The following is a 144,179-nucleotide window of genomic DNA, read 5'->3' as shown; positions in this document are numbered from 1 at the left end:
AGCATGACCCATGTGGTAGTTCTGTCCGTACCCCTCACCTCCTGGGAGATGGCGGGCACTCTGATCCCTATACGGAGCACGCAGCGAATTGGGAGAGGTGAAGATTCATGCCTCTCTATTATCAGTCCCTGCCAAGGAGGTGCAGGAGCTTTTCTCAACCTCTGTCCACCCGAGGGGAATGACTGTCTTGTCGAAGAGTTGACTTCCATTTCCCTTTCTTTATCGCACCAGTGCTCGGCTGATTGAGATGATCTTTCTTGCTCGCTCGCTCTCTATTTCTCCCTTAAATCCCCCTCCAGAGGGAGCCACCACAGAATTAGGGCTTAACAGCTCCCCCAACTCGCATCCCTCCCCCCGTCTCTCTCCTGGGGACAGGGGCTCGGAGGTACGAAGTATAATTCTGGCATCCTGACCAAATAAGATAAGGGAGTCAGCACACATGCTCATCAACAGCTAGGCCCCATCAAATATTCATAGGCCTTGACGGACCCTACAGTAAAATGGCCAATTTGCCAGACTACAAATGGCACACTGAAACTGGTGGCTATGCTCCAGCCCACTGGATATCCACAAGGGATCTGAAGGAAAGGGCAGCCTACCTCAGGACAAAACTTGCAGTTTTGGGTGAGTTTGTATCATGTTGCTGTCATGGACATGCTTTGAGGACATAGGAAGAGGGGAGCTAGAAGATGTGGAGATGATTTGGCGATAGTGGGAGGGGAAAAGAGAAAGAGATAGCAAGAGCGAAAGGGAATTAATGCTGTGGCAGCCGATACAGAAGGATTAGAGGAGGGAATGGTCAGCGGCAGCAGGCTTTAGCAGCGGGCTGATATTTCCAGGCAGGATTTATAGCCTCCAGCCTGTTACCAGTACACAAACACCAATTCACATAAGATTAGGATTAGAGCATCCCAAATCATATGTTGGAAATATACTATACAAGATATCCTAGGTATACTATTTCTAGCAAGCTTGTGCGCTGTTGATAATTGAATTGAGGATGCTTTTTAAATTTCAGTTCAGTTTCTGAGTTTGATTTTAATTTTAAATGTGCTTAAAGAAATTAATTAAACTCAATTAGTTTAATATGAACAAGAAAAAGGAAAGTTTGACAATATAAAATCTGCTGGCTTGAAAGCTTTTTGAAAGTTTTACCAAAAAGAAAAAATTCTTGACGTTTTCAGGCTGAAGGTTTGAAGGTTTAAAGGCCGTACAGACAAATAGATTTATGAAACAGGGAGGAAGAACAGTAACTGTAATTCAAATTCCATTACAACTTCCTGTGGGGTGTGGATAATTCAATTCAAATTGAAAGGGAGCCAATTTATCAAATGTAAATTTAGCCAAACAATAGGCCTACCTGCTTTTTTGTGGATTTCAGATTTGTGTACCACAGGACCCATATTGCCCACAACCACTTGTACTTTAGTTCTGGCTTTTGATTTTGTGATGACCGTCTTTCAACCATTTCTGAGAAATACAATCACGTTTAAGGAAACTTTAAGGTAATGAATTTATCTACATGCTAACACTTGCATGCAAATAAAAACAATGTGTTACACGAAGGGCATGTGGTGTCAAGATGCAATTTAATCACATGGTAATATGTTTGAAAACTGGCATTCTGCCTTGCTACATACTCAGAAGTCACTTTCACATTACCAATGATGAAGTACATACTTTTAGTGTGTAGAAGAAATATATATGTGAATAGGTATTCAGTCCAAAATTTCCTCCTCGGTAGAAGCACAGAGCAAACACTTTCCCTCTTTACTCTCTCTACCTTTGCCCTTCTTTACAAGTTTATATCTAATTCAAAAGTTGATGCAAAACATAAATTATCCATCATGACTGTTTTTATCACTTCAGTACATGGGTGTCAAATTCAGTGCTAATATAATCTGTGAAGTATAGGAGGCCATTTGTGACACATAAGGAATATTGAGACATAAACAGACCTTGCTCTTAAACCTCATGACTCTAGGCAGAGCTGGAGAATTATCTGCATAGAAGCGCAATGGGCCCTTCGGTATAACTCAGCCTGGTGCTCTGGAGTCACTGCAGCAGAGCCTTCAGCAGTTTCAATCCCCAAACACAGGTGCACATCACGGCCAAAAGAGCCTCTGTGGAGCCGGCTAAAATTGATAAACGTCGCTGCTGTTTTTTTTTTTTTTTTACTTTATTGATGCAATATATATTCCAAGAGCTACATTGTAGTCTTTAAGATTATTTTCCCTGCCTGGGGAGAAAGGAGGATAGAAAGAGAGAAAGGCTAGTGTTAATACATTACAAGACTGAAGTAATTCACCAGAGTGTTCATAAAATAAGTGGTCGTAAACCACACCTCTGTCAGGCTGGAGCAGCTCCTTACAGAGGTGCCAAGAACTAAAGGCAGTGTAGCCAGGGCAACAAGGGCAACATGTAGTCAGCACGCTCACACACACACACACACACACACACACACACACACACACACACACACACACACACACACACACACACACACACACACACTTTAAGTTTGGTGCCAGTAATTACTTTCTTTAAAAAAAATAATGATTTCTGAAGGATCATGTAACACTGATGACTGGAGTGTCTTCAAAATTCAACTTTGCCATGACATGATAAATTACATTATAAAACATACTGAAATAAAAAAACATTATTAAAAAAAATAAAAATAAATTCACAACATTTTTCTCTGAAAACAGTTGAACAGTTTTATTTAGGAAAGCTTTTGGTCTGTAAGTTGAATCACACACATCACTTACTTCACATGTAAAAGAGTCTTTACATTGATTTTACTTTCAACCAAGCGTTATATTGCGGTTTGTTAATAAAGTTGCCAGCCAACTGGCAAGTAACAAGCATTTGGAGCTTAGTGACTGTTAATTCTAGACACTGCACACACATATCACATTTACTCAAGTCATACTAGCTTAAACACACACACCTCACACATGGCTGCAACATGAGTGACCAGACTGGGAAAATTAGGTCACCTCAATAGAGAATAATTGGCAATACCAGAGGAGACAACAAGCCGTCAGACAAACTGCAGCACAGCGGGAGATCAGCAGAGGGGGAACTTTAGAGAGTAAATCTCTCTCTATCTCTCTCTCTCACACACACACACACACACACACACACACACACACACACACACACACACACACACACACACAGAGTGAGGTGCTGAATTCTCCCCTGGGTCAGGAAGCCATTCAGAAAGAAAAAAGAGGACTGAGAAAAGAGTCTGAATAATGACACTAGAAAAATGAAATGACTTGTGACTGAAGAATGGAGAGCTATATCAGCTAAACAAGAGGGGAACTGAAAGAGACAGAGACAATTGTGGGCAGAGGAAAGAAATTAGGATATCAGCTTGGTAAAGTAGAAGTGTGTGAAAGAGAGAGATTGGCTATGGAAACATAAATGGTACAATTTAATCGCTTTCCTCATGTACATGACAAAAAATGATGAGAACGTGCCCTGAACTATGTGGCCTTTATTAGAGCTATACACCACATTACAGCTTAATTTCTGTTAAAGAGAGAACACGCCAAATGAACAGAAGTGTATGATTTATGAATATGGTCCTGTGGCATGTGTTTGTACGATGCTTCATGCAGTGAGACAAGATTTAGATGGAACAAGCTTCAGCTGTGAACTGCATTTTAATTAGCTCAAATAACATGCAAATTCAAACAGAAGCTTTCATCCAAACGATGCAAACATAATGCATTAATTCTTTATGTCTTGTTGTTATATATAAGTAATTTTAGTACTTGAACTGAAACTTTTTTATTTCAACATTTCTAATTTTCATTTAAGTTTAAATTGATCAAATATTTATATTTAATTTCAGCTTTATTTCTATTAAAATAAAATAAAATAAAAACCCTGCTTTAATTACTTTATTGATCTATCTATCTATCACATGTGAAAGAATGTACTTAGACATTAGTGAGCAAAAAGATCTCATAGGTTTGGAGGCCAATCGATCTTGAAGTCCATACAGTGAGAGAGTGGGGAGCCATTTTCGCCTATGAGTCACTGGCGGACCATCCATTACCCATAAATGTTTGCGTGGGCAATTGTGCGCACATCACACCTACAGCCGCTTTACAGCAGACCAGCCGGCATTAATTGAGGTATTGAGAGAACGTCATTACCGTGGTAATAACTCAACGGCGTAAGTGATTGCGGCAAAAATGGCCGCGCCTCATTAGCTCCATATCTCATTGCTTAACAAACATGTAATTGAGTGCAAACGTATTTGCCTATTGGTCGATGGGTCCATTTTCAGCTCAGAGAGCTCTCCCCAGCTTGATAAAGAAACTAAATGAAACTAGGAAAAAATGGTGACAGTACATTTTTTACATTTAAAATATGTCACTTGATTTCCTCTAAAGCCATTTGACTTTATCACATTTTATCAGTAATGAGTTTGTAATCAACGTATTAGGCAACATATCTGTCTGCATGTAAATGCATCGTAATAACTATTACATTTTAAGGGTGTCTGCTCCAATTAGCTTCAAATAGAGCCATGAATCCAGTAGAACTGCTGCCAAATGGCCCAACGGCCCTGGCAGATGCAGCCCATTTAAAAGCACATTTCTGTCTGTCTGTGAGGGGACCGCGAATACCGGGTTTGTCACAAGTTTGTCCTGTCTTGTTTTGCACTTGGGTGTTTGTTATGTTGAGCCATGTGCTCGTGTTCATTGTTAGCCCCGCCCTTCTTATCTTGTTATGGGTTTAATTAATTCCACCTGTTGTCATCGTTACCTTCTTTTGTTTGCCTCCCTATTTAGTCTCCTTGTGTCTGTTGTACTGTGCTGTTACGTTGTCTAATGTTCTTGTGTTTTGTTTCCAGTGTTTAAGTTTGTTAATATATTCTAGTGGTTTCCCCCGCGTGGGAGTTTTGTTTTGTTCTTGTATTTTTGCCTTTTCCTTTATTAAATTCCTATTTTTCTGCAATTGAGTCCTCAGTTTTGTTTTTTGAACCGATCGTGACAGGGTTGGACCCGGCTCACCGTCTTCAGCATTTATTTGGTCTCCATTATCTTTTATTTGCAGGCTGATGCTTTCACTTGGCGAGAGATCAGCTGTAATTCAGCCTCGCGGAGGCAGTGAGGGAATGCAGAACTGATAGAAGAGCCTGTTGTCTCCCAAACAGACACACTGGAATAGATGAAACTCGAACAGGTCTGTTAGGCTAAATAAAAACTGAGGTTTTGTTTTTTATGATCCTCTAACTCACTCCAGATTGACCCACTAAAACCACACTGTAATTCATAAAACAAACTGCTTTTTTTTTTTATTCCTCTTTTAGCCCACTCAAATGAAGTTTTCCTGGAGAGGAAACATGACAATGTAAAGTATAGGTGCTAAAATTTCATGCACTTACATGCTGTATATTTGAGTTTGTATTCAGCCATGTGTAAAGATTAAGTTATCATATAAAATGACACATGATTATTTGTGCTCAAGAATTAAGCAAAAGACATCACAAATCTCTGATTTCAGGAACGCTAACATGCATTTCAAACAAACAATGTGCTAATGATCGTTATTTCTAGACAGGTTTTCAGGATTAAATTATTTATTTATTTGTTGTGCATATATCTGTGCAAACATAGAACTGGCTCTATTGTATCTCAATGCAAGATCAGACTGGAATCAGCAATATCAGCATATGCTAATTAATATTTATGAGATCATGGAGCCTTCTCCATGCAGTGACATCACAACCAGCATCCTGTCTGGCTTTGTCCTCCCGCTCTAAAACTTATTCCTGCGGCTCTGCGTTGTACACAGTATATACTGTATACTCATACTCATGCACATTAACATGACAGCGTAGGAGATTGTGTTTCGAAACACACAAGATGCAGCCATGTATTCAGTACATGATTTAGTTTGCTTTCCTGACATCCCACACATCCAGATATGACATTTAACACACATTCAGTGAGGATAAAATGCAAATGAGGGAGGGAGGGGGGGAGGGAGGGGGGGGGGGGGGGAGGGAGGGGGGGGGGGGGGGGGGGGGGGGGGGGGGGCATGGACGATAAAAGAGTGAGCAAAAGAAAAACATAAATGGATAGCAGTCAGTATCTCCCCAAAACCATATTTAAGATATGCAAATGACTTTCATAGTGAGGCACTTGACAACATGTTATTATGTCTCAATATACAAACAGAACTAGACAGAGAGAAAAGAGGGTGAAGAGCATTAAGGAGAGTAAGAAAAGAACAAACAGAGACAGAAAGAGTAGCTTTTTTTGAGCAGCTTTACAAACACTGATCAAGCCACATGGTCCAGACAGAGTCACAGCCGAAAAACAATTCAGAGAAAAACTCTAAATGATGAGGAGATGTGTTTGGCTATATTATCGCTAGAACAGATTTTTATGTTCTTTGCTATGTGGTTACTAAGGTCTCCTGAGTAGTTTTAGTAGCTGTTTGCTGGGGCATTCTAGGTTTTTGCTATGCAATAGCTAAGTAGTTATTAGGGTGTTGTAAGTGGTTGCTACGGCATTGCTAGGGTGTTTCTAGGTGATCCAAAGGGCTTTGCTAGATGGCCTTAAAGGGATAGTTCACCCTAAAATGAAAATTATGTCATAAATTACTCACCCGGGTGTTGTTCTAATGCTGTATGCGCTTCTTTCTTTCTTTCTTTTTTTTATGCAAAAGTATCACAGAACGGTCCCATGCCACGTGTCATATATTCCAAGTGTTCTGGGGGTATACGATATCAAATTTAATGTATTATTTAACAAAATCCTGACCTTGGCCGTTAGTATTCAGTGCACAACTACATGACGTGCGTGTTCGTTTAACTTTGTTCACTCCATCTCGCCCAGAAAAAGCACACAAGTTGTGAAAAATCAGGATTAACAAAAACCATAATGAAGGTGTAATGAAGGTGTAAAACATGCCGATTCTGGGATGAAGAAATAATACAAAAAATAAAAAATACAATAACCAAAAAACACAGCTCTTAAGGCACTCTGGTGTTGGGCGGCTCAATGCCTAGTGGGCTGACCAGTTGCCTGGGAGACAAGCATCCAAGGGGGACAGTAGGGGGGACGGGGCAGCGCCAATAATGAAGCTCCAGCACCTGCCAAAAGCTTAAATTAGAAGGAAACGCTGCAGCCGAATCCAGCCATGGGGAAAGGTCACAGGGAAAACGTTCCAAAGCAAATGCAGAAAATGCTGCAACCCAGGAGTGCGTTAGATCTCCCTAACCTGATAATACTGAAATGGATGGGATAGCACAGACAAAAGGACAATCTGCTATACCGTGCCGCTTTCTTTAAGCCCTGTGTTTAACCCCTCTCAGTAAAGCAGACGCTAGGCGGAGCTAGTCAAAATGTCAAATAGTAATAGATGGGAGAAATTTGCTCCAGAAAGAAAATGAATGTGCCTCAGATTTGCTGGTCATTCTCAAAAGGTCACCAGAAAATATTAAATACTGAGCGATCAAAAGGCAACCGGTAAAGACTGGAGATTGTGTAATCACTACTGGAGAGCATCTTCGTCTTAAATTAAGATTTGACGTTTATTAGGCGTTAAATGAATCAGATAATTAATTGATGCATCTTAATGGCTATTGGAATTACAAATAAGATTTTATGGCAGAATAAATATCATGCTGCTGTTTGCTGGTGAGAAACCTGAAAATTATTTCCAGACAAGCTTTAGATACTATACTGCATTCCTCTGTTGTTCTGCATCTTAATGCATACAAAATCCACATCAACATATTGTACGATCTTATGTTTATCAGTACATTGAAATTGAAGGGCTCATTGTACTTTATCTTTCAAAACTGAAACCTACTTCCCCAGACCAAAACGACTGAAACTGGCTGAAAAAAAGAACTCATTCTAAACTTCCAGAAGTCTCTACCTTAAAGATAGATTCAGTTGTAAGAAGAAGATAATAAATTAACACAAGATCATGAACATGTACTTTAATTGTTCAAAAAAGAGAGCTGAAGTTTATTTTCCAGATCCCTGAACATTTCAGTCTAATCTCAAAAGTTTGTGTGGTACATTTCAGTGTGGATTGCTTTGTGAAACTGTCACAATGTGATGCAGAGAGGTTGTAATAAAAAAAAAAAATGGAGCAGATTTGTCCATATTATATCAAACTAGATACGGTTTGACCCAACCGCAAAACTAAGTGGATCAAAGTTGATTTGTTTAAAACTGCAAATCATTTCACATAAAAAAGGAAGGCATCTACGTAGAAGTCTTAAAGACACAGCAAAAAAAAAAAAAAAAAAAAAAAAAAAAAAAAAAAAAAAATATATATATATATATATATATATATATATATATATATATATATATATATGGCCCAGTTATTTCTAAAGGTCATAAAAAACTAAATTATAAATGTTTTTGGTGCACATTGACTAACCTTGGTTAATATTATAAGTGTATCTTAGAGACAAAAAAAAACCAAAAAAAAAACCGAATGATGACAAAAGTATAATAATCCCTTTATATTTATATAGCATAGCTTAATAGTTTCACACTAATAATTTTTTGCAATATAATTTAAATTTAGACCATCTGAAATGTGGCTGGGACATTTAACCAAGGCAGGGGTGGTCCGGCAGCACTGTTTGTTTTGGTTCCTTGAAGCGTGTTGTGCTGATTAAACTCATTATTGTAGTTGTAAACTGCCAGACCTGAATGTTCTCAGTATTGATCGTCTGCTGAGTGAAAGTTTGCTCTAACACCCTCAGGGCTTTTGTCCAAGATTACTATTGTCCTAGTATTGTTGGTTTCTCTCTTATCCTCTAGTGAGTGTTTAAAGCTACAATATGTACATTTTTTGTAATAAAATATTCAAAAATCACTTGCACAGTGTGATATATTTCCTGCAGTTGTGTACAATATCCCAAAAGTTTTCAAAGATTTTTAATTTCAGAGAAATTCCAATTTTAAATAATGGCTCGTCCCTGTTGCCCTGTCCCACCTGTTGCCTGTCAATGACATAATATCTGCGTTATCCCTGGTTTCCACTCATACTGCCATAGTAACCATGGCGACAGACGTGGACCACTGCGTTACGTCTCGCGGCACGCTCACGCTGTTGTTGTTTCGTTCAAACATTATGGACCATGGCAAGCAGACTTTGGGACAAAAGGAGAACTAAAACGAGGATCAAAATCAGCGTGGCGTTTTCGAGATGCCGAGAGCTCCACGTCCGTGACAAACTTCGACTTGACAGAGACGCGCAAATGTAGAGGTGAGCAAATGTACATAAAACTAATCAATGTTATAGCTCAACATGATGAAATGTTAGAATATGATCAGTATGTTATTCTAATGTTGATCTAGCTTACTGCTAGTCTCATACAGATAAACAAACACATAGAATAACATTATAACTTTCAACACACTCAAATGCAGTTTAGTGTAATAGTGTAGACCAAGTGAAACAGCGCTGCATTACCTCACAAGTTTCATTCGTCTAATAAACTGAACTGTGTGAGTATTACTCAGCACTTGCGGGTAAATTAGTTCGGTAGAATGAAACGTCCTTATTCCTTTATATCTGCGGGACTCGCATGTGACGCTGATATCTGTCTCTAATTAGCTATCGCGACCTGCTTCATACCACAGTCATGTTGAACACATCAATGTATTCACTCATCCATTAACGTTATTAGATCCTTCGGCATGACGGCAAGTTCAATAATTCCGCTTATGCATCATCAACCTACGCCTTTGTTATTGTAAGAGGTTAGCGACCCCTAGCGGCGAAAAAAAAAACATATTGTAGCTTTAACTGACCATCACAGCAAAAAAAAAATAAATAAACTGACCTTCATGTCATCTCTCTCCCATCAAAGCTTGTTGATGAAGACCAGTTCTATATCACTCAGGCTTACAGGCCTGTCCGCGGGCAACTTCATGTGAGCGTGACACGGGTGGTCTGGGTCTTCGCGGACAATTATCAACAGGCTGTTTGATGGGCTGTCTCCTGTGAATGTCAGGGCCTCCTTTAGCAGGGAGGTAGAAGATCTGGCTGCGGCTTCACAGTGTGCTCAAAACTGCAAAGGAGGTGTGAAGGCAGAATAAGAAGACGTGCTGAGGTAGGCACAGCAGGAGGACTAAAAACAAGTCATTTGCATCACCATGGGTCCGGACCTAATATTAGCCATTGAGTCACGCCTGCACCGCAAAGTAATCCTGCATTTTTTGATTTTTCAAAACCTATGCTTCTCATTAATATGGCATCAATGATGCTGAGCATCTTCCTTGAGCACTTGAAATTACATTCACCTGGAATCCAGCTGAGAGAGGGTCTATCAGGGCAAGACTCTGGCAATGCGCCGGCTCTCACAGGCTGTTTCGCCGTATGGTTCTGCCATAAATAGCAAACTGAGAATCTTTCATTAATTTTAACTTAGTTGTATCGAGCGTGACCTGAATTAGCATACCTAGAATTAAAGCATACTTTCTATGAACAGTTATCACATTAAAAAAACATCTTAAAGGGATATTTCACCCAAAAACATGAATATTCTGTCATCATTTATTCTCACCCTCATGTCATTCCAAACTCATTCTTCTGTGGAACACAAAACACAAAAGATAATGTTTTGAAAAATGTTATCTTGTTATCTTATAATAAAATGAAAGTGATTAAAGTGATAAAGTTATATTGAAGTAAAAAAAAAAATTATATTATAAAGTTATAAAATTGTATTGCTCATAAGTTGCTCTTTCATAATGGGGTTTAAAACGTCTATATATCATGTATAGAAATAAATATTGTGAAATATTATCACAATTTAAAACAACTTACTTAAATATATTTTAAACAAAAGTATCTATTTTAATATATTTTAAAACATATTTTATTCCTGTGATGGCAAAGTTGTATTTTCAGGCTGATTTAGTGCTCAGTAAACTTTTCTTATAATTATCAATTTTGAAAACGTGCTGGTTAATATTTTTGTAGAAAACTAGATTTTTTTTTCAGAATTACTTGATAAATAGAAAGTAAAATATATATATATATTTTAAAAAAAACAGAAAGTATTCATAAGAAGTGCATCCATTATACTTGTGTGACATTCTAAATACATCTTTGTTGATCCTGGAACAACATTCCAATCAACCAATCAGATTTGAGGAACAAGTTTACAGTTTATGTCAAGTTTAGGCTTATAACCAGGGTTAAGTGCTTCTACATCAGTGTTATTCCCTCTGATTTTAGGGGTAGGGATAGGACTACATTTTTGGACAATTTTGTAAATGGAAAGCAATCTGTTTAATTCATCACTTGCATCGCTTCAGTAAAAGAGTGCGTATGGTCTAGAGTGTGTGGACACTGCGCTAATACTAATCAAGCGTACCGTTAGTTCTGGCAGTTCACGTCAGTCAAGCCTCCTCCATCCCCAGCTCCTCCTCTTGTAAAGTCAGGTAAATGCATCATTTGAACTGTACTGTATCACATCCACATCTCAAAATGTTGAATATAAATTTTATCTCAGATTTTGGAACACAAAAGATGATATTTTGAAATATGTCTTAGTTGGACCTTAATGACTTGGACCCCATTGACTATAGACAAAGGTATTCTTCAAAATATTTTCTTTTGTTTTTTGCAGAAAAGAAAGAAAGAAAGAACTACATGGGTGAGTATAGATAAGTCTCTTTACATTTAAAAAAAAAAAATATTTATGATAGAACCAATGTTGATGTCACAGGAAATAAACGTTATATGTGTGAGGCGAGTTCTCTACAACTCTTGCTCCCCGAGGAGCCCAATCTTCTCAAAGTGCTCCTTATGAGACTGCACCTCGAGTCTACGCTTGGGCAGCATCAGTGACTATCGTTGCAGTCTAGCCCACATGACGCCACCAGTCTGCAAGCCTAACAAGGTCCCACAGGTCATAAAACATACGGGCCGTGAAAATGATGGGGGTGGTTGAGGGAGTAAGAACAATTCTAGTTGTAAATCTGAACTACAGCATAAAAGAGATGAAAGAGAATCACTGTTTAATTATTAGTTAATGTTGAATTTTGCAGTTTGTAGGGTGCTTTGAGCTACGCAACATACTAAAGGAATAGAGTGAGAGACTCATTTGCAATTTGTACTTGGCGATAAAAAAAGTGTGTACTGCAAATAATGGCAAGGAAACATCTTCTTTTTTTTTGTTGTCCTCGCAGGCTGCACATAAGATTGACCAGTGTACTCTGATTCACCAACAATTAGCCTACCCTTTTAAACTCTTTCTTTTTAGTAAATCAGAAATATACTACAGAATCAGTGTAGCTATAGTGTACATTCACAAACATGTCTCTTATAAGTTAATTCAAGAGGTCCTTCAAAAAGACTCACAAACTCCGTAGTTACCATTTGAATCAGTCTGATGCATCCCTGTGTAACTTACAGCATTAGTAGAGAGAGAATTTCTTGTAAGCAAAGTGGACATTATTTGAAATACACTGAATTGAAACAAATTAAATCAAGTGCTTATGAATCAGAATCAAATTGTGAAATCTGTAAGGATAGCCAGTCCTGGACATGAGGGTGATTTAGCAGATGATGGCAGAAGTAATGTGTGGTTACAACCAAATTTAGATTAATGTGTGAATTCAGCTACAGTGAAATACTTTTTTAACCTACAATAATAGTTTCATTTAATTATCAAAAAATATATATATTCTTTTAAGTTGCACTCTAACTTCACTTGACCCTCAGTAAAATGGCACGATGCTTCTGTCTGTTATTGCATCCATCGGCGGTTCAAACTTTTGCTCATCTCTCAAACGAAATGACCACTGCCCCAGTAAAATGGATAAGTCGAGCTCTCCTGTCTGCACTTGCCTTTACTGCATCCAGTGTGGTTAAAATACAGCCAACTATTGTGATTTAGGTAGAACAGAAAGAAAAGGTAAACCAGTCCAATGTATGTGATCCTCTAACTTCTAATGTGTAATAAGGCTTTTCCTGACTATATTACAGGACGCAAGGTTTAAAAAAATCCCTTTTCACAAATGATCCCTGACTTTACATTTTACGTAGACTCACCTTGTCACCCTGATAGACCTATGAAAGCAATGAACAAATGTCATATGCTCATAAAAAGATGGTAAAATACCTGTCACAATAAAAATGGCAATGAACCGAGCCCCATTTCCTGGTCACTGTCTGGAAAAGGTCAAGAGCCATTTAAAATGTCCAGAAACCCACAGAACCTGAGCACATGCAATAAACATTACTGACCATTGCAGTTTTGGAATGGCTGGATGGGCAAATGTCATTACTGCTGTCAAACACTATAAAGCCTGGTGTAATATGGTCTCTATCTATATAAAAATATATTGCCCTCAGGCCTTCAGCGGTACTGGCATTAAAAGATAATTTTCTCAAAGACACTATTAAGGTTCAAATATTTTCGCAACTTAGTTCTGTAATACTTATTAACATATTCATTAGCTGAATGCCATAAAGACAGTAAATTTGAAGGATGTGGTTCGAAGATTAATACGACTTGCCCCTGCCAGTATCTAAAAGAGCATTTTGAGTCTTTAGTCAAAGCTAAATCCTCTATATCTTTGTGACATTAGCCTGATAAATCAGGGATGAGCAACATCCATAATTGATAAGCAAATGCATTTTAAGTTCCCGTTCAATTCCTGAATTTGAACTCAGCTAGCAGATAGGATGAAGAACTTAAATTTGAAATAAAAAACAATAAAATTGAAATTCTTAAGTGCAGCTTTAGAATTTTTGAATTGTCATTTCTGTTACCAGTACAGAACAAAATTGACAAATGCAATGGTCTATGAAATTTTGGATAAATAAGAATACTTATGTGATTATAATTCAATATATTACATTTCGATAGGCTAAAATGTTAATGTCAAAATTAACCTTTAAAGTCACAGTTATTTGGTGGACATTGGCACTGTATGGCACAAATTATATCATTAATTCACCTAAACAGTATTGAACTTAATGAAATATTTCCACTTATTTGAGAAAATAGATAGCCTACTTTATTTTTGCTTTTTTAATAAACAGGGAACCGTTGATAGCAGTGACGATATGTTCTACTATTATAAATGTCAGAAACAAGTCTTCAAACTACCATCATTCATAAGAGAAAATATATTATGTCAGGAAATAAAAAGGCAAAGTTGTGTAATTCTTGTGTAGAAATACAGTAAATTCTTTTTCTTGTCATTCCCATTAAAATTCCAATTAAACATCATGTGGGCCAAACGAAAGGAAGCCAATTCAAAACAACCCTGAAAGGTATGTATATACATTTTTATTGATGTTAGTATATTATATTCATATTCATCGTCTTATTACTCAAATAGCATGTTGATGTCTTTCAACATTATCTAGCTTTCAAAATGATATAAAAAATTATTTCAATATATAAACTACACAGATAAAATCAACACAAATCCAATTACATTTATATAAAAAGGATGTCTTGGTTTCATAGTCCATTTGCTCACCTCAACTTCCTCTTAGCCAGATCAGAAAGTTCAGCTTCATTAGAAACTGAATGTTGCTTGTTAATGTGAAACTCACTTAGTGGAAACAGACTGTGGGTCTCAGCAGAGTTGCCACTTTCACAAACACTAAATCACCTCATTGAAACCTTGCCAGTTGTTCAGCGGTGAGAGACATGAGGGAGAGCAGAGAGCGAAAGAGGAGTAAAACAACTTGCCATGTTTTCTGAATTACATATTGATGTGATTGCCCATTGCTGTCTCTGGTTGTGAGCAGAAAACAGAGAGTAACAGTACAGTGTTTGAGAGAGTGAGAGAGAGCGAGAGAGATTCGGGTGGGTGGATAAATGGAGTCTATACAGCACAAACCTGAAAGGGCGATTGATGGTCATAGCGATTAAGATGCTATAACACTCAACAATTATGTCCCTTTAATGCATAAAAGCATAAATGAAGAAACAAAGATAGATGTGCACACATAGTAATTCCCATGTAATTCTCATTCAGAAGAATCAAAGTGAAATCAAATAGGGAAGAATACAGCTGAGGGAAAACAAAGACAGAGAAAAAAGAAAAGAGATACGAATAGACACGGCATGAAATGGAGTGAATTGGCGTGAAAAATTCACCTCTGGATCTCATCACCTCGTGTCTCTTTTTTAAATTCACATTATTTTTTATATGAATTTACTGAACTCTACCATGAACCTTGCAGTAGTTGCCAAAACGCAATCTCAAAATCTCAATAATTGATTTCAAGATTTTATGAGGTTAGCATGTTGCCAAGCTAATGGATCAACAGTCCATTTTATTGATACTTTTTAGTAATATGTCTATCCATCTATGATGAGCTTTATTTAATGGAGCTTGTTGGAATGCATTTTGGGATTGCCTTCTATGGTATATAAGCCAAAATTTCTCAGCCTCATGTCATTCCAAACCTGTATGACTTTCTTTGTTTTGTGGAAAAATCAATCATATTCATTTTTGACTTGAATGAAACCAATTAATTCAGATGTTCCCACATGACGCCGCACACAACACATTATTTGCGGTGTGCCCACCTTTCGCAACAGCCTTTGTGTACAAGAGCGCATATATAAGATGCCTTAAAATGCTGTCTAGGTAGGCAGCTCGCTAGGTCTTCAGAACAAAGCTAATGAGAGTTAGAAAAGGCTTCTGTGCACCATTCAAAACTCCCACAAGCACATCTTCAGCACCAAGGACAGTGAAAACACATACAGCTGAAAGGCAGAAACTATTCAGGCACAAGTCATGATGAACAGCTCGGCCCTCATGGAGTTCAGCGAGAGCTAAATAAGACATTCAGCCAGCCTTGAATGTTATACTGGCTAAAAGAAAAGGCAAATGTTGTTTTTCCTTTTGCTGTCATGTAAACTTACTAACCTGGGCCACGGACATGCTGTGGCTGATCGCAAACTACTTCCTTTCTCATGCTGCAACTCAACGCCACCTGCAGTGACCCCACACACACCTGCACCTATATATACGGATTTCTTTTTTTTAAATTGCAGGTCTTTGTCCCTGCAAACACTACTTGCTTCACAATCAATTAAAACAGAAAAACATCTTGCATGCCAAACTTTGGCTTGATTAAAATTTCAAGGCCATTATAGGCGAATCATTTTGTTGCAGGTTAATTTGTTGCACATGCACCTAGAAACACATTCACAAACACAAGCCAAAGCGTTGCACAAATCACATGGCCACACAATAGAACAAATATGCATATTCATATTCATATTTCTCACCCCTATAATACGAAAGCCATAATTGCTCAGAAATACCCTCTCTTCTCTAATTGCAGGATTTCTCTTCCCTCAAAATTCATCACATTTTGAAAAGCCAGAGTTTTTATCACCAACCGTTGAGAGTCAATTTTTTATGAAGAAACTGTTCACAGGAACAAGCTGCTGTTGGCATCAGTCAGTCATTTCCTCTCCACAGGTACACACATTTCTGATGGTGCATCCAAAGGCTGAAAATATGATCCGATATGATTGCCTTACAAACATTTCCTCAAACAAGAGTATAGCCACAGAGGTCAAGCACAGAATGTCGCAGTCTATCAGCGTTTACGTGGTGACAGCACACAGAAATGGTTATAAGACAAACTGTACTATTGATCCACTGTTGCCAACAAACATTGGACTGGTAGACCATGACTAATGACTCGCTCAAATATAATCTAATGATTACATGCTCAATAATTAGATGTTTATAAATCTCTACCACAGCCTGTCTGTAAATGCAGGCCAGTTAGAAGCCAGTAAAGGTTCTGTGGAGGAACAAAGAGAAACAAAGAGGCCTCGTACATTACGGTGTAATTGAATATTTGCTGTCCACATGACATTTGGAGCCAAGCAACATATAATCAATTGTGAACTGTGGTAAACGTTGTAAAAAAAAACATTATACATATGTTTATGGCAACCCAATCCTGTGGTGCAGCAATCTGATAGGCCATAGGTTAAAGTTCAGCCGCTCTCATTGACAGTAAAATCAGATGGGTGAGTTACAGATAAATGTCTTCCTCTGAAGGCCTCTCTCCAAAACACAATTGTAAAAGACAATGATCATTTGAAATTTTATTCTAGCATGTGATTAGGATGTCTTTAAGAAGAGGTGAAATAAATAAGCCAAAAGAGGCAGTGTGTTACAGTGATATTACTATGGGCAAAGAGTGTATTAAGGCACAACACAAATAAGTGCCTAAAACCTCCTTAACAATATTACAATTATTGTCACACATGGCCAACTGTCTGTCTGTTACCTGAGATGAAAAAGTTGTACATTTAAAATAAGAAATGTTTAATGTACTGTATAGTCATAATTGTAAGATAACAAGTATGCAGATTATTGTTGGTGCAGTAATACAGAATTTAACAGATGAGCGCTCACAGGTATGTATATCAGCTTTGAACATTGCTATTCATTTTATAAGTATAAGATAAATGGAGAATCTTTATTTTATTATTGCTGTGAACAGAAACTGATCTGCACGTTGAGATTCTAGTGGCAAATGCAGTGGCCATATGTCTTAATCAAGTTTCAGTGTAACTCCCATAGGCTATGAGCTCCCAGTTTCCACTGTACTGGTGCAGAGAGAGAGAGAGAGAGAGAGAGAAGAGGTGAAAAACACTACATGATGAATGGAGAGAAGATGACTGATCGGATGACATGAGGCTTTAGGCTATATCTCCCCCCTCACTCTGGTGGGCAACTGAGCTCTTATTATCCATCCAGCATCCATCCATTCACACACACACACACACACACACACAAGCACACACACACACAAGCACAGACTCAGTCCAGATTACAGACACAAGTACGCAGAAGTGTCATGTACTTATTTATTTTGAGGTGGCACCAGTGGCAGTTCTGACTCACTTGATACCATAGTCAAGATAAGACATGACCCGAAGGGGGAAAAACACTTTTTAACTACTTAATAGTTCTTCATACAAGTTAAGATAGAAAAGTCTAATGGTCTTGTTTAATGTCAAGGGGTCCCAGATTGAAATCTAAATATAATGTACAAGTAAAACTGAACAGCAAGTGATCATCACTCTTTTTGGAAGGTGCAACTTACTTGACTACTGACCAACATGTGCTTGTGTGATTTCTAACACAATATTTTAGCCAAACACCTTTTTTTGCCTTAAATATTTGTGCAGCTTAATTTTCAAACTAAATATTTCTATAATTATATTAACATTGTAAATACATCAATTTGAAAGCTGCATTTTAAATAATTTGGCTCAAATATGATTCTTCTGCATGTACACACATCTCTGCGTCAATGTAACATTTCTCTTTTCACTGAGTGTCCAGCTCTGCCTACATCTTCAGTGCTCTTGCCTGTTCCCAAACACATTTTTCATCTCCACATCTGTCTTTGTCAAAATTGAAAGTTGATTCATCTCCTCCAAATCACTCATTCTTCTCTTGCTCTCCAACCCCTAGGCTGCTCTGCAAAGACGAGAGAGTGAGAGAAGCAGAGAATGAGAGAAGTGACAGCTTCAGAGGAGAGACCAGAGGCCGGGGCGTCTTCACATCCAGACAGGCACCAATGCAATATCTTACCCATACAACCTCTCTGTCACAGTCCGCCCCAAATAGCACATAAAACCACTCAGCTGAGGAGAAATAAACTAACAACAGATGCAGCAAAAACAAGGTGTCAAGGGAAATGGTTTCATCAAGTCTAGCTCATAAAAATGGAATTTATGGACGCAAGGGCTTTTTTTGCACCGCAAGCGGTCTCGCTCTGATCATATGGACCCCCTGTACTGACCAGTCGGCCTGTTTGTGATATCACTGGGGTTGTAATCAAGGCCAGGGTCATAACTCACGGGCCAGCGCAAAGAGAAAATGGGTCTGAATCCAGTAAAAAATATATAAAGACAGTCATATAGTTCAACAGCAAATCATTTTCACGTGAGGTTTGAGTCTTATTAAAAAAAATGTCCTGACAAACCTGTAGCACCTGGTACACACTCCTTTGTTTCAGTGCTCTTTGGTGCGCGGTCAGGATAAATATTTTTAGTCGTTACACATTTTAAAAGTTTGATTTCAGTCAGACTAAAACATTTGTCTTTTTACAATGTAATGTAAATTATTTAGTCAAGCTGCAATAATGGCAGTCTGTTTTTTGTTTGTTTTTTCAAAGTCAAAGACACAGACTTTGTTTAACGTGTACAATAGATGATTAAACTAAAATTGCAGGCTTTGAAACCCGGAACGCAACACAAGCAAGGAAGAAATATCATTAACACTAGAAACATATATTTCTTGTATACTTAACTACACAAAAACTGTAACTCGATTATAACTGCACATGTAAATGTAATGTTCGGAATACTGCACAGTATATTATTACTCTATATAACTCTATTAACACTATATATAATATTTATTAAAATAGAATGTAAAACAGTACACTGTAATGAAATTGTAAACATGTCAAAAAGAAGTATGCTAAATTGTTGTCAAATGTTCTTATTTCTGAAATAAATTATCCCCAATTTGATGGGGGGGGGGGGGGGCAATTTGATTTTTTTTTTTTTTTTTAATCAAATTGTGCTATAAAGATGTTTGGAAATGGAAAGCCAAGTCAAGCAAATTGCATTGTTGGATACGATGTTCCGCACAGTATGCTGTAGTCGTATATCGCACATTTTAAAAAACGTAAGAAAGTCTGACAGAAAATTTGCATTATGTGCAAAGTGTACATACTGCAATAACAGTACAAGTACTACGGTAGTATGCTATTCTGAACAAACCCCAGGTTTCTGAGCACACAGTTTTGATAAGCATCAAAGCGAGAGCTGCCAGCACTCAGGAAATCCCTCCTCTGTCGTCTTCACACCTCTAGTGTGGAACACACACATTCTCCGAAACGGCTGCGACTTTTGCGTGCAGGGTCACATGCAATCAAGTCAGAGGGTGTTTGAATCTCAACTCCACACCCCCTACAGGCCTAATATGTTGGTTCTTATTGATTGGACATCTCACCCAGTCAGACGGCCACAACATGGAGAAAACACATCACTCTCTGCTGGTTAGCAATTGGTCGAGGGAGCAGCTGGGTCCGATTAAGAATGTTAGCTGCCACTATTGATGAAAAACAGGATGAAATATTAATTTATAAGGTAGAACTTTATTTCAATAGTCCACTTTAGACATTCAACTGACTATAAGTAACTTTGCAACTAACATCCCAACTAACTCTCATTAGAGTATTAGTAGATTGTCTGCTTAATATCTGCTAACACTTTATGTTGGTGGTGCCACAACAGATATTCTACTGACTAAGTAACTTGGCAACTTATTCTAACCCTAAAACCTAACCCTAACCTAACAGTCTACTAACAGTCTACTACAGTCAACCAATACTCTAATGAGAGTTAGTTGACATGAAGTTGCAAAGTTACTTATAGTTTGTATAATGTCTGAAGTGGACCATATATAAATGCATCTTTGCATCTTACACGGCTGGATCTCTATCTGTTGCAATAATATAAAACTCTACTGATATTAGAGTAACAATTAGAGAAGAATAAAATAAAGCATATTCTGTTACGTTTTGGATCTTGGAAGGGTTCAGTTTGAGCAGATGTTTTATACCATCGCCACTGTCCTCGTCAGAGCTCATTTCCCAGTACATTCAGCATCTCGAACATATTCTCAAAACTATCATTTCATGATCGCTGATATAGTTTCTTCGCCAGATCAACCATCAAGTGACAGTGACAATAATATTTGATTGCGTTCAGTACTTGCTCTGCAGTAAATTACTGAGCCATTTCAAGTTTTGCTGATGATACTTCCTATTCTTTTGTTTTCTGCCTGCGGTAACTATAAGTGAAACGTCACTTTATCATTGTGTGTCAGACATTGCCACCTTGTGGAAAAAAAGGTGAACTGCACTTATTCAGTCATCAAGGTTTAATTTATTGTTGTGCAGAAAAAATATACTTACACTGTCACACACCTCGGGTCACCAGTTTTCTTCAGTTTCCAACACAATGTTTTACAAAAAATTAATGGGAAAACAGGCATTATTTTACAATTGTATTTTTTTTTTTTCTTGTTATATTGTTTGATATTATATTGATTGAGGAATACTAAGAAGGTTGCTGTCTAACTTTAAAAAATGAATAAGGAGGAGGGTAGTGAATGACGTCCTGGGTCACTAAGACCCAAGCTATGCGTTTAAGTGACACACACACATATATACATGTATAATTAAAACTAATATGGTAAAATGTACTGCACAAGGAAATCAAGCTTTTCATAGAACCCTCTCACAGGCATTGTATCACTTGCAAAGACAGCCTTCCCAGCATGTCTGTTAGTTATTAATACCTTATTGCTGGCTTTTTCTTGAAAGAACCAAAAGAAGGAGATAAGAGGCACGTATCCGCTCAACACTCCCGAGCGAGTGGGGGGTGCATTAGCTCGTACTTCTGTCAAACCCCCACCCCCGCATGCCCCGATCTGACATGCAAATAAGAGCCACATTTGCATCTACCTGACTAAACAAACAGGAATTAGGAGAGACAATCAGCACACATAAGGAGTGAGAAATTAGATCTGAAAACACCTCTCCCCAGGCTTATAAATAATGCAGCATTGTGTGTTTTAAGAACTAGTGTGCTCGTTTTAAGAAGCGCTCAGGTTTGTGCTGACATGGTGAGATCCCTGCCAGAGTTTGCCTGCAGCATTATGGTAGTTAAGATTAATTCTGAAGGAAACCCCTACCTGCTGAGGTCACGGTTGGTGACCCCTTACAATGATCTGGAATCTTTCCGTTCAATGATTTCGCCACAATGTGGTCAGTGTGATCAGATTTATTTATTTATTTTTTGCATAGGGAAAGAGGTTGACCTGAAAATGGAGGTCCTGGAGCGACACAATCAACCAACAACTCTTGTGCTTTTAATTAGAAATCAGTGTCCGTACACCCGGTCTACCTTGGCCATGCCACAGCGGACTTTATGCTAATGCATCTCAACTTTAATGGAGCAGCAAACCCTCTCTTTGACAGAAAGCACATCCTGAAATGAAAATCAGCAACAAGCAAGAGAAACTCACCTCTGTGAGACTTCAAGTAGGGCAACTATTTTCAAACAAATGACACCTCTGGGCTGGGGCGAAAGGTCAAAGACAGTTCCAGTGCATCAGAAATAAGAAGTACAGACCAAATTTCTTGATGATGACACAGGGGACTTTACAACGTAACTGCAAATTCCAAATGAATTTTCAGGTGGAGACAGGGGGGAGAACTGAGGCAGCACCACTTGCCAAGCTCACGCACAAATATCCTGCCATTGTTTTCCCATTGCATAAAATAAAAAAGATCTTTGTGTAGTAAGTGTGCATCAATGACCAATCAGAGGGTGATTTTAAACACACCCAGTCAAATGGCATTTCGTTTAATGTGGTCAAAGAACAACGTGGAAGATGTTTAATTGCTGATTTTCCTGAGCTCTGTGGTACATTTTATGGGGGAATAAATTATGTTTTGTTTTGTTGATATTTTAAGCTGTATTAGCTATCATTTGCAAGCAACATACAGTACAATATTTACACTAATCACCTCATTCAGAGACGCAGCATGCTTTTGCTTACCAGCATTGAGCTGAAGCAGTAGCAAGCAGGCATCACAGAGTTTGTGCTGGTGTTTTCATCGTCTGTGCACAGAGGCAAGATCACAAGAAAAGCTTACTGCATAAAATGCCTTTAAGACCTTGAGCATAAATGACAGACAAGTTTTGCCAAGTGTAAAGCAAGCTTTTAAATAAGTATACACAGTGAGATTGATTTAAAGTTTTTTGGCTTTTAGTATGAATATGTTAGCCTTACTGCTACATATTAAGCTATAGTGAGAAAAAAAAAATCAAATTTAGAAGATATAAGTATTCAAAACTTACAGTCTCTCACTTCCGCCTATATGAATCAATGATTTTGATGACATCACCCAGCACTTCAGCTTCTAATCAGATTCTCTGTCCAATCAAATGCTCTCTAGAATCTACAGCGTCCCGCCCCCAACATTATAAATAGACATTAGCTGTGGCTAAAATGTCTCACTTGTTCACAAATGTACTATTTTCTACATGGTGAATGGCACATAGTACACTAAACAGGGGATAGGGAACGATTCAGACAGTGTAAATATGCTTTCCATTGGGGTTAATGAAGTCTGGTTTCACGTTAGTGTCATGCGAACCACCGCAGCGCGCAGCCGCGCACACAGTCTGCTATGATCCAGAGACACGATAACACAGAGCGGATCACATGCGCGAGTCGGCACAGACCAGAAAACGTATCGGACCCATTTGAATTCTGTACAAAATGCTATATTTTAAAGCAATATGGGGGACATTAGAAGGAGAAACGGTTAGAGATTAGAAGGAAACTGCGGCTTTACAGAGCTCAACAGATGAAATGCTATTGGCTATTTAAACAAAGGGGGACGAGCTGATCGATATTCACATTGTATATGATAGATATGTCCTGCCCTGTCTTCCTGTTTCAGTGGAAATTACGTCAACACTCTGAATAATGCTGCACGTTTTAAGGCACTTCAGTGGGCCTTTAATACTGCATACTCGGCGCACTGCCACTGCTGACTGACTGACTACTTGTCAGCTCTTAAAATAATTAAATTAAATCATAACCTATCAAACCAACCTTATAAGTCATCTGTATTAATCCACCTACCTAACCTATAACAGTGAACCTGCTGTTAAGTTTACATTAGTTTCAAACCTCCTAGTGTGAATGGAGAAGCCTGAGCACAGTCACTTCACCATAATTTCCTCTCTTTTACATTACAGCAGGAGCCTTCATATCATGACAGCAAAATCAATAGATTAGTTACCACTAGTAGATATGTAGGAACAGGAAAGAGAGATAGATAAGTTAGAGTTTTTAAAAAAGAGTGCTCACTCCTCCATAAAGATGTTTTCCCTTCTGTCTCACCGCCCCACATGTGATGCTCCAGGCAGTGCTCGGAAACAAAATAGTCATTAAGGAGAGGAACTTGTTTCACAAAACTATGAGAATCCATCACACAATGCGTCCCAGTTGTATACCAGTCTGTCGTCTCTCACTCTGTCTCTCTTTCTAGTGTAAACTTCATAAACATCATGTGCTACATCAATGCATTTCTGCATAGGTTTAAAAGACTGAGACCACATTGAAAATCTGGGTATAGATAAAAAACTAGATAAAAAACGAAGAATATCTGGATATCTGAAAAAATAAAAATAAAGTTGCAAAATGAAGTTGTAATGTAAATAAATTATTACAGAAATATCTGTCAATATTACAGATTCAGCCGTATTTATGGTCACACTAAAGCACAATCTGAAAATCTAATTTAGTTTCCAATTTCAATTTTTACTAAAATTATTACAGTTTTTCTCAGTCGCTTTGGTGCATTTCTTACATCACTATTTGCATTTGCACAACAGTTAGTTCAACCTCCACAACATTTAGTAATTTGTGCACATCATAGTAGCAGTTTCTCATTCCTTCCAACAAATTGCAAATGCTTTTGGACATGTATCAATTGCTTTCATACAACTCTCTGCTGTTTTTTAACATTATCATTTGCTTATGTCATGTCAGTCAAAATTAACTATACTTGTGAATGCTGAATAGTCATTCCATATAAAACTAATAGTCCTCCGTGACCCTGGACCACAAAACCAGTCTTATGTGTTTTTTAAATTGAGATGTATACATCATCTGAAAGCTGAATACATAATCTTTCCATTGATGTATGGTTTGTTAGGATAGGACAATATGTGGCTGAGATAAAACTATTTGAAAATCTGGAATCTGAGGGTACAGAAAAATCGAAATATTGAGAAAATCGCCTTTAAAGTTGTCCATTTCTATTGGCGATAGTGCTGCACCCATTCACAAAAATAAATGTTTTATATATTTAAGGTGGGAAATTTACAAAATATCTTCATGGAACATGATCTTTACTTAATATCCTAATGATTTTTGGCATAAAAGAAAAATCTATAATTTTGACCCATACAATGTTTTGTTGGCTATTGCCACAAATATACCCGTGCAACATAAGACTGGTTTTGTGATCCAGGGTCACTTGCTTGAGTCATTACATACAAAAATGTTGAACTAGTTGTCAAAATCTGTCAAGCAAATTTTACACATTTTTTAAAATCTTTTTTTTCCTGAAAATGTCTCCTAAATTGAACAATTTCTCTCAGGTGAATCTAATCTTTCACTGATGAGGAACGTCTGGATGTGCATGAATGATTACAGTACTATGTATGTTGTATGTTCAGTTTCAATAAGTACTGCAATATTGTTTACAGTTGTGCACAGCTCTACCCAAAGGGAGTTTATGTTTGTTGTAAATAAGGGTGTATTTTTTATTTTGCACAATGCTGTGAACAAATTAGAATTGCAAAGAGCATATGCAGTAAAAATGTGAAACATACATATTCAGTGTCTTGTACTCAGTTACCTCACTAAACACAGTAATGTGTAACTTTACTGTATTTTTCAAATGGCTGTGCAAAAAAGTATACAGTGCTGTCTTGAGCATTTTCAGGTAGTGTCACCAAGATCGGACTTTTTTGCATTGGAAAATATTTACAGAGTAAACTGTCATAATGAAAACATGACAAAGCCATTTGACTATCTTGTTCATAAACAATGGTGTCAGGACTTTTCATCTTGATGACACTGACACTTTCATTGACATGAGTACTTGCTTTTGAGGAATGAGCTATCCATTTTGAGCAAGTGACACGCTTTTGCAGGTTAACAACTAGGTTTTGCAGTTTGTACTAATTGTTTTGAGAACTGCATTAACTGTTGTGCAAATGTAAATAGTGATGTGAAAAATGCACCAAAGCGACTGAGAAAAACTGTAAGCTGTTAATATACTGAAATGGGTACAGAAATGTTATGACAGACGGGCGGACGGACGGTTATTTCAGCTACAGACAGACAGACAGACAGACAGACAGACAGACAGACAGACAGACAGACAGACAGATAGATAGATAGATAGATAGATAGATAGATAGATAGATAGATAGATAGATAGATAGATAGATAGATAGATAGATAGATAGATAGATAGATGAATACACTGTGTACATATTTATAGACCAGAACATATTGATATTTTTCAAATATAGCCAATCAAAAGAGATTTATTTTAATCCTGCTGTTCTTTGAAACAGATTATCTGCCAGAGTCTCTGAGCATTTGCCATTCTTCTCAGAGGAAAAGTTCAGCCACCTTTAGATTGCTAAATCACGTCTTGACTGCCTAAAATCTCCTGTTCGCTTTTCTTTCCACTTGGTGGCTTTAAAGTCTCCTCCGCCTGCCAGAAACGGCAGATGGGAACGTGGAGTTGCAAATTCTTGCCATCCCATCTTTCCCCATCTTCTGGAACAGTTGCACAGTCCAACCTCATGGATTTTTTCCTCTGCTCAGTATGTCTTCTGCACTTGAGGACGTTCCAGCCTTCAGCGTGTGAGGACACGGGCCAGATGTTGTGTGATGTTTGAACACAACCTCATCGCTGCAACAGCAGAGCGGGCCGTGTGCTACCCATCCTCTTCAACAGGGCATCTTTTTTTCCCCACAGAAACAACTGACCTCCATTCACACACCATCTGTCCTCAGCTACGACAGCATGCACTATAATTCACTAAAGGCTGTTTTCCTCTTCAAATATGTACTCAGTGATTGGAGGCATTATGAATTCAATTTAGGAGAGGATGTTTGCTCAGGCATACACAATGCAATTCAAAGCTGTGACTTGTTTTCCCCCTGTGGCTTCACAGTGGGTTACATCAGGTTGGGAAATTCCTGAATCAATGGTGGTCAGTCGGTTTTCTGGATATTGTGACTCACAGTTACGTGTACTTCACAACAAAGCTTTTTTTTTTTTTGGTTCCCATTAACATCTCCTTTTGAGTTCCCCAGAAGAAGAAAAAACAGGATTTAAACAACAGAAGTTTCATTTTTGGGTGAACTAACCTTTTGAGTTTTGTTTAGAAGATGAAAAGATGTTATAATGAGTGTTTTGAGGAAAAAAAAAAGAAGTTTTTGTTTTGTTTTGAGTCATGTCTCTGAAATAGTCTGAAATAGGAGGGACATAAATATAAATTGTTACCACAAAGTCAACCCAAAGCTGCTAATTTCTTCAGTATTATCTGAAGAAAAGACCAATGAGCCATAACTTAAACAAGCTTCCACTTTGTTGCAAAATAATCCAAAATAGGCACAACTATTATTATGCAAATAGTCTAAAAGTCTATTTTACAAGATTATATGTGAAATATAAAATACAGCATATTGCAAAACCCCTAACTCCAGAATTATATCTTATCTGTTTAGTAACCATGGCAATTTCAATTGAAATAATGGTAGAATCAAATCTTAAAGGGATTTTCATCTAAAAAATAAAAATAAAAATCTGTCATAATTTACTCATCCTTAAGTTATTCCCTGTATTTCTTTCTTCTGTGGAACACACACGATATGTTGAAAAATGAAACAAATAATTTGAAGAATGTTGGTAACCAAAAAGTTTTAGTAACCAGACAAAAAAAAAAAAAATACTCCATAGGAGTCATATACATGTTTAGAATAATATTAAGCTGAGTAAATGTTGACAAAATCCTGAAGCTACCCCTGCCACCACCCATGATGGGTTAAAATTAAACCAGACAGATGGGGCTAGATTTTCAACACTTTTACTTGACATATAGTGTGAGGGTATACAACTAAGCTCCAGTCACCCATAAACCAGACAGCCACACTGAAAGAAAACTGAAACAGATGCGCTTGCACACATAACCAACCATAGTCATCTTGTGAACCCCTCCCCACACTAGTGAAAACAAAACTAAGAAACAGCTTGAAAGCCACAGAGGACTTTTTACATTTTTTCCCCCTTTGCGGCATTCCTTTCAACTATAAGAAGCCAGTCATCCCGGCATATTTGCTACTTGACAGTGACAGAGTATTTCTTCAGTTTACAAAGACACACACTACTGGGAGAGTTTCAAAGCGCACACCGCCGTCAACAGCATTGTTAGTGCCGAGCTCACATTATTCTGCGCATCTCAACCTCACTGCAACACTGCTGTCAATCTACCTCCTCTCCCTATGCCTTATTTATGACACCGGTTGGGGGACATGCTGTGCGGGGGGGCTCAGGGGGACACCGTTATCCCAACAATACACTGCATTATTTGCCTAATCAAACAAACAGGAGGCACCTTCATGCAATATGTAGCATAACTCATGAAAACAAATGTGGCTCTTGTTTCATCTGTTGCTCCACACATGTATGTCAGGACACAGTGTGTCTCGCTGTCATCGACAAAGCTCCAAATGGAGGTGTTAAAGTCGCTGCAGATACGAAACTGACAGAGATACCCACACCCCTCCTCTATTATTTCCTACCATGAGGCATCACAGCTGAGGGTAATGGCTAACCTTTCAAGTGACCACTTAAAGTTATATCAAACAACATACAAACTATCTACTTTACGGCTCACATCATTACAACCTGCAGGATTTTCACGGCTTTAGTAATGGAAAATGACATTATCGAATCGAATCGAATGGCAGCACCTCAAATGACAAAAACATTTGGCCAGCTTTTTTTGAGCCTTATAAAACTGTATCAACTGTTAAAACAAAACATCACAACTAGTGGAGCCTAAAAACATATTTAAACGTATGCGTAACAACACACACACACACACACACACACACCTAACAATAACTAATTAACTCTGGTTTGCTAACAAGGCACAATAATTCATTAAATTATATGATAAACCAATTACATAAAACAATAAAATAAATAGGAAATAAAATATATCACAGGTGTTTATGTAGCCTAGCTAATTAAAGGTATAGTGGAGGATTTTCTTTTTCCGGGTGGATCATCAAGAATATTGGTCCTCCTAGTTGTCAATCATTCTGGTGATACGTTTACGTAAGGCCGTCGTACGTGCTCGTCCCTAGGTAGTTTTCGCTTTCTGCGCATGCACACTTTCAGGTGTATATGTGTGGTGAGCTACGGTTTCAGCCATTCATAGAAAGCTCGCTGTTCTCACCGGATTGTTTCAAAATGTCTGAGGGTCGCAAGAGAAAAAGTGTCTACGAATTGTATGACAAGAAGAGAAAGGCCTCTGAAGAAAGAAACAAGACCAGAGTGTTTTTGAGAGAATATTTCACACGCTGGCGTGCGCTAAAAGCACAGGTTGGGCTTCCCACGCGAAGTTTCTACTCGACAGGTAAAGTTTGGCATGCTATTTGGAGAAATCCATTTAAAATCACTGCTAGTAAAAGTTAATGTAAGCTATGATTAGCGATGCTAGCCCTGGCACAAGTCACGCAGCAACTTGTAAACAGAGCGTGTACGAGGAGAACTAGGCTCGTGCATGCTCTCTCATGCACACGTTTAATAGCCGTTCCCTCTCGGGAGCAGGTAGAGTGTTGCGCATGTGCATTTTTTCAAAAAGTGGAGAGGGCAGTTCGTTTCTAAAATTCGGGAAAATCCTCCGCTATACCTTTAACATACAGCAAAAAGTCTAAATAATATTAAAAACATTAAACATACTTAACAAATAAATTAAATGATAAATCACTTGGCCTAGCCAGCTATGGAGGAAGAGAATGTTACTGATTGTTACAGATGCGGTGAACTTCATTTGTTGACACCTTTTTTGTTACGTGGCAAATTGTGGGATATTTTTTGACTGCCCACTCCCACCCACAGTTGAGGCAAAACGCCTCAGAGATTTGTGTTGGGTGACCCGCAGGATCCCAATCCCAATGCAGTCCTCTAATATGCGGTGCTTCATGGGAGAGGGCGTTCCCTGCAAGCTCTTTTGGCGGTATTTGCTCGCCGCAACTCTCTGATTCCTGGAATTTTCTGTATAGCATAATGGTTAATGTTGTTTTTTTACCACAAATGCAGGTGTAAGAAGCATTTGTGGTAAATTGTGGTGTATTATTAATATAATATGTTGAAACAATGCAAGCACGTGGCTTCAACAAAAACATATAGCCTACCATTGATTAACATCTGGAACTCCCAGTAATCTATTTCCCTATGGAGAAAATTAATTAATTTACTTCTGGAACGTGATTATTACGCTATATGTCGCAAGATCACAAAAGCATTGGATAAACTTGAGCAATGCTTAACTACAAGAACGCCGTCCCTAACTTGCAGAGGACATATCCAATCTATTTGTGGTTTCGCAAGTCTGTGTCAACTGAGAAATGTTCAGGTAAGTTGCACCTGGCTGACTGTGATTGCTAAATGTGGCTGGCTGACTCAAGGCTTTGCTCAAGAGTACAGGCAGATGGGTAATAATATACCCATATACCACAGTCTGTGTTTGCTCATTGTGTGTCAGCCGTGTTTTCGGTTCACTCCCTTTAATTAAAGGTGCTTTCTGATGCACTGTGCAATATTGCACAGATGTGGTAGGGTTTGAGTGTAAAAATAAGAGTAACTGATGCGGGTGTTGGGGTCTTACAGGTGGAGGCATACACCATAGATACCATCTATGCAAACACTCATAACGCGTGTTTAAGATTCTAAGTCTTTACTCAACTGTAGTTGCAACAGTATATAATCAACAGTATATGATTATTGTTAGAGTAATTTAGTGTATAAATTCTGCATATATTCTATACATTTATAAAATAGATTACTACTTTAATTTCTTAATTGAATAGTTTGATTCTTAAGAGGATAGTTTACTAAAAATCCTGTCATTACTTACTCACCCTAATGTTGTACCAAACATGTATGAATTCGCAAAAATATATTTTGAAAAATGTCTCAGAGTTTTGTAGCCAATACATGAAAGCCTTTACATTATTATAAATACAGTTTAGGTTGAATTTAAACCTGAATATTCCTTTAATATTTATTATTAATTCCACTTATAATTTTTTTATATGGGAAAATAAGTAATTAGTTTTTATTTGAATACAGTTGTGCTACTTTCAGCCTCCCTACATGCTTGTACACAGACTCCTGCTTATGGATGCCTGCCAAGCAGTTACATAAAATCGATGAGAACTTAGTCAATAGCCCTTCAGACGGATGGTAACAGAATGTGTTCCTTATTTTCTGATTATTGTAGATTAATCTATCCACTCCATTTCTCCCGCTTATTCATCACAGAGAAGACTGATGCTGCGTTAGAGGAAAGATCTGGAAGAATAATGTTTGCAAATGACATTCTTAGTGATTCAAGACTCATGGTCTCATGATATTCAGCCCGAGGCCCAGCTATCTTCTCATAATGGCAAAGCCTGAAGACTACAGCATTCAGTTTTGTTCTTACTGGAGCTCCGTAATTGAATATGCGCCTGACATCAAACAGCTCTGATATAGGCGGTTGAAATTGCCATCTGGAGTTCTGAATCCATGTAGCGCTGCTCTTCAGCTCTGCTGCTCTGAAATCTCGCTGAGAAGGCAAGAGAACCCAAAGACCAGCCTGTTAACAACTAGCTAGACCATCTTCTCTGTTCTCTAACATCAAATGGTTTGAGTTTAAATGGGTAATAATGAGAGTATTTCTGGTCCTGTGCAGTGATATTATTAAAAGCACAGTATGAGTAATGTATGCAGTCTTGTAGGTACATGGTGCAACCGGTTGACTATGAAATGCAGAGCCATGAAAGAGCGGTAACGGCATGTTTCAACATTATGTGCAGTAGAGCAGGAAGTTTGACAGGATCTTTAGAGGGGCAGAACGCTGGAATGCTGGGAAGGTTTATGGCTTCACCTCGCCCTAGTCTGACACTCACACGCCTCGCCCACATTTCTGATTCAGCCCTAAGGGTGTGTGTGTGTGTGTGTGTGTAAGGGGCTACAGATATGTCAAGGAACAAACTTTGCCCAACCCTAAACCTGTACTTTCAGCACCAGATGTCTAGAGAGGATGTATTCTGAGCACAAACCCACATGCCTGTACACAAACACTCCCTCTCACAAAACAGCAAAACATCCAGGACGCACATGTCCAAACTCACCAATGCGGCTGTTTATGAGGAATGTTCCCAGGAAGGGTTTGCACAGCCGTGGATGGTAGTCAGGACAGACGCAATTGATTTTTTTCCACAAAAAAAAAAAAACAAGGCCGAAAAAGATAAATATAGAATTCAAAATTATCCATAGATAATTTCTAGAGAAATAAAAGTAATTTAAATAAGCACACACACACACAAAATATATATTTTTTAAATAAACCATTCTAATGCAAATGAATGCTGTTCTTTTGAACTTTCTATTTATTAAAGACTAATGGTTTTCACTAAAATATTAAACAGCACAACTGTTTTCAACATTGATAATAATAAATGTTTCTTGAGGACTAAATCAGCATATTAGAATGACTTTTACTGTAGTTTTTCTATAGTTTTGGATAAATAAATGCAACCTTGGCAAGCGAAAGAGGCTTCTTTCAAAAACATTAATATATATATATATATGTATATATCTTACCGGCCACAAACTTTTGAATGGAAAATAAGATATAAAGCAAATAATAAAAAGTTCAAAGTAATAATGTGAAGACATTCTTCTAAAACACTTAAAATAAAAACATCTGACAAAAACTGCATTAAAACAATGACAGGGGCAAACACTTAAAGGGATAGTTCACCAAAAATGTAAAATTCTGTCATCATTTACTCATCCTCATGTTGTTCCAAACCTGCATGAATTTCTTTTATTCAGCTGAACACAAAAATAAGATATTTTGAAGAACGTAGGGGACCAAACAGTTGATGTAGCCCATTGACTTCAATAGTATTTTCTTCCCTACTATGGAAGTCAATGGGGCCCATCAACTGTTTGGTTACCCATATTCTTCAAAATATCTTATTTTGTGTTCAGCAGAAGAAAGAAAAGTAATATAGGTTTGGAACAACTTGAGGGTGAGTAAATGATGACAGAATTTTTATCTTTGGGTTAACTATCCCTTTAACGCAAGGCACTTTAATCTCATAATTCTGTGACTTTTTTCTAATTTTGACTTTATTCTCAAAATATTACTTAAATGTTGTAATGTTAAAAATCCTAGAAAAAGCAACAAAAAAAATCCTTTAATCAGGATCATAATGTGAATATTTTAGAAGTGTTAGTCTAAATTTTCTAGTTCCAGGCCTTCGTGGTTTAATCATTATTCAGCTGCCAGCAGAGCACTGGCATAGTGTATCAACACCAACACATATTACCAGCCTCCTCAGCTGGCATTGTGCCTAGCACTGAAGTGTTTTGAGGAATGGTTGGTGGGGGTGTGATGAAATGGGATGGGTACGCATTTTCCCCTTCACTTGCCAAAGTGGGGTTAATGCCCAAAAAGGACAGAGTTTTGTGTGTGTGTGTGTGTGTGTGTGTGTGTGTGTGTGTGTGTGTGTGGGATGTGAGCAATGGTAGTGCATTGTAGGAAAACTAGGTCAGCAGTGAGGGCTCTCTGGAAGTGGATGTGAACTTGTCACCTCTGATTCCATTAGAGAGACTGAACTTGGTGGGAGAAGATGGGAGAGGGAGAGGATATAAGGTCAAGAGATAGTATGGTCACTGTGCCATTTCACCAAGACGAAAACAAACACTGAACTCCAGCAGAAGGCACAACCTCAGATGAACCTTAATGGACAGGAGATTATTTAGTGAAGATTCATGACCATAAACTACAAAACAGATGTTGACACGGGTTAAAACACAGGTTTGAATCATTTCTTAGAGTGCAACCTGTGGAGAAAATGCAAGTGTTTTGAAGAGTTTACATTATACAGGTGTCACTTCAACTTTGTGCACTTACAAATCAAAGGACAATCTTTTTTTAATAAAATAATATGTATACATATGTACATATACATATATACAGTAGTGGCCAAAAGTGATGTACGGAGGGGATATTTGTTTTTAATGACCCTACAAGTTTGATAAAACCATTAAAATATGAGGAAAATATTTCATATGAAAGAAGAACCAAACACTCAACAAAATGATTTGGCATAAAAGGAAACTACAGCTACAGATTTTATTTTACTATGCAATAAATGCATAGAAAAACAAAAAAGCTCACAGGAAAAAGCATACATTGACTACCACAACATAATAAATTATTACGGTATTATACGGTTCTGTCTTGTTTTTGCATGTGTTCATAATTTCTTTGTCTGCACAATTTTCCATGTTTCATTGTGTTATTACAAATAAAACAAACGACAAGCACTAAGCTTACAAAATCCATTACGTTTAATAATATTTGTACTTAAAATGCTAGCTATGAAATTAGCCATAGCAAGACAAAGTCGGCCATACCAAAATGTGTTAAATGTCATTTCCACCACTGTCATTTCCATCACAAAAAACGAAATACATGGTTTCAGAAGCAGGGAACGAGGTGGAAATGCTCATAAAAAACGTTATATAAATAGTCCGCAGGACCAAAAGTGCAAATAGTTGAAGAAACACCCACATATGTTCATTTGGCATCTATACGATTCTTTAAAGTTTGTGGCCTCTTAAACCAACCGAATGCTAGCAAGGAAAGCATAACTCACTGGTTATCTATTAGCTATAATACTGACAAAGATTAAAGGGGGCTTTGGAACATGACAAATCCATTTCCATAAAGGTCACTGGACGCCCAAGATAATGGATTTGTTATGTATGTAACCCAACCCGACCCTTCATCTCACTGCATCGACAGGATTCCCGCTAAGCGGCTAACACTTCATCAGCCGCCATAATTTCATACAGCAAGCCCTGCTGACAGCTTACAGAAGTGCAGGAAAGGGAATGTGACTCAAAATTGTGCTTCTTAAAGCTTTCCGTTCAGTTCGTGGCCACATACACACTCGCCGACTAATGGAAGACTAGTGCAGTCGCTGCGATGGCTCTCAGCCCACTGACGCAACAGAGCGCGCTGTGAGCCCCTCGCTGGGCCAAGGACAAGCTCTGTCTCCACTTCTGCCAATAGCAGCGAGTCTGAGAGCATACCTTCTGTGAGAAAGAGACTAGTGCGGGGGATTAAACAGCATCAGAACTTTCCTGAGCGATATCTAAAATTTGGAGTTGTGAGCTCAGACTTTGAGGGAAGCACAAATCCATGGCTGCTCGCTAGAGGATTAGCCCCCTTGCGCTCAAACTTAATGAGGACGAGTAAGCCCATTCCTACAGCTCCACGCGAGACACGATCATGAAGTGTGCTGAGGAATGACAGAGACAAAAAGAGAGAGACCGGAAGAAAGGACAAGACTGAGAGCGCAAAAGTGAGAGGGAGTTGTCTGCCAAAGGGGGACTCTTTAATTCGGTCTCTGTTGAGGAGCGGGTCGAGTGGAACGCTGGCCTGTCTGTCACCGCGAGGCTCCAGTGACCGCCTGACAGATCACAGCACAGCACCGCATCAGGGGGGCCAGTAAATTGGCCCGGGGGGCCTCCTTCGCCTGCTTTCTCCAGCTGAATCTGCAGCGGTTTATGGCAAGGCTGATGGGTAGTGTGGTACACAGGAGGCTATTTATTAGACATACTTGTCCAGCATTTTCAGCAAAAAGCGGTTTACATGTGTTTGGGGTTGTCAGGGGGGTGCGAGTCACCCATGGGAGGAATACAGGTAAAGGGTTTTATTCAAAATAAAGTAACATTATAGCCACAGCAAACCTTCTGATACAGGACACAAGATGAAGCGAGCTATTTTCGGCCACTCTGAACTCTTAGATTTGCAATATAGCGTCGCTTCAAAGGAAGCTATTTGCCAAAGCCCTGGTTCTGGAATTGATTCCTGCTCATGGATGAAGAAACTAATTAGGCACTGGTCGGTTTACTGTCCACTGAAACAATGAATAAAGCCCCCAGGACCCTCCTGTGCCAGACTCTGAGAAATTAGCTTTAAAATGCAATCATATTATCAAAACTAGATTTTTATCTTTTATGAAGAAAATATGCTAGGGTGTTGTGGGTGGATTCTTACTGGGCCAAGTAAAAAAAAAAAAAAAAAAAAACACCCACATGTATCTATCATATTCTGGCCCCTGGATACGGCTCGGGTTCCTTATTCAATTGCTTAAAAAAAGTATTATCTTACTTCTCTTCATCATTCACAAGCTATCATTCACATTGCTAGTTAAACGTTTAAAGTCAATTGTAACATTTTGTTTTTGACCATGCAATTTTTCATCAAAAAGTCACAACTCTATTGTCTAGAGACTTCCTCAATCATTTAGTCAATTTAAACGAGCACTTTCACAATCAACTGCAAGTTTTTGAGTGCAACGCCCACATCTTAAAATCCAATCAACAACCAATGGATAGAACCAAGTCCCTTTCCACATTTTCTTTCCATTGTTGATACTATGTTAGACTCGAATGTACGTCACAATATAGAAGAAAATATCTGTTGCTACTTCCTTCTGTTTCATCAAGACTTTAACAGCTTGAATAGTTTCATTTTATTAAATATTGTAATATTTATTATAGTACAATATCAAATAGACAAATTTTGCAATAGATAAGAATATTAATTAATTCTTAATTAATTAGTTCTTAGTAACACTACTAAACCTCAGCACATGAATAATAATTATGATAATTACATTATTAAGAATCACAAAATAGTTAATAACCAGGACACTTTTACAAGAAATGAGGTGGGAATTTGGATAACAATATATCTGGCCAAGTGTAATGGCACTCAATATCAAGAAGTGAAAACATAAAATCATAACATGTTAAACATGTTCCACAAATTTGACCCTACAAGAGCTCATTTGCTGGAAAATGGAAGCCTAATGATGTTCATTTAAAGTACAACTGTTTCTCTCCCATACAGATTGTTAAACTGATGTCTGCTTTTATCACTAGTGCACCGGATGTAAAAATCTGATTTCTGTTTTTTTTCTTCTGGAAAAAACACATGAAAATCGATTCTTAAAAAACAACCTAGCTAAGTGGTTTGAAATCTGATTAAACACGTTTTTTGATGCATCTCAGTCTAAACGGTCAGATCAGATTTCATGTGGTTTTTCCGTCATTCGTTGTGCAAAGGGATGTTACGCCAGGTGTTTCAGCAAGAAGACTTAAAGACATTACAACATTGCATTCATCACCCTTTTCTTGTTTTTACGCTGTTGCCTACAACGAATGCTTTCAGATAGCCTACACGTGGTGAACGCACACGAGTTTGCATTCTTACAACGAGTTCGTACAAACTAGAAAAGTGACAGCAGTCTGAACGGGGGGGGGGATCAGATATAAATAGTCACATATAAATTTAAGTCAGGCTAAAAAAGTCTTAAAAATGTCTCCTGCAATGTGAACAAAGCCACATTAAACCTGATTATCTTCATCAAGGGTTTCACATTGCTGTTCACATAAAGTGCATTGAAAAAGGTACATTTCAAAGAGCCTGCCAGTACACAATTTGATATATGAAATTGAAATTCAAAAACTGATGTTCCACAAATGGACAAACAGAAAAAGGAAAGTAAAAAGAGAGACATTAGTCATCAATCATTAGGTAAAAACTCTAGAAAAGCACTACATCGCCCTGCTTAAACTAGGATACAACTCATCAGAAGCGCTCTTTACTTGTATCGAAGAGCTCACTTCTGCCATGTCATTTCCACAGAATGAGGGAGGCGTCCTGCTGAACGCCACATGTGTGCACAATCAAGCCAAGAGCAAAGGGGATTCAATTCCAAGCAAAGCAACCTTTCCTGGAGTGTAACCGTTCATTACAGACATCCTGAGGCAGGGCATGGAAGTGCATCTCCACTCGCTAAGACTCAATTTGAACAGTGGGGGATCTGAAACAGAGCCGGGACATATGGCTGAGTCACCACTCTCCTGAGCTCCGTAACCTACAGCCGTGCAGTCTATCATAGCAGGTAGAGTGGCAGGCCGCTTCCACACGATTAAGTTCCGCCTTTCTATGCTCAGGGCTATAAAAAAAAAGACGCCGAATAACTGTAATCCACGTGATAGAGCCCAAAATAGCAGACATAACGTTTATCACCTCAAGTGGTCCCTGCCTGCATACGGGAGGCGCGGAGATGAGGAAGGGCGGAGTATTTGGTGAGCTGCAAAACAAGACAGAGAGAAAGAAAATCTGTGACAAACGGGATGAGAAATCATGACTGACAGGCAGTTTACTGTAGCAGAGAGGAGAAAAATTCACACGCTTAGCCACTGTTAAAGTGGAAAAAAACAGGTGACTGAAGTGTTTGAATCTGTCCAAATGGTAAACAGAGAAACTCTCAAATCACACACATAAAGTTGATCTGAAACGACTGGCTAAGTTTTGTGATTTTGAGTCGGTGTGAAAGTGTCACCCACTTTCACACCGACTCAAAATCACAAAACTTAGCCAGTCGTTCTCACCGAATGCGCCGACATGTTTGAAGAAATATGCTCTTGCAATTCTGCCCTCCGTCGAGGACGGTGACTATTATATTCCATTGGGATGACAGAGTCAGCAGGGCTAGAACCTTTGCAAAGGGGAGAAGTGTCAGAGGGATTGGCCGTGCCAGGTGAAGGGGACGGGTGGCGGGGTGACAAGCTGTCAGAGTGTCTCAGAGTGAGTTGAGCAAAGGGAGAGATGGGTAATCACAGGTAGCCAAATTTCTCTTGAGTGAAGGACAGGAGATGGGCACAAAGTTCACAAAACCAGATTCTGGAGGGATTTTGTGGTATTAAATGTTTGGAGTAGGGATGCACTGATATTAACATTTAAGCTGATAATTTGTTTAATATTATTCACAATAAACAAATAAATGTCAAATATTAAAATGCTATAGTATTTTGTCTAAATAAATACAAATAAATTAAATGTGTCAAATAAATGGCTGAAACACACCTAAAATCAAGTAATACAAACAACTGAATCTCCAATAGAAGCTAATACAACAAAAATCTTTCATATTTTCTGATACCCAGTATGGTACAGATTGTGGATCCCTAGTTTGGCACATACTATTGTTCAAAATCTGTTTGAAAAAAAAGAAAGAAAAAAGAAATAATACTTGTATCCAGCAAGGATGCATTGACTGAATTGATCGAGTGAAAGTAAAGACATTCTAATTACCAAACATCATATTAGAATGATTTCTGAAGGATCATGTGACACTGAAGACTGGAGTAATGATGCTGAAAATTCAGCTTTGCCATCACAAGAATAAATTACATTTGGAATTATAGATTATAGATTATAGAAAATTATAGAAATAAATTTATAAATTATAGAAAACAGTTATTTTAAATTGCAATAATATTTCACAATATTGCTGTTAGTGTTCATACTATGTTTTTGATCAAATAAATACAGCCTTGGTGAGATTAAGAGACTTCTTTCTTATACCAACCTCAAACTTAGAACAGTAGTGTAAACAGATTTCTTTTAATATCGGTAAAACACTCTCCACCAAATGGAAATTGTGTAAAATCTTTAGCCTGAATAGGAGGGATAAAAACCAAAGAATTGCAGACAAAAAGGGCATCCATTATGCAATCACTGTGCACCATTAAGGGGCCGGCAAACACCACCTGAATGAAAGAGTCGGCTCATGTCAGTCATATGCGTTTGTTATTAACAAAGCAACACTGTAACCATATACCGTTTGATCCTGACCCCGCAACAGATTTCAGGCACTTCACAGTCCACAGCCTTAACTCCCACAGACACAAAACACACACTAACACACCATTCAAATTGCTGTCCAAACAGCCAGACTGTGGTAATTGTGCTCAGCACTGTGCACTAAAAAGGAAGTCAATAAAAGCATACATATGCAGTACAATAATGTAAACTCTTTACACAGTAATGGCTGAGGACAGAGTACTGCAGAAATAATAATATAATGAATAATAAATAGAGGATAATGTGATACTACAATCAGTGTAGCCCACTAACAGAGGAAAGCATCATATGGTACAGAAGAGAGTTACTCAGTACAAGCTACAACACCAATGAAAATGATATTGAGTTAGATTTTAGTTTTCATACTTGCAGAAAGGGGTCTTACAGAAAGGGGCATACTTAATGAAAGGGGTCATGTGGGTAACAAAACCACCACAGGCTCTTTTTTTAACGTGATGTAAATAAAAGGTTAAATCCCAATTTCAAATGGTAACATTTCAAGTGTGCAACAATGTGGGAGTCCATTAAGTAATGGCACAATAACAAAAGAAATTAGTATCACATACAGTAAAGCAATTGTTACATACTTCCTCAAACAAAACATCTGTGGATTACTAAACCTGAGTGATTCAGTCAACACTGCTACTGAGTCATAAGAGATGACAGAGTGATCTTACCATTTACTGGCAAATGAAGCAGCTATGGCACTTTACTGTATAGGACATTTTGTTGTATTGCAGTATGCTGTGATGGTAATTTGGTATTACTCTGAGCATGATGCAGTTTTTGATAATTTATTGTGTATCATCACAGGCTATGGAACAATATGTGTGTTATAAGGCATGACAACAAAGTAATACCGAATAAAAACATTTCTTTTCAAAAGATGAAAGAAGTTTATTTGGTCCATTTAGATGAACCGCCAATGATGAAACCATTTTCAGTTCTTCTTGGCTGAATGGCAATAAAGTGAACCTTAAACCTTACATAAAACAAACTAAAACTAAAACTAAAATTTAAATGCATGATACAAATACAAAAACAAGTACCACACACACACATTTTATATATATAGGATATCTGGTCTTGCATTTAAACAAGTTTCTGGTGTTTTTTAATATGCATATTAGAGTTGTTAATATCCCTAGATGAACTTCCTAATAATTGTACTTCTGATGACAGAAAAAAAACCTGTGTTCTTATGTGGTCAAAAAAATAATAACAAATCAGACAGTTTGTGTTGTTATTAAAGCATAGCACTGACACAACTTGATTTACATAGCTTATGTAAGGCTCCACAAAATGTATAACCGGTACCGTTACGAGTAAAATATTAGGCTATGACACTATCAATCTATGTACATTTTAAATTATTATAAAAATATTATTATTTATAATACTAAATGGGGTGCTCTCATAAGAATGGATCGACTATTGCTAGGACTATTTCTAACTTCGACTATCTGATCGACTATTTCTGACTTCATTCACCTCTGTGTATAAAGACACAGTCTGATCTTGTTTATGTAAAATAAGCCTGCTCAAACTTTGAGCATAGGCCATGTTCACACAGCAGCGGACCTTAATATGGTCACGTTCACACACAGTGCAGTTATTTACGGGAGTGACAACCGCATTCAGGACTCGCAACCGCATCCTCGGAAAACCCGCGCTGTGTGAACGCAACCAAACTGGACAACTACTTGTCACTTCATACACTGCGAGAGAAAACTCACAGTGCGAATATTGCCATACAGATCTGTTGCTCAAATTAACTCTCAAATTAACTTCAAAAAATGGAACAAACAATTTCAGCTAACTAAGCAATCCACATATGAAGAACGTAGTACAGGTGCTAAGTTCATGCACATTTCTCTAATTGTATTTTAATAAGCTGCAAACATTTACAATGAGGGACATTTATATCACTATACCACTCAGTTTGTAATTACCCTCACTTAGAGGTAAAAAACATGAAAATGAGAGACAAATTAATTATGTGCTTCCTCCGTCTATATGGCAGAAAGGAAGAATGTAAAAAGCTATATAGAGAGAGAAACTGAAGAAACTAGCTTTTTCTCTTTTATTTCTCAGGCTGCTCTGTCGGACTCGACCCGGGCAAATGTGGAAATCCATCGCTCTGACAGGAGCTTGTCACATTCCATCGCTCCGGGCCGACAGAGCCTTCTGTCTGATTGTGAAGGGTTGTTATGTATGAAAGTGCCGGCTGACTCCTCAGCACCAGTGCCAACACTCTGATAAGCAGGATGACATCTGCGCTACATTATTCTACAGCGGTTCTTTGTGCATGCTGGAGATTGGGAGATCGGCTCAGTATAAAGGGGAGGAGGAAGGTGCAGGATGTGTTGGGAAGGAAAGCAATTACCCACATTTGAGGGGAAGCCTTCGTCTGGGACCCAGCAAAGGGGTTTGATGTGATGGTCTCGTTTTCACTTCCTTTTCTCTTTCTCATCTTCTGTCTCTCATCAACTTCACTAGCTGCATCTCCCATAGCAAGAGGCTCTAGAGTGGCTCAAAGCCTCCTGGTCCTCCCACAAGGCCTTCACTCTCGCCTCCAGCTCTCAGCACATATATAGGCACAACCTAGTAAAGCTGAAGAAATTGAGTTCCCTCCAAGTGCCTCTCATTATTCATGTTGCCATATATAAAGCCTTGCAAACATCTGGGAGCTGGATAGTTGCTTCCTATTTCATGGCACTGAAATTTATGGGACCTTTAAAGGGTTACCAGTCTATCTTCTCCTTATGCCTCCACAGTTTTGCTACCCCTGAATCTGCTCTTACTCCTGGAGACTTAATGTATAATAGTGGTGATGATGTTGCTAAGCTAATGATGCAATACTCTTTAATAAGCATAAAATACATAACACAAAGTAATTTTTTGCTAGATTTCAACTGTTTGTATCAATTATATTCACTTTTTTTTTGTCAACTCATTGCAATGCATTATGGGGATTGCCCTCTCAACAAAGCATAAATGCTTTGATAATCTCAGACAGAAAGAGGCTTGGGAGTTGCTCAGAGTGACAACAGAAGTTGTGAGGAGGCTCAAACAGTAATGTTACAAAAGTTTTTTAATTTAAATAAATGTTGTTATGCTTTCTGATTATCAAAGAAAAAAAGTATCATGGTTTCTTAAGCACTAAATCAGAATGTTAGCATGATTTCTGAAGGATCGTGTGACACTCAAGACTGGAGTAATGATTCTGAAAATTCGGCCTTGCCATCACAGGAATATAATAGATTTTAAAACATATTCAAATAAAATTTACAATTAATCACATTTAAATTGTAATAATATTTCACAATATTACAGTTTTAACCGTCTCAAATAAATTAATGAGCAATTTTAAGAGAATATATATATATTGCATCCGGGTCAGTGCAAATAGAGCCAGCCGTGCACGTCACACTAAACTCAAACTAACTAACTGATCTTCATTCACTGTATTTGTTCATTCACTGTATGTGTGTAGCATTCACTTCCAAAGTGAAGTGAAAAAACAAAGTAAAAAAAACAGAAACTAGGAAATTGATGAATTTTGAAAAGTATATGTTACACTATAAATACATTTTTTTTTAAATCAGCATGTGTATGGGGTTCAGTTTTCAGCCTTTCAGTGTGCTGTTTTTGTGTCACTGTTTTACAAAGAGGAAGCCACATGATCCTGTTGCTGTTTGTGTGTTCATGAATGTGTGTCAGCTTGTGTGTGTTTGCTTGTGTGTGCAATAACAGCACCGGTCAATTTCTGTCAGAGACCTTTTTAACATGCACAGACACCAACAAATTAAACATACAGCTGTGCTTATCAGGGATTTCAAGGCCGCTGGGTTCATGAGCTCAGCTCCTGTTTAACTGTCAATTTTTATGCATTTCTGGCATTTCAGGCATTAATTTACGGCACAGTCATCAGAGGTAATCAGGCCTTATTACGGCCGGAAAGAGGTTTATCTTCTCAGCCCTTAATCCTGATTCACTTCAGCTACTTCCACAATTCTTAGTTTTTACAACAAAGGCATTAACTTTACCCCCATTTCAAAAACGTCCCCATATTGCTTTACATGCATATAGACTATCTGATCGCTTTAAAGCTGCATTTCATGCCGTTGCGGTCTTCAAAAGGGCCAGTGACGAGGCTGTTGCGATGAGATGCGAGTGTGGGCTTCTGAGCTGCTTGATTTGATTTGGGGAGATGATACTACACCCAGGAAGTGCAGGGGAAGGGTTGAATCAATATGCATGTAGTAATTAGGCCCCATTAAAAAAAAGAACTTCAGAGGGAGGAAGGTTATAAAATGTTAATGAGACTTCAACCCCAGCTCTCTCTGAACATGTGCGTCTCTGTATGCGTGTAGCATCCGGGTCAGTGCAAATAGAGCCAGCCGTGCACGTCACACCAAACTCAAACTAACAAACCGATCTTCATTCACTTCTGAAGCATTTCACACAATGTGCACCTGAACAGGGTTTTGAGGTGAAACCGTCGCAGGTAAAGTTGTTCAGTATGTGCTCTGATACACTGTTCCTGTATGGTAATTTATTGGCAGTGATAGCTCCCCACAGACAGTCTGCCTCCGTCAGGGGCAGGCAGGGGCACTAATGGAGGCGGGTGCAGGCCCGATCAATAAGAGGATGGCAAGCGGCCCAGCCTTACAGCTGTTGCCAGGCGAAAAGGCTCCAGTAATGGAGCCATGTTAGACAACGCTAGTGGAAGGTATGGGATTGTCTTCATATCCCAATGCTCTCAGCTGTCGCACTTTGTGACCTGCAATGTAGGAATATGAAAATGGCTGGAGTAGAATGCCGCTGCGCCCCAATACTTCTACCATCAGCGCCTGATTATGTCCACCTAGGTCACATCCAAACCTCTAACCCTAATCATGCTCCTGACAAAGGTTCTGGAGAAATAATGCCCTTTTACAGTCTGAGAAATGTGCAAAAATTCTACCTTTAGTTTGTCAATGAGGCAGTGCACTCAAAGGCAGTGGTCCTGGTCCGTGAAAGAATTCCAAGTGGTTCGCGAGTTGATTTGCTGAAAATTTAAATAAAATGTAATTAAATTAGATATGAAATAACATTTAAAATTATGATTATGATAAATAAAAATGACAATTTTTTTTTTAAATTAACATTAAATGAACAACATTGAATTGATAATGCAAATAATTAATTCCAGTTAATTAGCAAACTGAGTAATAGTATTTTTTTCAGTTGCTAGCAAACCGTAGGATCATTTAGGTTCACTTAAGCGGCAGTCTATTTTTTTTTTAAAGAAATAATCATTAAAAAAGTCTGGGGGAAAGTATGGATCATTAGCTGGAAAGTGAATGATTTCCCTCCAGCACTTGAAAAATCAACAAATACTAAAACTCATGATGCTAGTCTGTGAACAAACAACATGTTCCTTGAAAATTTAGGCTATTTCAAGAAATAGAAGAAAAACTCAAAGTGGCCCATCACCAAAAAAATTTGGGAGAATCACTGATCAAATATACACTTTTCTACCTCATCTATCACTAAATGGTGCATATATTGGCATGTTAACCCTCTGAGGTCGACAAACGCGCGGGCGCGTTTTGCTGGATTTTCTCCACATTGTAGCACTATAAACTTAAGAGGTATGTCAATGTCAATTTTATTTCTATAGCACAACTAACACAACACCAGTTGGCCAGTGTGCTTTACAGTACATAAAATTAAGAAAAACTATAAAAACAAAACACACAATACATCATTGTATGGACCATTTAGGGGCAGATAATGTTGACCAGCAAAGGTGACCAGCACGTACAAATCTGATTAAAAAAAAAAATTCCAACAGGGTTTTATACCATATGCCCAGCACTATCAGTGATGGATCAGGCAGAAGAGATATTGAATGTGTGTGCATTGTCTCTACTGAAGTAATCAGTGAAACAGGATGAGTAGTGGACTTTGGCGGGATAGTCGTACGATACAACCTTACCACCCTCCAACCCCGTGCAGATGAATGGCTGCCACACTATGCCAGCAATTGGATTATATGGAAAGCTTTCTCCTCAATGAGTGCTTTGGTAATGCAATCTGCTCAAACTGCCCACTGCAAAGATGAGCAGAGTGAGCAAAATGCTGTGGCACCGAGCATATGTCCCTCTCGTAGGTGACGGATGACTTTGATAGCATAGTGCCTTTGGAGACAGGCACTTCCTCGCATGACAGCAGGGTAAGTGATATAGAATGGCATGTATATTTTCTCAAGCAATGACACGTCTCCTTGCCACATTTGGGTTGGAGTTCCATAAACCCTTGAGATCCATCTCTCACCTGAAAGCTGGCCATTTATTAAGTTGCTGTATGGTTTTGTTATGCTAGTGATTTATGGTTCCAATTTGTCATTTAACTACATGTGGATACGGGTAGCCAAAATGCTCTAAGGTATTTAAAAGTAATCTGTGGAGTAATCTTTTAAAGTGGTGTAGAAGCAATTTCCATATTTTAAATTCTACAAACAAAAGAACAACACTGGTAAACTGAATTAAACATGAAGTGTTTTGAAATGAAATGTTTTGTATTTTCTTGTAAAATGTACTCCAGTATTACAACAAAATCCTTGTTTAAAGTGTTCCTATTTGGTGACTCATACAGTTATTGGTCAAAAGTCAAAATAAGCAGTTTCATAACATAATGCATTTTACAAAAATCATCATTAGGGATGATTAAATTTACTTAACAGAACTGTTGATTTCATGCTTGGTCCCTTAATTGCTGCTTGCAGCTATATTAACTTTTAGCTTAAGTAATACTGAAAGATTTGTTGATCAAAAATGACTACTAGCTGCTGTATTTTGATGTATTTTACAGCAGAGCATATTAAATACATCAAAATTAATATTTAAAAAAGGCCCAAAAATCTAAATTAACCTCTAAGTAACATGAATAGGAATCACTGTCATAGACTGGCCATTCATCCAGGGTCTTGATTCTTGAAGCCCAATATTCTGGGATAGGCTCCAGCATTGCAGCAAATGGTGGATGGATGGATGGATGGATGGATGGATGGAATATGAATTAACTTGACTTTAGGTTACATCAAGGGGGTCCCAATTTACATAAAATATTACTTTATTATATTATGTATATTTTTAAATACTACATAAATTATTTATATAAATTATTATTTTAACATAAAATATTTTCTTAATGTACCCCACAGACATTTTAAGTTAATATTTCTATAATTTATGACACATTTCCATGTTCACAGTTCTCTGATGTTGGTTCATGCATCATGTTTTGACAAAATATCAACAATATTTAGTAAGTGTTTGATTTTGTTTTTATTTTTATATTATTTACATATATAGGGCTGCAAAAAAATATTGTGATTATTTTGTCATTTATTGTGATTAGAACTGCAATTTAACATTTCATTTCATATGAAAATGTGTCATATAGCTACTGCTGAGACATCCAGATACAAAGAACAAAAACTTTACAAGTTCACTCTTTACAAGAACCAACTAACACATACGTCCTAAATTCTTCACTTTCAAATATTCAAACCCTCAAGCTTTTATTTTGGTGAAATTCAATTCAATTCACAGTTATTTGTATAGTGCTTTTCACAATACATATCGTTTCAAAGCAGCTTTACAGAAAATGCATATGTCTACATTACAATTTAGAGTGATCTGTTGTCAGAGTTGACTGTGTCCAAGTTATGTATTTCAGAAATGTGCATATACAAATCACGGAGTCAGCTAACAATGTATTAATTTAAACAATGTATTAATTTAAGGCAGAAACAATGAGCTCATTGAAGTAATGAATACATGTTGTTAAATGATTAGGATATAGAAAATTTTGCATTGGTGTGTAATGCTGTAAATATTGGTGAAATGCTGTAAATTTCTTTCAATAAAAATACTGGCAACAATGCGAATGTGAACGTAAATAAAGTGAGCATATGCATGTCTCAACGCTTGTAGAGGTGAAGTTCGTGAGAAGCAGTATTTACTGTGAACCAAACCTGGTACGTATATTAATGAACACTGCTCTTCAACACGCAGTGCAACTTTATTTAAATTTAATCACTTTTGATCTGTTAATTGCAATTTAATAAGATATATTGCCATTTCAGTTTTATTTCAATTAATTGTGCAGCCCCATTTGTTTATTTTAATGTTACATTCGCTTTAACAAGCAACAAAAGTCATTTTTTTAAGGGTCAGATAAGGTAGAAATGGCGCATTATGCTAACAACTGCATATTATTTACAAATATTCACTCATTCTGGAGCCACCCTTGGTCACTTTTTTCTTTCTCTGCAATCTTCTGAAGGGCAATGACTATTGGGTCTGATTTACTACACCACAAAAACGTCTCACAGAGGAGACAGGAGACAATTCCGCAGTCATGACTTCCCCATCAACTCTTGTCCACGCTTCTTTCTGTCACACCGGGACCAGCCTGCCCTCACATGGTCATTTTCCCATTAATTTAAAAGATATCCTACATAGAATACAGAAAGACTGAGGGCTTTGGTGAATGAGAACTTATTCATTCTCCTAAGAAACTCTGGCACATCTTCTTCTCGGGCAGCAGCAGACAATACGGCATATCTCATTCTGCATCAGATCCCTTTATGTGTCAAAACTACACTCATGAATGGATTCTCCGATCAAATCATCATCTATCTGAGACTTGTTCTTCCTCCCCAAATGAATATGATTTGAATATACAGATGTCTGACAGCATGATTACAAATCTTCCTCAGAGAGTAGAAGGACGTGGCCTGATTACTATCTGCGGCTTGCATCCAGCTGTGTGGTGGGCAGGTAGAGACCTTTTATCACCCGGTGGGAGGTCCACGCTGACCTTGATTTCTTTGCAGAGTGACAGGAGAGAACTGTGCAGCATCAAGAGTAAAAAAATAAAAGCCTCACTCTACAAATAGCATAACTGCTCCAGAATTATTTACATTCTTTATATTTTGTCAATACTAAACATAGACATACTTTCCTTAATCACAACTTTCCAATATGGTACCCACAATGTATTTTAAGATATACACTGTCGTTCAAAAGTTTTGGATCGGTATGATTTTTTATGTTTTTATCATAGGTTCATCAAGGTTGCATTTATTTGATTAAAAATACAACAACAACAAAACAGTAATATTGTTAAATATTATGACAATTTAAAATCTAAATGACAATTTAAAATTCTATTTTAATATATTTTAAAATGTAATTTATTCCTGTGATCAAAGCTGAATTTTCAGCATCATGACTCCTGTCTTCATGTAACGTAGGGATCCACTGGAAGCAAGTTTGTAGAACCCAAGTGCAGTTTATTCAAAAGATCCAAAATATAAAAGAAAATACAAAACAAAGACTTGGCGAAACATAAGACAAAATACAAGAACAAGACACATAACAAACATGAGAGCTTAAATACACAGACTAATTACAAGACAAGGAACACCTGTGAACAATGATCAGACGATTAACCAATGACAAGACACATGGCAGGATCACATGACAAACAGGGAATCATATGACAAGACACAGAAACATGACAATAGGTGTGTTCGACATCAGCTGCGGCTGGATGTAACCGATCGGCGAGAGTAGCCGCGTGCAGGCGGGGAGGAGCTGCGAACGGAGACGTGATGTCGGACACTTTCTGGTTCCCGTAGTGACCGCTCACGTGGTGTTTGCATACTTTACCACAGCTGAAGTGAAATAAATGCAATATTTGCCAAATAATACACAGATGTTTCAGAGACATTTTCATTCAATACTTTATGTACTGCTTCATACAGCGTCTGTTTGAACAAGAATAAAGTTAAACAGCTACTATCAATGAAGTGGAGTCTATTCATTCATCTTTTTTAATCAGTTTTAATTTGATAAACATGACTCAATATAACATCGCATCTACATGAAAAGATGTTTACTGTTATAAAAAATTGATTTGTGAGCTTTAGAGGAACTAAAGGTGTTCGAATAAACACGAAACACACGTAATCGTTGTCATGCGGTGAATCCGGCCAATCGTGGAACAGCTGTGTCGTCATCAGCCCTTGTGCAGCCCAGTGCAGCCGCTCTTGAGAAGCTGCGCTGGCTGAGTTCTCCGGCTACTCTCGAATCGCTCTCGCGGTACTTTGATGGCATACGTCACAGTCACGTGGCGTCGGCGCTGTATCAAGTCCATAGACAGTATATAAACTGGACACAGAGACCCCATAGGTTTCAACGGAGAAAAGTGAAGCAAATTAGAAGCTCTCACTTCCTGATGGCTGACCGTACTGCGCAGACTCAAACTGAGCTTGACGACGTAATGTGACGTGAGCAACCCGTCTGTCTTCTAGTAGCTGTGCCAAGAGAAATCTGAATCATTCCCTTCCGAAACTTGCAGAGACGGAGAGTGTGAGTAGGAGGTGTCCATGAGCTAGGAGCAGGAGCAACTTTTGCTAAGTATTCTGATTAATTATTTTGTCATTTTGCCTCCACGTCCCGCGAGCTTCTCCTCCTGTCCATACGGTAATTTCGTGGTTATGACGCAATCGTTAGCCTATTTTTACAAAAACGGCTTCTATGGGACCATAACATAAGATACAAGGTAATGGAGCCTTTTATACATTGTCGTGTTTCTTTAGAAATAAATAATGGACAAATGGAGTCTTTAAACGCCTCAGATGTAAAGTTATTCGCTGTCAAAGTGACGCCAAAATGAATGGGAGTCAATGGATTGCTAACAGCAGGTGGGGGTCCGCTAATCAATGGCGGCGCACGGGGAAGCTTCAAATTTTTACGAAACATTGGCCCCCTGATCAAGTCGGACAAAATTTCTAACCGGCATGCACTGCTTCAAGTCAGCCGCCGATCAGTCTGCGCAGAGCTGCATGAAGTCGAACAAGCCTAATGACATGAACTAAAACCGTGACACTTCAGTGCACATGGTCCTTCAGAAATCATTCTTATATGCATATTTGATGCTCAAAAAACATTTATTATTATTATCAATGTTGAAAACAGTTGTGTACAATTTCTTTTCAGGATTCTTTGATGAATAGAAAGCAGCATTTATTTGAAATATAATCTTTTGTAACATTATAAATGTCTTTATTGTAACTTTTGATCAATTTAATTAATCCTTGATAAATAAAAGTATTGATTTCTTTTTATTGATTCATTTATTTTGTATTACTATGTTTCTTGTTGTATTTGTATTTGTATATGTGCACTGGAAGCTTCAGTACCAAGGAAAATTCCTTGTGGGTGCAAGCACACTTGGCAATAAAGCTCTTTCTGATTTCTGATTTCTGATTTCTGATTTTTTATTTCCCCTAAAAACTAAAATAAAAAATTCTTACTGACCCCAAACTTTTGAACGGTAGTGTTTAATGTTACAAAAGCTTTATATTTCAAATAAATGCTGTTCTTTTGAACTTTTTGAACTATTCATCAAAGAATCCTGAAATAAAAATGTAAATAACTGTTTTCAACATTGATAATAATGAGAAATGTTTCCTGAGCGTCAAATCATCATATTAGAATGATTTTTGAAGAGTCATGTGACACTGAAGACTGTAATGATGTAATGATGATGCTGAAAATTCAGCTTTGATCACAGGAATAAATTACACTTTACTATATATTCACATAGAAAACAGCTGTTTTAAATTGTGATAATATTTTAAAAAAAAATTTGAATCAAATAAATGCAGCTTTGGTGAGCAGTAGGGACTTCTTTTAAAAACATTAAAAAAAAATCGTACCGATCCAAAACTTTTGACTGGTAGAGTATATATATTTTCCATTTGGTTTGCACCAATCTAGTGGGTCATTCTGTTTGGAGCTGGTACTGTCCTGACTCTGTTGTCCTCTTTCTGCCTGGCTACACACTTGCAGTCATGCACAGGAGTGGAATAAATTATTCACAAAGAGCCCATCCCTCCCTTTCTTTTTCCGTCTGCAGGATGGGTGGAGTGGGTGGAGAAGGTGGGCACGAGGGGCGGGAGTACATCGGTCCCAGAGCCCACAGCTCAGCAGGAGACCAGTCCAGAGTAAAGTCCTCCAGACATCACAGTGTTTTGGTTATGTGGCGTCCTCTCTTTCACTGGCACTCAGACTAATTCAAAACTGTTTTAACATACACCTGTGCATGCATGTCAGTAGGACAAGTGGGATAAGGATACATATCCTCTTTTTTTCTTATCCCTTTCTCACCCCCTCATTCTTAACTCTGGTGTCCCTAGTGGGGCCTCTGTCACTAGAAAAGCCCTGTTATTTTGTAACATGTCCCCTTAAGCGAGATTTCACAGACTGTCCCCGAGTATCAACAGCAGACTTCTGTCTAGCCCGGACGCCATCCCGCAGGTAATCCCATATTGTTTTTCTTCTGAGCTTGATGCACACAGATGCTAAAAAAAACGCTTGAAGACTGTGCGTAATTAAAAGTGCTTGTGATCGTGTTGTCCTGCTCTCTGTTTTTTTTTTTACTTGCCTCTGGCCGTACTTCATCCCTCCAGATTTTCAGCTGCCGGATGGTCGCAGCCAATTCAGCATGTATCTGCTTGGGGCCACAACAGGATTCCAGTAACACCACATCTCAGATCAATAGAGACATCCAGAAGACACAAGCTGACAATAACATGACTGGTAACAGCACTGTGGGAAAGAAAAAAAAACAACAACAACTGGATGAGCATAAATAAAACAGAGGCTCCCTTCTGCACAGACTGATTTGTAATTATGTTGAAAACAAAGCATTTTTTTGTGCTTCATTCCCTTTCTTTGTGTATTCATCAATAACAAATGGGACTGTGCTAATCACAACGTTTTTTCCTCTATGTTTGAATTGTTGGTAGTAGAAAATTAACAAAAGCAATACAACCACTGTATAATTACGCAGTGCTTTACAGTGTTTGTATGTGCAATCTAATGCCAATTATGCTTAAATGTGTAAAATCATGTTAACCCCTTAAACTGTGTGTGTGTGTGTGTGTGTGTGTGTGTGTGTGTGTGTGTGTGTGTGTGTGTGTGTGTGTGTGTGTGTGAAGGTCATAGACAATCTAAACTGATAATTATTGTTGATTATAGCTCTTGATTTTGTAAAATCAAAAAAATAAAATCGAATAATATAAAAAGTTTTTGCAGAGAAAAAGCAAGTCATATTCTGACTACAGACAAAGCAAGCTAAGAACGGTTTATGAATTTGTTTGTTGCTTTTTACAGATTAGAAAATGGAGGGTGCGTCTCAAATCAGCTCCCTAGTTCAGTAGTCAGGGCACTGATTAGCAGAGGTGGACAAAGTACACAACTTCCTTACTTGAGTGAAAGTACAGATACTACTGGTCAAATATTACTCCAGAAACATCAGTCGGGTTCTGACGTCAACCCGACTTTCATTTCCAACCAAAATCCAACATCTGTCCGACGTTGGATGTTGACATCAACTCGACGTCATGGATTCTGACATCAACCTGATTTTCATTTTCAACGTGTCTGGTCTTCTAAATGTGAATTTTGTCATTGTTTTGGAGCACACTAGCTTATAGATAACAGTAAGGCTAACATAATTAGAACCTGTACATTATGAGATGTTGCAGCTGTAATTCCTCACCATCAGCATTAACAAGAGTATGTCCATCAACAAACCGATGTGTATATTTCTAATTTATGGCGGTGCACAGGCGGGAACTGTATCAATAACAGCACATGTTAGTCGAGCACTAACGTGAATGACTGATGTAACATTAAAGTTTGCAAAACAAATCTAGCTCCATCCTTTATCTTTCCTCAAAGTAGCAAGAACAACAGACAATCTGCATTAATAGACACAGTTTTAGGTAATAGTGGTGGCCCAGAGCTGATTATAGCAGAACTAATTCAGTAAGACAGTAGCCTATACGTGAGTTAGCTGGAAACTTAATCCATATAAAACACAAAACTACGTATTTTGAACACCCGGTAGAAAATATAGGCCTATGCATCAATAATTATTCATACTTACAGGTTGTGATTCTGAGGAGCAAGCTGGTCCAAAAAAAACTTGGTACTGACCCATCTTTCTAGAGCAAACGTTTTGCGAATCCTTCGTGGAACTCCGAGATTTGAAGAAGTCGTCAGTAAAATGACGTTTGAGGGTTAGTAAAGTTATTCGCAGGCAGACAACGTACAATATAGGCGGGCATTATGCGAATATATTTTCTAGTGATGTAGAACCATTGGGATTCTAATAAAAAATACATTTCGGAGTGGATTTTTCTTTTTAACTTAATTTATCGTGCACTGACAACTTCACAAACAGCTATTACACACTGCATGAAAGGGAATATTCGGAAAACCATAATAGGGGCACTTTAAGGGCTGTCTCAATCGCTCCCTAAAAAGTCCCACAATGCACAGTGAAAACCAGGGAGCATTGATGCTCATTATATTCCCTTAATTGATGGTCTGAAGCGTGAAACTTAAAGGAGAACTCCGGTCAATTTTAACATTGAGCTAATTTTTTTGTAAATTCGAGTAGTCGATTGTCGAGTTCACGCGCGTGATCATAGGTAACTAAGCAACTCGACATTCGACTACTGTGGACTTCGACCGAAAACAGGAAGTAAATACAGGTATGTGCGCTGGCTGAATTAACATCACTTTTATTCATATCTTTCACATCTACTGCAGTCAGATTCACCGTGTTCACTCTGAAGGAATCACTCACATGGCTGTGCACTTGTAATGACACATCAAGGATGTTAAGAGGCTAAAAGCAGGTTTAAAACTTACCCCATTTAAGTCAACAGGATGCAAATTTTAAAAAGAGGATAACACGGTGTAGGCAACACCGATTTTTGTCGTTGTTCTCTGTACTGACAGCACTCCAAATTTACAAAAAAATGTTCTCCTTTAAATCATGTGAGCCAACTCACGACATACGATTAAAAATACAAACCATTATTTAATTATATTTCAGCTTATATTTCAAATTTGGAGTGTATGTAAACATACATCGCTAGACAGGTAATGAAAATGATATAGCTAACATTTATAATTTATTTACGGCTGAAATGTTGCACATATATGTAACAAGCAAAGCATTTTTCATAATGTACTTTTTATGACAAAGTAATGTCAGAAAGATCAGCTCTGCTGTTGTTCATAAATACCAGTAGTGATGTTGTACAATAAGAATGTGGTCACATCACCAGAAATAGAGTCATCAGTGACCCAATATGTAGTGAGCCAGTGTCCTTTGCCACCCTAACCAGTGCCCGAATTCGTGAACACGATATAGGCTAGTCTACTGATACACGAGCTCGGGAGCTATAGGGAGCTGATTGAGAAGCGCCCGCCCCGAGACTTAAGATTGGTTATTTCAGTAGCATGAAAAACAAAACGGTTATTCAAACTGGGAATGAATTATATAAAGAAAGTGAGCAAAGAACACTGAAGTAAAAACTCCCTTTATAATCAATGAAGCTGTCCACACTGCAAAATATAGCTCTTGTTATGGTAATGCATTTATGTAACGCTCTCTATAACGTCGGATACATAATGGTAATTAATATGATTAGCCTTTTGCTTTACTATGTTTTCAAACAGCTAATAATGTGTTGTTGATGTTTCACAAACCATGTTCCTGTTCACCATCTCAGAGACAGGCAACTACCTTATTAAAATCAGTATCCTTAGAAATTCTTAGAATCTTAAAAACTTAGAAAGTCAGTGGAGAAAGGCATATAGTTCATCATAATATCATAATATACACATCATACACATAACTCACCCGCTATATTGCTAAATGTACCCGATTTTTCATACCAACAGATTATATATATATATATAGGCTATACACACGGTATACACGTTTATTGTGGAAAATGTTATTGATTTTTTTTCTGAATAGAAAGTTAAAAAGAACAACATTTATTTGAAATAAAAATAAAAATTGTTATAACAAAAAGTCTTTACTGTCACTTTAGATCAATTTAATGCTAAATAAAAGTATTAAACGTGCTCTAAGCGATGTTGGGTGACGTCACTTCTTGTTGACGTTCAAAGTATTGTCAAACAAAACGGAGGCTAGCTTGACCCTCCCTCTTCCTCATCCCGTCCCCCCACCCATCCTCCCTTCCGTGCTTCCTGACACAGTCATGAACTAGTCTAAGGCTTTTCCGATGTAAATTCGGGACTTTACTTTTCCTTCTCCTTTTCCCTATTCTTTGCTATTTGTTCATTGGAACGTCATCTCTTTGGTCCTGTGTCGACCATATCAAAATTCAAGAGAATATAATTCTAACATTAGTCGTTGTTGTGGTCGTTGTCTAGGACATCTCTCCTCTAGCTAACTTCCCTCTTCATGCTTCTCTCTCCTCCACTCCCCACACCCCCCTTCATGTGCACGCGCACTAACCCCCCAACCCCCACCCCCAAATCATTCTTGTCGGTTATTGGCTGGAACACTGTTTGTTATGTTTCGTGGTCCAGGCTGGGCCAGTTTGTTTTTCTTGCCGTTTGTAGAGCCTCGGCTGTCTATAGAGACCGCATTTTTTTACAGTGTGTTCAGGGGACAGGCAGCCAGCGGATAGTGAGGAGATGTTTGCTGTATGTGACAAAGAAAAATTTCGGCCTAAAAAACGTGTGACATCGCTTAGAGCACCATTAATATATTTTATTAATATCTTAATATCAAACTTTTGAACGGTAGTGTATATTTCTCTCATGAAATAATATTGAATATTGCTCCAAGAGTTTTCAAACAATTGGAGAGCAATAGTAGATATCAAACAGCAACAGATATAAGAACATCTCTAATCAGAGCAAGACACACCATATGCCCTTTACGATCTCTTGTGCCTCACTATAAATTTCCAAGGAACAAATGGTTGCTAATGGTTAAATGCTCAGATAATACAACAGGTCAGAGTGTCTAATGGGAGAGTGATAGATGAAATGAGAGGGGCTGTTCTTCAGCTTTAAGGGTCTTATCATGTTGTCACCTGGCAGGTAAACACTGACGGACTGGTGGATTGGGCCCTCCAACTCGGAGATAACATTTCTCGTTCTCTGGTCTAGCACCGGATCTCATTTTCCTCGACAGGGCTAAGGTTCAGTCATTCGCTCAAACAAGGCAAACAGGACACGATATAATCTAAGAGGCTGTAGCTTCCTGCCTGGATGTATATCACGCAGAGGAGATAAGAGAAAATCCAGGAGAGTGAGGAAGATGTAGAGACTCGACTACATGTGGAGAATTTGTCAGACAGAAGACGGTCTTGGTGGATGTGAATAGAGGGCGAAATATATTTGTGAATGTTTAGATTCTCCAATGAAACAATCCAACTGTTACAAAGCAGTACTGTGGCAGCACAACAGTTCCACTACCAGATAGTAAAACCATGGTACTTCTAGATTATCATACTAATAGGCATTGATTTTAAACAGTGCAGTAAGGTATACAATCATCGGGAAGTATCCAACAAAAAAGTGGTAATACCTTGTATTTTATGGTAATACTGTGTTATTTTTAAGGGGTGTAGCATTAATTCTGATAGATTGAAACACATTATGAAAAAAACAAATACTGACTAAAGGTGCTATGACTCCGAATTAAGTGTTTTCATTGTTGACACAGCATATTATTATTCTAATAATCTATCATTATTCTAATAATCTTAAATGTGCATCACATTGGGTGTTGGTGCTCAGAAGTTCTGGTTGTAAAGTCATGAAATGGCAAAAAAAAAATTGTGAATGGATGGATGGACGGACGACAACGGATATAGAGATGGAGAGATAAGAATCTATAATTATTCTAATAATATTAAATGTGCATCACTTTGGGTGTTGGTGCTCAGAAGTACTGGTTGTAAAGTAAAGAGTTCGACAGACAGACGGAGATGGATACGGACGGATGGATGAATGGATAAATACAGGATCAGGATTGGGTTTCCAGAAGTACTAAACAGATGTCAGTTACATAAAATTATTACTTAATCTCTACAGCATGTTACCCAAAAACACATTAAATGGTTGTAAATTAACAAGTCCCTCATACCACTTTATTATGAGCAATTTAAACAGATATTTCTCAAACCTTTCATACATATAAGAATATGTATATGTATGTATTTCCAGAAAGTATTTCCAAGAAATTGAAAAATTAATAAATTACCTTGAAAAACAATGCAATGCAGTTCAAGTGCATCATGACAGACGATATTGGATTACTTTATGCAGGTCTACTTTTTTAGGCATAAGTAATGTTGTAAGATATGTTGATAAAGGAGATTAAATGAGCACCTCCCTCTCCCTCTTCCTCCTTCTCATCATCATCTTCCTCCTTTGTTTCATCTGCTCCAAGTAGACTGATCTGTAGCATGGCAGTCTGTAAGAGTGTTTTTGCTTATTTTTAAGTCAAAACTACACAACATTGACAATAACCAATTCCAGAATGTAACGCCATTCATTATAACACAACTCATTATCAACAATTTCAAATGCTTATTTTGTATTAGATTCACAAGATATTTCCTAAAGCTGTGGGGACAAAAACTGGTGAGGACATTTAACCCCAAATGACAGCTATGGTCTTATAGATACCTCATTAATAATTTATCATGGATCCTTAGTACACACAAAATGACTGAACCTACTTGCCACTGCTTCCGTTTCAAACGCAGTCCTGCTCTAGACTCGCACATCTGCTGATTGAATTTGATGGAGCTGTCTGTATAATAGCATTAGCATTACGGAGGAAAATGTTCATCATCATAATGCAATTTGTAACATATTTTCTTGAACGCGGCTGGATTTCCGGCGGGATCAATAGATAAGCTGCTCACAACAGTCGACCTCTGCCTCAGCATGAGTTAAGGGCACAGAAACGGACAAGGTGACACGGCCCAGGGGAAGCAGAGGCTAAAAGGGCTGTGTAATACACTGAGAAACAATGAGTTTGCAGTAGCAGCACAGACCCGGGGCTCCTTTTCTCAAGAAAATAAGATACTGTACATTCAAGGCTAAACCTGAAGCCTAATCCATAAGTGTAAGAAATGCTCCAGCCGGTACTATTCGCTTCAAACGGTTTACAGAGAGAAGTCAGTATTCTCCTGCTTGGCTCAGACACAGTTTTAGTCATTGTTTGAGCTCTCTTTTCTTGGCGCGTGGTGGAGCCGTTCCCTCTGGATGCCGACTAACAAGAGCGTGAGAGGGGACGACACAAATTCATCTCCTCCTTGGATGGAGAACGTGGCTACGACAGAGTTCTGTCAATTTGTGCTGCCAGCCACCCAGGGCAAAGCTATGCTTCTCTTCCTCTCTTTTCTTCCCTCACTCGCTCTCCACAACCCAGATCTCTCCTCCCTTGCCCGAAAACCCTCTGCCAGCCCTCCAGGGAGCAGCTGAGCCCCTGCTCTACAGCTTCCTCAATCTCTGCCATCTCTCTTGCTCTCTCTCCTTCCTCTCAACAGGCTTCAAACAACTCTCTGCTCCCCTTTTGTTTGTCTCTTCCTTCTGCAAGGCCAATCGGGAGGTTTTCACAACTTCCATCTCCCAGAAGCCATGGTGGAAACATCAGCGCTACACGGGGGGGTGTGGGGGGTGTGTGTGTGGGGGGGGGGGGGGGGGGGCAGGCAGTGTGAAGAGACATGAGGTGTGGAGGCGGAATGCAGTTTGGAAACGTTCTGCCGATGAACAGTAAGGAAAGTTGCAGTGGCTGTGGGTAGTTTGCCATGTGTGTTTTGTTTTTTTTCTCACAGATTGCTTCTCATTACTGTCTGCGAGTGTGTGTGTGTGTGTGTGTGTGTGTGTGTGTGTGTGTGTGTTACAGTGAGTGGGTGGATTCTTCAGAACAGGCAGGGGCCTCCAAGGTTCACTAAACTGAAAAGACAGAAGCAGCAACTGAGACACACAAGCAGATGTGAAGCCCAGAATAATTAGGCTACACGGTGTCTTCAATAGAATCTGACTTAAATTTGGCCACTCGCCCTTGAGCCTGAGCAACTGCGCTGATCTCTCACTGTCTCAATTAATTTGCCCTATCTCATTCACTTTCAATGCAGAGGATGATCCATCGATGTCTAACATTCAGCTGTAAGGGTTATAAATACCCATGTTGCATGCATGCAGCTCTCAGCTATGTTAACTAACCCAACTTCATCAGGAATCATTTCTTGAATCTGTCTGACACATCATCAGTGTTGGGGTAAAGTGTTACAAGTAGAGCTGTCAATTAAACTCATTAATTAAAAAAATAAAACATGATTAAAAGAAATGTATGCAATTAATCATGCCCAGTACATTCTGTGTTCAATGACAGCTAGATGATATGCAGCAGAATGACACACAGAGATCCATTTTAAAAACTTTAAAATTCGGCACAAAAGATGTAACACAACAGCCAAAGATGTCAATATGCATGTGTACATAGACTAACACTGAAAAAACATTATGCAAGAATACATTTTCTATGAAAAGCCCTAAGGCTACCTCTGACATATTGAAAGACATGTCAAAACATGATATGGGAATGAAACAAATAATATATTGACTTCAACAGCCACTTTGCGTAATGTCTATCCAACGACTTACTGATCTGACACAATTTTATTCTTAATTATACTAAATTAAATACTTAAAATAAATATAATTAAAACTCTTGACTGACAGCCCTAGTTAGATGTAAAGTTACCATATTGCTATTTGAAAATAATTTTTCTTTTTTAATTTAATCCATATTATCCAAGATGCGATTTCAAATAAATGCTTGATAAATACTGATAAACTTAACTTAAAGCTCTATGCATATGCTTGACACTGCTTCTACATTGAAACATATAATCAAAGCATGTTTGCATGGTCGGCAAACCAGCTAAAATTCCACTTTGAAAAAAACACGTAGTAACTCAACACTGCACATCATTTGATAAATGCTATGTTTTCCCTCCTCCCATCTGATGCCAAACACAGCTCGTCTGACCTTACACATGACAGAGCCCAAAAGTACTACATGAGTTTGTGAGATCAGTACTATATACAAGAGACTCAAGAGGCATGATAAACCTGCATATTCCAATTTTGTGGTCTCAGAAGGCAGGTGACACCGTTGCAATTGAAATGGTGCCATGATGGCCATTATGTATGTAGCCAAATAACATGCTCCAGCAATCTGAGATCAATATGTCGTTAATATGAAAACACAGTCAGACAATTGGAACGCATGGATGAAAATCTCATCTCCATAATTGTTGTGTCGAAGAAAGTAATGTACACTGTAAAATATAGAAGCATTACCTTTTCTACTGTAGATCACACTGACCAGACTGAAGCACTGCACTGCAACATAAAAACATTGCAATTAGAGATTTACATGACAATTTTACACCGACTATAACAATGCAGCAATTAGTTCAGTTTATGCATGTGATATATATCCCATTGTTGGAGAAAACAGATTCAGCTTTGAAGTAGAGCAGCATTATTCAACACACGACCCCTCAAGACATTTGTGGTCTATGTGATGTTGTCATTACTGTGGTAACCACAAGTACAATAACTCACAAACATGGCTTAATACAAAAAAATGTCGAATTTAAAAATTGATTTGAATTGGACACAGGACATTACATTGGAATTCTAAATGACAGGAAGAGAAATTTTCTGTAATACATTCTGGGAAATAAACTATAAATCAATAAATAAATCCATCCACCCACCCATCCATCCATCCACTAATCCATCCATCCGTCCACCAATCCATCCATCCGTCCATGTCTGTAAGGCCTATAAAACTTTAGTTAAATGACACGTATTGCAGTTATGAGATATATACTGTGGTATATGTGCAGTCAGTGTGCTTTATTTATTTATTCAGAAACTGAAATGAGTTCATTTAAAAGACGTACTATAAAAATAAGGAGTGCAGCCCTTGAGGCTAAAAAGATCTTGCTTTGTGGCCCCTACGCCTTTCAAAATAGTTCTGGTTAACACTATTATCATGTCAAAATAAGACTTTGTGCTCTCATATCCCAGCATGCTGCGTGCCCACATAGCTGCTGGATATCTCTGCTTCAATGTCCTACGTGTGTGTGAGTGGTTTAAATAAGCACTCATTAGCTAACAGAGGCAGGACGTTCCATGCAGACAGATCTTTCAGAAAAATTACAGAGTTCCTCATGAGTAGCCTTTGAGCTGCAAACAGGGGTAAGATAAAAAAGTGGGGGAAAAAAACTTGATTTCTTTCACTCTGTGATGCTTTTCTAAAGCCTCAGCATGCATTGATAAGATATAGACGTTTCTAATATGGATTTGAGGCCAAAAGAAATCTGACTGTGGCCAAGCTTGTGACCGCCCTGCTGAGGATATTATCTGATCACTTGGATGTGTTTTTCTTTTACCCATCTTCACAGGTCATTAAATGCTCTTTTTTCCAGAAAGCCTCAAAGCAAAGGACAGCACTTAACCACAGGAACATTCTTCTCACCATGGCCTGAAACCTTCCTCTCTGCAATGCTAGGTGGACATCCTGAGACAGATAAAAATCTGACATTTTGAGGACACAGAGCAAAGACCAAAGAGTTCCCTACTGTCACAAGGGTAGTGCTTCAAATGATATCATGGCTTTGATTTCATACATGAATTAGGCTCAGTGTTATTAGGGTGAACCACTGACTGGTCTTGTAACAATGTGCTCTATAATAGACCTTTGCAGAAAGTTACAACTTAACCTGTGCACATACATGCACACACGCTCTCATTGTCTGCCGCTGACACAAAGGGCAGGTTTGAGAGATCTGACATTTAAAAACTAACAGCGCAATGCTAAGACTGGATCGTTAACCTCTAAATCAATTAAACGACTCATTGTTCAGTCTGTGGCCAGTCCACTTGCGTGTTCATCCGGTGATATATTTGGAATGGGAGTTTAATGACAACTGGATAATTTATATGAAAAATAATATTAATTTAAAAAATGTCTAATTCTATTAGAAGTAAACCTGTTGTCAAATTTGTTTCCAATTAAATGGATTTGGCTTAAAGGCAAAGTTCACTTAAAAAAATTAATTCTTTAATTTACAGCTTCAAACCTGTATACATTTTTCTTCTGTTGAAAGAAATTACAATTAATTTTAAATTGCTGCTTTTTCCATACAATGAAAGTGAATTGGGGAAAAATTATGTTAAGCTCCAAAATGTTCAAATAAGCACCATATAAAGTAGTCCATATGCCTCATGCATCTACTGAATAGTGTATAAAGTCTCTTGTTGTGTTCTACAAAATACAGGTTTGCAAAATAACATCAACAAAATGAGATGGTGCCCTATTATTTTTGAGTGAGCAATAAAAAGAATCTTCAAATGTAACACATTTTTATGAAAAGTTCTTCATGCTAAGCTAAAATACAAAGCTAAAAGGAATTATTCACCCAAAATCTGTTATCACTTACTCAACATCATTTTGTACCAAACCGGTATGACTTTCTTCTGTGAAACACAAGAATATATTGTGAACAGTTTTGGTTACAATTTACTTCCAAGAAAAAAACAAACACTGATACATTTCTCAGAATATCTTCTTTTATATTCCACAGAAGAACGTAAGTCATAGGTTTAAAACCACACGAGTGTGAGTAAATGATAACAGAATTTCGATTTTTTGGGTGAACTATCCTTTTAAACCCAAGTTTGCAGTCCCCACTTATCTGGATATGGGCTATCACTCATCTCTCTGTAATAATTTAAAGGCAGAATGTATGGCGGTTTCGGCCTCTGGAGGCTACGCTTATTCTTATTCCCGTGCCATCCCTGAAGTGTGCCTTGAGCAGGAAGTCACCGGATCCATCAGCCCAGCGTTAATTACAGCTGCCCCGCCACCCAACTCCCAACAGAACGGCAGCAAAATAATTACCACAGGCACCATGATTCCTCCAGTCCATCGCATTAAAGCGATACCTGAGACTCCATTGGTCTTCGAGCCATCCAATCACTCCTCTTCAAAACCTTCCCTTTGGATGGGGAAGAGGAACGTGACTTGGCAGCGCCTCAAGTGATGTTAACATTGCTTGCACCAAATGGTAGTGTAATTAAATTTTCCATTTTGCTCAAATAGCAAGGACAGCCTCCTCCCAGCTCCATTTGAGGCACTAATGTATGTTTTACTGAATATGCATCCCTGGCCCATTATTGTTGATGGACACACATTCCTTTTGTTTTCTAAGTGGCTGTAGGCACATTCAGGCCCCTCTTATCAGCAGTGATTGCCATTTAATATCCACATGATGGATGGGAAACATTAGCATAGATCCACACCCTCCCTTTTAGCTTGAGCATGAGGTATGGATGCAATCAGAGAAACATATCACAGATCTAGGACAAAAAGTATCCATTGTGAGAAAGACAGTGGCATCATGCAGAGGCTCTTGACGCCAGTACCTCCAAGAAGTCCATCTGTGAAAGGAGCTCCAGTGGAACACTTGCTTCTGTACTAATCCAGCTTTGGCTGAGCTGCATTTTACAGTCATTGTTTTTCGTCTGCCCCCGTTCACAGAGGTTGTCAAGTGTATTGGGTTTCATCATATGAATCGGGCAGATTACAGGGAACACCAATTCTGTGGCACACTTGAAAAGGATTACGGCTTGAGGAGCGTGTGGTAGGGGGCTCTGGAGGCTCCTAGGATTCAGTGGGACTTGCTAATCCCTTTAAATCAGTTCTGTTAATCCTTCTTCCACTCTCCTAGCCACTGCATCTGCACTAACACACATAGTCTTCCTTTGTACCCCCAGTGGTTGTCTAAGTGCAGCATTATTTGGTTCCCTAATTATCTCATTTTAGCATCTTCCATTAGCTCTACACTAGGGGAAGCACCGCCAAACCTCAATGACAAGTGTTGACAGCACAGCATTAGATTGCATTTGAGCTCATCAATATATGCACATGGCGGGACCCTCATGGACATTAAAAAGGGGAAAACACATTATGAATTAGTTAGATTCACTTGCTAATTTGCTAACAGCTTTTTCCGTATTGCAACCGTATTGGGGGGGGGGGGGAGTTAATTGGCTCCAACCAAGCCATCAATGGCTGCCGTCTGATTCACAAACAAATGTCTATCCTATTAATAAATAGTTCAAAAACACAAGTAACTAGTTGAATCAGCCTGAAACACTGCACTTTATAGCAGTGTTATATATTTATCTATATATTGCATTATTAGATAATTATTCCATATGTAAGCAAAATGGACATTAAATGAAATATAACAAAATCAAATCGAATGAACTCAGAATCAAATTGATTCGAGAGCTTGGGAGTTGGAATCGAATTTGTAAATCTGCATCAGTACCGAACCGTATACTGTGTATGTATTCATCACATAATGAATCCTGACATTTTAACAGAAAACACCTACTGTCTGTTCTTCATCAGCAAGAAAAAAATAAACAATTACTGGATAAAGCGAGACCAAATATTTTGAATCACAATCTGCATGCTTCTTGGTTTTGAAGGCAGTTCTCACACAGAAAGTCTGATGACCCTCAATTCATTTCGCAGAGGCATGCATTTCTGCATTAAGTCATATCCAGAAGCACCATGCGCTTCATGAGCCTGGACAACTTGATGAATACGCAAGAAAACATCTGTTTGCCGAGCTGTGAACAAAAAAGTTGAAACAGTCACACCATTTTCGTGTTAATGGAATCCCTTGGCCCAGCGGGCCTACTCAGTGGAGCTCTTCCCACTCATTACACTGCTGGACTGAAGATAAACTGTGTACATGGCCTCAGATCATTAGGCTTCAGATGGCTTCTTGTGATGGATCCAGAAAATTCAATAGGCAAAAAAAAAGAAAAAACATTAAGCACATTGAAGGTGAAATAAAGGTCTACTGTAAGGTTCTTATTATTGAAGAGAAAAAAAACAGTGACCCATAGTGCACTAAATATCCAGATGGTGTATTTAAACCAAAAATGTGTGAAATATTGGACACTATGCACTCAGCGGCAACAGCTAACAATAGGGACATGTAGCAGAAGGGGATGGGCTAAAAGTTCTAGCGGTGATCAATCATGAGCGTTTCAATAATCATTTCTCTTCTGAACACTCTAGTCAGGGAGACCCTCTGATTGATCACCGCTAGAAGTTTTAGCCCATCCCCTTCTGTCTGTGGATAAGCACTGGAAAAATGTAGGCCTACCTTTGACAACATTTTTGCAAAATGTAAAATACGTACATTTCACTGCAGTTTCTAAAAGAAATGAACACTAGAGGCAGTAAAACAGCAAGCACATTGTTATTACAGGGGAAGATTAAAGAAATCATTTTCACGCAGCTCCTTGCACAGTTACGTTATGACCTCAAAACATGTTTTACCATAGTGCATGATTTGTAAATTAATATATTTTGGAGTTTGCATCACTTAACCAGCTCTTTATGTTAATTTTTAAGGCCCGTGCACACCTGGACGATTATTCACCCGACGTTTAACGCCTCGTGACTAAACAAAGGGCGCCAATGTGAGTATGACATTGACATGCAAAACGGCAGACATAAAAGCGTAATTAAAAAAAAAAAAGCCTCTGGTTCGTTATTTTGGTTTGACGCGCTGCTTTAAAAACTGGCCGACCAATGAGATTGGCGCTTTTGTTCACGTGCCTGTAGCTGCTGAAGTTACAGTACTTGGTGGTGCTCAAGCACAAAACGGTCTTGCCGAGCACACATTGATAGAAGACGACGAAGAAGAGGAAGTAAGTAGACGAAGAAGAAGATGCAACGAGGCAAGATGAATGTAGAGCTGTTCTCTTTGGTGTCTGAACACAAAGAACTTTATGACAAAAGCCACAGCGACTACAAAAAATCTGTTAGCAAAAAGTGTGTGAATGGTTTTTGCAAGCACGTAAAGGGTCTCTTCTTCTGTGTGACAGGCGAGTGTCAAAGCGTAAAGTTGCGCAGCGACACCTTGTGTCCCGGGGTATTTCTGTTTTTCAAAAAGCGCCATCTACTTTCAGGGAGTGAATTTGCACGTTCACTCTGCGCATCGCCAGTGAAAATCGCTTGGGTATGAACACAAAGACGCGCCGAAAAACGTCTCGAAAAACGCTGGAGATAAACGCGTGTGATAATTGTCCCGGTGGCCATGAGGCTTTACTATACTAAGCTTGCTCGATAGCTCAGCTGAAATATTGTACTTGTGATACGGAGAGCTCGGGTATGAATCCCATGAAAGACTAGCCACGATAAAAGAGCTCAAAGTAAAAAAACAAGCCCAAATGCCATGGTTACAATTATGCGTTATGTCGCATTTGCTTTTGTTAACACTATCGGGTAGGTTTAGGGTTTAGTGTAGGTAGCCTACGTTATTTTAAAACTTGATGGAGCATTAATCTTTTAGCGCCACAGAACTGCAGTGATATGTACAAACTCCGACGTAATAAAATGTTGCCATATACACGTTCATCTGTTCCGGAAAATAAACTAAACACGCTTTTAGCGCCACTCACTGGACATTTTACTTTGAAATTGTCGCGAAAAATGCTCGGCGCAACGTATTTTGCGGTTTTAATTTTTTTTGCCCACAGACAGACTTACGTTTTTCTAATGAGCCTGGGCTGTATTTAACAGTCCATAAGCATTATGTTAATGTATACAGCTATCAATAAATAATCTAAACTAAGACACACTTGCCAAAATTCAGTATTTGAGCACAAAATTAGCCACTACTTATTTATATATGGGGTTGAATGTAAAATACCTGAAATTGAAAGCTTAAACTTTAAAATACACAAATTCAGGCCAAATTAATTTAATTATATGGTACAATACATTCAGCTTCCTGCATACTGCGCAAAGAAAAAAAAATCATACTGTGCAACAAAAAAAAACATAACAGTGTAAAGTGACATGTGACAGTACAGGTCATGTTTATATGCATCAGTATCCAAATATGTGAAAGTGTTGAGTGTTCAGCACTCAACATCAATGTTAGGCACTGTGTGAACAAAATTACCCACTGAGTTCAGTGCAGGTTACCAGCTGCATCAGCAGCACTTACTGTTCGCCTTTTCATCTGCTCATGTCAGTCGTGATTAACCTCCGCCAAATAGGTCTAATTACCACAAATTTCCATGGCTACACAGAGACACTTTTAATTTAAGACCAGGTCAGATGGGACACTGAAGTGGCTCAAAGCACAACTCTTGCTCTCAATGTTAGCAGTAAAGTCTCACAGTATAAGAAAATGTATTATAGTCAATGACTTGTGCAACCCATCTTTTCATTGACAGATTCTGTTTTGCATATGACATATCTTTGCCTTTGGGAGCTAAATGACATGCGGAGGAGAGGAAATGCAGAGATTAGGCCAATAAATAATTCACATCATATTATCAAAACACAGAAATCCCTCCAAATTGAAGAATAAATAACAGAGAGGCTAATCACATATTAGATTGCAATCTCAAAGATCCCGTAAATAGTGGGGAGAGGAGCAACGCGTCCTCCTGCGTGTCCCTCTTACGACAGTTATTCATTATAAACCTGTCACCTAATCATCTCTCATCAAGCCCTAAATCACTGCAAACACTGTGTATGGAAATCAGTGAGGCCACTTTATTACTAGGCCACTACAATACTACAACATTAGAGCCACAGCTCAAGCCCCCACGGAAACACATACATTAGCACTATTCAGACAGTAATTCTCAGGGAGACATCTGTAAAAGAAAATTTGCAAGGCTCAACTGTGATAAAACACAATCAGATGACAATTAATCCACAGGGTCAAATGAGTTCGGTCTTATGAACTGTAAATTTGTTTCTGATGTAGTCAATGTTCAACATGCCAGTGAGTCAGACATTTCCGATCTGGAGAGCAATAAAATCACAGACTTATTCATCTAAATGCTAAAATTACCTTATGTACCCATGTACAAAAATTCCCATTCAAATAGGGCTTAAAATTCACTTTCAACCTTTCTCAAACACATGTATACATATAAATACAGCCCTAAATATAAATACGATCTGATGTCTTCATTCATCTATATGGATTTAGCATAATTTAAACAACATGGAACCAAATTGGGACTTGGGATAGAAAACGAAGGCCCAGATGTACCATAGTCAGCAGGGGGCTTTATCTAAATGAATAAACTCTCTGCTGGGGGGAGAGTGTAAAGGGGGTGAATGCAGAGCAAGGAGCCACTAAATGATCAGAAAGAATGGCAACCCTTCCACACAAGAACTTCGATGATCTTTTTTCCTTTCTCCCCCCTCTCTCTCTTTTTCCAGGGGATCTGTTTATCCAGGCAGGGTGGCTTTGAACCCTAGAGCCTTTGTAGTTCTAAAGCTTGCGGTGGCATCTGCTAATGTCAATGCTAATGAAATGAGCACCGTTCCCCTGCCTGTCGACACACTTAAAAAGAACAGCACAAAAAAATGGGGTGGGGGGTGGGGTGGTTTGGGGGGCACACAGGGAGCACAATTTTATTTTTGGGCAGGATCTGTGCATTTATTTATGAACGCATCCATGCACAAGGGAAAACAAGAACCAAAAAACATGCAAAAAGTACCACAAGAGTTGCCAAGTCTGGGACTGGTGCAGAAACCACTTCAATTGACAGCACCACATTAGCACAGAAGCTAGGAGATGTGCTTCCCATGGGAGCGTACTGGAAAGCCTTTTTTCCTGAACACGGCTGCAAGGAACAAAATGATGAAATAAAGAATTAAAGAAATAAGCCTGGCTTTTGCTTTCATCCAAGAGCTGCTCAGAAGAGGGCCACATGTGACGCACACTTGCTAAGCCGCCGGGCTCTGAGGTGAAGTCCACTAAATGATTTTGTGGACCAGTGAGAACAAAGGTACAAGACAGTCAAGCGGTGTCAGCAAGCCTTGTCAGATGATCTCCTGCAGAATGGAGAGACAACAGTTCCCACTTGAGAATCATTATTTTTGTCATGCATTTGAAGCACTTTTTTTTGGAATGGAACGAAGCAAGTGCCAGCTAAGGGCAACAAAAACCCCTTCCCTCACCCCCAGGAGAACGATGGCTTTTGATTAAGCCTCCGTTCTCCCAATCACACCTAGTTTCAGTTCTCTAGCAAATCCGCTCTGTGTTACTCTGAATTAGCAGCTGCCGCTAACTGGCTCTCATTTAGCAATTAGCACCAGTTTGCACAATGAAACTAACGGCAGGTCTCCCTCCCTAAAAATATAAACACATCAAAAGCGAATTCAATTAGCTTGCCCACAAAACACAAATGGGAGATCATAGCATTAGGCAAATTAGAACGCGATGAAGGAGCAAAACAACACGCTGGAACATGTTAATTAGAAACTTTCAGGCATTACAGATACGGAGGGAGATGGAATTGACCTGAAAGGGGAGGATAATACCAGGCGATTAGATGGTATCTCTGATGCAAACACCAATAAGTCTACCCATTCTAGTAAATGAGGTTTTGCTAATTGATTGTTCCGTATGATGTGAATGTGCTAATCATCTAAAAACAAGAGAAGTTGGTGTTGAGAACTGAAAATAAATTAAAACCACAAGACATCTGACATGGTCCTATTTTCCTACAATACAACTTGCTTAACCTTTTCTATTCTACAAATCTTCTTTAAAATAGCGTGGCATGTTGATGGAACAACACTTCAGACAACTAATATGATTTTATGGTCACGGAATGGGCTAGTATACCAGTCTATTAATTAAAAAAATTCCTTTAACTTAAGACAGATGTGTCCATTCCTGTTCTTAGAGGGCCAATGTTCTGCAGAATTTAGCTCCAATCTGCCCCAACACACCAGCCTGAGGTTTCTAGTAATCTGGAAAACCTTGGTTAGCTAGTTCAGGGGTGTGTTTAATTGGAGCTACATTTGTAAGAAAGATTGCCCTCCAGGAGCAGGATTGGTCTTGGTTTAAGGGATAGGTTATTGTTAGGGTTTGGGTTATAGGTTATGGGTATAGGGATTGCGTTAGAATGTATTTTTACGTATATTTTTACAGGACTGCTGTTCCATGACATACAAAACATGCTTACCATAGAACATGCTTTACTCTGCAAAATCAGGGTATGCTGAAGTGTTTATTTGGATGGTTTGCATCAGCCTATCTTTCAGCAATGTAATGAGTCAACCTTACTTAATCTTGTTTGAGTAAAACAGATCCACATAGTAAATGACACCTAGGAAATATCCATTCATTACCTTAAACCACAATGCAAGAGCATTTTTTTCTGAGAAGCAGCAGTAATGCGTGAGAACTGTTGTGCATGGAAGGAAACAAGCTCAGATGAGCATGGATGAGCAAAAGCGGATCTTTATCTGCCTCGTTTGTGTTGCTCCAGAGGCACTCAGCTGGACTGCAGTGGTTATCGATGTGGGCAGCAGTATTTGGTCGATACCTGAAGCAGAGCTCCGGCTGAGATCTCTACCGACTCGTGTAACACCTATGTTCTGGGTGGGTGCAGGTCATGGTAGTGATTAAACAACACAAGCTTTAAATCTAGTCTTGACTGTATTAGTTGAACTGACCTTTATTTTATAATTTGACCAAATGCAATTTGAACTTAGTATTGAGAAATGTAAATCAAATGCAAAGTCAAAATTCTTAATCATTACATGAAAATTGCATTCTTTAGTTTAATCTGTGAACATGTTTTCACAGTTTTCCATAGATCTTCACTCACTCATTCCTTCTCCATTTCTTTGGTCCACCTGGCTCTAAGTACCTCAGTGCTCTAGGGTGAAAAACAAGTGTGTGGTGACAAATTAAAGTTGAATCAAATCCAAACTGACAGTGTTTTTGTCTCTGATCAACGGGTGAGATTGAGTGTGATGGTGAAGAGTTACCTGTAGGCTGACAGTCAAAGATGATATTGATGGACTGCTCCTTTGATCTGGGCTGCTTCTGGGCCAGGGCTCCAGCAGCTTTTAAAGGTTCTCTACCAGTTATTGAGGTCGATACCTGGCAGCTAACATGCTGTGTGTTGTTGCCATGGCTCCCTTATTGAAAGACCAATCCCTACGCTAATGACCCCAGTAACCCCAGAAGAGTCACAAAGTTACCCATATTAGAATTGGAAAACGCCATCTTATTTGGATGAACCAGAAAGAAAAATCACAAATATCACTGTCAACAATTTTAAGCAATTTTCAGAGAAACATCTGAGACAGCGTTGAAATCTAAAAGAAACGGAACTGAGCGATCGGTTAATTCCCCTGAGCAACGATCAACTACCAAAATCTTCCTCTGGGGAATGATGTCATATGTACAAGTTAGAAATGACAAAACGAGATACATTCTGTTTATGCTTTAAAATCAGAATGTTTCTTAGAGCCCTTATTTCAAATCATAACTTAAACATGAATGCACAGGTGTTTGTTTTCTTTCTTCATGATTACTCTTACATAACAGGTCACGTTAGCATCAAATTCACATTTAAATGAAAAGCTGAGGTTAGAGGAGAAATGGTCAAACTTCCAATCTTGTCTATCTCTAATTGTCCTTCCCCTCCCTCCGTTCCTGTTTAATGCACTGTCAATGCATGCCCTTCTTGGCCCCTTGTGTGTACTCCATTGCCGTTTTTTCCACATTCTTTCCTCTCTTTTTCTGCTGTTTATTCTTTTTCTTGGCACAAGAAACACCAACACAGCACTAATACTGACCCCGCTGAGAACGCACTTTCTAACTGTCTCTCTCTCACACTTTCTCTCCCCCCCTCTTTCTTTCTTTCTCCGTTTCTCTCTTCTTCTCTCAACTTCACCCTAAACCAGCCGGTGTTTTGCGATCTCGTCTAGGTTGGAGCCCGTGACCTTCGCTCTTACCCCTGGGGAGTAGTGAAAATGACTGGCTCCCAAATCCCTCCAGCTGAGAATCAGTGAGTGTATCTATAATGCTCTGATGAACTCCTCCTATGAATGATTTGTAGCCCTCTCTCCATCAGTAAATATAGGTCTTATCGACCCACGCACACCCCGTCTGCACTGTTATTTGCTCAAAGACTCCCCCTGCTCTTCTCACATTAGAAATACATTTGAGTTTTTGGTTTCTGATGAAGAACAAGAGTGATCAGATTGGCCACTCCCATGCAGCCTGATCTCATTAGTATTCATATAGTTTGCACATTTGTATATACACTGAAATGTACAATACCGACAGAATCTAAATTGTAAACGCATTTATGTATACCCATCTTAGGAAAACTAATATAAATCATTTCAAATACAAAGTACAGAGACACTAATTTCAGTTACAACATTGCATGGATAAGCTTTAAAATTAAAAGACAGAGAAATTATTAAATTGATAAAAGCATTTTATTTTAACATTTTTAAGTTTAAACTAAGGAAAAGTAATAAAACATTATATAATATTGATTAAATACAATAAAATCGACCTGTTAATTCTATGAATTAAATCTTCAACAAACCTACAAGGATTCTTAAACATATCTGTCCCTAAACTAGTTCATATGTTGTTTACGTTATAGATATTGTCAAAAAGTTAGTAACGCCATTTCTGTATAAATGTCTATGATTATGAATGAGATTATTGGCTTTATATTAAAGAAAGGTGCCCTGCATATAGTCTGCCATGCCTTAAGGTAATACATTGAATATTGTGGTTCTCCAATGCTCAATGATTTATAAAGAAAATGGAAATGCAGCCATTTGTTTTACAGGTACAATTATCGACGGAGTAAACCGTTTAGGTTCAGGGTTTGTCATATTGTCAGGCAATATTGGGAAAACCTTTCAGGACAATGAGCAACATAGTGAAAATGTCAAATTGATGTGTTGATGGTCTCATTTGGCAGTAATCAGTGTTTAGAAGGGGTTGAACACATCCCTGTATCCTCTATCTGTGAAGCATAAAAACAGTCCATGATCACTGCAGAAACCCTGTGAGGAAGCCCTTGCACAGCCCCGGACATACCAGACATCACCCCTGCTATTATACACCAAAAACACACAGTAAAAAAAAAAAAAAAATGCTAGAGCCAAATATACAGCCTAGAAGCTAAAGCAAACCACACTGGCTCAGTTACTAATGAGAGACGAGTGTGCTAGAGCTACATGCTAAGTTTCCCAAGGCATTTGGGACTTCCTACTGCAACACTTCAGCGTCCTCCTCCATCAAAAAAATTAAATGCAGGGCACAGTACAGCATCGCCACCACAAAGCGACAAACCCACAAAACTAGATTTAATCATCGGCGCAGCGCTCGTTTCCCAGCGTGTGCCCCGCGTCCAATTATGAATTCATTTATTTGCGATTTATTTTATGACAAGCACGCGCAGTGCTCAGAACGTAATGGTGCACAAGTCTGTCGTGTGGAGAACGCCTTGCTGAGTGACTGAAAAGAAGCAAAGCGTGATGGGATTGCTCCAACCTCTAATGGGAGTTTGGGGATGCTGGGTGAGTTAATGCTGCGGGCTAATCCTGGAAAAATCGCAAAAAAAAAAAAAGTCAAAAGAAACAAAAATGGCTTTACTGCAATGAGATTTCAAGGCTGAAAATAGACTGAATAACCATGACTAATAAGGGCCTGGTTAATGCTTCGTATAATCTCGCCAAATTAATACGTTAGACACAATTGGCACGTAATTAATTCCTGCGAGTACACCCAACAAGATTTATTTTCAAATGTCAATCATGCTGTAAAACCCACCCCACCAGAGGGATTACACTTCATAGCCACATAATTCTAATTATATGGTTATGTGGAATTACATGGTTATATTGACCATAGACACCATGTATGTATAAACAGCCATTACCTGAGCAGTAAAAATCACCGCTGACAAGGGCCGATCATCAAAAGGAAGGTCATTCTAATAGATGAACAGTCTGCCTGTATCTTACGTTTTTATGACTTCATAAAGAACGTGTCTCAACGGGACCATCAGCATCCCGTCTATCTCACAGTACGATCTCTCGCCCTTTCTCCGAAGTGCCAGGCCGTGTGTCCGTGGTGTTGCAGTGGCCCAGCGTCTGGCTTGGAGTCAAGAGTCAAGGTTGAGGAGAGGAGAGGAGAGAGACGAGAGGGGGGGCGGGGGGGGGGGGGGGGGGGCACTGAGGGGAGAGAGCTTTGATCAGGGAACAGATTTAAGCTGGAGTGACAGTCCACCAGTGCACAGCTTTGTTCTGGCCCCAGCTCAAACGCCATCCGACTGCAAGCACAGGGTGCCAACCCAGGGCATGTGTGTGCGTGTGTATCAGTGTACCCAGATGACATGCTCCCACACGCTATCGCTGACACACACACACACACACACACACACACACACACACAAACATCTGTTGGTAAACAAGCACAAACACATACACAGGCAAACAGAAACAGACTGAAAAATCTATGCATACAAATATGATCATTCAATATTTCTTCATGCACAAGGATACCTACTTAGAAACTGTATCTTTCCAAGCTACAAGCTACTCATTTAAAGTAGTTAACTACAGTCAAGCTAAAGGGTAGTTTGATGTTACTGAAAAAGGAGAATCATGGAAGAGATCATTAAAAAAAATGTTTTAATTATTTAAATAAAAAATTTTCTAAGAACTGTTTTATTGAAATGGGCATCCAAACATACTGATTCATTAAAATGAATCTCCACATTAATTTAGAGAGAGAAAGAGAGATTTTAAGACAGTGCACTTGTTTGTATGCATGCAATACAATGTCACATAAAAACAGCGATCAACCATTTGTTACACTACAACGATGATGAAAAATTGTGTAGCAGCTCCATTAACAAACTATTTTAAAAGCTCCTGACCTTCTTTCACCACATATCTTCCTTCCTTTCGACACCACCATAAAGAAAATTGAAAATGTTCACAATGCATCTCTGAGGGGTGTTTTAAGAGGTTCACTAACACAAAGCGGTGAGGAGACAGTCCCAGGACATTAGCCCTTCCTTTTAATTCTATGTATAGGCCTACCAATCGTAACAGCTACCATTATTATCACTAGCCAAAATCGCCTCCCCGTATGCTATTTGCACTCCAGTGCCTCTATGACACTGGCTTATGCATTTTTTCTTTATTAAAATCTCAACGTAGAATTAGCAAGAGAATATGCTTAACCTCATATACCTTCCACAGCAGAAGGATATATTGCCTCTTCTCTGTTATTAATAAAATCACAAGCACAGGGGGGGATGTGGTGTAATATCAGTGGCTGTAGGCTGGATGAGCACTATATTGCTTTAAAGAATGTTTATGTGTGTATTTGAGGCAAGTGCCAGGTCTCATATCTAGGCTCGACGGGAGGGGAGGGGAGGGGAGGGGAGGGGAGGGGGGAGGGGGGGGGGGGTAGTTATGACCGCTTTGAACAGCCTAAATCCCACCTCATTCGCCCTGAACTTAACACATGATGACGATGGCAAGACTGGGGTCTGACCCTGCTAATTAAAACATTGAAAAATATGGTTTTTAAACTTTTCAATAAACAGAAAAGTTGAAGATTTGTGTTCGCCTAAGGTAACCATAGCAACAGCAGGCTGCTCGAGCACCTTCTAGTAAGGATCATTATAGACTAAACCGTGACAAAACTAAAAATAAATGTCATTATTTTTCACTAGCAACTCACATTACAAATATATATATAAAAACATGGATTTAAAGGGATATTTCACCCTAAAAATCCTTTAAAAATCTGTTATTATTTACTCACCCTCATGTGTTTCTTTCTAACCCTGTGACTATCTTCTGCAGAAAACGAAAGAAGATATTTTAAAGAATGTCTCAGTGATTTTTTGTCCTTACAGTTAAAGTCACTGGGGTCCAGTGTTGTTTTTGAACCCACTTTAACTGTACTGACAAAAAAAAGCATCATACAGCTTTGGAACTACATGAGCTTGAGTTAATTATGACAGAATTTTTTATTTTAGGATGAACTACACTATCCCTATACGATTGTTAGCTAACGTTCTAGGACACGATTTCAGCAAGCCTAAATGGAAAATTTCCTATAAAATTTCCTTTTAAAAAGCCGACCCCCCTCAAAGTCATTGCTAAATTTCATATCGCCTATGGATAGTGTGGGCAGTTGGGATGTGGGGGTCTGCAGAGATGCTACCAGCGCTGCTCCTGGAGCCTTCTTTAAATATTTACACTCAGCAGAGCGGAGATAAGGCACTGAGACGATGCAATGGAGAACGCAGCCAACTCCAAATACAAAGCATACATGTATAGGGAAGCAATTCGCCGGCAGTGTGTTACTGTGTTTTTATCTTGATTCTCACACACCAAGATTGAGTCAGAGAGACTGATCAGGATAAAAGGTGTGAGATAGAAAGCGCGAGAAAGAGGAGAGGTGAGAGACAGAGAGAGAAAGACAGCATAGGCGCTTTCAGTGACAAAGATGGAGGCAGTAGCAATACAGGGGGATAAAAGAGGAAGAGATAAAAGTGAGATTAGATGCAAAAGAACAAATACCAAAAAAGAAAGCTACAAGATGAGCAGTCTGAACATGTGATTAAGGGCTTGATATAAAAGGAAAAAGGAGGAGAATGTTTGAGGGGACAGTGTGAGGGAGTTCTAAATGTGTCAAATGGATGGATGTGATGCCCACTCTCCTCTCCCCCATAATGCCGTGAGCATGGCGAGCACTGCCGGGTCAGCCTCATAGCATACTAATGAGATTACAGCCCAGTGTGCCACATCAATAGAGCTACACTGAATCCCCCTCACTCCATACATGCTAAACCAGAACACAGCTAGATGCTCCAGTGCGTTCTCTCTGTGTCGGATCCATTTGGAGGAATTCCAGACTGAATTTGTACAATCCCATTTTTTTCTAGTATAAGAAAAGATGACAGTAATGTTCAGCAGGAATGTTTGACCAACAATTTAGGTACTGAACACAAGTTTCTGGAAGACATGCACTCATTTTTTGTAATTTGCAACTGAATTTACGCAATACCTCAAGGTTTCCTGGGCTCTCCCGCACGCAGTCAGAGGCGACGGGATGAAAGCATAAAGATAAATGTATTCCCTTTATCATCCAAAGTATTATTCCTTGTGCTAAATTAATCATTCTGTTCTCAAGAGATCCAAATCTGAAAACCTTCTTTTCAAAGAGGACCTTTTTTTGTGCCATAGCAGACCCCCCTCAAAAACCCAGATAATAATAGTGAGGGAGGGAGCCATTCTTTCCATTTCTCATCTTCTCCTCTAGCTCCTTCCATCCAAAGCCACATAAAAGGTGTTCTCTCATGCAAGAGCAAAGGTGCTAAAGGTCAGGGTCATTTTGGTGTACACGCCTAGACGGAAAGAGAAGTGAGGCTGAATGACACAAAACAACACAGGCTGAGAGAAGGGGAATCTCAGCACGTCTTCAAGAGGGCCAGTCTAATGCGAGTGGATGTTTTCATCTCCGTAGCAGTACTCCAGTCCAACCTAATTGGGACAATTCCCACTAGTGATATAATTTCATTCCTACCTCAGTGTGACTCCTATGATCTCATGCTGCAACCTTTTACTTCTCCTCTGATTCCCCTTCCCGCACTCTGCCACGTAGGCGACCACTGCACTGCCAATTGGAGTTTGAGCTATACCGGAAAGAAAGTCCGGCGTCTCGCATGAAATCAACAATGACAAATTAACGTGCTCGTGAAACATCGCACGGCTCATGAAATGCAACTTTAAGTATCGTCTTATCTTCGTAAGCTTGTGTTGTCACAACTGAGCAAGCAGGACTCATCGTAAGTAAAAATGAGTCTGTGTTTGCCTTCCTGTTTCATCTCACTAACATTTATGTTATGCAGTGAGCGACTCCACTGTGTTGTGAGCTCGCAGCAGTAAGCGCCCGCTGTGCAAGAACACTTAAAAGGATGTCAGAAAGTCGAGTGTGATCACAGGTCACAGATGAGAGTGTGGAGGGCTGTGATGTAAGTGCTGGAGGCTGGGTGGGATGCCGTTGATGAGGGGTACTGGGTGAAGAGCGCCCCGGGGTCGGCTGGTAGGGGTCGCTCTGGGAGTCGGACTGACTGAACAGACAGGAGTGGCGCCAGGCTCTCCCCTGTGTGTGTGTGGAGCAGCGGGGTGCTGTAATGGTACAACCCTGTAGCTGCTAGGATCTGTGAGAATCCCAGTGACACGAGGGACCGCAGGGGAGGAGAGTCAGCCCCGTGTGTTTATGCAAACAGATCAGTTGCCATGACTATCCAAGCAGTGGCAGATTCACATGATGTCACCTTGGCGGCAAGGGAAACACAGAAACACGGCTAATTTAGGACAATGCAAAGCAGGACTATCAACATAACACCCACAAATCAGAGACACTGGTAATGTCTTGGTTAAACACACTTTTTAAAAGAACAGTTCAATTTAAAAAATACAATTCTAACATTTTTTCTCACCCTCATGTCGCTCCAAACCCGCATGACTTTTCCTTTCTTTCTTTCTTTCTCTCTTTCTTTAAACTGTCTCCTTTTATTTTCCAAGAAAGTTCATGCTACTCTTTTCCATTCAACAAAAGCATGACCAGCCTAGATACAAAAAAACACCATTAAAGTAATCCATATGACTAGTGTGTAGCATTCCAAGTCTTCTGAAGCCATAAGATAGCTCTTAAATTATTTAAGACTTAGCAATAACATTGTTCACTGATCTTGTAAATCCATTTCAATGCTTTGCAACCTTAAACGTTCAGTTTTCTAAGATGTTGTCTACATTGTTGTTGCATATTCTGCCTGCAAATGTCACAGAGATAATGTAGACGGCCAACATAAATTAGGTTTTGCCAAAATCGCTAAAACAACTTGTAATAATCTTGAAATATCAGTTTGATTGTGATGAAAATACAAACCAATCGGTGATGTTTTCCATGATATGCCATTTTCCAACAGTGCATTTCTGAGACTATGCAGTTAGGCTACATAATAGCTGTGTAATTTCAGCTTGTTGCTAATTTTCTTTTTGAAAAGAAACATATATTTGTGAAGAAAAAATTAAAGAAAACAACATTTAACAAAGAAATCTAACACAGCAAAAATAAAAAGGTATTACTTAGTATATTTATTTATTATTTATTCATTCATTATTATTGTTTTATATAATGGGCCAGTGAAAATGTTGCCACGGCAAGTAAACATGGAAAAGAATAATAATTTTAGAGTATTTTCTGGGAATAGTTAAAGAGCAGTGTGAGCATTCTTCTTTTGTGTTCCACATAAGAAAAAGTCATAAAGGATTGAAACAATATGAGTGTTTTTTTGTGTGTTTTTTTTTTTTTTGTGTGTTGTTTTTGTTAAATTCCCATTTTGGGGTGAACTGTCCTTTTCATTTCTGTGTATGAAGTCAAGAAGAGTCATTTCGTATGCTTAGACACAACTACATGTAAGATTCATGATATTACATGCTGTTGTGTCTAAGCATAACATATTATTCCCCTTTTGACGTCATACAGCCTTTAAAATTTAACACTTCAGCCTCAACAGTAAATGTGTGAGGTAGGAACTGGGGCACCCTGAGTGTGTTTTATTCTGTGTCCATGGCCCAGTTTGGAAGTTGCAGGGTTTGCCCCGGGTCAGGGCTAGGCTCAGTGGGAACCAGCTGTTTCAGACTTGGTGAGACAGCGGGTTAGCCATAGGAGGGAGTGATGAGCCAGTCATCAGGGCTTACCCTGCCCAGCTGTGCCACCGAGCCTGGCAGACTCGCACCTGCCCTTAACCCGCCGCGCAATAACACCAAAGCACACACCTGCTTTTTCTTTCCAGCATCCTCAGTCCCTCGGTAGTGCGCTCTGGCCAATGAGGAAGAGGCAGGACTAAGCCATGTCCCCCCGGATCTGATCTGCTGTGTGCGTCTGCAGCTCAGGAAATCACATGCACTTCGACATTCAGCTGCAAATCTTTCAGTGTATATTTTTGATAGAGACAGGCTAGCGTGTCTTGTGGAGCAGCTTCCACCCCTCCATCCAACCCCCACTCAGGCTAATTCTCTCTGGCAGGGAGACCTGTAAAAATCAATAGGGAAAATGTCCTGAAACAGTCAATCTAGCAACCATCTGCCCCGGTACTCCACTGAGACAAAAACCAATGTCCCCTGGGAAAGTGACGGAAGACACAGACAGCACAACGCGCATACAAACTCAATTACTCACTGCAACTAAAACACTCTTTCGCATTGCAAAATCAGGCTTACACTTTTCTACTGCCTGTCACTAATTGCAACTGAAGTAGTGTTTACAATTATCAAAACATTTTATTTGGTGTTTGTGACAACAAGGTTGGTGCGCTTGCAGTTTCAAATTTCAAGCAATCTTTCTAACAAACTGTAGTTAACAAGAGCAGAATTAATTTAAAATGTTCATATTTTAAGTGAACAATAAACCTGTGTTTTGGCAGGTTGTTATGCTATCAAAACTTAATAACTGATTGAATGTAGCATTTGCTCTGTTGATCAAACGTAATTAAATTATTCTTTATCAAGGCATTTTCTCTCACTCAGTCCACAAATTAATGTAATTGCCATATGTTACTAATTCATTTTAAAATGAAACTGTTCAATTTCCAATGTGATGGTGGCTGCTTCTATTAAAACAAAGAGGCAAAGTCAGTACTGTTGATTTGTCATTGTCCCCTTTAAAATACACCAAAAATACCAGACCCACAACATACCAAAGAAAATCTGGTTTCCCTCTCCCTCTCCCTCTCCCTATGTATGTGTAAAATTACATATAGGCTATATATATATAGTATGTATACATACATACACACTCCTGGGCAAAAAATAATAATAAAAAAATAATAATAATAAAATGGCTAAACACTAGGCTTTAAATTGTCTTAACCTTAAAGTATTGGTCAGGAAATTAGCTAAATTTAAGCAAATTTACTAATTAAAAAGCCATTGCTGTCTCAGAAAAACATCAAAGACAGAATTAAGTTTTTGGCAGAATTTGGGAAGTTAGTGATGAATCACAATGAAACACGAGTTGCATGGTGATGCTCCAGAGCGGTGTCTTCGAACGTCTGGTTAGAATATAACAATAAATACATCTCTCCCACAGTGAAGCATGGTGGAAGAGACTGTGTCATTGTGTGGGGAGCCTTTTTAGCTGCTAGTATTGGTGAGCTGCTTCACTGTGAAAACTCATTTAAAGCTTTGGAGTACAGGAGAATATTGCAGAATGGCTTGCTTTCAAAGGAAAAGTTATCAAAAGATGATCAGATGTTATTTTTCAACAAGACAATGCTCCTGCCCAAATTGCAAAGCCAACCAAGAAGTGGCTTGAGAAGAAGTTCATCAGGCTCATGTTTGGCAGAGTCCAGATTTGGAACATATAGTGAATATTTGGTCTCGCATTAAACTCAAACGAACTGGGAGACATTTTTCAACTACTCATGAACTGTTTGAAGCCAGTAACATTGGTTGGAACAGCACTGACTTTTCTTCAAAAGCTGTCCACAAGTTTGCCCACACAGTTTAAATATTTTAGAAAACAAAATGGAAGGCTATGCCATGCTAAATTGCTCTATCTACAGTATTTGTGAAATTCTTGCTAATTGACCAGTGATTTGTAATCAAAATGGTAAAGACTAGGCTATTAAAAAAAAACACACAAAATATTTTGTCTATTTTTTGCCCAGGAGTGTGTATATATTTATATAAATGAAGTATATATATATATATATATATATATATATATATATATATATATATATATATAGATGCATTGTACATAGTTGAGTTGTTAAGTTGCATGTATAAAGCTAAAATAAAATAAAAGATCTGACTTGTGAAGTATGTTATCCAACACTTGTATGTTCTGTCAGAATTCAACATCACAAGTCTGTTAATAGTTATATATATATATATATATATATATATATATATATATATATATATATATATATATATATATATATATATAATTTTTATAATATTTTAATACACAAAACAATAATTCATCTGTGTAAATGAGACTTCAGAGAGAAAAATAAATTTTAGAAAACAACAATATAGGAGAATTAATCTCCATGCTCTCAGTGTTGTCCATTTAAGATGGTTTATCCATATTTGAAATTTTAAAATAAATACTATACTAAAAGGATAGTATACAGTCAGCTATTATCGGGGAAAAGGCCAGACAGTTGATCAGGATAGAGAGATAGAGACACAGAGAGAGAGAGAGAGAGAGAGAGAGAGAGAGAGAGAGAGAGAGAGAGAGAGCATGAGCCACAGATAGAGATAGACATACGGATGGATGAATGAGTGGTCACTTATACAGGTTTGCCTGGGGCAACGGTCATTATTCAGAAACATTATTCTGTTTTAGGTTTCTGTTATATGGTTTTCAGGAATTAACAGCTTATAGAAGTGTTTCTGGCTTGCGAAAAACATCCTGAAGAGTCAATTACCCTTTACACAACAATAGCCAGATCAGTACTGCAAATCAATGCCATCAATTGCTGTAATAGTTGCAATTATAGATGCTCTTTGTGGTAATTTGTGCCATCAGAAGAGCTAAAACTCTAATTTCAAAGTGTTAAGCCTCTTATTTCAAAATTCAAATATTTAAAGTATCCCTCATCCTGTCTGTGAACCACTCAATCCTAGTGATTGTGGAACATCTGAGAGGATCTTCACAGATTTTTTATTTTTATTTTTTTCCAGCACTTCCCTTTTCCCTTAAAATTAGCCTATTACAGCACATCAGTCTATTTTTCTGAACAACTGTTTTCAACTTTATCGGCAGTTCTGTGGTTACCCGTGTACAATTTCCAACTGATATGACTTCATAAAGAGTTAGAATTGCCTCACGTTTCAACTGCAACTTCTACTTCTGTTTGTTGCGTTCTCCCTGGCCGTATGAGAGACGCCAGCGCGCTGCCGCTGCTATATAGCTCTCTAAAAATAGCTCACCTTTCACTGCCTTCTACGGCCCGATTGACAAGCGTCCTGAGCCAATCACGCTATATTATTCAAATTGTACTCCTCCTATTTGGCCATTTTAGCACCGCCTTACTTGGACGCCAGTGAGATCATCAACCCTATTTACCGTATATGGTCACGCACGGAATTGATTGACAACAAACCACGCCCCCTCTAGTTCCCTTGGCTTCCTCTCGCTCGCGAGACAGCGAGCCCAGCAACTTGCCTTGGTGATCCACGGCATTCAAGATAAAGGCTACCTGGAATTTATAGCGCAAAAGAGACAGAGGCAATGCGGAAATAGGTGGACAGTTCATGTCACCGATTTTGCATCCCACTCCCAGGCTGAGGATCTGAGAGTTCGCGGGGATTGCAATTAAGTGACAAGAATTATTTTTATTTTTTCCTTCCTAAGCGCTTAAATTACCAGCTTTGAACTACACTTCACTGAGGATTTGAAACATTCTTTTTGCGTTTGGCAGTGGGCTGAGAAGTAAAAATATACCAGAGGATCAAGCAACACTTTTTTTTTTTCTTGTGAGCATCAACATGGACGTGTTGGCAAATTACAGTATTTTTCAGGAACTTCAGCTGGTGCACGACACGGGCTACTTCTCGGCGATGCCATCGCTGGAGGAGAACTGGCAGCAGGTGAGAGTTTGCGCGTAGCTGCTAACTATTGGACTGTTAGTTCGCATAAATAAGCCGTGCTTATTTGCGCACATGGATCTAATGCAAACATTCACAACTTCACAGTGCGCGCGTATGTCTAAACACGCTGTTTCCTTGTACAAATTATTACGTGTAGTGGTTTATAGTGATGACGAAAGCGCTGTTTTGCTGCTTTCATACTAAAGCATGTCTAGAACTCCGGTCTTTTTATTTATACGAGCGAAAGTGATTATTATTAGTTAGACGAGTAATCTAAATGCTTTAAGGAATGAGACGCATATTCAGTACACTTCTCTGTTGTATACTCAAAGCAAAACAGATGTCAATGACAGAATAAGACACGAGATGATTCATGTGCATTATAGTCTACTTCTGACTGGAACTGACTGAATGGCGTTTTGTTAAGGCGCACGTAATGTGGCCAGAGAAAATAAGAGCTTGGCTAACAATAAGCGAATTGTTATTAAATAATGCATTCGTCTGTCAGATAACTTCGTGTTTTTCAGCCCGACGATATCAAGAGCAGTTCCCGATCTTCATGTATTATGTATTACCTCCGCCGCGAGGGTGCGCGCGTGAGTGGATGTGAGGAGAATGCATCCAAATCACCCACTCCTGAGAGCTGGTGTGCATCTGTATGACAATTTGCTGACTCTTGAAGGGGGAGAGGTAATCAATGATAATAGTGGTGTTTTACATTTTTATGGTATCCCACTTAAGCCTTCTGGAAAAGCTGGAGATGATGCACATACGTGCCACTGGAACATAGTCATGTTTTTAAGTGATGAGGTCTTAATGTGATCAATGCAAATCAATTGCTTTGTGTTCTTGGGCAATAATTGTTTTAGCAGCAAATATAGTAATAACAGCACCAGGATTTGGAAGTTTTATAAATTAAACGGCAGCAATTTAATGATAAGATTTATGATTTGAGGTTAGAAGGACTTCTGGTAATCGATGTGGCGACGGACGCCTCTGAACGCATGCACTGGCTGTCTTCAGCTCATTGCAATTCCATGTGCTCAACTGCAGGGAAATGCAGTGAGTGGTTATTTATTGCTGATGTGTGAACTTGAAACATATCTACCCCCACCAGCAATTCAACCGGCACGTCTAATACAAATATCACCTGGTAGCAAATGCAAATGCAGACGTATTGGCATGAGTATAGAAGGAAAATACAGGTCTGGCAATCTCTTCTCGAAGATTAGAACAGAGAAGAAATATGTTGTGCAGGAAGACAGACAGGTCTGGTTTATCTGCTAATTCTGGCATTAATTAATTTAAAGCATCATGGTCATATCAAATAATAGCATGCATGTGTACATGGGGCATTTATTCTCTGCAGTGTAAATTGACTGTCCAAGCACATATGGATCACAATTTTATATATATATATATATATATATATAAGACAGTTTAAAGACAGAGAGAGTATCAACTCGCATAAGAAGAGAAGCGGAACAACCACATGGAATCAGAAAAAATAAAGTTGAATCTGATGGCAAGAAAATGAGCATGAAGAGAAAAAGGCCTATCTCTGTAGACAGGCTTTTTTCTTTGAGTAACATCATAGTTAAAGTTTGATTCTTTTACAAGTTGTGATAGTTTTAAAGTGTAGCCCTAGATCTGCCAGTGCAAGGTAAACAGCACCCTTTGAGAATGAGACAAGATGGATAGCTGTGCTCGGCCCCTTGCGAGTGCAGCATGAATCAGACCTTAATGGATGTGATATGGGTGAATTGAGTTTCAGAGCTCAGTCTTCGACCAGGGATGGGGCGCAAGGGTCACGGAGGGGAGAGTGACAGAGGTGATGTGCTCAGGGATGACGAGAGGTTGTCCACAGAACGTGCACTGCATCTATTCCCCACGAGGAACGCAAACTGCTGGCACTGTCTCCCCCAACTTGAACAAAGACGCTATCTTTCACTGTCAAGAAGAGACACAGAGGAGAGAGAAAAAAACAGAGGGAAAAGACAGAGAGGGCAAATTGCTGTAATCACAACTCGCCAACCTTTCTTAGGGTAGAGAAGGGAGGGATTATTTTGGCGATGACCCGCAAGCAAGGTTAATTCAAAGAGCGGCTGTTTGTGCAACAAGAGAGCCCCTGTTGGCTCTCACCCCCCTCCCCAAGCAGTGCCACCCAGTATGACTCTCAGAACTCATCACTGGAGGCTGCAAGAGCAGGTGGAGTGGCCTGGGGAATGAGGCAGAGGCAGTAAACACCACCATTAGAGGCAGTCAAGGCAGCCTGGCCAATTAGTAAGGATCACCTAAGAGACGGGTTGGGGGGCTGAGTCTGTTTGTCTGCATCCATCCATCCATCTGTCCTCCATCAGCTAGCGCACCACGTGGGCCTTTGTTGGTGTGTCCTTCTCTGACAAGAAGGCCTTTTTGTGGGTCACAGCAAAAATGGGTCACTCTCTGTCTCTTTGTCTACAAAGTCTGGCAGACCTGTCCTTACAGCACTCTTCTTCTCGTCGTCAAGTGTTTTGTTCAGAAAGTTTTAATTGCCATCAGTAACTCGAAATGACTTCATTCAAATTTCTGAAGCAGGGTCTAATTGTTGCGCACCCATTCCAAACCTAGGACTACTACTGTAAGTGCTGCAGTCTGAACCCATGATACTTGGCTGTCCTGATAATCCCAGCAAAACCTAAGACCTACTCTTTTTTCCCCTGTTCTATCAATAGCTTTCATGCTAAAGGTTGAGAAAAAGAATCTGAGAAGTGGTGAACTTCTCAAAGCTCACTGGCAGCTGGAGGGCAGACGACTGACCCACAGAAACGCATCACAGTCAGTAGAACTGGAACACATCTGAGCAGGGTCAGGTAAGCCCCTGAGAGAAGCTGCAGGAAGCAGCTATCTGAGATGAAGGCAGTGCAGCGCTCAAACGTTGAGACTGGTCTGTCCCAGGGAAGCCCAGTTTGACAAGATAATGAATCACACTGCATGCATATTCTGTGCTGTGAGTTTTTGCATTTTACAGCCCAGTAATTTTTTGAAACAAAGGGCTGGATTGTTGGGTCGGTGGATGGGGGTTGAGAAAGAGGCTACAAGATAACATTAAAAATGTATTTCAATTGAGTCAGGCTACGTCAGTGCTCCAAGTGGAGGTTCCACACCTTATTGCTGGAGCCTAACATCCTTGCACCTATGCTTTCTTGCTAATTCCCCCCTGCAGCCCATGGTGCAGGCAGTTGGCCTGCTTTAGCTTCCATCCATGCTTTTATCACATTCCTTCTCTATCCACATTGAGCTTGCTCCAGCTGAAGGCATTCAAACTTTCTCTGGGCAGTGAACACTGAAATGTGCATTATGTAATACCCTGAGGAGCACAGCTGCTTTCTCACAGTGTATCTTCTGACAGCACAGACCTTTTCTGCTCTCTTTCTGCAATTGGCAAAGCTCCAGGACACCAAAGTAATGGCCAAATGCATTACCTTGTTGACGACACCAGAGAAAGCTCCCCTGAAGCTGTAGAGTGAGTGGTAACATTGCAATGTCTTCAGAGACCAAGATAATGTACTAAGCTCCTACTTATCTACTGGGAGACTTGCAGGTTTAGGCAAAGAAGGATCCTTGTACACCCTCAAAGCTTTGTGCTGCATTTTAGATTCAACAACCTGAATTTTGTCAGTGGTGATGTCCTCACTGACTGACCTTACTCTGAGGGAAAAACCTTGGCATTCAACCTCAAACCTGTTCTACCGGCCTCTCTTTGAAGTGTTAACAGGTCTATCAGTACATGCTGATGCTCAGGCATGCGTTGAAATATAAGGACTCCCACGTCAAGATAAATAAGCTGTCAAAAAGTTATCTTACACAGATATGCAGTGCATCTGTGGAGGCTTGGCTACTCTGACACATCCCTTCCCCTCCAACAGTTTTGACCTCAGTGGCCCCTGCTGAACCAGTCAACAAGCTCCATTAGTCACTATGTTGTTGGTACATACTTTTGACCCACAATGGAAAGTGCCTGTCACTCTGTGTGATCCTATTGCTGATTTTGAGTTTTATAACTTAATTGATCTCGTCAGCTGTTTGGTTTCCACTGGATTATCGACTGGCCCATATAATGGCAGGGATCGGCGAGCAGACTGCATTCATAAGTCACCACTGTGTTGGTATTAGTATGACATCATAAACCAACCCATTGTTCTGGGCATTTCCTGTACGCTGCCTCTGCCAGTGACTAGACAGGTCAAAATCAAGCACTGTCTGGGTTTAGTATAGACTTTGAATCACTGTCAAGTCATCATCTGAGATTGCTATTGTAGAGTTGACTATTTTTCTTCCTGCCTACCTATATCTCTCTAATGATTCAGATTTTATGGTGTGCAGTCGAAATGCACTTTAAAATTCTGTGTCAGACGAAAGTAATAATTTGGCATTTTAAAAAGTGTTATGTCAATCTTTAGTCAGACTAAAATCATATTAGTCTGATTTTTCAGAAGTTTTACTAACAGACCTGGATAAGACAATTGTAGCTGAGCTTTGTTCAAGCATATATACAAGTTAATCTGACTATAATTTACCTCGGCTTTGTGCACTTGCTCCAAAGTTGCAGGTGACATGCAACATGTACCCTTCAAATAGTAGGTTACACATTGTGTCATGTATACTTGGACAGATTGAAACGACTACTATTCGACTTCACAAAAACCCACTGTAGCTCAAATATAACTATAAACAATCTTAGTGACTACTGCAAAAGCGTAGCTCCCAGACACAGCAGATCACTCAGCCCCCAGACAGCTGACAGTAATTAGGCAGTAGTGAGGTGCAGCAGGGGTCTTTCATGTATAGAGCTATAGGTTTCCCTTTGAAGTGGGGACCTTTCAGTCACATTCTCCTTTTACGTTTGAGTAAAGTTCATACTAAGCTTTAGCACAGGCTGCTTCTGATGCAACCTAGCAATTTCATGTTGAATTCCATCTCTTTGTTAAAAAAGCTGTAACCATGAGCATGCATGACAGGTCTGGGCAAACTAATAAATAACAAGCTGTGGAAATTATAGAGGAAAAAAAAGGCAATACCCGACTCGACTTTTATTCTGTGATTTTGAGTTACTACATTAAAGTGAAACAGCTTTCACAAGATCATTAGCATTTGAAGCGCAGCCCTAGCTCACCTTCATATACACCGTGTGCCCTGTTTACCAAATATCGTTCACCATGAAATGTGGCAATTGCTCTATAATTTATTCTCAGCGCTAGAGGTAGATCAAAGACGGCATCAAACTGGCAGTTGGTAGGTTTTTGAACAGTCAAACATAGGTTTGGTGAAATGAGAAATTGGGGGATAATTAGCATCTCCAGAGAACACAACCTTCAACAAACTCAAGGGCTGAAAAAATGCTAAGAAATATATATAATAATGTCATAAGTTAAACAATACTTGAAATGTGCAATGTCACAAGAGAAGAAACTGCGGCATTTTTTTGCAAACACATGGTATGAAATGGTATGGTATAAAACCACAGAAGTGTATATAAGGCACATAGTACACAAACACAATCGGGAACATAAAATAGCTGAGGAAATAAGTATGAAAACAACAGTGCAAAAGTGATTAAAAGTAAGGAAATATACAACTATTATAAGCTGGGGGAGTTGAATATTAAGCTTTGGACTACATTTCAAGGAAGCATTGTAGTTTCCCTCAAGTTGAAGTCAAATATATCCCTCAGAAGCCCAAACCAGTGCATTAATGATGAGATCATGTAAATGAATGTTATGAGAAACACTGAGCAATACTGATTATGTTAAACAGCCTATCCGTTTCCAGTAAGCACTGGAAGTGATCTCACTCTCGATCTGGCCATGCAAGCTCTGAGACGCTAATGGTCCATGCTTATCTTCACTGAGAGTGTCTGTTGTTTGTCTAACTGTGTGTCACCTACAATACGAGCACAAGGAAATGTGTGGTCGCATATGCTGCCTAAGGAACTGCAGATGATTCACAGCATGCAGTTGATTCTCAGATTCTAAGGATGCATTCTAGATCTTTCTCCAGGAAACGTGTGTACATAACCTATAGTTTCTGGGGTAGGCCTAAATGTTTATGATTTTTGACCCAATAGTAGTGCATGCTAAACTGAATATACCTACCCTCATCCATGCACTCAACATGCTAATTATCCCCATGCCTCCGAGTGATTGCTGATGGAGGTGGTATTGTTATGGAGGGAATCAAGAGCTTTTCAGGGGCCATGATTGAGTAGCTGTTGGATGGTGCAGACGGTGTGGGTCATTTGTCTGCCGTCTCTCAAGAGTCTTTCAGCCCATGGAGATGAGAAGTAGTACGAGGATGGACAGAGAGAGAAAAAGACAGAGAAAGATGAGTGTTTGGAATGCATCTTTATGCATGAGTCCTGTCGTCCCCCTTGGTCTCGATGGAGAGGCAGTTTAGCCACTCAAGGATTTGATTAACAGGCTGAGAGGAACCAGCCATTTTTCTCTAAGTGCAAGTGCACACACAGGCATACAAACTCCGACTAACAGCCTGATGATATCTCTCACACCACCCTGAAAAAAAAAAAAACAAGGAGATTGGAAATCAATACTTTCCCATTGCAAATGGTACCTCAATGCTGTTTGAGATGGCAGCACTCCTTTTTCTGCAAAAATGAGAGTTGCATAAACCAGGAGGGCATTTGGTATGAATAATAAATATGATATTTTGTGTATTCCAAACCAGCTATAAGTAGACCTGCTGAATGTCAAGGTAAAAATAAAGAAATTAAGAGAGAGAAGAGCAGAGGAGGAAAGTAAAGGATGTCTCATGTTTATTCAAGTGCTCCTGATGTGAGATTCAGCTCTGACGGTCCTGCACTCGTTCTAGCCTCTTGGCCTTCTGGAATTTCCCTGCACTGATATTGTCCAGATGGGAATGCGCAATAAGGCCAACCTAAGACTGCTGCCAGACTATCTAATGTTCATATTCTTCAGCTAGCCAATGACAAATTTAAGCCACGTCATCTTGTTTTTGTTTTTTAAAGAAATTTGCCCTAAACAAAACAAAAATACACTTAGAACCAAAAAAACACATTATACTCAAAAACAACTGACAATAATTGAGAAGTCAGTCAGTGCAAACAGAGTCTTCTGTCTAGTGGAGATTGTGATTTCATATTGGGTTTCACAGTGGCAGGAAGCTCAGGTCTGAATCACCAAACACCTGTTGTCAAGCTGCCAAACAGGAGTGGTGAGCTCATTGTTTGTTTTGGTGGTGGTGACATAGACACAATAAGGACACAGGTCACAAGACCCATTAAAACACAATGACCAACAACAGGTACTTTTCCACTAGGTATAACGTGCATTTAGGTTGTGTTTTGTGACCTTGAAACAACTTGAAGTACAAATTTGTGAATTAATACACTGGCTGGGCTCGTTGATAATTTGATGTAAGTTTATTAAAGTGCAAAGGGATATATTGGGCTTTGTTTTGTTGTAATGTCACAGAGATCTTGATTAATATTATATTTTGATTAATAACAATACTCCTGTAGTTCTGATCAATCATACTGCACACTTACCAGCTGATGTATACTTGACTGGCCCTTAGCAGATCTGTGGAAGCAGCATCTAAAACAACACAATAATAATATTTAGAAATTTTACAATCCAATTCAATCACACAGATACCTTTTAATAAAATATGTATTAATTTGGAACAACAATGTAGTCCATGAAAAAACATCTCTCATCTGTGTAGAAGCACTTGTCTGTTGTGATTATTGATATGATTCTCAAAACTGCTAAATCCAGTGTTTCTGAAAGGAAATCAAGCTCAAAGACTATAAGGGCAAACAGAATAATACTCCCAGAATAATGCTCTCTTTTGTGCACAGAAAGAAAAGTGTAGTATAATGTAGTAGACACATTCTCATGTCCGCTGTAGGCTATGCAAAAGTCTTATAGATGCAAAGAGACATTAAAGTTGCAATCAGACATTTGAAATAAAACATGGAAAAATATCAATTTAAAATAAATGTTAATAATTTAAATTTCTTGAGGGAACTGAGGGTATCACAGTTTGAGAACCACTGTAGCCTATCATACCCAGCTTGCCTTTTTAATTTGGACTGAACTATATCGTTTCTGTATTGTGTGGGTTATAGAAAACAGAAAATATCATTAACACAATGAAAAAAAAATAGAAGTCAATGGAAAGTTGACCATGAAGTCCCACCATGGTAGAAAAACAAACATCTGTGTGCGAGTGCATTTTTGCATATCGTCTCTCTCTGATGGTCACATGATCTGGCATCACTCCAGCCTCCTGTTGTGCCAGTCCAGTTTCACTATACTTGCTCATTTTCACTAGCTCATTCTTTTCCTCCTCTTGTTCATTCTCTCTCGCTCTCTTACCCATTTTGACCCTGTCTGCGGTTCACCTTTTAAAGCACAGCCACTGATTACAGGACATTTTGCATTATGTGCTCTGTTCAAATGTGAAAAATCCTACGCATATCTGGATTCATAGAGTTGTATGTCCAAAATAGAAGGCATGTCAATTTATAGCACGATCATCATATTATGCACTTGAGATATTTTATGCAAAATAATGAATAGTATTAAAATAGGAAAGCAGTACAACCACGTCTCTGTGATGCAATCTGTTCATGTGGAGGTCAAAGCAGGTGGATGCCTCTTATGTTGAGAGGTGTGCAGGCAGGATTGGCGTACATCACCCTCACAGAGCCCTCCACCTAACTAACAGCTCTGCTCAGTAATTACATGGGGAGAAAATAAAAAGGGCAGATGCCCCCCTGGCACCGGGCACACAACCGGTGTGTGTTCAACCTGGCGGTGTGGAAGAGCATACTGCTAATACACTAGAGAGCTGACTTTTAGCACAGTTCAGAAGGCAGGACCGCCCCATCAAGCACACACAAAGAATGTTTGCGGTTCTGCTCTTCGAAAGCGAGTTTCGAAGTGTGCTGTTACCACTTCCTCCCCACTCGTTGCCAATTCAGTGGAGGAAACCAAGCCCTTGTTTACTGACGGGATTCTCCACTATCGCCCACCCCCCACCCGCAGGCCTCCCTTTCCTTCCCCCTGCCCCAAAAGTTGCTCCCTCCACATGGACAACTGCCAACATCCTCTCCATTCATCAACCCAACAGCCGTACTGTTACAGTTATACTGGTTACAGCCCCTTATGATGGTTGCTAAGCTGGTGCAAGTACCATATTGTGTAAGCTTTATTTTAAGCCTTTTATTTTAGGCAGGCCAGACCTTCTGTAAATTGTGCCAGGTGCCATACTGTATACCTGATATAGCTCTGGCTAAGGATCTGCATTGCTCTGCTTGTTTCTCCTTGAGGCGGCTCTGAGCTGCTCTGCTGTGAGACCCACCTGTTCACATTTGCTGGCATGCTTCGCTTTTCCACCAAACTCAAACAAAAGCTGAATCCTAATAAAGCTGAGTAAAATTTTTAACGGGTAGTTGTTAGATAAAGTTATTAAGAAATAAAGTCAAATTGTGAGATTATATAGTTGTTATTGTGAAACCTAAAATCGCAGTGTGAGAAATGAAGTCAGGCCATAAGTAAGTCTCAATTAGTAATAAACAATACCAAACAAAGGTTTAGGGTCAGCAAAAAAGTAATACCTTTGTTCAAAGAATTTTTTTCTTAAATTCACAAAAAAATAAAAATAATTATATATATATATATATATACACACACACACACATATATATATACACACACACACACACACACACACACACACACACACACACACACACACATATTACATAGCTTCCCAATTGCTCTAATTATTCCTCTTGTATTAAAATATTGCTCATCTTGAAAAGTGTAATGTGTTTATAAATCTTTCTTAAATTGGAGCTGCCCTAACAAACACAATTCTCCCCACCACGTCCACACTACACTCAAATGCGCTTTCGTCCTGAACGTTGTGCAATGCGAGTCCTGCTGAGTGGTTTTGGGGAAGGAGTTTGTTATGGCTCAGTTAAATGGGTCATGTGCTGAGGACCAGCGACCTTGGAGCATTTGTCCTGCTCATTGAGACAGCCTTCTCCCTTTGTTTTGCACAGACAGAGACCCACTTTCAACCATTTGCTCCTAAATCCTAATCATTGCAACATAATTTATACAAAAATTGGCTGTAATAACCATTCTTTTGAGTGTTTTTGGTGGAGTTACCAGGTTCTTTTAGCACCGCTTTCTCAAAGCACCTGGATGCTATGACAGCGCAGTGGGTGCGAACGCATTGGAATAGAAGTGCAAAAATGACAGTGATCGTAAGGTGTTTGCAGTCAAGAACGTAAAGTCTGCCTTCTCTGAAGGCGAGGCTGAGCCAGTGTACAGCTATGTGGGTCGGCTGCTATTTTAATCTGTAATGTTGCCGGGAATACCTGAGGGAACAGCCCAGCTCTGTTGGAATGGGGGCTTGTCTGTGTGCAAGTGCCAGTTTTTGTGTGTATGCATAGGTATGGCGGGTTGCAGCGTGCAGATCAGAAAGGTTGTTTAAAGATTTGCGTTAGTATAAGAGATGCCTACTGGGCACCTCTCTTAGGTTCAGTGGAGCAGGCGGCATATAAGTGGGCTTTTAAGCATGGGCCACTGCACCAGGCAAACCCAGCAGAGACTAGCCAGCATCTGCGCACACGTGAACGCATCACGCTGGCACTCCTGCTCTTACGGTACCCTCCCCCCTCAGGCGATCCTCAAACAGGCCAACAGCTCAATTGTATATTTTGAGTGCCTGTGACTCATCTCTTGCGCTACAATATTCAGGATGAGATCACCCACTTTGTCAAATGCAAAGTGCTAAATGTGCCCGACTGCACTGTAGATTCCAGTAAAATGATGAGGTAATGCCTGAGATCCATCATGGAGTCACTACCTCGTCCTAGCAATGATGCTGTCATTGCGTTCGTGACCTTGTGATAATCAGCAATGGTTTGGGGAATTTTGGCAAGGTGGTGCCAGAGCTCCCGTGCTGGGCTCCCTGCAGTGCAGACAGGTGTGGCGGCAGCAGGAGCACCTGCCGTTCAGCCGTCCCACCACGTCTGCAAGCCCGGTGGCTTCAAAGCATGGCTGTCCCAGAGAGAAAAACTCAGCACAGTCAAGTGCAACTTCGCATGCCCACATACACCATGCACACTTGGCAAAGGTCTCCCTCTCTGCTGCTTCCATTGTAGTCAGGAATTAATAGACTGCAAAGGCATTCATCAAGTCCCAGTTAGGTTTCCTTTTATGTCACTGTAGCAGTCTTGTCAGATGCTGGTAATTGGGTTCAAAGTGCCATCACAGTAAAAGGCTGTGTGGGAGTGAGTCAGAAGGGGCGGGCCCTCGCCGTCTCAGGTGACCTCACTCTCGGCCCAGCTGCTCCAGAGTGCAGGGAGTTGGGAGGGAGGAGGTGGGGGATGAGGTCATTCTTTTGCTGGGAGTGTGTGGGCTGGATTTGCGTAGGTGTCTTTGTGTGCGTGTCTGCATGCATGAACGATAGACATTGGAAGAGATAAGGCTGAAGATTTTGGAGCGGACTTCTTGACATTGAAAAAAAAGAGAGAAACAAACGAAATGCTAAATGAAAAGCTTAGGGTCTGATATCGGTCAGCGTCGAATAAAGAAAATGAAAAATCTTTTTAAAAATCGAATTAAGTCTTTGTATTCATGTTGGTTTCATATTTTTAGAAATCTCAGTTTATTTACAAATTTCAAGAAAAGCTTAGTGGCATAGAGTGTGTGTGTGTGTATCATGAATAATTGATTCATAAATATCATTACATTTTGGCTAAGTCACACCTAATTATATTTTACAACCTGTATATTTTACAACTAATCGCCTTGTTATAAAAAAGGTCAAATTATCTTATATTTTAATTTTTTATTTTTTTAATTTATGCAGAAAATATACCAAAATGAAAAATAAAAATGCGCTCATATAAGAGGACAAAAATTACAACACTGACCCATATGCTCATACTGCAAAAGGTGCACTGCAAAGTCCATTTAAAAATAAATAAATGGATAAAGACACTAGTTTCACCCACACAGGGGATTTCATCACAAAAATTCGCCGCCGTCCACTGCTCCTCACAATAAAAGCTTTTATGCATCAGTTCATGATCAGATGCTCCCTCCCACCTCACTTCATTTATGGCTGACTGGCAGAGTGGCAGGGCTTTGTGTCTGTTGTTAGAGAGATGAGCTGGGCTGATAGCCACGTGGAGAAAACAGGACAGCCCACAAGGATTGAGACGTCACAACACAGGGGCGGCTTGCCATTGCGTATTCCAAGCATGCACGGGAGCGCTATCAGATCATAGCAGGTATCGGTGAAACAGACATCTGATTCGAGGTGTCTATGATAGATGCCAGCATTTTAAAAGCTAAGAGAGGCTATTGTTTCATTGTAAATCCTCCCGTACACGTCGGTAATGAGACATCTAGATGGAAAGGACAATTTCTCTGCTAGCATGTAACAAAGTCATAGAAGGTTCTGTGAGAGATTGCTTTTGAGATTTTTATTGCAGTCGACAAAGCTCTAACTCTCCTCTCATGACAGACGACATCCTCATCACTCCAGCTTACATACTTCGGAAGCATCCAGCAAATAGCAATACTGTGATTTTCGTAAACATCCCCAGAGATGGGCTTTCAAAGACAGGATTTGTGTTTACCTTCCTCGTACATGAAAGCAGGAGGAAGAGAGACTAGAAAAGAGCAAAGGAGTTTGTTGTCCCATAAAATACCAAATACCAGTTGTGCAGAGTCTGTGTAATTACCACACTGCAGGATAATTATAAAGAGGACAGATTCAGGGATGAAAAAGCCATTTACGTGCACTTAAGTGAGCGATGGCAATTAACTGGGATGCCTATCCCGGTACTGAGAAATTGGGATGGAAATCCTCGCAGTCAGTTATCACACAAACCAGAAACGACCGGCCTTCTCCTATCTCTTGGAGGTGAGCCTCGCAAACAGGCTCGAGCAAGTTGTTTAATTTTTTAAGCGGCTTTGCTAATCTGCATTCTTCATTTTGTTTTGGAGCCTTTCGTGCGTAAAAAATCCCCGCAGCACAAAGACTGGTGGGGGCAGCTGTCGGGTTGGGAGGGGTCTTGAATTCCTGTTATCATAACTGCCTTTGTCCATCACAGCGGCCAGATCCAGGGGCTAAGTTGGAGATTGGACAGGTTACCATATCCATTCCCCTCAGGGTAGCGTGCCCGCACTTGTCCGCACGGATTCCAGCCAGAAAATGTGTCCTGGCCGATCTTTTTGTGTGCTTATCAGCAGGATTGCAGCCAGATCATGGAGGCCCAGTGGGGTTACATAACTTCTCTCTGCTCCAGTCATTGCATCTGCAGCAAGGCATGGACCCCTGCATCCCATCTATGCAATTTCCTTTTCCATTTCCTTTCAGCTGGCTGGCCAAGCCGTTGTGCGTGCTACTCGCATGGGATAGGAAGCTCAGATAGATGTAGTGTTTCCTCTCCACGAGAGCTCCTTGTGGAGCCTCCAGCTCACATCCTGTGGTTTATTACAAAGAATCATCCAGGGTTATATATAGCATGAGGTTACACTGTTAAACCCATACGTTTGACCATGCTTGGTTGTCAGAGTGATGCACCGAAATGAACATTTTTGGCCGAAAATGAAAATTCTGGATACATTGGGCTGAAACTAGAAAATGGCCAAAATAGTCCAATATACTGTAATTAAATATATCATTATATATTATAATGTATTTATAAGTGATTACACTTCTTTATTCAGAAGTCATTACTACAAATTGTATTATATCTGCGTTAAATTGATCAAAAGTGACTGTAAAAACTTACATGGTTACAAAAGATTATTAAAAAAAGAATAATAAAGATTTCATTGAACTTTCTAGTATAGAAATAAATAAAATATAAAAATATAATGTTAGAAAATAAATTTTTAATGTTTAAAATAAACATTTAATTGTAAATGTTTAAAATAAACATTATAAAATATAATGTTTTTACAAAATATTAAGCAGGACAACTGTTTTTAATATTGATAACAATAATTAGTGTTGTCAGAATTAGCACGTTAACGCAATTATAAATATTTAACACAATTAATGCAGCATCCATTTTTTGTCATCCTTTTGGCTAGCATTACATTATATGATCCACTCTTATTCATGCAAATGCTTTTAGCACTCTTATTCATGCAAATGATTTTTAAACCATTCAAGAGTGACAAGACAAAAGAGAACGCGTCTGTGAATGTCCTGTCTGTGATACACACACGAAGCACAGAAAGACGCACGCCAAAATAGAGTTCTCTTTTGCACTTGAACGAACAACAACACACAGAATTGTGCCAAAATGCCAGTTTTCTAGTATTCTCATAAGAGCAGTCTTAAATGAGTTAAATAACATCATAAATGAACTTAAAGAGTTGTAAGAAAATGAGATGCGCGCCAGATCCGCGTGGTGGCAGGTCTTAAAGTGACAGCAGCCTATTAAACCCGTTGCTGTGATGTCTTGTCATTAATTTTAATCAAAAAACAAAGGTAACAGAGAAAATTGTAACTTTAATAAGGATTCATCTATATTTAATTAATAATTTATGCAGTTAAGACTATAAAGTGTTTAAGAACTTTATTCAATTTATGTATATTTCCTACCTATTAGACAGGTAGGAAGGCCACAGGTAAATATTACATTTATTATAATGGGTTTATGTGAAGATTGTTTTAAGTTCACTTAAATTAAAAGTTGTTATTTTTTAAAGCCTAATAAATGTTGAAATTGATAGCTTTCAATTATACTGTAATGTTGAATGTCTATCATTAATGTTTTTTTATTTATTTTATTTTTTTAAATCTATTTCATAGAAACATCAGTACCAGTTTTAGTATCAGTGATACAGGCCTTCATTCATAAAAAGATCCCATTACAACAAATATTTAAAATATACTGTCTTTAAGTTGTTTAACAGTGGTTTCTAAACCAATATTTCAACCAAAATATCCTTGTTACACACATTAAATATGCTTATACAAGGGCAATGCAACACAGCACTGAATAAGCCTGTTTTTAGCAGCACTGCTTTTTTTTTACTTACCAAAGACATTTATCAGTCTATTTATCAGACAGTCCCCACACTACTGACTCTGGTCAATGAATAAGACTGGGCTTTTCACTTCTCCCCTGCTGTTCCTTGACTAGATGTGAATTTCCCATGGTTTTATGCCACACTGCAGGGCATAGAATGCAGAGAAGTCTGACTGATAGTCCCTACAGTGGGATAGAGGTAATGAGAGCACCTGCTGGGTCCCTGGCTGAGGCTCCGTCCTGCAGACACAGACAGACAATGATAGAGAGCTGACACAGTGAACCTGAAGTCCTTGCAATCCAAAGTCATGTGGGCTATTGCTTTGCAGTGACATAACTGAGAATGAAAAGAAACAACCCTTTCACACCAATGCCAGAGCTGTCACGCCAGGGTAATTTTAATCTTCTCTCCATGTGGCTTCCTGCTTGTATTGCACAGAACAGAAGTGCTGATGTATGGGGTAGATCCAAAAGACAGATCTCAAGACAAGAATATTTAAATCCAATAATAGCATTAAAGCAGCGCTATGCAGTTTTGGCAATTTCTTCGCTTTTTGCTCGTGGGTTTCTCTATAGAGCTCCCCCTACAGCTTCGGTATAGATATTTGACAACACTGTCGTCAAAACTCGTTGGCGACTCTCCCCCTCCCATCTTCTCCCTCTGGTCATGTGCATTTGTTTTCAAAGAAGCCGGCGAACGCACGGAGCCATGTCCACTGGGGTATGTATGATACACAGAAGGCTAGCATATAAATGTTTAGATTGTGTATGTATGCAGTGCCGTAAAGCAATTCGTTACATCGCGAGACCTGATATCACGCGATACTTCCAAACGCTGAGGCCGGCAAGGGTTGCAAGGGTGGTTTTTCCACTCACAGGCGCTAGGTGGGTGCAAGAAGACCACCATTCAACCTGAGAAAAGTCATATAACCATTCCAATGACTCTGAAGCTGTTCAGTTAAGGTAAATTAAGCTAAAAAAAACCTGCATAGTTCACCTTTAAATTCAAACAGCTTCCTTCAAGAAGTTTTATTTTAAATACGAAGTCAGCAGGAGCTAAGTTGCAAGAATTTGTGTTAAATATCATCAATTTAATGGGCACAATCATTTATAGTGCTTCAAATATGTTCCTGTGTTTGTCGCCACAACCGAGATTGGAGACGTTCTTGGTGAAATAAAGAGAACTCTTTATGTCTCCTAGGGGTATAGACCTTTACAAGTGCCTGATAATGGGACTGCAGCTGAAATTGACTCCCTTGGAGAACTTGGCCTATTAGTCATGTCTGTTGCCTGTTAAAGTATGGTATGTAACCAGAGATCTCTATATAATACCCAGAGGGCCATGCATCTTATGATACAAAACGCCCTCCAACTCAGCCCCCACTTCCAGCTCGCTCCTTGACGGCCAGCTCTCTTTTGTTTCCTCTTGTTCTCTTTTGTCTCCATGTGTTGTATCCCCCCACCCATGTGGCATTCTCTTTGCATTGAGTAATGAAGATTAGCCTGGCATCAGTCACAATAGAGCCCCCCCCCCCCCCAACCCATCACTAGTATCCCTTACTTAGACTCCCCAATCTTATAACAAGCTGTTAACCCCATTTAAAAATGTCCCCTTTCAATCGGCTTGTGACGGGGAATAATCCAGCCCGAGCGATTTAATGAAAATCGCTGTATCCTGATTAGATTACCCCAGTGCCGCCAGCCAGTGGCCATTAGCCGACCCTGTACACAGATAAACAGCAGCCCCGCTCCACAAATCCAGTTAAAGGAAGACGGAGAGAGGTTTTCTGAGGCTCAGCTCGCCTCTTACCAGCCTACAGTCTTACTGCCTTTGTCAGTGGGATTATCCCCCATTTGGCACATCTATGGAAAGGACTCATTCATGTCCTCCTGTACCCACTCTATCCATTATTGCACTTGCTCATTGCTCTATCATTGTGCTAATCGTGATCTTCTATGGCATATCTGTGAGGATGATTTAAGTTTTATGTGATTTTAACGAGCATTCTTACATATTGGTAAATCGTAAGGACGCATTGATGTTGAAATTGTGACCAATGGAGGATATTTAACATATAGGGATGTAAATGCTACTCTATTGCTAACTAAGCATATTTGTGGAGCACCTACTTTTTAAAACAAAAAGCAAGTACACCATGATCAGCATACTGTCTGGTTATGATTAAACATGAATCCAGAATCGTACTTTGTCATCTCACAGACTTCACATTGTAGCACATAGTACAATGACATCTTCATCTGTGCCCCCTCCCCAATATAATTTCACCAGGTGTTCTTCACTGAGTTTATGAAGAGTTAATAGTGACTTTGTTCATTTGGGAACACGATCAAGGTCGTATTATGTCCTCTACAATCCTGTGCTGATGAAGCCATAGTGCCTTTTCAATTCCTTCACAGCTTCTTTGTCCCTTTTGTGACCTCTGTTACTGAAGTCCCACAATACTTTAAAAGCAAAACCAGTGTTTGTGTACACAGAAATAGCTCTCAACAGCCCCATACAAGCACACCCAAAGGCTGATTGGCAACCAAGCCGCCTCTTCCATCTTTAAATGGAGGTATTCATTAGCTGCAGCTGCACCATGTCAGACTTAAAGTCTCCTTGTGTGGATGGATGCAGATGGAGAAGACCGCAGACACTGTCTTTCACTGTCAATCCTAAATTATTGAAAGTCTCCTATCAAGTAAAAGCTTTGATGAGACGTGGCAGTGAAGGCTGGCATGGAAGAATCTAGCCTAAAAGGGTTTCAAAACAACTAAAATAGAGAAGTATCCCAATAGCGAATAACAAGTTTAATTTACAACCATTTAATTTTGGCTAGCCAAGTGCCCATGTTCTGGCCCCTAGCTAGTCCCCTAGTATCAAATGCAATTATTTAGCTAGCTGGTGCTCAAAGTAGGTATTGCACTAGACAACATGCTAGCTTGCTAATCTTTGGTGCCAAGTGTGTCATAATGCTCTCAATAACACGTCTTTGCTTGTAGTAGCATCCATCTGTGAAGTAATCCTGCCTCTAAGGGTACAGTGCACAGATAATTCTTGGTTGTTATCTTGCATGATTAGCATTGCTCTTTGTTCCGCATTACATGCATGCTCACTCAACGTATTGTGGAGAAATGGGCCATGTGTCTGTAGAGAAAAGGCTCAGTGATATTTCCAGTTGCTTTGATGGAGTGGACGGGCACAGATGCATATATCCTGTTCCTGACCTCAAGAGTGTTCTTGTCATAATAAAGCTGTCTCAGTTATGTCATGAACCTGATCAGGGCCCTAATGTTCCGCCAAGTGCTGTCAACGAGGATAAACTCGTCCACAACTATGGCTAATGATTGTTTTTCTATCCCTGTGCTCCCTCACTTGGTGAAGAATCTGCAAAATATTTTGATTAGCTTGTGTTTTCTCACCAAACATGGTAAGGTACTTCCAGTGACAATCTAAGATGACTAAAAACCTATTCAGTGCAAAGAAATGTACCTAAATATTTGGCCAGCAGACACGTTCACAAGTCCACTCTCCAGTGTTTTGTCACAAGTCCAAGTCAAATCTCAAGTCCAAGTCATTAAAGGAGAAGTTCACTTTCAAAAAAACTTTTGCTGATAATTTACTCACCCCCATGTCATCCAAGATGTCCATGTCTTTCTTTCTTCAGTCGCAAAGAAATTAAGGTTTTTGATGAAAACATTCCAGGATTTCCCCCCATGTAATGGATTCTATTGGGACCCAAACGGTAGAAGGTCCAAATGACAGTTTAAGTGCAGCTTCAAAGGGCTTTAAACGATACCAGATGATGAATAAGGGTCTTATCTAGCGAAACGATCGGTCATTTCCAAAATAAATAAAAAAGTTTAAGTTTTATAAGCACAAATGTTCGCCTTGCTCTGTTCTGTGATGCGCGTTCGTGACGTCACGTAATACGCAATTACGTTGAAAAGGTCACACTTGAAAAATTTCTGTCCTGAAGAAAATGTTCTTTTTGGCTTTTTAATATTAAAACACCCAGGATACGCACACGAAATGGGCATTTTAAACGATAAACTGACACAAATACATTTGAAAATGTGTATATGGTCCTCCTTCTGCACATTTGTAAACACGTCAAGCGTGACCTTTTCAACGTAATTGCGTATTACGTGACGTCACGAACGCGCATCACAGAACAGAGCAAGGCGAGCGTTTGTGCTTATAAAACTTAAACTTTTTTATTTATTTTGGAAATGACCGATCGTTTCGCTAGATAAGACCCTTATTCATCGTCTGGTATCGTTTAAAGCCCTTTGAAGCTGCACTTAAACTGTCATTTGGACCTTCTACCGTTTGGGTCCCAATAGAATCCATTACATGGGGGGAAATCCTGGAATGTTTTCATCAAAAACCTTAATTTCTTTGCGACTGAAGAAAGAAAGACATGGACATCTTGGATGACATGGGGGTGAGTAAATTATCAGCAAAAGTTTTTTTGAAAGTGAACTTCTCCTTTAACTTGGGATTTTGTAGTTGGGGAAAATATGTAAAAGTCCAAGTCAAATCTCAAGCCCAAGCATTAACTTGGGATTTTGGAAAAACATATACCATTCAAAAGTATGGGGTCTGTAAGAGTTTTTCTTTTTAAATAAAATAAATATTTTTGTTCTGCAAGAACACATTAAATTGATCAAAAGTTAGAAAAGACATTTATAATGTTACAAAAAATGTACCTTTCAAACAAATGCTGATCTTTTGCACTGCTGTTGTGCTGTGAACTGTAGTAAAAAAATGTTTCTTGAGCATCAAATCAGCATCATATAATGATTTCTGAAGAATGTGACACTGAAAACTGGAGTAAATGCTGCTGAAAATTCAGCCTTGCCATCAGTGGAAAAAACACTTTAAAATATATTAATATAGACAACAGTTATTTGTTATATGTTTTTACTATATTTATGATCAAATAAATGCAGCCTTGAGGAGCATAGAGACTTTAAAAACATTAAACCCCAAACTTTTTTAATGGTAGTATATATATTATAGCACACAAAAAATAAATAATCAACCAATAAATAATTAAATAAATAACCCACCTGGTAATTGTTTACAGTGAATTGTTTATGAATCGTGATTTTTTTTTTTATATTCAGTATCGCTCCTTGATTTGTGTTGTTTACTAGTCACTAATTCAAATAATTTTTTTGTCAATTTGTGTCTGAGTTGCCATCTCTGTTGTCCAGTTACTTGGACATTCTATACTCTGATGCTTCACCAGACTCTGGTCTCACTGTTCTGTTCCTCACTTGATAATGGAACAGGAAAATGTGTCTTTCTGATACAGACAGCACACACAATAACGTCCCAAACCAGTGTCCTGCTGTCTTTTCACATTTCAAAACCCAACAATGTGGCTGCTATGGAAACAGCTGCCAAGCCTGTTGTGCTCATCTCTGGCTGAGTTCCTGTCTGTCTGTTTCCTCTCATTTCCCAGAGGAGCTGGTCTATGTTTACCAGCCAAAGAGAGACACTGGAGCAGGAACAGCACTGGAGAGGCCCTCTCGGTCACAAGGTGCAGCTGCAAAAGCAAGCAGCAAAGCTAGGAAGGAAAATGGAGGGCAGGGAAAGGGATGAGGATTTCAAAACAAATTTGCAAATCGCATTACACGGTCAACATGTAATTAGCTTTGTGTGCGAGTGTAAATATTGATACACAGTAATGAGTACATGGAGTTTACACTAATCTGAAACCCAAAGCCAAGCTTAGCCTTTCTACAGAGCTCTCTGTACGACCATTATGCTCGACGGGATCATCCTTACATTGTATTTGCATGGTGCTTTTTATGGTCTTTGAGAAGAGGGACATTACTAACACTTAGAAGCAGTCTTGTGTCAAGTATCTGATTTCTCAGTGGAGTCACGTAACATCGTTTCTGAACAGATGTGAACATGCTGAGACAAGAAAAAAAAAACACTCAATGGGAGCATCGAACAGAAGCCACATCAGGAGAACAGCTCCAGACATTACCTTCATCAATATATAATAATCCAAGATTGGAAACATGATAGAAATGAGCCAGACAGATGAACAGATCATTGAGTAGCACAGATACCACATGTTTTGTTCTGAGTCAAAGAACTATAAAGCGATAATCTTGATACTCACGGTTCCAGATGACAGTATTAGTACAAGTATGTTTTCCTTCTTAAAATAGGACTTTGGCCTTGCTGATCCTGTCAAATTTGTTGTGTCTAAAATAGTAGCAGACAGAATAGATTCTGGGCACTGGGACCAGGCCAGTGATTCAATTACTCTAAGTACACATTTGAGCAAGGTCAAGTTCGGCACACGGATATTCAAGACATAAACTGCAGCCAGTGTCTTCATATTAAGCAGTTGTAGTTATTACATACCAGAGCACTCACTTGTTCACAGGTTTGGCAGACAGACAGGCCACTAGACATAAAGGAAAGAAATATGGAGCATCTGTCTATAGCAGTGAACCCAGCAGCTAATTCATACACACACAGGCTATATTTCCACACAAGCTACGAATTTCATTTATGAGAAAATTCAAAATAAATTGCAAAAAATAATTTGGAACATGCAGCATTTCCATTGCTTGTGCTGAGTGGGAAAAAAATGTCAATTTGAAAATTAGAAATATTGATCATTCTATAAATTATTTAAAAATACAATACTGAAACCATTAGTGAATTTAGGCATCATAAAATTATAATGCACAGTATGGAAATGGATATTCATTTTGAGATTTGCTAAAGAGTATATTTAACCATTTAGATTAACTTCAAAGTTTTAGATGTCTTTAAATGTACAAAATAGGGCAAATGAACATGCACAATTAAATAACCTGTATGGACAGAAACAGAAATTAAAAAAACAAACAAAAAAAAATTCTGTTGATATATGATATGGTACTGACACATCATGCATCCCTATGCTCTGACAAGCTTCATGTTTGCTGGCAATCTTTGACAGATGCCTTACGTCTGGAAGCAACAGCGTCCCAGACAGTTCTGGGAGGTAATAATAGTCAATCACAATGACTTTTTTTATGCACATTTAAGCATTTATTCAGTAAATGTGCTTATAGCATTGTTTATGTGCATGTCGTCTTATCAAATACCCAATGAATCTATCCACCTCAAGCGAGCATATGAATATTTATTTATATTTATCTATTTATATATTTATCTATTTATCTTGGTGATTCCATCCAGCATTTTAATGAATATTCATGGATGAAAACCCAGCTACCGAAGCCAGGTTTTACTCAGCAAACCTACAGCATTGAAATGTTCACTGTAAGGTATAATTTAAAATTAGGATGTACAATTTGAAATGCCATAATGAAGAACTACACTGCTATTATATAAATGCCACTTGTTTGTAATCAAGTTGTGTTGTTTCTAAAAGAGCAACCCTGTGTAGTGCAGAGGTGGTTTTGAGCAACTTGATGACAAGCCTGTGTAGATGCATTTGCAGCGTAAGCCTACCGAATCTGGCTTTTTTGTTTGTGCAGAATGCCTCCCTGACAAGCCATGCAAGTTACATTTGCAGATGTACACAAGGGATTTAAATATCATCTGGTTCCCAGGCAACCACAACAATAATGAAACCTATATGTAAATGCGTGACACAAAACCAAGTCTTTTTCTCCAGAGAAATCTGGGGCAGAGGTTCTTCCGCTAAAGAGCTGTTCAGTAAATCTGGCCCTGAAAATGTTCAGGCAGTTGGGATGCCAGAGCCTCAGGCTTATTTGCAGTGGCCCATTCGTCACAGAGTGTCCAGTTTTGCCAACTCGCTAATAGGACACCATCCTCAGTGAATAATTGGCCCTTTTTTTTATTTTTCGCCATTATACCGCAGCTCTGCACATTTTAATTTCACCACGGCAAGAGCTGCATTGTTTTCTCTTGGGGTTTTGATGTCTCTTTTGGCAGAAGCAGGATATTAGAGATCTTTCAAATGGATCATTCTTAACGTTACCAATGTTCTCCCAATGACAGATAGTCAGCACCAATCCACATAACCCATCTCAGCCTACTCTTCAGCTATGCAGCAAAAGCAGCAGTGGAGAAATCAGTGGCAGGTGGTCATTGGCACGTCACTGAAGAATGACAAATGGTTTAGCCATGGAATTCAAGCATCATACTTTTCCCTAAAATTACACAATTTTCAAGATCGCTCTCTGCTGCTCAAACACACAGATAAGTATCTGATCTTACACGTGTAAATACACCCTCAAACTGCAGGCTGACCGGCAGAAATTCACAGCCTGCTGTAAGTAAAACATTTCTCTTGTGTCCTCTATCTTACATCTTTTTCCTCAGCAAACAAATGCTGCACATTGGAGGACAGGGACCCTGACTTGACAAACGACCTGCGACGAGCCTCCATCCACTGCAACAGTGGCCAAGGGCCAAGGGAAAGGGGATTAAATTATCCACCCAAATTAAAAGAGCATATCTGTCTTGTCCCTGCTAACAGCTGTTAGCATTTATCTCCCACATGTGTCCGTGCCATTCATTCATTTTATAATCTGCGTTTATCAGACTGGCTAGGCCGAAGTGGGGCAGAGGGGACCAAGAAGAGGCGCCTGGGTGCTAATTGCCTTGCCATGCTCGAGAACGTCTGTGTGTGTGTGTGTTCCAGAGGACCCCACCGTTTTGGCAAAAAAGGGGGAGGTGGAAGTGTAAGAGGGGGTAGGGAGGGATGACACAGGTGCAGAAACAGGAAAAAAAGGAGGGCTATTACACAGCGGGAGAGTCTGCAAAAAGTCACTCCATCACAGACCGCTGATTAAAATTTCATAGGAGGGGGCCAGAAGGACAAGTCTGCTGTAGGTAGTAGTTAAACAGTAGAAGTGGATGAAGGCCTGTAGAAGTAGATGGATTTCATTTATTTAAGTAGGGTTATGGGTCAATGACGTCCAAGTAATCACAATTTAAAAAAAAAAGAAAAAACAATCTTTAAAACCAATGTGCCAAGTTTTAGAAATATACTCTTTGAATTATGTTGGTTTCATATGGTTTAAAATAAATAAAACACTCTTATTGTATACTATCTTATATCTATAGTAGTTTCAATTAAAAAAAAAAAAGTAATGTCATTGACCTACAGTATATCCCAGTGTTTTCTGTCCTTGTGCTTCTTGGCGAGCAGCATACAACCATTTTCTGCAGGTGTTGGGTGCAACACAAATTGTTTGTTGTCCAAATGTTGCAGTTTAGTGAGAGTGACGGGTTGTGTAAAGGCTAGGGCTACATTTTCAGATGCAGTCGTGTCTCCGTAGACTCCTAACAAGTTGCTGACATCTCTTTTGTGAGAGTGAGGTTGCAATGGAAGCGGCCGTTTATTGACTGCGCTTGCTTTGATGGGGAGAATCACGAGCGAGATCAAAAGGAGGTTCGGCAGCCGCTCGGGATCGTACCACACTGATGTTTACTTTTCACATAAGTGCTCTTCTATTGGTTATTAACTGCTTTACTGAGACTCTTTTTCATGTTTTTTTTTTTTTTGGCCCTTTTGTTAGGATGTCTGCTTGTAAGAAATTGTAGTCATTGGTTTTATGGCCACTTGTCAATTGGCCATCCGCACACAGAGGTCTGCAGTAAATCACAAACTGTGATCAGCCCCATGCTGTAACTGTATTGTCTAAATGTCAGGATACCCAGAGTGGGGGTACAGGGGGATGGGACGATGACAGTAGATAAAGTGAAGAGATTCAAGCTTCACTCTAGTGTGTGTGTTTGACAGCTGTTTTCTTCCACACTCACTTCCCCCTCCCCAGACCCCTGTCAGCCTCCCCTCCATTACTCAACCCAACACTCCAGCACCAGGACAGCAGTGACAGCTCCCCTCCCTGAGCTCAGCCAGCGAGGTGCAGGAACCAAACTGAGAGAGCGGTTGAAAAGGCACGCAAGATCCGTGAAATCCTATCCATGACGGTGAGGGCCTCAGATGACTCTGATGTCCACCCTGCTGTGATGATGGTTTATATGTCATCGGGACAGATAGGATATTCCTCCGACTGCAAATTTGCAGGCGGCTTGGTATCTCTTTCGGTGCATGGATAGACATATCCTGGAGGGAGGTCCTTATGGGCTATAGAGTTTCGAAACACTTCCTGAGGTTGATGGCGAGTGTGTGTCACTTGGCACAAGTCGCCTCCGAGGGTTCCCGGGTAATTGTTGTGTCATTACAGAGGTAATCGTGCAGCAGATATGGCGCATCCCTAAAAAAATACTATAGATAAATGCATGTGGTGTGCAAACAGGCCAAAAGCCCTTCAATACATGAAGGATGCATATTTAGTCTTGCTAGGTCATAAAAGTGTTAATGGCCATGGTGGAATCACAGCACCCTGGGAAACTGTTATGAACACTGCAGGGTATGAAATTATGTCATATAGACAGATTTCATCGCAAGATCATTGACAACCCTTGTGCTTTATGGAACAAAACATTGCCAGAGCTTAGGACATGTTTTGCAGGAAGGAACACCTGGTCTGCTCATATTTCTGCATGACAGCCTATAATCTTTAAATTGTTAGGTGCATCAAAGAACCCTTTTCTTGGGTTCCAATTGACTATGCATGGTTCTTGAGCTGATTAGAATTACAAAATAAAAAGTTTCATTATAGGTCCTTCAGATCAGCATATTTTTGGAAAAGAGGAAAAATTAAACTCTTCTGGGTTATTTGAAGCACCATTAGAACCATATAACTGATTTAGGTTCTCCTGTTCCTACTGAAAAAGCATATTAAACCAGCCTAAGCTGGTTTGCTGGTCTTAGCTGGTCTCATAGCCTAGTCAAACCAGCTTATTGGCTGTTTTAAAGGGGTTTTGGGAAACTTTTCAGATGGTCAGCCTGGAAGACCAGCTTCGGACTTGTTAAACTAACTGAAAACCAAATTGTGCAGACTGCAAAATCAGCTAAGAACATGCTTGGGCTGGTTCAAGATGGATTTTCCAGCAGAGATGAAAAACTAAAACGTTCTTCTATTGCATTACACTCTAAAAACCCTTTTGAAATGTTTAGCAGCAGCGCTTGCTACAGTCCTAATTTTTTTTTTTTTTAAATAAATATATAAATACAGCACTTTTAACTCAAGTGTTGTTCTTAGTGACTACATCTTACACACATACAAGCACACAGACGCACACATACACACTTAGGCTTCCCATCAGCAAATTAACTGAATAAAGAGCCTCTCTTTGCTGGGTCGTTTGAGTGGCTAATTAGTCATCAGCGCATGCTGTGTGGAGAGAGAGAGAGGAGTGCAGAAGAGAGATCGGTTTTGCATCAAGAGGTAGAACTTCAAACGACATCTGATGAAAGCCAAAATGCTTAATTAAAATCTATTTGTATGAGCGAAAAATCATCATAATTTCAACCTCAAAAAATAGAGAGGGTTAGAAAAAAAAAAGCTGTTTTGTTAGATGCGGGTGGAGATATAAACACATTAGTTTAGATAATGTGCTGACTTTATTATCCAAGCAGGGAGCGGAGACAGCGAGAGGAACTGACTCTGAGATTGGCGATAATTTCCCCTTTGTGTCTAACTTGGACTGCATCCACATTTGCTAATAACAGTTTTGCGATTCTCCCCCTCGTCTCTCTTTGCCCGCTCTTTGTCTGACATTGGCTCTTAGCGCTGCATGCGAACCCCCTGGCACTGCATTTATAATAGATGGAGCTCAGTGTGCACAATATAAGCAGGGTATGAAGGGGCTTTCTACACAAGCAGCCCGTCCAGAAGAGTCAAATCACCTCATCTACATTTTCCTTTCTTTTTTGTTCATGTAGTTGCTCTGATGTGTGTGAAAATATAGTGTGCTTATGCCAAGTTCTTTCAACCCTCTGCCATCTCTCAATGGCATGTTGCTTTAAGCTGCATTACATTGAGAATTTATACATATAATGCACTGTGCTGATCAATGCAGGTTGGGTATGTCCGCAGAGCATCTATTAAAGTAATAAGGCCTACAAAATGCACAAAAATGGAATAATTCCAATAGGTGCATGATCTCTCTTGGTTGCTAAAATTCCTGCATGCTAAAACATGGCTAAAAAAGCTTCAGTGCATGGATAATTCATGCACTCTCCAGGTAGTGCTCAGAATCATAAATGAATGGAGAGCTGACGGGGAGAGCTTGCAGTGGTGAATTGTAGCTGCTGCAGTGGACTGTGTTTCAGTTATTTTAGTCTTTGTTGAAGGCTCTGCTGTATTGCATAACATGAGTCAAATTGTAGCTACTGCTACAGTATTAGTGCCTTTCTTTCAGTGTCACCAGTGAGGTCAGAGAAAGTGCACGGGAACCATTTGGCTTCAAGTAAATTCAATCAATGTTTCACTTAAGCAGTAGCTGGGAATGAAATGCATTAGAAATGTATCTGATACTGTTTCTAAAACTTTTCTGTGTTTAGTCTGAAACAGTAACCTCAAAGAAATCCCTACATGCATGCAAGGGTTTATCTCTTTCTAAGGGACCCGATATATTTTCATGTATTAATATATATTTCCATGTATAAAACCCCATGTATACTATATTAAGTGTGACATTGCAAAAACAACCAATTTTGACCATTTAAAAAAATATTTAGCAGAAATTAATATTTTCAATTAATAATAATTAACTTTGAAAAACACACTTTGGACAATCTTTTTTCTGAGTTTTTTGCAGGCGCCCTAATAGCCCCTAAACCTTAGTTTGAAAAACCCCTGCATGCGTATACATATTTCAATTAATAGACTAAAAATTGCAGCTTATCAGTAGACAACTAGGAAATAGGAAATAGCTAGGAAATACCTTCATTTTGGACAATTTATTTTGGTCTGAGCTAAAGGAGATGACAGAATAAGTTAAGATAGGGCATGTACAACAACTGTAATTTACAGCTGGCATGAAGTAAAGAGCTGGAAGGTTTTACTCTACTGCCATTTGACTGCCAAAGTGCTTTTACCGCAACACACTGAACAGAACTCTCTAATATCCAAACTGGCCACTGTGACTGGGGAACAATAATGTTAAACCACTGAAAAAGAAACTGCTGAGTGAGCAGTCAGTGAGCCATGATAGTGCTCTTTCTCTTCCGACCTCCCTCTGTCTGCCAAAGTATTCATCAGAGGAAAAACCAGAGTGAGTGGAAAGGTATCTTAAGTAATAAGACGGTCATTTCTCGCTCAATAAGCACCGTACAAAATAGCCTACGCTACATAGATAAATACTATTCCCTCAACTGCAGCAAGTGTAATAAAAATTCCACGGATGTTCAACTTCTCTCCCAGAAAATTTTGCCCCTCAGCTGCACTCGAAAAAATTTCTGTGCGAAAGTCTCTATGTAGCAGATGTAGTCGTTTACACTTTCAACAGTGCGACCAACTAAACCAACACCAACTGGAAAAGTGTTGATGCACCGGTTAGCTTTCCCTTTATAAACATCACTGGACTTAAGAGTATTCTAAGGCTTACTGTCTCATGTTTATGCATTTCTGTTTCTCCTGCAGACATGTCTGGAACTGGAGAGGTACCTACAGACGGAGCCCAAAAGGCTTTCGGAGCTCTTCGACGAGGAGCTTGACTGCCTCCTTACGCCAGCCTTCATGAGGGGAGACAGCGACGAGGACCTGATGGACCCTCTGCTGCCCAATTTATCAGACGAGCCCAGCCCCCCACCTCTACTGGTATCCCTTCCCAAAAACCTCCATGCCCCAGCCAACGCCAAGAGTACCGACGCAGGGCTTAAAGAAGCCAGCGGAGGGGTTAATCCCGCCCAGCTAAACGCAGTCACATCCCTCACGCCACCTTCCTCCCCGGAGTTGGGACGCCATCTTGTGAAGCCCACGCAGACACTTACCGCCACAGCTGATGGCACGCTCACGCTGAAACTGGTGGCCAAGAAAGTGGGACTTGGGGCAGCAAAGTTAGTGGCGACACATTCGCTACCTTCGCCACCAAATCGCGGGGCACAGAGCGACGGTGAAGGAGGCCTGGGAACAGTAGGCGGAGGGGACATCCCGGAAAACAAAAAGAGGGTCCATCGTTGCCAGTTTAATGGCTGTAGGAAGGTTTACACAAAAAGCTCCCACCTAAAGGCACACCAGAGGACACATACAGGTGATTAAATGCTCCAATAACATCTGTTTTAACATTTAGCATCACGTATAGCATTTAGCTTTCCTGGAGAAAGGTTTCTGGTTTAGCAAGTCTTACTCTGCATGTAATAAGATGAAGTTTTCAGAGTTCAGGAAATACTATAGAAGGGTCACAAGAGATTTTGTGAAGCTAACTCGATTTTTGTTGCACAGCCCCAAAGCAAAATATCTGGTTTTCTCTCTCCTGCACCTTAATCTCAAACTAAAATGAGCCCAGCCACAGCATTCAAAACCTGCCAGTGCAGTCAGTAATTGCAAGAAGATTGATAGACTGACTGAGCTGAATCTTGTTTCCCAGTTAATTCGAGCTCATACGCTCCGGTGCCATAGTTGCTGCCCTCTCGCTGAACCTGAGAGCGTGTTGCACTCTGCCATGGCCCCGAAACCTACTGTGACAGTGGCCTCAATGCAGCGTATCTGGCCCCTGTGGCCAGCTGTTGACTCGGCAGGTTTCTGTGAGAGCTGGTGGTGCTAATCGCTTTTAGGCTGATTCTAGCGTATAGATGGTGCTTCGCTTTTGAAGATCGGGGGAAATAAGCAATTGCAGGAAAAAGGGGAAAATAAAAACCCTAAAGGAACATTTTGGCTTGCTAGCTCATCACATAATGTGTTTATTACAAGACAGACTATTCTTTTAATTAGCTTAATCCTGCTCTTTCAGTTATCATTTCCGTAGATTACTAAAACAGGGAGATTAAAATTACAATAGGATTTAAGAGAAGCCATGCTCGATGCTAATATTTTTGTTTAGGAGCACTCATGGCCCTGAAAAGTGAATTAAGCATTTCTACAGAATATATTTTTCAGATTGAATATTTTAAGATAACCTGAGAGATGGCATAAAACAGTTACAGGGTTGGCTGATGCCCTTATGAATAATGTTATATATGTATATATATATATATATATATAAAACATTATTAAATGTTGAACAGTAGGCTTACCTTATTGGCTGAAAGACAGATGTTGTTTAGCATGCATTAATCAGTTGGTGATAATCCAACAAAGCTCATGACTGGATTTGACTGGACACCCAAAGGGCTACCTAGGAACATCGACATGACCAAATTACAAATCACAAATAATTTCACATTATGATTCACATTATTCTAGTGAGAAAGGAATCTCTGTTGATTTGGATAGAAAACAAAAGCATACAAAATAATTGAAGGTTAAATGCATTAGGGAGCTTTTATTTTGTTTTAATTGCATTAGGGAGTTTTATTGTATTAATATACACCAATACATCTGACTGGGTGTCAGAAGTCACTTAAGTAATTTTTCACATTCATTTACAATCATATATGCAGACGTGGAGCCCTGTGGTAATGACATGGTCCTACTTTGCTTTGTCAACAATGTTTGCTGAAGTTAATAGCACATCCCTGAATGGGATTTGGAGGATAAAAATGGGTTAGAATCAGAGAGCTCATTTTGAAATGCAACATGAGCCACTGGAGAAGCCGAAATGAATGGATGATAATTGGGCCCTACCTCTGAAATCTAAACTTCGGAGACAATAATAGCTTACCAGCACTCTGTCCTGAGGAAATGTAATTAACCACACCGTACACACCTAGGACACTGGTGCGAGGGAAGGAGCTTGCCGTTTTGGTGGGGATCCGTTGCTAGGAAACCATATCAAAAGACTGTAATAGGTTGATTATTTGCAGCTCTAGATACCAATTGAAGCTCCAATATGCCAAATCAATCCCACCTTTCCCCTACCCTCTTTGGGTACAGTTGGGGTTGCCAGGCAACTACATCATGCATATCTAAAGCAAGCAATAATTGGTTGGTATTGCGGAGTGTCCATAGGTTGCATACCGACTGAATGGCTCTTTCTCTGTCTCTTCTCTCCTTTTAACACTCTCTCTCCCTCTCTCGGCTGGTTGCTAGGCGACTCCATCATGCATCCGTGACTCTCCAAGTTATAATTGGCCTGCGTTATGGTTGCCGTGGTTGCAGGTCCAAGCCTGCCTCGCTGCTGTCAGACAGCAAGAGAGGGAACGAAATAAAGAGGCGGAGGAAGGGGGCTACGGCATAAGGAGGTAGCGAGCGTGAGGGGGTCTTTGGCCAATTATTGTGAGTGTAGTGCGAAACATTTGCCGTCTCACACCTGCGGCCCGCCACTCACCAAATGACACAGAGATGCTCTTCCTGCACACTTGTAGCAGTCACAGACACGAGAGCAGACGTGGCAATAATTTCTCCAACTGATTTTATAAATTGAAAAAGCTCAAGGACAGGCAAACATAATAAAATAAACCTCAAGGCACTTTGACCTAACTGTTTGTCTGTGCGCGTCTTGCCTGGCAGAGAAAGATGAGAGATGTCAGAGTAGGCCCGCTGCTTGTTTGCAATATTCCCAGAGGTGAACTAGTGAAAAAAAGGCCAAGTACATTGTATTATATTTAAAAATTCTCTTCTATTTGTCATCGGAAGTCAAGAAATATTTTTATGGGGAATGGAAAGAGGACCTGGTCAGGACTCTTACGAGTCGTTTTCCTCGTCGCCATTGCCGTGTCATTCTTTATGTTGCATCATAACAGACTTTCAGGACAGACTGAGCAACGTAGTGGTAAACCCGACGTTATGTCATCCGTTACCTCATCTTGCATCATAAAGCTAAAAAACGAGACGGGATAAATAGATGAACATACTTTGATTTCATAACAGTAACAGTGTGCTCATATCAACTGCATTCATTTTTGGGGATATGAAATATTGCGAAAGCGAATACCTTCCACTTTCCCCACATCTAACTGGATCATATTTTCCTTACAAAAGGAAAAAAGAAAATAACAGCCTGTAGTCATTTCCATTCCCTCTATTATTTTCTTCATCAGTTTCCAGAGTCCAATTTCTATGTTGGTCCAGGCTTGTTAGTATAGTCTTTCAAGTAAGGCAGGTTTAGTAGGATTGTTAATGACTAATCATTCATTGATTAACCATCAATAATCAAAAATCAATAACCTGCCTACTGCATCTGTCTGACCAATAGATCCATCAGTCTATTGGTCTATCTATCTAGTCTGCCTATCTACCTTTAACTATCTAAACTTTTTTTTAAATTATATTACATTTGATTCAACAATCAACTATGAAAATCACCATCCCTACTTAGTGAGTTTAGACGTGGTCGGAACCAATTTAGTGAACTATTTCCAATGGAGAAACAGCCACTTTATTCTGGTTAGGAAAACTGGTGCACACAGCATTTGCTGGAGTAGCTGGCAGCTCTTGTACTGTGAATATGGCATTGTTTCCCATTAAGCGTCATTAAGACCCCAATTATCATTACCACCTCTAGATCTGAATCCATGCCATCAACACCCTCCCCATTCCCACCCAGGCCCCAGGCTGAAGCCAGTTCTGTTCCCCAGGAACACTGCCACTGTGCTGGGACCCTCTCTTCGGGTGTTGAAACCCCCCTTCCTCCCTCACTCATGGCCATATTTTGAATTTGAGGCATAAAAGTACAGCATGTGGAACAATTGGTTTCTCCTTTCCCATCTGTTTAACTTCATTTGAATTTCAGAGCTCAATGGGAGGGTGAAGAACATTTAGCACAAATGGCTTTATTTTGGATACTTGACTTTGGGTTATGAATTCATTCTGTTATGGTGACTGAGCACATTTAAGCAGCTTCACTTCAATTTAAAAACAGATGGAAAATGACTCTTTGATCGAATACATTTTTGTGTCTGAAAACGATCACCTCCATATATTGCCTGAGAAGGCAACATTTTTTACTATTGAGAATACAGGAGGTTTGGGCTACAGACATGTGATTGGTCGACTGGGAGAAAAAGCAGCAAATTTGATTGGCTGGCTGGGATGTGTGATTGAGAGAAACAGTAATGAATGATGTTGATAATGGAACTGCTGACGGTGCTCACAGTGGCACATCGGCAGCCTCGCTCCAGAGGTGCACCATCTGTGTACAGGTGTGTGTGAATGGTAAAGCATGGATTAAATGATGTGTGTTTGTGCATGCAGGTGAGAAGCCTTACAAATGCTCCTGGGAAGGCTGTGAATGGCGTTTCGCACGAAGCGACGAACTGACAAGGCACTACCGCAAACACACTGGTGCCAAACCTTTCAAGTGCAACCACTGCGACAGGTAAGAGACACTGCAAATGCTGCAAAGCTAGCTCACAATAAATGCATGCGCTCATTTAACCCTTTTTAATTCTTTAACACTCCTACACATTCACTAGTCCACAGTCCTCAAGTGTCCATAAACAAATTCCTTTAGCTATGAGACTAGAAGACCAAACTCTCTCCCTCAAAAAAAACCCTCCCTTTGCTCTTGTTTTCTCAAATTCTCTCTGATGGCATGCACATACCAAAACTGCATCAGGCTCATTGGAAGTTAGTACAGGCCCAGTTCCCTACTGAATAACTCATTCACAGTCTGGTCCTGTGATACCCATTACTGAATTACTGTGAATATCTCATGCTTGCATCCTGTTCCACTTTCCTCCGTCCTCCCTTCGGTACAGCATATTCCCACACTGTGGCTTGAGTGCAGGGAGAAAGAGAAGTTAAAGGCATGGGTGTGCATTCCAAGGTAAGAGAGTTATACAACAGTAATATAAAAGAGCTGGGTAGAGGCAAATGAAGAAATGGATGCACGTAGCTACAGAGGAAAGACACAGCATATTTGATGAGTTTGTTTTTGTGTTGTGTTTTTTTTAAATCACAATACTTGCATGAACTGTTAATTAAACATATGGAAACTGCTCCTGGTGAATAGAATTAACTACATGCAAATCATTCCCAACTAAAACACGACGTGCCAGTTACGTGGTTTATTGGTACTTTACTTTTATTTCATGACTTACTAATTAACAACAACGCTGACGTATATTGCACTCGCAAATGCGGCGACGAGTGCTGTATTATCTCTTCACTATACATCAACGTTGTTGTTATGTTGTTAATAAGTTAATGTTGTTAATTGGGTCATGGCTTAATTACCATGGGACCCACAAGTTGAGAACCACTATTTTTAAAGTATGCACGATTAGAATTAGTGTGTCCGAAAAAAATAATGTACTTGCCTGGATGGTTACCCAGGCTGACTGAAACGGTTTAGGGCAGCCATAACTTTTTCTGACCAATGGGAGACAACGGAGTGTCCAAGAAACCTGCTTGAAAATAGTAGATTTTGTAATTCTGTTTAGTTATGGTAGTGGCACAGAAAATACACATTCATTAGTAATGAACTTTAAGTTAAGTGCAAATGGAAACAGTACACAACAAAGTTGTCTGTGGACTAAATACTGACTTTGTACTCGAACAATTCATGGAAAATTCAGTGGTCAGAATGTTTAAGATAGTGATTACACTCACAAAGAGCAATTTTACTGCAAACAAAATATTTCAGAGCTGAGCATAAATATATTTATATTTCTGTTAAACACCAAGTCATGGAGAAAGTCATAGAAATATCTAGTTTGGAAATCACAACTTCCCTTATGACTGTGGGAACCCTGTTTAAATCTTACAGTCTATATTTTAGCCAAGTCAAGTCACCTTCATTTATATATCTCTTTTTACAATACAGATTGTTTCCAAGCAGCTTTACAGTGATAATTGGAAATTAATGCAACAAAGATTATTTTGGCTGTACAACAGCTCTAGAAGAAATTCAAGTGCGCACGCACACACGTGATGCAGAGGCAGCATGGTGAACGTGTGTTGGCGTTGGTGATAAAGAGGTGAAGAGACACAGAAACAGCAGAGAAAAAGGGAGATTTGCATTAGCATGGGGAGAAAGAGTGATAGCCTGTCAGGTGACAGTATTAGGAAGCTGTCACTCGGGCCTGGCATGCGGGCAGCAATTACACAGTGGAGGCCGCGTGCCCACTGAGCCAGCTCCAGGTGGAGGCACAATTAGACACGGCTCCCTGTCTCGCCGTCGGCATCAAACCAACCTTGCCGCAGCCTTTTGAAAGTTGTCCATTGAACATTTCTCTGCTGCTCCATCACAATGAAGCTCCACTGATCCCAGCGGACAAGTTGCGGCTGGGACGGCCTCTGTTCTGCAGACTGCTGCCGACACCTGAACAGCGCCGTTTTCCCTCAGGCTCAGCCAAGCACGTGAACTCTCTGGGGGAAGGCATGGGGAAATCTGTGTCCCTACACTCATTACTCAGTGTTTGGCAGCTATTGCATGACAAAAGGAGGAGGAGCCGGCTTGGATAAGCAAATCTACATTGACAATACTCTCTCCCTGATGTCAGGTATAAACAAGGGCATCTTCTGAAGTTAAAGTCTAGCCTAAGCAATTTAGTTCCGCTGCAGAATCCCACACACAGATCCCCATCTTTCCCTGGGAAGCATTTATAAATTGAGCCCTCCTGTTATTAACTTTTAATACTAAACCTTGAAGAACCTTTCGGGAAAGCACATCCATTTTTGGTTGTGCATTGAATTATGGGTGTATAAAGAATGGAAAAACTATTACAAATGTGAACAGTGATGCTGCTGGAATGTGAAAGTGTCCTTGTGCAGCATTATTACTCTTGACTGGGATAACAATAAAGAATAATGTGTAGCAATGGCAGAAGGAGACAGTATCTATTGTCTGATGGCAGAAAGGATGCCTAGTTGAATCTGGATGGAATAAGCCAGGGGCTAAAGGTGATTCTGAGTGTACACTGTTGAAAAGGTGTGCAAAACTGCCCATTATGGTCTTCAATTTTGCAACTGACCTCTTCTCTGGCACTGCCTCCAGTCAGTTCAGGACGAGTCCCATTACAGATTTTTTTTTGTGGACATGTGGCAACACCATTAGATATTAGAATAGAACAGTCAATACATAATACAGCATTTCTTCCATGATTTTTGGCATAGTGCCAGACATGTGCATCTGTCTTAAGTTACAGAGATAGTTACTCTGAGGCAACCTGAGGATAGGAGTCTTGCTCAAGTCCACAACAGTGATTAAGAATTAAGTTTAAGAATTAAATGAAAAAACAGTGCTGACCAAAATTACTGATGCCAAACTTAGGTAACTTTTAGGGTATATTTATAATAATAAAAAAAAAAAGGCTTAACATTTTTTCACATTATCTAGAAGATAAAACAAGATTTGGAACAGCATGAGCCATGGTATTTCTCTCAGCTAGGTGTAGCCTAATTACACAGAGTGTGTTACCATCACAATGGGTTATGAGAAGCTACAGTCAAGGGCAGTCTAACAGTAAATACAGTCAGCCAACACACACAGTCATACTGTCTCACAGTCACACACACACACAAGTGTATTGGGCATCATTAATCCTGCCTAATCAAGCACAGCCCCCTGTTGGGTGTTGAGAGGGGTTGAGTGAGAGGTGGGGGGAGGGGTTATGAGATCTAAGGGTGTGCCAGCTGGTGTAGCAGCCACTTACAGTGAGTCACAGGACCATCTGTCCAGTCGCTCTACCCTACCTCCACACACACACACACACACACACACATATTTACACCTAGATCAATGCAAATCACAAACAAAAATTTAACCGAGTGTAATATACAATACAATCATCAGGCTCTGCGAAAAAATTCACATACCTGAACAAAAGTTAAATGTATATATGTCATTCACATAATGCAAATCCACAGATGATGATTGGTCAATACTGCAGTCTAGCTGTATTTTAGTAAACAATAAAAGAAATAAAGAAAACTTGTCTTGGCTGTTACTGGGGTGCTGGAAATGGTCAGGTATATGTGCTTATTTTGTCAAGAAAAAAGGTCAATGCAATGGAAAAAGTTACCACCCACATTTTCAGTGGCCTTCGTTCTGAACACTTTTCCCCAATTAAAAAAATAAAATCCTCAATAAAAACAAACCAACAAAGAGACAAATCACAAAATTATTAATTATAATTTTAATTATTTTAATAATTAATTAAAAATTATAATTTGAAGTAAATAAATAAGTATGGTGGAGATACATTTATATGGTTTGGTTTTTATGAGGGAATGAAATACAATCCCCCATGAAGCACTGTGAATGGCAATTTTTTATTTTATTTTTTGTCTTGAAAGGTATCTATGGAATTATAAAAAAAATTCTCTATGGAGAAAAATGCATGGGATTGTTACTTCTAAAACCCAGCTTTTGCCTTCTATAGGCCTCATTGGGCATACAGGTATGACTGATCATTGGAAGTCCGTTTGAAAGATTTTCCTTGAAGGACCAAAGAGAGAAAGAGAGAAAATACTAAGAGAATGATTGTACATTTGTTCAATGTTCAGAACAGAATTCTGCGAAGCAACAGGGGAAAAGCAGAAACTGTCAGACTGAGATATAATGTAGAAAAACCAACTGTGTCTACCTGTATATATACACACCCTCCTCCTCCCACCCCATTTTGCATCTTGGCTGCTTCCCATCCAAAAAGCAACAGCGGATTTAACACTGTGGCTCTTGACTAATTAATAATGGATACAGCCAGAGGCAAATTAAAATTATAATTCTCTACTCCTTTTCAGCTCTCCAAGTTTTTATTCATTCCAGTTAAGATTCACTTTCAACACTTTTTTGGCTGTAATACAGTACAGAAATGGCATAGCAACACCGTATTTTCTAAGCACGGTTATGTATTGCTCCTACCAGCAGTGGTTACATGTGAGCTTAATTGATGATGACACAAAAAAGCCCATGGCCCACTACGAGAAACCAACCGCTATGACTCAAGTGCTACATAACTAATGCAGTCGCACAGTTTAAACAATACCATTTCACCTCCAGCCTCGAAATAATTTCCTAATTCAAACGGGCTCGCTGTGATTTGTGGTCGCACTCCCAAAAAAATATTTATTGCGCAAGGCTCAGCACAGACTTTGCTGCTAACTGCATTGGCAAGCTATGCGTTCAAATCTGTCACCAGTTTTAGAGCAAAAAGCTGGCTATGGTTTTTTTTTCTTTTTTTTTTTTTCTTTTTCTTTTTTTTCCAAACGCCAAATGTTGTTTTCTCTGTTCCATCTGCAAAGCTTCCACACATCTTCCAAGAAACTTAGATCGTGGCCCTCTTTAGCGCAATCATAAATGTGTTTCCTTGAGCGATTCCAAGCTAAGTCTCTCTCTTTCTCTCTTTACAGATGTTTTTCCAGGTCTGATCACTTGGCTCTGCACATGAAGCGACATATCTAAGGCCGAGGGAGACGGGATAGAGAGAGTGAGAGAAAAAGAGTGAGAACGAAGAGAAGAACATGTGTGCACCGCCCATTCGGGAACATTCACACCAGACTTTGGGTGCACACGAGGGGTCTGGCCGCAAACGTCACCAGGAGGAACATGCGAGGCAGCGTGGGCAAGCGTTGTTGGATTCTACACACTCTCAAGACCGTACAAAAGCCTTTTCATCAGTGATTAGCCATGCCTTACTGAGCGTTAGCTTGGAGGTCAGACACTGCCAACCACCACCTTTTTTTTTTCTCATTCTCTTTTTGTACAGTAACTTACCACTAGCATGGGACAGTAAACTGAACGCTACATGTACAAAATCGAAACGCACATGTCATTCATCACGTAACATAATTCTACTAGAGAATCAACGTTCATTGTACATTCTGGAACTTCCTTTTTCTTTTTCCAAGGACACATCACAATTACCAACCTGCAGCTATGTCGTATACAGCAAGCAACCAAACACGGAAAACAACATTGCCAATACGTTCGGAGGAGTGACCAATGGAAGTAGCGGCCAAACGCAACGCACGGCCCCCGAAGCAGTCTCTGCACGGGAAAAATTAAAAACAAAAAATACGGCAACGCTCAGGATGTGTGCTGATTTCTTGTACTCTTTCGCTCAGGAGCGAACTCTTCTCTGCTCTTCACACCCGTCACCTCACGGGCGACCGAAATGATGCGCAGCGACACTTTCTTGCCTTTGTTTTTTTTTTAAAGACTGTTAAAAAGATGGTTTGTTTTCCTTCTGTGCTGAAATGTCTTAAACTTCTGAAAAGTGAAAACTTACTTTGTGAACACAAGCATAAATGTGCACATACGGGCAATGGGGGGGAACTGTGAGCCCTTCTCAGTATGCACAAGGTTCAGTGGCTGCTATCTGGCACTGAAACGTAACATTGGAAGCATAAGACAGGAACAGAAACCCCCAGAAAAGTTTGAAACTGCTGGCTTGGTATGAAAGGACAGAAGTCTTCTGTTTTTCATTTTGCTTTGCTCAGACTTGATCCGGGAAAAGTGAACCAGAGTGCGTCGGCACGGACCTTGTGTGATGCTCTTGACACTGGAAAGAGTTATTTTGCTTTGTGTTGATTCTGGCACCCATGTAAGAACATAGTAGTCTGGTGCACTGGAGGAGACCAATGAAGGAGACGTTATGGCGGGGAGGGACAGCTGGCAGGATGTTTGACTCTCAGATTGGAGCACCTGCTGGGATAAGGATCCAAAAGAACTCAGTGGCATCAGCCCAGACAAACTTTGCCTGTTTCGTATCCATTGTCTGCACTGATTTTTTCAATGTTCTCTGTGCTTTTTTTTCATACAGTCAAAAAAAAAAAAAGCTCAAAAACAAAACAAAAAAAAGCATAAAAACAAAAAAAACAACTTGGAGGGAAAAAAGCAGAAAACAAAAAAAAAACATTAAAAAAACTCTTTCACACAGACACACACCACAATGCAGACAGAATGGTTTCATTGCTCATGGCTTTTTCCTGAGAAAAACGCAAGAAGAAAAAAAAAAAGCAGAACAATAATTACCAAGTTAATGAACAGCATTAAAACGAAACACTGCATGGCAGCCTCTTTCAGACAGACACACGCACTAGCACACATACATGCGCAGCTTGCCTCTCAGCATTATTTGTTTTTGCACCGAAATCTTCACAGCAGGGTTTTAGCAATTGTTGTTTTGTAGGATTGCGTTCCATCCAGACGTCAGACGTTAAATCGAGAACTTGTTGATACACTCGAGTAAATTCTGCTAAACCGGGCCTAGGTCTAGCTCTGTGTTAACAATCAGCTTCCAAAATAGCGGGTACAAAAAAATATATCATCGTTCCCAAGGTTGTGAAGCCTGTCATGGCGTCGCAATCAGGACGTTACCCTGCCGACCCTCCTCTTCTGCATTGATTTAATGGCTGCAAGGGTGGAGGGGAGATTGAAAGCCATTATGATTCAGCGGTAACATGTTCGTAGTCATCACAGACTCTACTAAATAATCCCAGATTATCCCTCAGGGGACTTCCAGAGCTTAACGTTCGATACCGAAACTCTCAGTGCAGAACTGCCTAAGACTGAAGGGTTGGTGCCTTTCTCTTGGTTTGAGTCCTGCTGAAGGCAGCTCTTCTATCACACATACACAGACTTACACACACACCATCACTTCGGTTTGACCACAACTACACGTTTGATTTCAGTTGTCATTTTCAATTGATTTCCTTTTATTTCCAGTTCATTTTCTCCATTGAAATGCAAAGTCATGCCAAATTTTTGACGAAATAGGGGATGAATTGGTTCATCTCCATTAATGTACAATCAGTTGTGGTTCGTGGCACTTTTTCCGCGAGAAGCGGCCCATATATGTGACGATTGTATGTATGAGTTTCTGTAAAGCAAGCGAGCAGGATGTATTGCTATAGTGTCATAAAAACGTTGTCTAATGTCCCACAATTCAACAATTGGGGCAACTATCGACGGTGTACAGCATTCTACATGTTACATCAACTATAAAGTTTCGAAAGGGTTCAATTTCCGTTTTACTCACATATAGCAGTGGTGAAAAGCTACATTTGTTTCACACTGCTCTGCTCTCCTGTTTTTGCTCCCTGACAAAGCGACGATTCCCCTTATTCCTTTAGTCACCATATGGGATATAACAGAAGGAATGCAGAGACCAAAAAAACGTGTCATATAATTTTCTTTGACACTGACAAGCAATGAAGCCAGTCTTCAAGTTAACACTTAAGATATACGTATAAATATTGTCTGTTTAAACACAGTGCAAAGCAACGTTAAATGCAAAATTACAAACAAAAATCCCTTCTTTTGCCAACATGCTCCAGACGTTACTAAATTAAAATGTAATAGGCCAATCAGATTCATTAGCAGGCAACATGCCGTTCATATCCCCTCACATATCAAGTGCCATTTAAAACCCCCGATATCTCACTCTCAGAACGACAGCAGCGGTCCAGTCAATTGCACAGGCGTCTGATGCATACTTTGCCCAAAGAATTACGCATTTGCAAATAAACTGCTGGGTGTTGAAAGAGAGAAAGAAGAATTTTGTGTTCGACTTTATTCTCACAGTATCTCTTCTGCCCTTCACCAGCTTCCTATGATTTGTTCTTTAATGTCTAGGTGATCATTGGCTTGGTCTTGCGTATGTGTGCTTGTAAAATATGGTTTGAATGCAAAGTTGAGGATGAGTTTAGAACCTAGCCGTGAAATTGAAACAGCGAATTAGTCGCATCGGTTCTAGTGCTTCTATAGTCAGTGCAGGTCACGCATGTCTTTAGAAATCACCATCCAGGCGATCGTTTTTAAAACGATTGTTTACGTAAGTCCTAACACGATTTTAGCTGTACAGAAGACCACCTTATCTACTGCGAGTTATCCGTACGGAGATAATGCTGTGGCTGAGTGTTTTACACGACAGTAAGAATGTTTGAAAACATTCTAAGGGAACAAATTTTAAGTGTACTAGATATGCGCACTCTTCCAGTGAAGCTCCCTTCCCAAGCCGTTTGCTTTGTTGCTTCAAAGAGGCTTTTGGCAGCTTAAATTTTATACAAAAAGATGCTTGAAACATCACAAGGGGATTTTATGATAAACGGTCAGAGGTGACAACTTTTTCATTTTTATTGTCCGTATTGGAACATTTCACTGCATAACTAACACACGTCATTGTTACCGCTAGCTTAGTCTGTTTAAATGACACTGCTGTCGATTGTCTACATAACATTTAGTGGCATTTCAAGATGCACTTATCACAAGATCATGGGAACGATTCATACTTCAGCTTCTTAGATAAAGCTTGTAGGTTCATGGCACAACATTAATAGTCTTTTTCGATCAACAATGCATTAAAATAAAGTCTGCTATACTGCGTATACACTCAAATACTCATCCATATAGTTCCCAGTCAATCGCAAACAGAGATGAGAACTCTGAAGGACTCGTTTGACTTGAGATATACTGCATCTTGAAGTGCATCTGTATCCGTGTTTGTCCGAACTTGATATGTCAGTACGTAAGGTTTTCACCAGGTCTTTCCCTTTGGATTTTTGTGTTCCTCACCTCCCACCCCATCTATCCCACCCTGCACCTGCAGAACCACGGTCACTTCCTGAAAGCGCCGTCACTTCAGTTTCATCCTGCAGTTATGTTACCAGCTGTCAGCAATCTTTTACCTATGAATGTCCCTAGACATCACTAACCAGGGAGCAACCGGCCAACAACAGACCTCAAAGCTTTTACAGGTGCTCTCTCTCTCTTATCCAAACATGGATCTTTCAGACGGCCTCCAGTTGGTAGAGCAGGTACAAGTCTGAAAAAAAAAAAAAAAAAAACAGAACAGAACAGTTATGTGCCATCTTGATTTATCTGTATGGAAGTAGGACGACATTTTGCCATATGTAGGCTGAAGCATGTAGTTTCTCGCTAGAGCAGGGACCCTCATATTCACTGTCCTCTCTTTCCCTCGCCACATCACTAACACTCCACCCCCTCACTTCCTGTAATCTTCACACTCTTCCTCTCCGTTTTTTTTTCTATTCTGTTCTTTCCTTGTGTGTTTTTCTTTATTGGTTCTTTTGCTGTACAAAGTGTTTAAAATATTATTATTTGTATGATATAATGTTAGTATGGTAATGTTCTTTATTAAGGAAGAAGATGAAATTTATTTTTGTTACTGGTCTGTTTCATAATTCTTTTTTAAATTGGTATTGTAAGATATCTATGCAAGAACTGTTCAGTGGAGCATTTTTATTTAAGAATGTAATAAGTGTAATAAATGGTAGAATCTGAATACCCCAGACTGACGTTTTCTGTAACCAGAAAGAAGAAATATCACTTTGACAGCGAGCGAGAGCAAGACGCTGTCTTTTCATAGCCTTTCATAACCTTTTGGTGCAGTGCTTTCAAATAGTCAAGACTCATTAAGAGACAATTTTTGTCCCAGAAATCACCACATTGTGACAATGGCTCTGTGTACATTGGCTTAAAATGACTTTTTTTGTCTGTCCACGGTTCATTGGAATTGGAAAGCCGAACACCATCACCAACAGAAGCACTGTGAAGGTCAAAGACTATCACACTTTCTTTGCAGATATATATTGTTGTATATCTGAATTTAAACAAGCAGCGATTTTACCATTGTGCACTGCAATAAATAAATAAATAAAAATTAAATAAAAATAAATACAATTATGAATAAAATAAAAATAATACATTATACTATTTTTTTTTTTAAATAAATAAATAAATTCCATCAAGAAGGCAATTTCTGGTTGCTGCATTAATAGTTATTTCGCGCATTCAGTGTTGGAATTTTATATGAACTTAAATGCTTGTAGGCCCAAGTAAATAACAAGTGCTTGTATTTCTGAAATACACTTTTCCCTGCAACTAAAGAAGCCTGTATCCCCATCCTTTGATGAGAGCGGCCCACAAAGGTCCTCTATGATACAGTTTACTCAACCATAAAAATATGTCCCACGGCCTGAGAATTTTACCAACAGCCCTGCAGGTGTGTGAATATAGGCCATTTTACAATGACTAAAGACTCATCCAATCGGATTTTCAAGCCAGAACTATCCATTTTATACCTCGATTTTTATTACAAATTAATGACCCTCCCTCCCAAACTTGTCTCTGCGGGCTACTTTGTGCATCACATCCTTTAATTAGTCGTCACAGGGCTGCCAATGACTAAGCCACCATTTAGAAACTCGTACCCATGACTCAAGGATTAAAAGGGCTAATCGAATAACTAATGGTTAATTAGAGAGTAATTATGTGAAAGAAAAGGTACTTCTAGCGCACATTCTCACAGCCTTGTAAATGTCTTCCAGTGAGATTTCCTCCATCAGCTTCGCTCTATTATAGCTGATGCTGGTAATTGAAATTCATATTGTCATCGCCTCAAACCAAAAGCAAATGTGATATTTATGCGTCATCCACCTCCTGATGCAAGCCTTACTCCTGACAGACACTCAAACGCCAGTACGTTTCATCTCACCCCGATACACGGCACATCTGGTGTCAACTGTGAGTAGACCTAAATCCAATTAATTGCATTGTTAATTTGTAGGAATAGACGTGTCAGTGACTGCTGAATAATCTCACCTAGGCTAATCACCAAAAAAAAAAAAAAAAAAGGAATTCTGCAGGCTGCAAATTTCCAGCCTAGTCTCTCGGGATCCACGTCAGGAGCTTAATGTGCATATCCAGCCCCCTCCATTCACCATGCCGCTCACCCTCTCTGCTCTTGGCACAGGGGTCGAATCGTCTGGGTGGCGGAGAAGACATTCATCCATGCCAAGTTTATTAATGTAATACGTCCCCGTGCCCTTGTGTGCCGAGACAATGGTACTAAAATTAGTGCGTTGATTAAATGGAAATCATGCCACTGATGTGATTATTGCTTTAATAGGGCTAAACCACTGTAACTGATGCTAACTAACAAAAGGTCACTTAATTAAGGAAGTGATAGCAGAAGATAATCAGGAATTTACAGGACTCTCGAGGTGGCTGGGGCCAGGAAAACAATGTTTTGTTGTGCACAACACGCTCTTGCGATCGCCTTGATTGTGCGATAGTAAACAAGCTTGGATTTTCCCTTAAGACTGCATTTTGGGATGTAAGCAAACATTATTGCAGACGGCATGGGCACAAGGAATTTCCCATGATTCCTTTTGCCACCCTTACACAAAACTACTGTGATTGTAGTTTGTATCAAAAATTATAATATCATTGAACTTTGATATAGCCTACTTTGGTATTTCCCATGATATTCCAAAGGCATTAAAATATAATATAGCTTTAAATTATATAAATCTACATAAAATAATGTAATACACAGTATATAATTAAAGATATTACATATATAATATATAGGCAATACCACACAGGCAGGAGTGGAACTTTACAACAGTAATATTTCACAATATTAGTAAAAATTTATTACACAATTATTACAAAATTTTATCAAATAAATGCAGCCTTGGTGAGCATAAGAAATAGACTAAATATAGGCCTACATGAATGTATACGTATGTAGTGCACTGAAATGAAAAGAAATTAAGTCAATTTTCTCATTTCAAACGCTAAAGAGATGAAAATATGATACCTTTCATTAATAGTCTTGAATTTTAGCTTTTTCCTTCACCAGCGATTTCACACACAAAAATTTACTGCCATCAAAATGAAACATCAAACTTGATTAAAAATAGTGAAAATGTCAAAGGACTCATAAAAATCTTCTCAAAAGCCCTTTAAAAAATTCATTGTATTAGGCTATAATTTAATGTCTGCTTTGCTGTCTGAAGAGGGATGATCACATTTAGTTAAACCTTTAATCTTAAGATGGCAATAAATATGCTTTTGTTTCATTAGCTCACATATAAAATATCTGCTGTTAAGGCACAATGAGCGGTTTCCCATAAAAGCAAGCAATTTATTCCTAACCATGGAGGAGGGGAATTATATTAACTGCCAGAGGAGATGGTATTTGGAGTGGGATGTGGCATAAATTGAAGGGTTTCATGGTTGTCCCAGCACAGGAAATACTTGTATCCTGACAGGCTGGAAGCAGGAAATGATGGCAAACAGTTTAACTAACACGTGTTTGGAACAATACCTCCTACGAGTCGACGGATGTCGCTTCATACAAGCGTGAGCTTGTTTATGGGTACACACATTGAGAGAGAGTGGTCAAAAATAGCTTTTATGTATTGCATTTAATAGTAATTTGTTGAAACATTGTCAGCTTGACAATTTTTTTATATTTTGAATGAACTAACCACCAGACAAAGATAGACAAAGTTCTTGGTGGAAATCCCTATAAAATGACTTCCTCCTAAGAATAGAGGGAAGGAAAATTATGATCTCACAAGCAGCCCTGCAAACACAACAAGATGAATACTTCCCCACCGGATCGTCAAGCGCACCCATACACTTTTCTAGTACCCTCTCGAAATATCTGTGGTGATTGCTCCTGATATGACTCTGCTAAATCTGTCTGTCCTTTGCCACAGTTTTGCTGTAAACAGTATTCCTCACCCCTCTGCCAACCACGGAGAGGGAAAACATATCTGGTCTGAAAATTTAGAATCTGAAGGAGGACTATCTGAGGAGGATTAAAACATAATTAGCTTAACCATAATAACCCAAAGAATGCAATTGAGTCCTCTTTCACGTCTTCTTGCGCTTTACAAAATGATGTCAAAATATCCTTGTTGACAGAATCGGTTATGTCTTAAGTTAACGTAAACAGTTGAGAAAGAAAACGCATGTGTAACAGTTTATTTGATCCGTGCATTAGGTATTAAAGTGACACCAGCCTAATAAACCTGCTGCCATCTGTGTCATTACAGTTAATTAAAGAACAACAACAACAACAAAAAAATCACTCACTGATCTTGACTGAATAACTTTAATCTAACTTTAACTTTAATCCTAATGCTGTTATTATATGTTTAAATCAAATGTTTTTCGATTCATTAAAAAGAACCACTGTATAAGAGTCATTTGTTTGTGAATCGAACTACACTGGTCGATTTGCATGTTTGTTTTTGATTGCAGCTTGTACAGAAACCTCAATAGAAAGATGGTTATTGATATTTCGCAGCACATGCACTTATCACCACATCGCATTCAATACAGATTGCAAATTCACATTCACGACAGAATTGAGCAGAATGCAGTGACACCTGCAGGACAGGATGCGCTGTACAAATACATTTTCACACAGCCATATAAAACAGGTAAGGTAAAATATTAAAACTGGGATTTTAAGAATCGATATTAGGAATGATCAAATGAAGATTGCGATTAATTACAAAATCTATATTTTTACCAAGAACACTTTCTTCAGAAAATGTAAAAATTTTACTCTAAACTAATACAAATCTGTTGTGAATAACAACATGTGGTCTACCAGTCTTCCTGTGGGAAATACCGGTAGTGCTATCTTCACAGTGCAGACACCTCGGTTTGCCATCCAGAAATGCTGCTGTTTACTTCAAATCAAAGGTAAAGATTGAGCGGGGTCGGGGGTCAGAGAGGGGGTCACATGGTGAGTGCTTCTCATTTCTTATTTGTGCATCCTTGTTTCCTTCTCTCGCTTCCTTTCCTCGTGTCTTAGCTCCACCCCCTTAGGGTGCGGGGTAAGGATACATCTGTGTATCCTCACTCATGACTCCTCAGGAAGCTTCCTCACTTCTCATCCCTCACGGTGCAATTAGAGAATTGAGACGTCTTTCAAGATGGCTGAGTACGATCGGTTTCCGGGTCACGGGCTGGAGGGTGTAGGAGTGAATAAACGAGGAGGCATCAATTTGAGTACTGAGAAGCACCCATGCATTGCATTTATCCATATCTTACCATTAATCCAGATAAAGTGCTCAGGGATGAGTGAAGCAATTACAGAAGGTGTTTAAGGATTCAAGACAATACAAACTTATCTCTGGATGACACTAGAGCAGATTTAGCACACTTTCAGCCTAGTTTTTAAACTCATTCAGTACCTCACACACTGACACACACACACAGTATTTCCTTACCGTTTTCCTGCATACGCTTTCTCTCTGTTTCCTCACAGAAAATCTTAAAAAGCAGCTGAGTCCAGTCCACTGGGTCACACGGGGTCAGAACCACTCAGCCCATTCAAAACTCCCCAATAGTTCAGACCAAACATCTGCAGATTCCATTGAGCATCAGTTCTGACCAGTGAACTTCCTGGATGGAGTTTGTGTGGGTTTTTGTGTGCACGTATAGCAGTGTTTCCTGCACCACTGCTAAATCTGCAGCACCACAGAAAACAATATATTTTAGATGAGCTGTTAGCTCGCAAACAGTCAGGAACCATTTCCGTTAAAAAAACATTAATCAATAAAATATTATTATAAAGTACATTTAAAATGATAAATCAATTACTATTATTGACTGGTTGTTCTTAAGTAGTTAAAAATAAAAATTTATTAAAATCAATGGTATTAAAACATAAAATGTAAAACCTGATCCCTGTATTACTTACATAAAAAAGTAAAAGTAGCCCATGCACATATAGAAAATGTATTTAATTTTGTCAGAAAAATGCTGCTTCACTTGGTTGTCCATCCTATGAAATGGAAGAGAACAAAATCCACAACAAATTGACCTCATGTCTCTCTGCTCGAGTTCAGATATGTATCGGGGTCCTTCAGTAAATCTGCTGAGATCCACCATTATGGCCAATTTCTTGCTCTGCTGAGTAGTCACATCAACAAGCTTCGAATAGCCAATACCAGCACTTCAATTGCTATCTACTGACTGCTCAGACTCATTAATGTCATACGCAGTCTTTATCAGACAGTTGCTGGAGTGTACTGCCTAAATTATTCAGGGTAAACACGTGCATATCTGAAGAGGGCTGAGGAGGCTTATCTCAGAGAGCAGCCTGTTGTTCTTCCACGTTCCCTTCTCAGTGCATATCAATTCGGCCCGTGTCGGGAGGAATCATCATCATCATCATCATCATCATCAGACATGGGCAGTATTTCAGACGCGCTGCGCTAAAACACTACGTGAAATAACTCGAGGCCCAGAGAGAAGGAAATGAATAGTGGAATAAAGTCTCTTTTTTTTTTGCGCACAAAAAGTATTCTTATCGCTTTATAAACTTAAGATTTGAGCCACTGTAGTCACTTGGACTAACGATGTCTTTAATACATTTTCTCGGCCAGCAAGTTATAATGCCTTATGCCTATGGAGGAGTGATCCAGCTCTCAGATTTCATCAAAAATATCTTAATTTGTGTTCCGAAGATGAACGAAGGTTTTACGGGGTTGGAACAACATGAGGGTGAGTAATTACTGACAGAATTTTCATTTTTGGGTGAACTAACCCTTTAAGATTATTGTGGGAGTATTTTTGTATTTTCAAAATACTAATTACTTGTATTTTATTTAAATACATTTTTCACATCAGTATTTTGTATTTTATTTTGTTACATTTCATGAGCCAGTATTTGTAGTTTGTAACAAAATAGTTTTTGATGTATTTGTGCCCACCTCTGATCATCATCATCACCCTGTTTCTCTGATCAAACTGTGGATCACTATATCTGCAGCTTGCTCTCTGTCGCAGCAAATGCACATTGATTTTAATGTTATCATTATAGCCATCTTGTCTTTCAGGGGATTACATTAGGTGCTTTTCTGCACATTCAGTTCTTAGCTTAATCACATCATTTTCAAATTCAAAAGTAGCGATCTTTGCATTATTATGTGTATATATTTTTTATATATATATATATATATATATATATATATATATATATATATATATATATATATATGACCCTGGATCACAGAACCAGTCACATGTCACACGGGTACATTTGTGGCAATAGCCAACAATACATTGTATGGGTCAAAATTATAGATTTTTCTTTTATGCCAAAAATCATTAGGATATTAAGTAAAGATCATGTTCCATGAAGATATTTTGTAAATTTCCTACCGTAAATATATAAAACATTTATTTTTGTGAGTGAATGCAGCACAGTCGCCAACATAAATGGACAACTTTAAAGGAGATTTTCTCAATGTTTAGATTTTTTTGCAACCTCAGATTCCAGATTTACAAATAGTTGTATCTCGGCCAAATATTGTCCTATCCTAACAAACCATACATCAATGGAAAGCTTATTTATTCAGCTTTCAGATGATGTATAAATCTCAATTTCAGAAAATTTACCCATGTGACTGGTTTTGTTGTCCAGGGTCACATATACATATATATATATATATATATATATATATATATATATATATATATATATATATATATATATATATATATACACACACACTGATGAGCCAAAAGATTATGACCAGTCACAGGTGAGGCAACAGGGTGTTGGGCAGGGCTCATCGATGCACGAGGGCAACAAAGGCAATCCCGTCTGGTCGAGCCTATGACTCCATCCATCATATTATAGTTAAAGGGGTCATATGTTGCGTTTTCATGTTTTCCTTTTCTTTAGTGTGTTATGTAGCTGTTTGTGCATGTAGCCTATAAGATCTGCAAAGTTCCAAAATTCACAAAATTGTCTCCCACAAAAAGATTTATTCTATCTCAAAGAGAAGGCAGATCCAGACCTAGCTAAAATGCCTCGATCGGATTCTCCCTCACATACCAACGTCACTACTATGTGGAAGTATTTGCATAATGCGCCGCCCAAATGCATAGACAAAGAAAGAAGGCGTGGCTTCAGTTATCGCAGTGTTGTCGCCTTCATGTTGTGAGACGCTGTGTGTTTCTATGCGAAAGCAAAAGCAATTTATTTGGCCTTCTGAAAGTGGACGCAATTATGAATGAGTGGTTAAAATTTATTTACAACATTTACTTCCACAGTACAACACAAATGTTCGTGTGTGCAGCTCATTTTATGGAGGTCAGTTTCCTGAACCTGGGAGAGTACAAGGCCGGCTGTGCACAAAAGCTATTTCTAAAAAATGGGGAAATTCCAAATTTGCTAGGGCAATCTAGCGCTTCCGAATCAGAGCCTATAAGTATGTTTTATTATTTGTTAAAGTGTTTGCTATTAACTGTTCAAATGCAGAGTTTTGTGCAGTGCTATTTACTGCCATTTTAAATGCGCAAGCCCTTAAATTAGAATGGATTCTGATTGGCTGTCAGTGTCAAAAATCGTTCCGAAAGTGATCCCAACGATATCGTTTCTCTATATTGTTATCGTTATAGCTCTGGTGTGAACTCTGCTATTCTTTAATATTGAGAACGATTTTTAGAATTATATCTTGTTATCGTCTTTGGTGTGAACGGGCCTTAATGCATATTGTTTGTTGTCCTTATGATCAAAAGTTCAGAGATGGATTTTTGTTTACAAACATAGTATCCTCTGTTCTCTGCTAATAAGTTGTGGTGAAAAGATGACAAAGGTACGGTGGCCGAGAGAGCTCAACGCGCTGCAACTGAAGAAAACACATGCAAATAGAAAAAACACCCGCAAATTAAGAAAACATCTTCATCAGTTTCACAACACATGTGTGCTCCAAATACTCAAAACACAAGCAAATACAGAAACGCGCTGCAAAAGTTCACAACACAACCAAATACAGAAATGCACTGCAAAAGTTCACAACACAAACAAATACAAAAACGCGCTGCAAATAGAACAGAACACAACGGAAATGTTTCCGGGGAAACCAATAAGTGACGGACGGACGGCTGGGACGTGCTTATTGCTCGTGAGCTTTACCTATGCCCTACTCTCTTAAAAGGGCAGACGGCAGAGCCCTTGAATTGGGCACTTTGGAGGGAGCGGGGCACTTGTATGCCATTATGTTGATGAAGGGAGCAACGAAAGACAACGTAATTTCCTCATTATTTTCACCTGGGATGTTCCCATGACAACGCAGCGCATGTCCATCAGCTGAATAGCTGTCTTACCAGAAATATAGTATTATTGCTGTTAACATAACTGTTGCAAATAAATATACATTTTATACAACAAAGTTTTTAAAATATGCGTTATATCTGTGTGTGAGTGTCTCAACTTTAAAACTTGCCGTCTCATATTTGGACCCTAGCTGCATTCACATTTCTTATGAAACTTATTTTAACATAACATGACAAAATGTGTACAATGTAACTGATGTATAGATTAATGTCTTTCCCTCATGTTCTTTTTCTCTTATCTTTTTTAATTTATTTTAGTCTTCAGCTCATTGTTCTTTTTAGTATTCTTATGACATTGAACATATTGTAAATACATTTTGTATATTGTATACAAAGTTGTATGTCATAAACGTGTCATCTCTGTATGTTTTGCAAAAGAATTAAATAATAATAAAAGTAGACAGCTGTAAGCACGTCCTAGCCGGGTCCGTCACTTATTGGGTTCCCCGGAAACATTTCCGTTGTGTTCTGTTCTATTTGCAGCGCGTTTCTGTATTTGGTTGTGTTGTGAACTTTTGCAGCGCGTTTCTGTATTTGGTTGTGTTGTGAGTATTTGGAGCACACGTGTTGTGAAACTGATGAAGATGTTTTCTTAATTTGCAGGTGTTTTTCTATTTGCATGCGTTTTCTTCAGTTGCAGCGTGTTGAGCTCTCTCGGCCACCGTACAAAGGTTCTGTTTCACACAGGCCACTAAAGCAGAGCTTACAACTTACCACTGTGAAACATTCTGCTGAAATCGCGCTTGCAAAGTTGGTTCCAAACGATCGCTTGGGCATCTGCATTTTCAGAATCCGACTCGGGCTCGAACCGATATGGTAAACTGACGACATTATTAGCTGTCTTTATAATTGCTTTGGAAGCTGAAGCTCACGATTATGGTAAGGGGCGTTACATTTACAACACACGCTTGAGGTGTTCGGCCAATCACAACGCACTGGCCAATCAGCTGGCCAATCAGATCACACTGCGCTTTTCAGAAGGAGGGGCTTTGTAGAAATCGACACGTTTTAGAAAGAATGGGCATAGAGGAGCTACAAATGTACGGTATGTAAACATGCTTTAAAGCATGTTAACATATTCCTATTACACCCAATCCACAAAATAATGATCTTTGAAATATCATCATGTGACCCCTTTAAATAGTTTCTGTTATAATTTGTTTTGTATTTTCATTTGATTTAGTCTAGTTATTATTATCAAATACAATGTGATTTTCAGTGATTAAGATCTGGCAGCAACAGCACATTTCTCCGCTTGGTTGAGCAATTCACGGACAGCTTTCCTCACGCATGAAATCCCCCATATGCCACCAAACCAATGACAATGCAGAACAATGAAGATGATGATGCATAACAACAGAGTAGGCGCCAAAGCTGTTGTGGATCCGCTTACCCGAACCCCTCCATAGCTGGCACAGATTTTTACAGAAAATTACAGTCGTTTGGCAAATAAATAAATTACAGGCAGTTACATGCATATTACCACCATTTTATAATGTAATATTTATGATACACCTCAAATGATAAGGAATTTTATAGGCCTAGTCATTTATAGAGTTAATATTAATTAGCAAGTCCACAAACTCATTCTCTCAAATTGCTTGGGTATGCAGAGCATTCACAGCTTATGTGAACTGCATGCTCGTATGTATGCATGCATGTCACACACACACACACACACACACACACACACTAAATAACCTTTGTTAGCCCACCTTCAGCCTTCGCCAAATGAAAGCATCCAAACTGCATTTGAAATCTGCCTGCCATTTACACTTCTAATTTGCATAACATTAAAAAATGTCTCTGCTTTTTGATGCTCTCACTGCTTTGATGAATTATATTTATGACATAGGCAAGATTATAATCTAACCTCACTATACAATTTGGCAAATTAGGCTCTCCCATGACAGCATATCAGAACACGGCTCAAATATTCAACAGAAAAATGTAAAAACTTCTTCAGAATTTGCCAATGAAATGGACACCCCCATCTCCGTCGGCTTCAAAAAGAGTGTGGGGCCATTAATTTCCCTTGAATCAGGTTTCAACTGATAGATGAGCCTTTGAACATGAACTTAAAAGGAACTTGTCCCACTCACAAATATGCCTCAACTCCTTTTCTTTAAAAAAAAACGAAAGAAAAAAAAAAACCCATAATAGGCTTCCCCAAGACCTGGTTCCTCTTGATGGGAAAGCACCACTGCACATATATATATATACACAGCCTCATCGAACATGAGGTAGGAACGTTCCTTTGTCACCATACTAACCTCAGAACTAATCCCCTTGCCAGAAAAAAAGTGTAAAAAGAAAAGACCCACTGCTGTTTGTCTTGTCTTTCATCCTGTTTTTCCGCCTCTCTCTTATCAAGCCTGAGAGGGGAGAGGAAAAGGAAGTGCATACACACAGAAAGGTCTGGTGACAGTCACACGTGTTTCCTTTTTCTCAAGGCCTGTGTGTATTGTTGTGGCCACAGGTGTGGGGCAGAGGGCAAAAACTGTAATTTCTTTCCCTTACAAGCTAGGTCAAATATGCTTCACATTGCTGGACCTGGTGAAACGCTGCATCTAGCCGGGTGCACAATGTGCGATTTATAATAGTCCTTTACGACTGTTGCTTGTTAGACTGTACGAACATGATCATCGCTATAAGCCATGTCACACTGTAAGATCTCAGTTGTCAATGTCAGACTGACAGTCAAGACGCACGCAAGAAAACTCGTCTGGAGTTTTACATCCATCAATCAATGACACGTTCGGTGACAGTGAGCTGCATTACAGGCGGGATTGAAATGGTGGCTACAAATAAATCTCTTACGTTTATTTTGATCATGGCTTGTCTTGAAAATTGAAGACAATCTGACTGTCGTCGTAGGAGAAGTCACACTGCAGACCTAGTCAAATCTTCGGACACTGCCAGAATTTCGTCGGAGGTAAAATTTGATCGCAACGGTCAGTTATCGGCTGTCGGTGAACATGTCAAACTAATGATCAAAGACTTCAGATTTTAGCCTAGGATCAGAGGATTCTTTTAAGATGTACAAATTTTGTCTTAGACGGACAAATCGTGGCCAAAATCACACAGTGTGCACCCGGCTTTAGACATAGAACACAATCTGTGCTGACGCACATTAGTTGAACTGCAGAATGTCTCCACACTTCTTCCACCCTGATCCATCAATGTATCAAGGAGCTGAATTAAGTAAAATAAAGAAATCATTTAGTGTTGTCAGTGATTAACTTAGAGGATTGCATATCTGTGGCATCAAGACCAAACATACAGGTTTTAAAGTTCATTTTAAAAAAAAACAGACGGATATGATATGGATATTCAGAGATTATAATTACATAAACATTTATAAAATGTTATGAATTTATACATTTATAAAGTGCAAATATATATTTTTTAAATAAATGTTCAGTTTTTCAAATGTTTATGAAAATTTGCATTGCAAATTAAAACCCATATTGGCCAACCACTAACAAATAGCACCCTAAAAGCTACTGGCTTACACTTTGCACAGTCCATTGTTCACTGGAAGAATATAACAACAAGAGCAGAGCGATATGAAGAGAGAAAGGAAAACTTCCTTTGAAGAAGTATAATGAAGGCTCTAGTCAAAATGGATATCTTTTTGTATGACTTAAAGGGGTCATAAAAATGTTCCCCCATCTCTAGAGATAAAAGTGTTCATTGTACTATGGGAAGCACACTATAACTTTCAGAATTTAAAACTACTGTCCATGTTCTTCTGGTGTTTCAGACCATTGAGAAATGACCGCCATTATAAGCCAACAACATCCATTCAGAAAGATGAAAAGAAAAAAGAGTTTACAGTGAATTTTATTTATATGCAAAATTATTATAGATATCGCAATAATAAATTATCTTGAGTTCTTTTGTCCACAGTTGTGTAGTAAATCTGATATTGTTAAAGCCCATGTTGTTACTGGTTGTGTGTAGCATCCTAACATTAGAAATGAGCTAAAAATAAACATTTTTCTCAAGGTTTCTTTTCTGTTTCTGATCAGTTTGGTCTGAACTTCACATTTTCAGTGAATTATTTATTTTGTGATGCTGTCACAATGTAATTCAGGGTTTGCCAAAAGGCTGTTATTGAATTGCGCAGCGCAAACAATACTGGAGCCAACAGCAAACCCACAGCCTGTGAGAAAACGTTCTGCAAAGCACTGTCTCTTATTTCACATATGAAGAGGGCATTTACAGAAAGCACAGAGAGGGTGAAAATGGTCATAAACACACACACACACACACAAAATTACAACTGTTTTCATAAACTCAGATCATTTTAGAATGTCAGCAAAACAATAAGGGACTAAAAAAAAAAAACGGTTCATTAAGCAAATATTCCAGGCTGCCAATGGCTAGGGCAGAGGAGAGTCAGGCTGAGGATGTAATTATTAAATTATAAAATTGTCAGGGCATATTCAGCTATCTAATTTCATCTTCCAACACAAAATGATGCCATGGGCAGGGATGGGGTTGCGATATGCGATACAAAATTCAATGCACATTTTTCACCCACTTTTAGTAAAACTATTACCAGTATTCCAAGAAGTTAAAAACCTATTTATGTTGTTTTTGTCAGTAAACTAATCACATTTTAATTCCTTTTTTTCCTCTAGTATTTTGTGTTTCTGCAGAGACAATGATCCAATTAAGCTGAGGCTTAGAGCTTATCTCTGTGCCCGTAGCCTGCAGAAGTGAATGGACTCTAATTGTGTCTCTTAATTGCCACGCTGATTTACCTGCAGCTGAGAACGGTTAGATGGCAGTCTCACACCACCCTGACAGACCTGGAATGGAAATGATGCCATTAATGAAGACACTAGGCGGAACTATTCCTCACTCTGACAGGAAGGAAATACACATACAAGAAAGAATTACAGGTTCCAATAGGGATTAGAGGGCTCCGGGGTTTCTCTCTATTGGGCCTATGTTCACATGGGCTTTGGCTGCATCTCAGTACCATTATCGCAAACTCAAAGCCTAAACTATTCACAGATTACTGCTGGAGGGTGTCTGACTCCCAAATCACACACATACTGGTCTGAATGTCGCCTAGCTGAGTATTGATTTGAGTGGTTATGTGCAGTGTATCAAAATGAGATGAGATCAATATGAAAGTGCACACCAGTTCAAGGCTCTATTAATATCAGTTTAAAATCAAAGTTTCCGTGAAACCTAATTATTTCGAACTGTGATCTACATATAATATACATCAACTTAAAAAGCTTGACCCCAACTTGGTGTAGCAACACCAGCGTTGTCAAACCGGCTCCAGACGATTTACGGGATAGCAAAATGTCCATTGGTTGCACGTTTGATAATCTCTTAATTATTGTAGAGCTACTTTTGGCAACATCTAATCAAAGATTTACTCATCTGCCATAATAATAAAGTCTTTGAATCATCTTCAATTAAGGGTTTATCTCAGCAAAAACTGACATGCGGTTAATTCGGATTAAATTTATCAGTTAATTTGATCCAAATTGACAGCCTTAAATAAATACATTACCATTCAAAAGTGTAAGATTTATTTTTGTTTACAAGGAATTAATGCATTTTTTCAGCAAGGATGCCTTAAATTCATCAAAAGTAAAGACATAGATTTATATTTCAAATAAATGCTGTGCTTTTGAACTTTCTATTTAAAGAATCCCTGGGGCAATCGTTTTCAACATTGATAATAATATGAAAAAATTATTTTAGCACCAAATTAGCATATTACAATGATTCCTGAAGGAGTATGTAACACTGAAGACTGAAAATTCAGCTTTTTCAGAAATCTTTCATAATATTTCAACTTTTTACTTTTAATCAAATAAATGCTGCCCTGAAGAGCATTGGACTTTTCAAAAAAATCTTAAAAGACACCAAACTTTTGAACCGTATACTGTATGTTTTACTGTTTTCTCCACATTGAAGTACTGTTTTCTTAGGACTATTTGCATGACCAGGTGCATACAAGATAACATGAAACTTTCTGATCATCCTCTCGGTGTCCTCTACTTTGCCCTTGGACTGATGCATGGGGCACAACATGGTGCTAATACTCCATGATACACAAAAGTGAGCAGTGGGATATCAGAAAACATTTCAGTGCCAACATGGATTGAGCACATTTTCTCAAAGGGCTTCTGCACTCGGGCCAGCCTCCGGAGTGTGTCCCTATAGCAATGATGGCTCTCCTGCCAACCCAGCAAGAGGAACAGAAGCCCAGGTGTGGATCAAAGCGACACTTTAAGACCCTGCAGTCCTAAATGGGAAGCTCACAGGATGGACAGACCGAGCCACACCTGTGCTGGGCTTGATAAAGGATCTCAAAGGTGCCTCGACCATGACCTCCAGACGTGTGCGCAGACAACTTTCTATTACGCTCCCAGGCTTGTGCAGGCGATTAACATGTCTAATGCCTCAGTGACAGAGAGGCTGAGAAGGGGGAGACGGGGGTGTTTGCTGGCAGAGGAGTGTGAAATCCGCTAATTAACGTGACCTGCCTTTGATCCAAAGAGAATACACAAATAACATCTGAATCAGGAGGAGCACCATAAGCAAACGTGGGCTGCACCCCACCCAGGCATGCTGGGGCTTGGCGTGTGACTTCCGTCATATTACACAGAACAACTGTAAAGCACTATGGGCAACAAAGTTGTTTTTAAATGTGCTATATAAATAAATGAAAGTTGAATTTGAAAGTACACATCCTAAAACACAAATATCACAGATATCAGATCTTCTTCATTCAAAGACAGTGCCTTTCTCAGAGAACATGTGTGGACCAGGCGGCATCTTTTGCGCCAGGTCTGGAGCAGGCAGTCCCCTCCCCGTCCCCACAGATGGCCCTATAGGCCCCCGCCTGACGATGTGTTGTTGTGCTGTGCACTCAAGCACATTTGATTGAGGGAGGAGGACACGTCTCTTACTCTCTCCGTCCACCACATGGGGCTCTCCGAAAACATTCCACCTGCTACTCAAGCATCAGCAGTCACAAGCTCCGGACAGATTGCGGAGTGAGAGGTAGCAGGAGGGTGGAACGGCAAGATTTTGTCGCACGCAATTATATTGAATTTTTTTTCTTTTTTCAAGAGACTGCTCACTGCAAGCCATGCCAGAGGATGATTCTGTTTTTTTTATTTTTTTATCATGGCCCCATGTGCGACTCGCACTGCATATGTAGTAACACAGAGCCAATTTCCCAAGCTAAGTCACAGGAAGACACATGGGGGCGTCTCACAGACATGTCACGATAATGACTGTTTACCTGCCGTCTTCCTGTCTCCATTTTCCACATGCTGCATCCCATCATACAGACAGAAATAGGTAGAATTGCAATATTTCTTTGGAATGGCATACTGTGCACTGTATGATTTTCTTTTTTACTGTGTGCATGCCACATGATCTACATTGAGACATATATTTATGTAGGGTCCTATGATTTCCATGATCTGGAAAACACCAAAATACAGTCATAAAAATGGAATTCATTTAATTGATTTCATCATTTCATCAGATAAAAGCTAATACACACAGAAACTCAAAAGGTCTTCACTATACAATATATATTATATTTCGAGTAGAACAATTTAGGCCTACTTTTCAAAGTAATAATGATAATACAATTTGTTAAAAGTTATTAATTGTTAAAACTTAAAAGTTTTATGTATTTGTTTGATTACCACCATTTTTTTTTAATAAATAACAAAACACCAAATCCAATGAAACTTGAAAATTAAATTTTAATAAAATATTATATTATTAAAGTTTAATGAATTCGATTAATTAGACTGCAATACTGTCAGTCCAAATGTGAACACAAACCTTGTCAGTACTGCTCCACAGCAAACAGAGAAAGTGTTGCAGTTGCGGTTTGGAGGAAGCTTCATAAATTGAGCGAGCGAGGGGGAGCACTGGACAAAACAGCACACGGTAATTTACTGTATCCT

General features: G+C 39.2%; 1 protein-coding gene across 1 annotated transcript; it reads left to right on the top strand.

The window, feature by feature from the left end:
• The first annotated feature begins 83,823 nt into the window (after positions 1-83,823).
• klf7b (Kruppel like factor 7b) lies at positions 83,824-124,248 on the top strand. The gene is made up of 4 exons (XM_084121613.1): positions 83,824-84,289; positions 112,905-113,514; positions 117,555-117,678; positions 122,658-124,248. The coding sequence occupies exons 1-4, from the start codon at positions 84,188-84,190 to the stop codon at positions 122,707-122,709; spliced, it is 888 nt and encodes a 295-aa protein (XP_083977739.1). The 5' UTR covers positions 83,824-84,187; the 3' UTR covers positions 122,710-124,248.
• The last annotated feature ends 19,931 nt before the right edge of the window (positions 124,249-144,179 follow it).

The sequence above is a fragment of the Abramis brama genome (assembly GCF_963993115.1).
Source record: "Abramis brama genome assembly, chromosome: 8".
NCBI classification, from domain to species: domain Eukaryota; kingdom Metazoa; phylum Chordata; class Actinopteri; order Cypriniformes; family Leuciscidae; genus Abramis; species Abramis brama.
The sequence above is the reverse complement of the archived record's forward strand: the minus strand, read 5'-3'. Positions and strand labels throughout refer to the sequence as shown.

Coding starts and splice junctions, on each gene's coding strand:
- klf7b (XM_084121613.1), top strand. CDS start 84,188: ATGGACGTGTTGGCAAATTACAGTATTTTTCAGGAACTTCAGCTGGTG. Junction 113,515..117,554: donor ACACCAGAGGACACATACAG/GTGATTAAATGC, acceptor TTGTGCATGCAG/GTGAGAAGCCTTACAAATGC. Junction 117,679..122,657: donor AAGTGCAACCACTGCGACAG/GTAAGAGACACT, acceptor CTCTCTTTACAG/ATGTTTTTCCAGGTCTGATC.